Below are 123,988 nucleotides of genomic sequence, written 5' to 3'. Positions count from 1 at the left end.
AGCCCCGCGTCAGGCTTGCTGCTGTCAGTGCAGAATTTGCTTCAGATCCTCTGTCCCCCTCTCTGCCTCGCCCCTGCTCACTCACTCACTCTCTCTCTCTCCCTCTCAAAAGCTGAATAAACATTTTTAAAAAATCGTGTGAATATATTTAATGAACATGCTTTAGCTGCTAGCACCAAAGATAAAATTGGATCAAGGGCACCGAGGGGTATTCAAACCTCCCATTTGGCCCAATATGGGGCAATTTTTTGTTGGGCTTGGAGGTGAGCTGAGGAAAGCACTTTTCAATGTGCAAGGATAATAATAATGATGAAGGTGATGATCATTAACAGCCAGACACTGTGCCTAGCACTTGAGAGACAAGACTACATTCATCTTTGGGACAATCCAGCCTGTGGACCTAGGCTCACAGAAGGGGCTCAGCCCAGGGGAGGGCAGAGCCAGGATCCAGCCCCCGTCCACTGGCTCCGAAACCAGGGGGCCTTACTCCTGTTGTGCTGCAGGCCTCTTCCGCCCAGGCAGGGGCATGGGCTCTGAGGAAGGCCCCGCAGCCCCCAAGTATCTCCCCATCATGAGCGTCGCCTCCAGACAGCCCAGGGACAGTACCAATCAGTTTTCTTGGAGCAGGGAAGGCATCAGACCTATGCTTCTTTACCTATTTGTGGACACAGGACCCTCTGAGAATCAGATGGATGTTATCAAGCCCCTCCCGTCCCCCAAAGACCCCACCTACAAAAATCTGCAGAGAAATTCTGGAGATTCAGAGACACTCTCCCCTCCCTGAAACCGTCCCATGGACTTTAGCTTTAGAATTTCTCCATTAAGCTATAAGCAAGTTTACCTAAAAGTTAAAATTAGGCCAAAAGAGTGGCCTAATAATAACAACCGTGGATACACTTTCCTGATCACTTATTAAGTGTCCAGCAACCTTTTCTGCTAGATAATAACTATTTTACACTTTGCAGGCCATGGGGTCTCTGGTCTCTGCCACAACTACTCAGCTCTCTGCACTAGTTGGGAGGTATCTGCTTGCCAGAAACAGGGCCCATCTGCTGGGACCCTCAAGGATCCCATATGGCACTGCCCATCTTGGCGCCATCCAGACAGTTCCGTGAGAGGTGGGGGATTGATGGGTGGGTGGGGAAGGGTCACCAAGGCCCATGAGTAAGCAGCCACAGCCAACATGTAAATAAACCTAATTTATGGACACTGACACTTGAGTTGTATATAACTTTCACATGCCACCCACTATTCTTTTAATTTTTCCCCAAATCAAAAAATGTAAAAGCCATCCCCAGCTCGTGGGCCCAACCAAACAGGGGACAAGCCCGCAGCCCAGGGTTTGCTGCCCCCTGTGCTATGCTGAGCACTTTTCATATTATTTCATGCTCCCAACACCTGTACGGATTAGGCATTCTTATTATACCTTTGTCAGATGAGGCCACTGAGGCTCAGAGAGGTTAAGTAACTCACTGAAGAAGCACAGGAGTCAGGACTGGAACCCCCTCCCAAAACTACTTGCTTTCCAAAGAAAGGGAAGGGAAAGTTGCCGTTGGAGCAGGAAGGGGGACCCTCACGCATGGCAGCACTCTGGGCACTGGGAGGGCCCAGAAGAGGCTCCTTCCTCATCTTTGCTTGAACGCTCTGCACTGCAGGAGGGGGTGGCTCGTTTCCTGACCCCCTCCTCCAAGGATGGGGGCCTCAGACCCAGGGCAGCTGGTGGTCCCCACATTGTTTTGCACCTCCCAGGTTCTCTTAATTATAACCAATTTACCACCCTCAGCAATTCCTTGTTCTCCTTTGCTAACACCCGCAAGTTGGAACCATCAGCCGGACTCCCAGCCAAACGCTTGGCTAAAATCACTTCCCTTTCCCATGTAGGGAGCCCCCGTCCCTTACAGGATTGCCTTTCTTCTCAGGCCTGTGAAGCGGGCAACACCGGCCCTTTTGCATGCCGCCTTGCTTGGCTGGGATTTGCCATCCAAATCTCTTAGCAAAGGGGGAGACAGAATCTGTTTAACTTTGTCCGACTCCCTGCCTTCCGGGCTGTCTGGCTCAGAGACTGCAAAGGGCAACCTTCCTTCCCTGGTGCTCTTCGCCATTTCTCCATTCCAGCCTTAGCAACTTGGGCCCAAGGCTTTGGAACTCTCTGCTCCAGAAACACACTCCGGGGTGGGGGGGCGGGGCGGGGGGGGGGGTGACAGGCACCCGAGGCTGGGGCTGAGGAAGGTAGAAAAAGGACATGGGTTTGACGTCACAGCTTGTGTAGGTAACCTTGGCCGAGCAACCTGGCTTCACTTTGGAAGAGCCTTGATTCCTTATCGGAGGGACATTAGGACTATGAGCTCCAGACTCATGGGGACCTGGGTTCAGTTTGGGCTCTGTGGTCACAAGTTCCCACATCTCAGGCAAGTTGCTTTACCTTTCTAACCTCAGTTTACTCACCTATAAAGTAGGTATGGCAGTAGTTTTTCATAGGGTTGTTGTGGAGCTTTAATCAAATAATAAAGGTAAAATGTTAGCTCCGCTCCCAGCATTCTAATGGTTTTTATCGGTAAACTCAGGGTGGTTTTCCTCCTAACCACAAAGGTCTGGAGAGGAGTCAACATGTCAGGGGCCTGGCCTGTAGTCCCGACCCTGCAGGGGGGAGCTAAATCATAGGGTTCTCACTAGATCCCACGGAGACCACCAGGAGCACAGGGGACTTCAGATGCACCCTGTCTTTGGGATTGAGAACTCCATTTATCAAACTCCAAGCACACAATGCACTAAGGGCAGTTCTCTCTGTAGAAAATAATTCCTAATTTGGTTCCTTTAAGGAGCTCGTTTTCCCCAGTGCATTCTATATGTGGCCCTGTTTTACAAAAGTATCTGACCTTCACCTTCTCAGGGACATATCTATCTATGGGGGTGAAAGTAACCTTCTCCGCTGGCTTCATGCCCGCAGTGGATTTCCTTATCAGGAACAAATACAGAATTTGGATGTAGTCCTATTTCCCTCCTGGCGCCAGGTGAGCAGTCAGGCTAAGTAAGCCCCCGGGCTCAGCTCGCAGAGGGAAGGTGCAGAAGGGCTGCGTGCCAGTCGGGCTGCCCCTCGGCACAGCCCCCAGACCCGGTCTTCCGCGCCCGTGCTTTCCCTGCAGGAGCTTTCCCAGCGCAGCCTTGCACGCCAGCGCCGCCCAGTGGTAAGATCAGAGACCTGCCGAAGAAGGTCGGCCCTGAACCGCCGCTTCCGCGCGACCCTCCCGGTCATTAACTCCGGCTTCTCACTCTCACCACGACACTTAGAAGCTCTGTGATTTGCTAACCGTGCCAGAAGGTGAGTCCTCTGGGCCTTGACCCCATAGAAGATCTTTATTTAAGAGCATCCTTTTTGTTCTGCTTATAAAAGGAAGCAATTACATCAGGTGGGAGTGAAGCTGCCGAATCCGACCCCGAATCTCTCCCTGTCTGCTGGAGACACCTGCTGGTGCAGGGGGCCTCTCAAAGCCTTCTCCCCAGGGTCAGCAGGACACTCGGCCCCCATGCCGAAAGGTCCTTCTCTTTGTGAAGTCAAAATAAACATCCCCAGCCCCCTGGGCTACTTGAAGTACAAATGTTTCTGCCTTTGGAAAGAGAAAAAAGAAAGACGCAAGTTCTCCCTGAGCAGATGGGCGCCAAAGCAGTAATTAACCCTCAGCAATCGGGGTGTCTGATCTTCTGCCAACGGGTCTGCAGCAGGTGGGGGGGGGGGGGGAGGCTGATGTGGGCTTCTGCTATAAGTTTGTGTTTGATGGGCCTTTGAGGCCTTGGAATGCTCTCTGGAAAGGACGCTGACTACGTCTTTAAAACTCTGAATTAGGCCCTAGGGACCCATCCACAGAAAGTTCCTGATGCCACAGCACCCGTTCTAGGTGGAGGGCTGTGAACAGCCACAGCATTCAAACCACTCAGGACGAGGTTCCTGGTGGTGGGTGTACATACAGAACCCAGAGGAGCCGGGCCCACCACGGGGCTAACACTGGCTAAAGTCACATTAGTAGCCAACATTTATTAAATGCCTAAGGACCAGGCTCCCTGCTAAACTCTACACCCAGCGTATTATTTCATTTGGTCTTTCCAGCAACCCCGTGGGCTGGGTATGGTCATACTCACATTTTACAGATGAGAAAATTGAGTCTCGGAGAAATAAAGTCTGTTGCTGATGTCATTTCATCCCAGCTGAATAGACTCTCTTCTTCATATAACATGTGTCCTTTGCCCAAGGTCATCAAGCTTGTGAGTGGCAGCAGAGCTGGGACCGAAACCCCAGGCTTTATGACTTCAAAGTCCCATCCGCCCAGCCCTGCCCATTTGTGTTCACAAACACAAATGACAGTTACCACTTTTCAGACCCAGAAGCACTGCCCAGCTCAAAGGAGCTAACCTATGGCCACTCACTACAAGGATTATGGTCAGGGCTCCCCTTGGGTGCAGCCAGAGAGAATGGGAGAGGCAGTTGTCAGACTCCCATCATGAGAGGCCAGGGCAACTGAGAGGACCAACCCCTTCCATCTTTCCAATGAGGAAACTGAGGCCCAGAGGGCAGAACTCATGCCCAAGATGCCACTGTGACTTTGTCTCCACAATCAGCGTCCTTTCCATGGCTGCATGGAGCTTCCTGGAGAAAAATGGAGCCAGTGGCAAGAACCAGACTGGGAATATAGGGAGAAAGCTGATCTTCCTGGTGTGTTCCCTAGGCCCTCTAGTATGAAAGGAGGGCACCATGCAGTTTCTAAGGGTGTTTCTTGCTTATGCAAAGTCATCCATGGATGGCTTTCACCTTTAGCTCTGCCATCTTATAGATTTAAGGCACACTTGTATCACAAACAGGCAGGTGAGGGCATGGAGCGTGCATAGAGGGTCTCCACGAGATTTTAGGGATAAGGGCTAGGAGTATACTTCTTCACTGTAGTTCACTTCCTCCCACATCTCATTGGCCATAACCAGTCACATGGGCTCACCTGGATGCAAGGGCCTCTGGGAAATGTAGTCTTCCTTTGGGCAAGGAAGTATGGGAAATGAAGTTGGTAAATCCATGGCATTGTCTCTGACACACTATTCAAAAGTGCACAGTCATGGGGTGCCTGGCCGGCTTAGTTGGTAAAGAATGCAACTCTTGAACTCAGGGTCATGAGTTCAAGCCTCACACAGGGCATAGAGCCTACTTAAAAAAAAAAAAGTTTATTGTCATGTCAGGGCCTGAAACATCTCAAGATCAGAGGGAAGTCCAGTGTGTGTGTTGCTCAGCACATGTGAGGTTGGTGACGTGGGCTGGCACAGCGTGAGAAATGCCAGTGAAAAGGTGAAAGGGAAAGAAGGTACTGATTTGCATTCAAGCCCCATGTGGCTCAAGTCCCTGACATCAATCCAGCCATAGCAGAAGGTCAAGATGGTGCCTGAGCAAGATGCAGAATCTTCCAGATGAATGTCAAGGGAAACCCAATAACCCTGAAAACATGAAACGAGGAGGCCTTGCTGGCTCTCCAGAAAAGAAGAGGATGCAAACTTGGAAATACAAATAAAGAACAGAAGAGAGAAGCAAACAAGGGGCACTAGGGCATTCTAAGACACAGGGACCGGTTCCAACAGGGCCTGCTTCACAGGTGTGCTACTTCTCAGTCACAGAAGGCACCATGTTCAGAAGGGGCCCATGCTTGGCTCTGCTGTCGCCATCTTGAAATTCTTTTTTTTTTTTTTTTCTTTTCAGGACAATCTTAAGTTTATTTTTTCCCCCATTTATTTATTTAAATTTTAATTCCAATATAGTTAACATACTGTGTTCTATTAGTTTCAGGTATACAATATAGTTATTCAACAATTCTATACATTACTCAGTCAGGGTGAGTGTACTCTTAATCCCCTTTACCTATTTCACCCATCCCCCACTCCCACCTCCACTCTGGTCACCATCAGTTTCTTCTCTATAGTTAAAAGAGTTTGGTTTTTTTGGTTTGTCTCTTTTTTTTATTTCATTTGTTTGTGTTGTTTCTTAAATTCTACATATGAGTGAAATATGGTATTTCTCTCTCTCTGGCTGACTTATCTCACTTAGCATTATGCCCTCTAGATCTGTCCATGTTATTGCAAATGGCAAGATTTTGTTCTTTTTTATGGCTGAATAATATTCCATTGTATATGTATGCCACATCTTCTTTAGCCATTTATCTATTGATAGACACTTGGGCTACTCCCATAATTTGGCTGTTGTAAATAATGCTGCAATAAACATAGGTGTGCATATATCTTTTCAAATTAGTGTTTTCATATTCTTTGGGTAAATAGCCAGTAGTGGAAATCCTGGATCATGTGGTAGTTCTATTTTTAATTTTTTGAGGAACCTCCATACTGTTTTTCACAGTGGCTGCACCAGTTGGCATTCCCACCAACAGTGCACAAGGGTTCCCTTCTCTCCACATCCTCACCAACACTTGCTGTTTCTTGTGGTTTGGTTTTAGCCATCCTGACAGGTGTGAGGTGATATCTCATTGTGGTGCCGTCTTGAAATTCTTAATAATTTTCAAAGAAGGAGCCCCACGTTTTCATTTTATATGGGGCACCACAAGTTATATAGCCAGCCCTATGTCCAGAGATAGCAGCACTGGTTCTAGATGACTCTGTCTCCAGGACATGGGGTGCTGCTGACACAGGCTGCTTTCCAGCCTGGTGGGACAGTGAGGCAACAAGGAGCTGGACCTGAGGTAAGATGAGTAGGGGTGGTCAATCCCAGAGTATCTTGCTCCTTAATGTGCCCAGGTATAAACATGTAGAAGGGACTGGCTTCAGATTCCACTTGCTCAGGGAATCAGATTGGGAGGAAACAGGTGCTTACTGGTAAGAGATTTTTCAAAAACAGAGAATGATGAGCTCTGAAAGAGGTGTGACGTTGAGGATGACAGATGAGTAGATGAAGTCCAGGAGCCCAGGCGGGAAAACGAGGGCATCAAATCGAAGTGAGGGTGCCCCTAAAATCAGTAGTCTCTGCTTTCATATACAGACATCCAAAGAGGCCTGTGCATTTTTAAAAAATAGTCCTGATGCTAGAGACATTACAAAAGCAGGAAATAGATTAATTGGCCTAAAATGGAAATAGCTATGGATGGTGGTAGTGGGGATCCTCTTCAAGTCAAGGAGGGATTCAGGCACAGCTGGCAAGCTGATGGGATCAGCCCCCCATTGCATTAGCTAGAAGAGGCCACGGCCTAAGGGAAGTAGGAAGCTGGCACAGTGAGCTCAACCTAGTTACATACAAGAGGAGTGAGTAGTAATAAGACCTTGCTATCATTTGTTCAGCACATACTGTGCCAGGCACTGTGCTATATACATATTAGTTATCCCCTGCTGCATAACAAATCATCCCAGAATTTAACAGCTTAAAACAATGACGGTATATGACCTACAGTTTTTCTGGGTCGAGATTCAGGAACAGCTTATCTGTTCACAGGGTCTCCCATGAGGTCATAATCCGGATGTCAACCAGGGAGGCACTCATCTGAAGGCTTGACTGGGCCTGAATGATCCGTGTCCAACATGGCTCACTCATGTATCTGGCAGGTGGGTGCTGACTGCTGACAGGAGGCCTCAGTTCCTCACCACTTGAACCTCTCTATGGGGCCGCTTAAGCATCCTCAACACATGGTAGCTGGCTCCCCCTGGGGCAGTAGAAGAGAGAGGAAGATGGAAGTTTCCATGTCTTTTGTGATATAGCCTCAGAAATTACACTCCACAATATCCTATTGGTACAGAGGTCAGCTCTATTCAGTGTGGGAGGCAACTACACGAGGGCATAGATACCAGGAGGTGAGGGTCGTGCTGGGTACCATGGCGTGTTACTTGCATTATCTCATTTAATCATCACAATAGGGTTGGTCATAATATTTTCCCCTACTCAAAGAAAGAAAGTTTATTTAATATCAAACAACAATACATAGCAGAGTCGGGATTTGAATCCAGCTGTCCCTTGGATATGACTGAACTCTGTGGTGAGCAGCAGTGATGTAAGCAAGACCTGACAAAAATGTTCAAAAAACCCCATTGGGCAGTGGACTCCAAGCGGCGGGATGTGTTTCTCTCCTCTGCGGAGTCCTGAGGGAAAGAGGCATCTTCTCTTGAACTGTCTCACAGGACATGAGGAGGTTTGGTCTGGGAGGACAAAAAGTAGCTGCCTCTCTCCAGTCCCTCCTCATTTCTCTCCAAGAGGAGGGGCTGCTACTCCAAATGAATCTGATTCCAGGATAGTGACTGAGTTGAGTTTATTGGTGGTCAGTCATTTTTAGAAGATACTTCTCGCACGCACCTCTCTCTGTCTCTCCACATAGATACATACCACATGCATGCATACAACCGCACATGCATAAGCCTGTGCACACACTGTCATACGCACGTGCATACCACACAGTGCATGTGTGTGTCGCACGAACATGTCACATACATGAACACACACCACACACTCTCCTTTTAGGCTTTCTGCCCCTGAGCGAACACATGATTCATTTTTTTCTTTTTTTTTAATATTTATTTATTTTTGAGAGAGGGAGGAGCGGCAGAGAGAGAAAGAGACAGAGGATTGAATCAGGCTCTGTGTTGACAGCAGAGAGCCTGATGTGGGGCTTGAACTCATGAACCGTGAGATCATGACCTGAGCTGAAATTGGACACTTAACCGACTGGGCCACCCAGCCACCCCCACTTTTTTTCCATAAATATTTATTGAGCACGTATTTTATGCCTGGCATGGTGCTGGGTTCAAGGGATAAGGGATATGGCATTAAAAACAGACATGGTTTCTCCTAATGCAATGGGACAAGAAAGAAAGTAAAAGGTATACAGAGTGGGAGGGAAGAAATAAGACTCTCTTTGTTTACTGATGACATGATCATCTATGTAAAAAATTTTTTAAACTTGACCAAAAAAACAAAAACCTCCCAGAAATAATAAGTGATTATAGCAAGGTTGCAGGATATAAGATTAATATACAAAAGTTAATCACTTTTCTATATACCAGAAATGAACAAGTGGAATTTGAAATTTTTAAAAAAATACCATTTGGGGCACTTGGGTGGCTCAGTCAGTTGGGCGTCCGACTTCAGCCCAGGTCATGATCTCACAATTCATGAGTTCAAGCCTCGCATCGGGCTGTCAGCACAGCTCAGAGCCTAGAGCCTGCTTCAGATTCTGGGTCTCCCTCTCTCTCTGCCCCTTCCTTACGCATGCTCTGTCTCTCTCTCTCTCCCCCAAATTAATAAACATTTAAAAAAATTCTGTGAATTGGACAAACTGACTCTTAAGTTTATAGAGTGGCAAAAGACCCAGAATCACCAATACAATATTGAAGAAAGAAGAATGGAGAACTAACACTATCCAATTTCAAGGTTTACTATAAAACTACAGTAATCAATACAGTGTGGTATTGGTGAAAGAATAGACAAGTAGATCAATGGAACAGACTAGAGGGCCCAGAAATAGACCCCCATAAATATAGTAAACTGATTTTTGACAGAGGAGCAAATGCAATACAATGGAGCAAAGATGATCTTTTCAACAAATGGTGCTGGAACAACTGGACATCCACATTAAAAAATCTAGACACAGGTCTTACATCCTTCACAAAAATTAACTCAAAATGGATCACAGATCTAAATATAAAGTGAAAAACTATAAAGCTACTAGAAGATAACTTAGGAGAAAATCTATATAACCTTGTGTATGGTGATGATTGTTTTAGATACAACAACAACAAAGACACAATGAAAGAAATCACTGATAAGCTGGACTTCATTAAAATTAAGAACTTCTGGGGCACCTGACTGGCTCAGTTGGTGGAACAAGTAACTCTTGATCTCAGGGTTGTGAATTTGAGTCCCATGTTGGATGTAGAGATTACTTAAAATCTTCAGGGGTCCCTGGGGGGCCCCATCAGTTAAGCTTCTGACTCTTGACTTTGGCTCAGGACATGATCTCACAGTTCGTGAGTTTGAGTCCTGCATTGGGCTCTGTGCTATCAGAACAGAGCCTGCTTGGGATTCTGTCTCCCTCTCTCTCTCCCCCTCCCCCACTTGCTCTCTATCTCTCTCTCAAAATAAATAAAAATAAACTTAAAAATAAAAATAGAATCTTTTAAAAAATTAAAAACTTTTGCTCTGTGGAGCTCCTGAGTGGCTCAGTAGGTTAAGTGTCCAACTCTTGATTTTGGCTCAGGTCATGATCTCACAGTTGGTGAGATTAAGCCCTGCATTGGGTTCTGTGCTGCCAGCACAGAGCCTACTTGGGATTCTCTTTCTCTCTCTGCCCCTCCCCCATTCTCTCTCTCTCTCTCTTTCTCTCTTTCTCTCTCTCTCTTTCTCTTTCTCTCTTTCTCTCTCTCTCAAAATAAATAAGTAAACATTAAAAGAATTTCTGCTCTGCAAAGGTAATGTCAAGAGGATGAGAAGACAAGCTACAGACTAGGAAAAGTATTTGCAAAAGACATATTTGATAAAGGACTGTTATCTAAAATATGAAAACAAACAATCTGATTTTTTAATGGCCCAAAGATCTTAGCATACACCTCACCAAAGATATGCAAATTGCAAATAAGCATTTGAACAGATGCTCCATATCATATGTCCTCAGAGAAATGCAAATTAAAACAACCATGAGAGGGGCGCCTGGGTGGCTCAGTCGGCTAAGCATCCGACTTCAGCTCAGGTCATGATCTCGTGGTCTGTGAGTTCGAGCCCCGCGTCGGGCTCTGGGCTGATGGCTCAGAGCCTGAGGCCTGCTTCCAATTCTGTGTCTCCCTCTCTCTCTGCCCCTCCCCTGTTCATGCTCTGTCTCTGTCTCAAAAATAAATAAACGTTAAAAAAAAAATTATAAAAAAAAAAAAAAAACCAACCATGAGATACCACTACATACCTATTAGAATGACCCAAACCTGGAACACTGACAACACCAAATTCTGGTGAGGATATGGAGCAATAGGAACTCTCTTTCATTGCAGTGGGAATACAAAATAGTACAACCACTTTGAAAGACAGTTCGGTGGTTTCTTACAAAATTAAACATACTCTTACTGTACGATATAGCAATCATTCTTGTTGGTATTTACCAAAAGGAGTTGGTATATATCCACACAAACCTCTGAACACAGATAATTACAGAAGCTTTATTCATAATTGTCAAAATTTGGACACAACCAAGATCCTTCAGTAGATGAATAGATAAATAAACTGTGATACATCCAGACAATGGAATATTATTCAGCACTAAAAACTAATTAGTTATCAAGTCATGAAAAGATGTGGAGGTAACTAAAATGCACATTAATAAGTGAAAGAAACCAATCTGAAAAGGCTACATACTGTACGATTCCAACATTCTGGAAAAGGCAAAACTATGGAGACAGGAAAAAGTTCAGTGGTTGCCAGGGGCCTCGGGGGAGAGAGGAATGAATAGGCAGAGCAGACAGAACAATAAAATACTCTGTATGATACTATGATGATGGATATATGTCATTCTACATTTGCCCAAACCCACAGAATGTACAACACCAAGAGTGAGCCCTAATGTAAACTATGGACTTTGGGTAATAATGATGTGTCAATATAGGTTCATCAGCTGTAACAAATGTCCCACTCTGGTGCAGGATTGTTGATGGGGAAGGCTATGCATGTGTGGGGCAGGGGGTATATGGGAAATCTCTGCATCTTCCTCTTAGTTTGCCATGAACCTAAAACCACACTTTACTGTCATGAAGCCTGTGGTCATGCACCCCAAGTGGAACTGGCCTTCTGGGTGTCCCTGCTCCTCCTATCACATCTGCTGCACTCACTCACCCCTTCCATTCAGCATTGGGTGCAGGCATGGGAAAGGCCGCCCTAGACCTGGAGCCTGAGCCTTGGACTCTGCCCGGTTTTCCAGAGGTCCACAGTATGGAATTGATCATTAGCTTAATTAATGATAACGTGTATTGTAGAACCTGCCAAAGTTATAGATGCACAGCCTCTCTTGACTTTTTGAGTCACAGTAAGATGGAACTTTCCAGAAATCAAGAGACCAAGATCAAAGGGTTTTTACTGTTCTTTCCTCTTCTGCCCCAACTGTGCTAAGCAGCTTGTAGATATGACTCGTTTCTGCTTTCTGCCTTTTGCCAGTGGTAGGATTTCTTTGCCCAGGCAATGCAGGACTCTGCAGTGATGAAACTCAGCATGCCCTAGTTCTGTGGGCACAACTGGTGGTAACTTCAAAGGACAGAGAGGACATCTTCATTACCCCTCCTCAGATAGAAACGGTGGGCTCAGCACAACTGTCTGACTTGCTTGAGGCAGGTCACAACTTTCTTAGCTCATATGGGACCCCTGGAGGTGACTCCCCCTTTCCTCTCTCATCAAAACAGCACACAGCAAGCTGCAAATTCTGGGGCGGAAGGAAGGAGTTCCCACAGGAATTCAGCCCTGGTTGCAATATGTTTTATCATCTGGAAGGCCACATAGAGCCTTGTGTGGCTTCCTCAGGATCAGTGGTCACAGTTGTTTAACTCCAAAGAAGAGCTTGTCACCCAGTGATGTCAAAGTGCAGTGCAGGCTTTTCTGAGAGTGTCCCAGAACCAAGTTGCATATTGATTTCCTTTTTGTCAATGTCTTTGTGCATTTAACAAGCGGGGGACCTCCCTGGAAACAGGATTAGAGCATTCCTGGAGCTCCCAGTCAGACACCAGCTCTGAGAACTACAACCACAGGTCTTTGGGCAGTATGAGCTCCCAGCAGAAGACAAGGATGGTGGGCGATGCCAGGTGGAGAGTGCATTTGGTGGGTGAGCCCATAAGTGCATGTGAGAGAGCCTTGGGATCCTCAGCACATTGGGACCACCCCATCTATAGACCAGGCCTACCTAAGTTACCTCTGGTTCCAGATGTAAATGCCAAGGCCAAGTGACTTAAAGTCACAATCCGGAAAGTCTGCCCATCAGAGCTGGAGATCAACTGCAGACACCTCTGAAGCATCTGGGCAAATGGCCCTCTACCCCCGCTTGTACCCTCCTAGGGGGAGAAGCTCATACCTCTCCAGGCAGCTGGTCCTGCATTCAACAGATAGGACACTTGTCTGTCCAGACCTTGGACTCCTGTTGGCTCAGGAATATGGGCTTTGTCCTAACCAGTCTCTCAATCCCATCTATTACCCTTTATCCCTCTGCCACCACTGAGGTCGTGCCATAATCAACCCTTGCTGAGTGACCATAACAGCATCCTCAATGGTCTTTCTCCTCCCACCCATTCTCCACCGTCCCACAGGGGTTCCTTCCTGAACATAGGGCTTACCAGCTCTTTCCTACCTAAAACCTTCCCTGGTTCTGCAGTGCTCCCAGGATAACAGGGCTTCCACGGCTTTCATGAACTGGCCTCAACTGACCACTTCAACCTCAATGATGATGATGATGATGATGATAATAATAATAATATGATGATGATGATGATGATAATGATTGTCAACACTTACATGGCACCTATCAAACTCCAGTTTAATAGGAGTTTAAATGTCCTGAATACACCGACTCACTTCATCTTCTCAACAGCTACAAGGATAGGGTCTCCAGCATCCCTAACTTATGCCCAGCATCAGTCCTTGTACAGTCCATACTCTTTCTCCTCTGGCCCTCAGACACACTTTTCCCTTAGCCCTGAACAAACCTCCATGTCCTCTTTGCCACACTAAGGCCATCCCTCCCTCAGTCCCCAGTAAGGCCACCCCTGGGCATGTATCTATCCCAGTTGGAGCCCCAGGAACAGCTACATAATCTGCAGGGCTAAGTATGAAATGAAAATAAGGGGCCCTTATTCAAAAACCATGGAGAGTTTCAAAACAGTGACAGCAGAGCATTAAACCAGAGCATTAAGCAGGGCCCTTCTGAGCTTGGGGTCCTGTGTGACTATGCAGGTCACACACCTATGACATCTGCCCTGTGGGTCCCTGCAACACTTTGGTAAGAGCCTTGCATTAAATCCTGTGCAGTTAGCCCTTTTGAGTCTGGCTTTGACTGATACCAGCATCCAATCTATGCTACCAAGGTCCCCAGGCTAAGCCCCTGGATGGAGATGTTGCTGGCTTAGCTCTCCAGGAGAGCAAGGTCCCTTGATCCCCAGGCCTGTGCCAATGCTGGGTACACATTAGAGGCACTATGGTACTGGCTGGGGACATGGATGAGTCCACACAGAGACTTCAGGGGTCATGAGCAGACCCACTTTGGGTCCTTGCACGGAGTGTGGTGCGCAATGCCAGTGGCAGGGGCCAGCCCTCCTGAGATACCGCACTACCCCACACCCTGGACTCCTTAAGCCAGCAAGAGAGACTCAAGGCAGGGCTTCAGGGTGGACTGGATGAACTAGGGGATGAGAAGGAGTGGTCTGGCAAGTGTGGAGAGGAACAGGCCAGAAGAGGAGGCCCCTCCCAGAGAGTAGGTAGTGAGGGATGAAGGAGAAAGAGTGGGCATAGGGGTCTGCAGAAATCTCAGAGGTCCAGGCAGCAGAAGCTTTAGAAACAGACATGCATGTGACAGATACATCCAATTTGAGGAGAAATGCCTCCAGTTATCCAAGGAGAACCCTCTGGGGACACCCAGGACCCCAGAGAATATTTTGCTAAGTCCAAAAGGGAGGACATGAGACTGGCTGCAAGAATCCACCCAACCCTGTGGGTGTGTCTCTACATGTGGCCTCCTCAGGGTTGTGTCCCATGGCTGCATCCCCTTGGCTGTATCTCTGTGACCCTGTGACAGACACCCTTCTGGAAATGGAGAAACCAGGACACAAATATACAGTGCCTGTACTCCACCTAAGCAGGCACAGAATCCAGTGTGACTGTCTGTGTGGCCAGAGGTTCTGTAGCAGCCTGGTCACCATGTCAAGACCTGGGACCCTCAGGAGGGTGGGAAATTGAAAGTGGAGTACCAGCCCAGCCCAGGAGAGAGAACCTATGAGGGGGGCACTCAGGGAGCAGCCATGGGGGCCACAATATAGACAGGGCCAGGGCCAAGATGACATTGAACCTGTACCTCCCTCCTGGACCTCTCCTTGCCATAGCCACATGTTTGCCCAAGGCCCTGGACAGACCATCCCTGCCCAGACTTAGCCTTCTCCATGGCTGGGAAATACTCCTGCAACTTCTGTAACAATCCCTGACCTTCCCTTCATTGCCTGAAGTGACTCAGGGTTTCTCCACATTCAACCTAATTGGCATTTACATAACTCCCTACCTAACAAAAGCAGAATGCATATATCTCTAAGTGTGCATGGAACATTTACTAAGATAGACATATTCTGGGCCATAAAACAAGCCTCAGTGAATTTAAAAGAACTGAAGTGAGCTTCCACCTTAAGAAACTAGGGGGAAAAGGAGGAGAAGGAGGAGAAGGAGGAGGAGGAGGGGGAGGAGGAGGGGGGAACGAAGAGGAAGAGCAAGAAGAAGGAGATGGAGAAGGAAGAGAAAGAGAAGAAGGAGGAGGAGGACAAGGAGGAGGAGGAGATGATTAGTGAGACCCAAAGTAAGTAGAAAAAAATGCATAAAAATCAACGTGGAAATCAAATAAATGGAAAACAGAAAAACAATAGAGAAAAATCACTGAACCAGATCTGGTTCTTGAAGAATAACAATAAAATTGGTTAACCTCTAGCCAGATTGACCAGTAAAAAAAAAGAAAGAAGACACACTACAGAAGTGACATCTCTATGGATTCTATAGATATTTAAAAGACAAAAGGGGAATATTTTGAACAACTTCATGCCAATTAAATTGGCAATTTAGATGAAATGGACAAATTCCTTGGAAGACATGATTTACCAAAGCTCATTCAAGTACCAAGAATAACCAGAATACCTTTCTATATTTTAAAGAGTTGGAATTTATAGTTAAACATCTTCCCACAAACAAAACTTTAGGTCTAGATAGCTTCTGGGCCTGGAACTCTACCAAATGTTTAAGGAAGAAATAATACCAATTCCATACAAACTCTCAGAAAATTGAAAAGGAAGCCATATTTCCCAATTCATTCTATGAGGCCATTATATCCCTGACACCAAACTGGACAAGAGTATTATAAGAATAGAGAAACTATAGTCCAATATCACTCATGAATATAGAAACAAAAACTCTTAACACAATTTTGGCAAACTGAATCCACTAATATATAGCAAATTCTCTCAGTTCTTGTTTTTCTGGGAATGTCTTTATTCTTCCTTCAGTTTTGAAAGATAGTTTTTGTTGAAGATATGATTCTTGGTTGACTTATTTTTTCCCTTCATCACTTTGCCTTCTAGCATTGTTTCTGATGAGAAGTCAGCTGCTAATCTTATTGAGGTTCTCTTGTAGGTGATGACTCGTTTCTCTTTCTGCTTTCAAGAATTTCTCTGTCTTTGAACACTTTTACTCTGATGTATTTGGGTGTGGATCTGTTCATATTTTTCCTACTTGGAGTCCATTAAGCTTTTTGGATATGTACATTTTAGGTTTTCATCAAATTTAGGGAAGTTTTGGGGCGCCTGGGTGGCTCAGTCAGTTGAGCACCTGACTTCGGCTCAGGTCATGATCTCGCAGTCTGTGAGTTCAAGCCCCACGTCGGGCTCTATGCTGACAGCTCAGAGCCTGGAGCCTCCTTCAGATTCTGTGTCTCCTTCTCTCTCTGCCCCCACCCCTCCTCTCTCTCTCTCTCTCTCTCTCTCTCTCAAAAATAAATAAACATTAAAAAAAAAAAAGAAAACATAACATAACATTAAAAAAATTGGGGGAAGTTTTCAGCCATTATCTCTTCAAAAAGTTTTTCTTCTCCTTTCCCGCTCTCCTCTCCTCTGGGGCTTCCATTATGCGTGTGTTGGTATGCTTAATGGTGTTTCACATTTCTCTAATCTCTGTTTATTTTTCTGCATTCTTTGCTCTCTGTGTCCTTAAAATTGCATAACCTCTACCAGTCTATCCAAAAGTTTGCTGATTCTTTATGAACTGTTGTGGATAGGGGAGGGAGGGAATAGGCCATGGCTCAAATGCTACAGACTCTTGTGTTCTGAGATTTAGTAGATTTTCTTGAATAAATGTTTCTTTGCTGTATGCCCTTAGGGACATTTTCAGAGGCTTTAAATTGTTGGTTTTTTTTTTTTTTTCAAATAAATTTTACCAGTTATAGTTGTTTCTCTGGGGAGAGGGACCACAGAGCTCCTCACACCACTATTCCAGAAGCCATCTCTGAATATAATATCTATAAAAAGAGTAATACATCACAACCAAGTGGAATTTTCCTGAAGAATGCAAAGTCACTTTAACATTGGAAAATCAATCAGTGTAATTTACCATACTAACAGACTTAAAAATAAAAACTATAGATCATTTTAATAAATGCAGAAAAACACCCATTCCTGATTTAAAAAGAATTTTAAGCAAACCAGGAATAGAAGGGAACTTTCTTACCTAATAAAAGACAACTACCAAAACCAAAACAAAAACCAACAAAAAATACAGAGCTAACATCATCTTTGATGGGGAAAAACTGAATGTTTCCCCCTAAGATCATGAACAAGACAGGCCTATCTACTCCTACCTTCTATTCAGCATTGTGCTGGAGGTTCTAGCCGATATAATCAGGCAAGAAAAAGAAATAAAAGGCATCCGTATTTGAGAGAAAGAAGAAAAACTTCCTGTATTTGCAAATAACATGTACATCTCTGTTGGAAATCTGATGGAATTTACAAAAAAGCTACTGGAACTAGTGAGTATTATAAAGATGCAAGATACAAAGTCAACATACAAAAATTAATACTACTACTAGCAACAAAAAATTGGAAATTAAAAAAATTTTAAACACTATTTACAATAGCATAAAAATATGAAATATTTAGGGATAAACACAATACAAAGTATTAAACATTGCACAGAATATTGTTGAGAGAAAATTTAAAAGTCTAAATAAGTGGAGAGGTATACAATGTCCATGGATTGAAAGACTCAATATTGTCAACTTTCCCTAAAACAATCTATAGATTTCAACATAAACCGTAGTCAAAATCCCAGCAGTCTGGTTTTGTTGTTGTTTTTGTTTTAGAAATGGACAAACTGATTCTAAAATTTATATGGAAATGCAAAGGACTTAGAATGGTCAAAACAACTTAAAAAAAAAAGTTGGAGGACTTAAATACCTGCTTTCGAGACTTGTTTTAGGGGCTCCTGGGTGGCTCAGCTGGTTAAGCGTCCAACTTCAGCTCAGGTCATGATCTCACAGATTGTGAGTTCGAACTCCGAGTCAGGCTCTGTGCTAACAGCTCAGAGCCTAGAGCCTCTTCAGATTCTGTGTCTTTCTCTCTCTGCCCCTCCCCTGCTCACACTCTGTCTCTCTCTCTCAAAAATAAATAAACATTAAAAAAAAAGACTTGTTTTAAATTTACAGCAATTAAAACGATGTGGCATTAGTATAAAAATAGACAAGTAGCTTAATGGAAGAGAACAAAAGTCCAGAAAAAGACCCATATATGCATATGGTCAATTGACTTTTTAAAAGTTGCAAAGGTGTTTTTGTAGAGAAAGAGTAATATTTTCAACAATTATAGTGTGCTGAATGGTATCCCCTCTCCAAAAATATGTCCACATCTTAATTCCTGGAACCTATGAATGTTACCTTATTTGGGAAAAAAAATGGTCTTTGCAGATGTAATTAAGTGAAGGAGAAGTGAAGGAGAAGTGAAAGGAGATTATCCTGGATTGTCTGGGTGACAAGTATTTTTTTTAATTTTTTTTTTAATGTTTATTTTTTTGAGATAGAGAGAGACACAGAATGTGAGTGGGGGAGGGGCAAAGAGAGAGGGAGACACAAAATCCGAAGCAGGCTCCAGGCTCCGAGCTGTCAGCACAGAGCCTGACATGAGGCTCGAACCCACAAACCATGAGATCATGACCTGAGCCAAAGTCAGCCGCCTAACCGACTGAGCCACCCAGGCACCCCGACAAGTATTTTTTATAAGAGACACACAGAGGAAAGGCACATAAGGGGAAGGTGGTGTGAACTCAGAGGCACAGTTGTGATGTGACCACAAGCCAAAGAATGCTGAGCGGCCACCAGTAGCTAGAATACATGAGGAATGGATTTTCCTATAGACTTTCCAGAAGGAACATAGCTCTGCCAACACCTTGATTTCAGACTTCTAACCTCTAGAACTGTTACACAATAAATTTCTATTGTTTTTATTTTTTTTTAAGATTTTTTCAAGGTTTATTTATTTTAGAGACACAGAGAGAGAGAGAGAGAGTGGGGGAGGGGCAGAAAGGGTGGGGACACAGGATCTGAAGCAGGCTCTGTGCTGACAGCAGAGAGCCCGATGCAGGGCTTGAACTCACAAACCTCGAGATCACGACCTGAGCTGAAGTTGGATGCTTAACTGACTGAGCCACCCAGGTGCCCCAAGCATCCAACTCTTGATTTTGGCTCAGGTCATGATCCCAGGGTGGTAGTATTGAGTCCTGCCTTGGTCTCCAAGCTGAGCATGGAACCTGCTTAAGATTCTCTCTCTCTACCTCTGCCCCCTTCCCCTCTCATGCACGTGCTCTTGTCTGTCTAAAAAAAAAATTTTTTTTAATGATCTCCATATCATCGGTTATTAGAAAAATGCAAATTAAAACTACAGTGAGGTTCCTTGCACATATTTTAGAATGGCTAAATTTTTTTTTAAGTAACCTCTACACCCAACATGGGGTTCGAACCCACAACTACGACATCAAGAGTCACGTGCTGTACTGACTGAGCCATCCAGGCGCCCCTACAATGGCTAAAATTAATGACTGACAATACTAGCTGTTGGTGACACTGAGCAGCAAACGTAGCTCTCGTGCACTGTTTTATAACCACTCTGGAAAACAGTTCGGCAGCTTCTTTAAATTTTTTTTTTTTAACATTTATTTATTTTTGAGACAGAGAGAGACACAGCACGAACAGGGGAGGGCGAGAGAGAGAGGGAGACACAGAATGGGAAGCAGGCTCCAGGCTCTGAGCCATCAGCCCAGAGGCCGACGCGGGGCTCGAACTCACGAACCGCGAGATCGTGACCTGAGCTGAAGTCGGACGCTTAACCAACTGAGCCACCCAGGCGCCCCTCGGCAGCTTCTTTAAAAGTCATCTTCCTTGCCCATGACCCAGCAATTCTACTCCTGGGTCTCTCTGCCCAAGAGAAATGAAAATATATGTCCACACAAAGTTGTATGCAAACGTTCACGGCAGCTTTATTCATGAGAGCCCAAAAGTGGAAGCCACCATCTATGTCATCAACAGGCTGAGGATAAACAAGCTGTGAACCACTTTAGCAATAAGAGGGAATGAACTATCGGTACACGTCACAATGGAGAACACCGTAATAACTATGTAGAGTGAAAGATGCCAGACCAAAAAAAAAAAAAAACAAACATACAAAGACTATGATTCCATGTATAGAAAATCCTAGAAAATACAAAATAATCTATAGTGACAGAAAGCTGATCAGTGGTTGCCTGGGGATTGGGGAAGGGGCTGGAGGAAGGGAATACAGCACACAAGGAAAAGCACAAGGAAGCTTTGGGGGCCATGGGTGGATAGGTTCGTTATCTTGATTGCGAAGAGGGTTTTCCAGATATAGACATATGTCAAACCTGATCAAATTGTACCCTCTAAGTGTGTACGTTGATTGTAGTCAATTTTACCCTCATTAAAACTGCTTAAAATAATGTCTTATGGGGGCACCTGGGTGGCTCAGTTGGTTAGACATCCGACTTTGGCTCAGGTCATGATCTCACGGTTTGTGGGTTCGGGCCCTGCCTTGGGCTCGTGCTGGTAGCTCAGAGCCTGGAGCCTGCTTCGGGTTCTGTGACTCCCTCTCTCTGTGTCCCTCCCCCACTCACGGTCTCTCTCTTGAAGATAAACATTTTTGAAAAATTAAAAAACAATAATGTCATATGATATATGACATAATATAATGTAATTTTTTAAATAAAGGGGCTTTTGTGCTGAGGGTTGAGGCCTTCTCTTCCTTTTTTTTTTTCCTTAAGAATGTTTATTTATTTTGAGAGAGAGAGAGAGAGAGAGCACAAGCGGGGAAGGGCAGAAACAGGGAGAGAGAGAATCCCAAGCAGGCTCTGCACTGTCAGCACAAAGCAGGGCTCGAACCCACAAACCATGAGATCGTGACCTGAGCCAAAACCAAGAGTCAGACACTTAACTGAGCCACCCAGGTGCCTGGCCCTCTCTTCCATCTTAAAAGGGGCATCGGGAAGTAGTCAGGTCATCTGACCCAGAGTCTGTGCCCTCAACTGTCTCCTGCCTCTCGTTATTCACCAAAAATGATCCTTTCTGAGGCCAAAATGGAGATCAGATTCCCCTGAATAGCACAACACCCAGAGCACATGAGCCTATGTGAAGCATTTATGATACTTCACTTTCATCTATGACGATGATGGTGAGGATCATGATTTTGCTTTTCTTGTCCCAGGTGCCTCAGACCTCTTGAAAATAGCTCCTAGCTCCCATAACAGCATATTCCTACCTCAGGGCCTTTGCACAGGGTGTCTCCTCACCCAGTGGCGCCAGTCTCTTTACTCTCCACCAGTTAATTCCCCTCATCCTTCAGCTGTCGACTTACAAAGATTTTCTTTGACCTGCACCCCCACTCCCAAGCCCTGCCATCTAAATTGGGTCCTTGTTACTCTCTTGCACGTGCCTTGCCTCATTCCCTGCCATCATTTCCTATCACGATATGCAATCACAGTTATCTGACTATCGGTTTCTCTACGGCCTGTCCTCTCGGCTGGTCGTGCCTGCTCCTGCATGGCCAACACCAAACCTGAGCTTGGGCTCTGAGTGGCGCTCAGCAAACGTGTGTGGGGCTAGTGAGGACATTCCCCGCACAGTGCCCGGTATGCTCGAGCCACAGAGCCGGCATTGAATCTCCCAGGGATCCAGTCCGCCACGTTCCACCCAGCAGGCGAATTTCAGAGCTGACATTAATTCAGACCCCACATACATGATTCTTACTGAGTAAGACATCAGGACAATCTCGCCCTTTGTCGGAACTGTGGGGGTTTCACTTACGCGTAGAGAGAAGCCAGTCTAAAATCAGTCGCTTTTTGAAAACCATCAGCTCAAGAAATTAAGGATTCTGTCAGCGTGCCCTGAATTTCTGGGCCCAGCAATTAATTCCTCCTAGATTAAAGGATTGTTGTGTTGCTGATACATTATTATGCAGAGTGGGCTTGCTGTGAATTTTAAAACTTTAACCAGAATCCTCATTAACTGGGACCTTTTATCTGTGTGCAACTTCTAGAAGAGGCCAGTGGCCAGAAAGTGAACTGACACATCCAAAAAAAAAAAGAAAGAAAGAAAGAAAGAAAAACATTCCAGGGGGTGTCCCAGTGCACATTCAGTCTGGACAGCTGTCCTCCCTCCTAATGGTCACAGGGCCTTTTACTCACAGTGCGCTGGGCACAGCCTGTACATCACCCCACTGAATCCTCTCCCGCCCTATCAGGTGGCAACACTTATTATCTCCAGTCTATCAGTGAGGAGACTGTGGCTGGTGAAGGGGAGTGAGATGCCCTGCTCAGGCCCGCAAGGGCCTCAAGTCTATTTGACTTCCAGACCCCAGGCTTGGCCCCATCGTCCATCACATCCCTTCTCCCTGGACGCTAAAGATCACTATGCAGAAGGATGACCCCAAGGCCTTTTGAGTACATCAACCATCCAAGGACCATTCCATCTCAGAGTGGTGCCCAGGGCCACTTGTGTGCTGGGAGGAAGGCTCTGCTGAGCAATGGGAGCCGGGGGGCCGGAAGGAGCAGTGGAAGCAGCTAGTCATGTGTGAGGCTGAGGGTGACCCAGGGGCCAGGGGCTCCATCCTGTCGGGGAATTTCGAGGTCCTCTCTGGCAGGGTCCAGCCTGGCTGCACGTATGACAGAACATAAGCTCAGAGGCAGCTCTGGAGGGGAGATTTCCAGGATCCCCATCAGATGCTGGCTGAGACACCCCAAGTTAGACTGGGTCCTCTCAGTATTTGCCACTCCCCTTTTCAGTTGACGTAAATTTATACACATAACCTTGGTGCACACAGCCATTTCTTCACCCCACCCCTGGGCAGGCTAGGAACCAGCACCCCACTCCTGCTCCAGCCCAGTGTGGGTTCCCAGAGGCCTGGGACCTTCTTTTAAAGTTTTTTTTTTCTTTTTTTTTGTTAAATGTTTGTATTTATTTATTTATTTATTTATTTAAAAAAGATTCTTTTAACGTTTTATTTATTTTTGAGACAGTGAGACACAGAGCATGAACAGGGGAGGGAGACACAAAATCTGAAACAGGCTCCAGGCTCTGAGCTGTCAGCACAGAACCCGATGCGGGGCTCCAACTCACGGACCGTGAGATCATGACCTGAGTCGAAATCGGCCGCTTAACCGACTGAGCCACCCAGGCTCCCCTGTTTTTATTTATTTTTGAGACAGAGAGAGGCAGAGCATGAGCAGGGGAGGGAGGGAGGGAGAGGGAGAGAGAGAGAGAGAGAAAGAGAGAGAGAGAGAGAGATACAGAATCCAAAGCAGACTCTAGGCTCTGAGCTATTTGTTAGCACAGAGCCTGACACGGGGCTCGAACTCAGACTGCAAGATCATGACCTGAGCCGAAGTCAGACGCCCAACCGACAGAGCCACCCAGGTGCCCCCAAAAAGTTTTTTTTTTCTAGAGAGAGAGAGTATGTGAGCGGGGCAGAGGGGCAGAAGGAAAGAGAGAGAGAATCCCAAGCAGGCTCCACACTCAGCATGGGGCATGATGCAGAGCTTGACCCCACGACCCTGGGATCACGACGTGAGCCGAAATCAAGAGTTGGATACTCAACCAACTGGGCCACCCAGGCGCCCCTAGGATCTCCTTTTAGAAACTTTAGAAACTCAAAAGGAAACGGCTCAGGAGCTCCAGCATCCCTAAGAAAACACCCCCTTCTGCCTCCCCAAACAAGAGGTAGACAAGGCAGTCTTCCCTGAGAGCAGACACTGTCCCAGGGCTTGCTTCCTCCAGGACCAGGGCACCTGCTTGTCCCTCAGTCACACAAACGACTTCTCAGCGCCTTCACCCGAGGTGACCAGGAGCCTGCCACAGCACGAAGCACTAATATTATTTTTCCTCATTAAAAAAACCACACACACACACACAAAATGGGGCGCCTGGATGGCTCAGTCATTTAAACATCCAACTCGAACTCAGCTCGGGTCACGATGTCGTGGTTCATGGGTTCAAGCCCCACATCAGACTCTGCACTGATGGTGAGGAGCCTGCTTGGGATTCTGTCTCTCCTTCTCTCTGCTCCTTCCCTGCTTGTGCTTCTCTCTCTCTCAAAAGAAATGAATCAACATAAAAAAATTTGAAAAAAAAAAACACTAAAGGAAATTCTGACACATGTTACGACGTGGATGAAACTTGCGGACATTCTAAGTGAAATCAGCCACAAAAGGATTGTGTGTTTGCGGTATCCTATATGATTTCACTTATGTGAGATACCTCGAAAGGTCAAATTCATAGGCAGAAAGAAGGATGGGTGCCAGGGGCTGGGGGTGGTGGGGGGAGGGGGAGAATGGGGAGTTCGGGTTTAATGGGGACACAGTTTCAATTTTTGCAAGACGAAGAGTTCCAGACACAGATGGTGGTGGTGGCCGCACCACGGTGGGAACGTCCTTAATGCCACTGAAGCACTTACAAATGGTTAAAATGGTAAATATTCTATTATGTATATTTACCACATTTTTTTTAAAGAATAAAAAAAAAAAAATCTGAAGTTTCCCTTCGTCAAGCATCTCGCTGTTCGAATTATCCCATTGAATCCTGGTGGCAACATCTGGAGGTAAAGTCTACTATTGTCCTTATTTTATAAGCGAGAAAACCGAGGCCAGGGCGGTGCCGTCAGTGGCCTGAGGTCACCCGGGGCCTGGGTGGCAGGGCCAGGGTTCGGCCCAGGGCCTGCCTACAAGGCCTGCCGTCTCCCCACCCGGGGCCCTGGCCACAAAGGGAGCCACCCCCTTCCTGACCACGTTCCACAGTTCTGCTCAGATTCCCCTGCCAGGGGACAGCAAACAGGATCCAGATGGCAGATCCCCCGCTGACCGGGATGGGGCGAACTTGAAACCCCTTCGCCAGGGTTTCCAAATGCATCCCAGACTTCTGTCCTGGAAGTGTCTGGTGCCCTCCTGCTGGGGTGGTGGGGAGCAGAGAGGCAGACGAGCCTGACCACAGGCCTCGTCGGTGACCGTTGGGGGGCCGGGGGATGGCACTAGCCCCCTGTATTCCCACAGCCCCTGGAGGGCCCAGTTTCCCCAGACAACGAGACTCATCTTATTCCACTGGCATTAGTTCCCCGGAGCTGCCATGACAAAGTGCCACAAATTGGGTGCTTAAACAACGTAATTCTTTGTCTCGTAGCTCAGGAGGCCGGAAGACTGAATTGACGTGCTGCCCGGTTGGCTCCTTCTGAGGGCCGTGAGGGAGAATCAGTTCCACTGCTCTCTCCTGGCTTCAGGAGGCCTCAGGCGTTCCCTGGCTTGTAGATGGCCTCCCTGGGTCTCCACATCATCTTCCAGCCACGCATGCATGCCTGTCTGTGTCCAAATTTCCCCTTTGATAAGGACACAGTCATGTTGGATTAGGGCCACCCTAGTGACCTCATCTTAACTTGGTCTTCTGCAAAGACGATCTCTACATAAGGTCACATCCACAGCTTTCAACATCTTTGAGGGGGATGCAGTTCAACCCATAACTCTGTCCCAAGATGCCATTACTCCACTCAGCACCCAGGAGGCCAGAGGGGAAGGTTCTGCGGGCCAGAGAAACTGGCCAAGCAAAATGCTATCTCGCCTCCTCTCTGTGGTTTCAGGACTTCAGAACCTTCGCCATCGTGAACTGAATGCTTGTGGTGGGCCGGGCGCTACGGTCTACACGGTCCCCAGGCCTGAGCAGCTGGGTGGCTGTTGCCACCTATCTGATTTTACAGGTGAGCAACACGACTCTCAGCTGGAGAAGTGAGGCTCAAATTATTGCCTCGTTGGAGTAAAAAGCTATGCCTGGGGATTCGGGAGAGGAGCTATGTGAAAAGAGGTCGTTTCGACCTCCTAAAAATCTCTCGAAACTCCGGTGACTTTTCTCCATCCCTGCTGTGACCTCCTATACGTATTAGCGTCCAGAGGCTGCCGTAACAAATTACCTCAAACTGGGTAAGACTTAAGACATCAGAAATGTGTCCTCACAGTTCTGGAGGCCAGAAGTCTGAAGTCGAGATGTCGGTAGGGCCTCACTCCCTCCGAAGACTCTGGGCTCGGGGGAGGGGAGGGGGGGAACGGAGGTGGGGGAGGAACCCCCTTCGGGCCTCTTGCAGCTTCTGGTGGCTCCAGGCATTCATTGCCCGGTGGCTGTGTCCCCCTGTCTTCCTGAGGCCTTCTCGTCTTCTCTGCCTCTCTCTCCTCTGGGTGTTTCGCACTAGAACATTTGTTATTGGGTTTCGGGCCCACCCAGGTGACCTAGGATGAGCTGATCTCAAAATCCTTAATTTCATCATAACTGCAAAGACCTTTCGTCTCCCAAAAAGGACACATTCACAGGTTCTAGGATCTGGACAATACATTTTGGGGGTCACCATTCAACGCTCGTGTACCGCACTGGACACCATCGTCCGAGCTGGACTGCTGAGCAACAGCCCCCATCTCCCGGCCTGCAGCCCTTGCAGCCGGAGGGATCTTGCAAAATCAGGGAGCAGCCTCGCATCCTTCCCTACTTAAATCTCACAGTGGCTCGAAGGGCCTCGGCAAGCGGCCCAGACCCCGGGCTCGGCCCTGCTGGCCTCTCAGGCGTGGGCTCTCTCTGCTGCCCTCCCCCAACCCTGTTCCCACTGCACTGCCCTGCCTTTGGTTCCCACAGGGGTCTAAGCTTGCTCTGGCCTTCAGGCCTCGCTTCCACCACTTTCCCAGCACCTGGGACTCCTCCCCGGGCTCCACCCGATGACTTGCTCATCCACCACCTCTCGTCTCAGTGTAGACGCCCCTCCCTCGCCAACCCTGGCTGGGTCACGGCCTCCTCTGAGCTCCCACAGTCCCTGGGCTGTCGCTGTCATGAGCTACGACAGTGGGGTATAGCGTGGGTTCACCTGATTCGCTCCCTGGAGGGGGAGCTCGGCCAGGGAAGGCGAAGCTTGCCCACATCCATCTTACTCACCCTGGATGGTCACCACCCACCCCAGGGCAGTGTCCTAAGGTGTTTCTGGGGGCCTGAGTGTCAGGCATGGCTGGACCATTCCCTCTACCTCCCACCCCTGCCCATCTTCCTTCCTCAGAGTCTTGAGGAACACTTTTCTCTCACTGTTAAAATCTTAAGTTCTGGGGCGCCTGGATTTCTCCATCGGTTGAACACCCAACTTCGGCTCAGGTCATGATCTCATGGTTCACGAGTTCGAGCCCCACATCAGGCTCTCTGCTGGCAGTGTGGAGCCCGCTTCAGATCCTCTGTCACCCTCTCTCTCTCTGCCCCTCCTCCGTTTGCACTCTCTCCCTCTCTCTCAAAAATAAACATTAAAAGGGGCGCCTGGGTGGCGCAGTCGGTTAAGCGTCCGACTTCAGCCAGGTCATGATCTCGCGGTCTGTGAGTTCGAGCCCCGCGTCGGGCTCTGGGCTGATGGCTCGGAGCCTGGAGCTTGTTTCCGATTCTGTGTCTCCCTCTCTCTCTGCCCCTCCCCCGTTCATGCTCTGTCTCTCTCTGTCCCAAAAATAAATAAAAAACGTTGAAAAAAAAATAAAATAAAATAAAATAAAAATAAACATTAAAAACAATTTATAGGGGCGCCTGGCTGGCTCAGTTGGTTAAGCCTTCGACTTCAGCTCAGGTTATGATTTCTTGATCCATGGGCTCAAGCCCCGAGTCGGGCTCTGTGCTGACAGCTCAGAGCCAGGAGGAACCTGCTTTGCAGCTTCCATGTCTCTCTCTCTCAAAAATAAATAAACATTAAAAAATTTTCTTAATTTATAAAATCTGAAGTTGTTTGAGTGTGTGTTTTATATATAACAGCTGTATTGTGATATACTTCACGTATCATACAATTCACCTATTTAAAGTGTACAAGCCAGTGGTTTTTAGTATATTCAGAGTTGTTCAATCATCACTGCAATCAAATTTAGAACATTTTTATCGTCTCCCAAAGAAATCCTGTGCGTATTAGCAGTCACTCCCCATTTCCCTCCAATTGCTCTCCTTCCCCAGCCCTTGGCAGCCGCTAACCTGCTTTCTGTCTCTATAGATTTCCCTCCTCTGGTCCTCTGGACATTGCATAGCAATGGAATGGTACAATATATTGCCTTTTGTAACTGGCTTCTTTGACTTCGCATAATGTTTTTGAGGTATTGTAAGCCTGTGTCAGTATTCATTCCTTTTTATCGTCTGAATAATATTCCATTGTATGGACACATCACCACCGTTTATCCATTCATCAGCGATGGGCATTGGGTTGTTTCCACTTTTTGATTATGAACAAGGCTGTGTGCAAGTTTTTGTGTGGTTGTATGCTTTCATTTTTCTTGAGTATACACCTAGGAGTGGTGAATGTGGGTTTTTTCTTTTTTTGTTTTGTTTTTTTTTTCATTTGGCTCTGTGACCAACATGGGGCTCGAACTTACAAACCCTGAGATCATGAGCTGCTTGCTGTACTGACTGAGCTAGCCAGGCGCCCCTGGAAATGTTTTTTAAATTAAAAATAGCTTTTATTTAAATTTTTTTTTAATGTTTGGTTTATTTTCAAGAGTGAGAGTGCAAGCAAGGGAGGGACGGGGTGAGGGGGAGAGATCTAAAGTGGGTTCTGCACTGCCAGCAGCAAGCCTGATGTGGGGCTCAAAATCACAAACCGAGAGATCATGACCTGAGTCAATATTGGACGCTCAACCACCTGAGCCACCCAGGCACCCCAGATAACTTCTATTTTAGATTACAAATGTGGGGTGCCTGGGTGGCTCAGTCGGTTAAGCATCCAGCTTCGGCTCAGGTCATGGTCTCGCAGTCCGTGAGTTCAAACCCCGCGTCGGGCTCTGTGCTGACAGCTCGGAGCCTGGAGCCTGTTTCAGATTCTGTGTCTCCCTCTCTCTCTGACCCTCCCCCGTTCATGCTCTGCCTCTCTCTGTCTCAAAAAATAAATAAATGTTTAAAAAAATTTAAATTATAAATGCGATACATTGGAGATCACCCAAATGACAAATTAGAAGAAAATATAGACACAGTCCATAATCCCCCCAAACAAAGATATCTTGTGTCCGGCCCTGCACACAACCCTTTGCTACTGTTTACTTATATGGTGTGTGGACAGGAGGCCGTGTATGTGGAAACTGACTACTTTCCATCCATGGAAAAGACAGCCTACATCTGGCACCCCCTGACTCCTCCTGTGACTATCAATAAAGCGCCATTCAGTGCAGATTAGAAAAGAAACCAGATTTGACTTCAAAGGACAAACAGCTAAGAGAATGGAGAATTTTCAGGTGTCTAGAGACAGATTTTCAAGGGGCTAAAACTTCTCTTTGGAAAAAAAAAGGGGGGGCACTAAGAAAACAAAGGAGGTAACAGCCAAGCAAAAACCTGGGGAATCATTATATCAAGGTGGATGGCTTACAAGTGATTTATTTTCTTTTAAGAAATGTTAATGATACAATATTGTGATTATAATGTTTTACCACTAAAAAAGATTCTAAGAAGCCTTTGAGGGCTTACTGATGAAAAAGAATGATTTTATAAAACTCAGCCATTCTTAAGAAGGGTGCGGCCAAAAAGGCTTTCTTGCTCCTTTATAGTTTCTTCCAAGAACTGGCTCACTGAGACAGAGGCTGAGCAAGCAGACAGCCGCAGACCTGCGGGAAGCTGTGAAGATCTCCGCTCCAAGACAGAGCTGCTTATGAGCATGGAGGAAAAAGCAGGTAAGAAAAGGCATTAAAGCTTTCCCCCTTTAAAACTACTGTGAGGGGAAAAATTGGAGATTCTTAACCATTCACGACCAGTAAGAAAGGCTATGCCTACATATTTGTCTTTGTAAATACCTTCCTGTGTAAGTATCCATTCCCAAACTGTATGTTCTTATTATAATAATAATTTATTTTTTAATTTTTTATTTTTGAGAATATTTTGCGAGAGAACACAAGTGGGGGAGAGGGGCAGAGGGAAAGAGACAGAGAAAGAGAGAGAGAGAGAGAGAGAGAGAGAGAGAATCTTAAGCAGGCTCCACACTCCTTGCTGAGTGTGGAGCCTGACACAGGGCTCAATCCTACGACCCTGAGATCACGATATGAGCCGAAATCAAGAGTCGGATGTTCAACATGCTAAGCCACCCGGACGCTCCTATAATAATAATTTTTATAAGCATCCCTTCTTAAACAGTGATGAATGTTTCTAATATTTATGCTCAAGTGTTTTAAAAAGAGTCCCACTTATTCTAAAAAGTACCATTAAATAGAAAAACATGCTTGTCTACTCAACATCACAGTCTAGAGGTGGCAGGATGCCTGGCAGGGAACCGGCTACTTCCCCACCTTCACGCAGGACAGACATTGCTAAATGATAACAGCACTCTTTCCCACCAATCTCAGGACAGTCTCCGTAGCCCTGTCTACTCTTCTCAAAAGGCAGCTTCTAGGAGTGGATAGGTGTGGGTACAAACCCAAGACGCCACCTACTGGCAAAGCTTTCTAATTGCAGGCAGAGTACACAGGACCTGTTCTGAGCCAGCAAAGCCAGACAAAATGATGGCACATGAACTATTCAGCCTAGTCTTGCATAAATACAATAGCTCTCCTAGACAAGAGCTTTGAATTTCAATATGACTTTTCCTTGCTTTAGCCCAACAGATTGGCCAGTAGAAGCATTTCAAGCAACAATTAGTGGTAAAGAGCCTTTAGGTAACCCTAGATTCTTCCCCAACGTTCTCTTTGCCAAAGGCTGACCCTTCTGTCTGTCCCAGGCCTCAGGTCCCCAGGCTGCCCAGATGTCTTATTTCATAAACTACATGTCACATGCTTCAGATTCAACACGGGTACTTTTTCCTGGGCAGACGTGCCGGTCACTGGGCAAGGAGCTCATTTAAAGGCTCCTCATAGCAGTCTACCCTGAGACACCTGCTGCTATCCCCATTTTCCAAGCAAGAACACTGAGGCTCAGGAAGGGGAAGCAACTTGGCCAAGGTCACACAGTGAGGAAGACAGAGGCAGGATTGAAACATCCTCCTGGTCAACGGGGGCTATGGGCCCCACAACATTAGCCACGTGCTGGGCCCCTTTCTGAAAACAGGCTGCTCTTGTTGGTGGAGGAGTCCAGAGCAGGTCAGCTGTGCTCCCGGGAGCATCCCACTGGGACAGGGCACAAGCAGCCCCAGAGGGGCCAATGGGCCCCTTCCGGCAGGGAGATGTCCACGGGGCAGGGTCCCAGGGCCAATTCTGGACCTGGACAATCCTGACCACGGGCCAGTCCTGACCACTGGCTCCAGGGTTCTGCAGCCAGACGTTGGGTCCCACTCTGCCATTGCCTGCGTGCAGTGTATCGACCTCCCTGGCCTCCCTTTCTTGGGCAAAATACCTCCGCGTGGGCAGCTGTGATAACGCACGCAGTCTGCAGTCACACAGGCCTGGGGCTGACCCAGTAGGAAGCAGGTCAATGCTGGCCCCCTTCTCCCCGCCCCCACACCCCTCTCCACCACCGTGTCCTCCTTCAGACTCTCTGTTCTCTTAGTATCTATCTCTGTCTCTGCCTGTATGACTACTCTGACCTGCCTTCTCTCCACGCCAGGCTCAAGTTCTGCCCTGCTGACATTAGAGTTCAGTCTCTCTCCATCTCTCACATGGCCTCTCTTATCCTTCACCTCTCTGTCTCCCACCCTTCTCTTCTCTGTTTCCATCTTCCCTCCTCCTCTCTTACTCTTCCTCCCTCCATGGGATCAGGGGATGACACCCAATTTCAGCTTCTGGTGGCTCCAGCCTGCAGACATGGAGGCTGTCTGTCAGCTCAATTCCTGGGACAGGCCCTTCCCACTTCTCTGTCACCTCCCTGAACAGCCTCCATGCAGGTGTGTCATGAGCCCAGGAAGCCCTGGGCCAGGCCTGCTCAGGCCAGGAGCTTGGGGTCCTCCCGGGGAGAGCAGGTTCAGAGGTACGGTTCCTGATGCGGCCTTGGTACTAGCCGATCTCTGCCTGCCCAGTGGCGGAAATCTGTGTTGCTACCTCACCCCAGCACCCAGGGGCCCTCCCAAGCTGCAGGCAATGGCCACCAGAGCTGGAGGCGTAAGAACTGCCATCTTATACATGTATACACACACATAGTTAATTCTTAGAGCAAAGAGTGACTGTGCGTGTGTACTTTTGGGTATTCATTTTTTTCAAATTACGTAAAAGGATTCACAATGAAAACAAACACCCTCAGTCTAGCGGTTCACCTTCCCAAAGGCAATTACCAATTGCCTGGTTACCAATTTCTTGTGAATCCTTCTAGAGACAGTGAGTGCACGATGCACATATGGGTATATATCCCTGCAATTTCCCCCCTAAATGGCGGCAGCCTTTATACACAGAGGTACTTACTTTTTTCACTTAACATCCAATCTTGGAAATTGTTCCATAATCTGCCTCATTTCACGTTCCACAAAATTCATCTTTGAACGTGCACGATTCAGTGGCTTTTAGTGTATTCAGGGCTGTGCAACCATTATTATCTAATTTTAGAACATTTTCATCACCTTAAAAAGAAACCCCGTACCCATGAGCGGTCCCTCCCCATCCCCCATCCCCAGCTCCTGGCAAACATTAATCTGTTTTCTGTCTCTGTGGATTTGTCTGCTCTGGACATTTCATATGAATACAATATGTGGCCCTTGGTGTCTGGCTTCTTTCATTCGGTGTAATGTTTTCAAGGTTTATCCATGTAGTAGCGGGTGTCATATTAATGGCTCATATTCCACTGTAAGAGTATACCATAGTTTGTTTATCTCCTTTTTAAAAAATGTTTATTTTTGAGAGAGAGAGAGAGAGAGAGAGAGACAGAGGCAGAGAGAGAGGAAGAGAACCCCAAGCAGGCTCTGAACTGTCGGCGCAGAGCCCAACACGGGACTCAAACTCACGAACTGTGAGATCATGACCTGAGCTAAAATCAAGAGTTGGACCCTCAGTCAACTGAGCTCTAGGTGCCCCAACCCCCTCATTCTTTTTAACAGCAACGTAGCATTCCACTGATGCGTGCACCTTAATTTACCCGTCTCCTGCAATGGGCACTTAAGTTGTTTCTAGTCTCTTACTTCCACAAATGGTGCTGCAGCTGATTTCCTTGTGTTCTTTGCAAACGTATGTGTAAGAGACTTGCTCGGTGTGGAATTGCTAGGTCAAAGGAGTATACGTTTTACCTTTCATTACGTATTACAAACGGCACTTCAAAGCGGGCGTATGTGAAGTGACATTTTTCCCACACCCTTGCCAACCCATTTTATCAAAAATGGTTTAAATCCTTAGCATTCGTTTTGGAGGGTGCTATCTTATTGTAGTTTTCATTTACATTGCTTCTCTTTTGAGTGAAGGTGAATGCCTTTTCATTCCACGTTGTCTGTTCATACCTTTTGTTCATTTCTCTATTGGGCCATTGGTGTCATTGATTTGTAAGGGCTCTTTATATATGGAGGGAATCAACCTTTTTATCTGACTGATACTTTGCACATTTTCCCATAGCTAACCACGTTACTTTTTTCTATGCAGAAATTTTAAAGTACCCAAATGTATCTTTGATGATGCCTGGGGTATGTATCTTTCCTAGAATTCTTAGAAAAAATTACAGAACAGTCCCAGCATCTATGCCTATTTACGATCTACCAAGAGAACCAGACAAATCAACAGGTGGCTCCAATACAGAATGCTGTGAGTGGGGAAGCCCAGTGGACACATGACCCAGTCTTGGGGGGGTATCTTTCTAGGACATCTTCCAAGAGGCAAAGGGGGTGATAGCTGAGCTAGACTGAAGGATGAGTGAGCATTGGCAGGCAGAGGGGACAGGATAGGAAAGCTATATGGCCAGCTGCAGAGCACAGAGTGGTCAGGAGAACTGAGACACATTTGATGTCCCAGGGTCAGGGGCAGAGGGAAGATGAGCAGGCTGGACCATATTCAGTTCTCGACCTGAGGGCCACAGAGAGGCTAACGTATTCCTCACAGGGTGAATTGGCTTCATTTGCCTTTGGAAAGATCCCGAAGAACTGGAAGGGTCAGAGAGGATGTAAGGCCACCAAGGAGACTGAGGCCATATCCTGTGAAGGGGGGAGGCTAGAGGGGACAAAGCCAAGGGGTGGGCAGATGGAGATGGGATCCAGGCTCAGTGCCACAGGGCCAGACCAGAGGGCAGGGCGAGAAGAGCCTGGAGTCCAGGTGCTCAAGGAACACACATTCCCCCATATGGCTGTCCATCCACTTAAGACTCTCCAGGCCAAGCAGGAAGCTAGGGATCCAATCCTTTTAGGCTCAGAGACTCTGTTACACAATTTATACCAGCCCAGGTCAGCCAGTGCCAGGCATGGGTGGGAGACTGGCTCCCCACGCTTGAGGCATAGGGGTGCGGTTCTGAGGGAGGCCAGAGCCTGTAGGGTGCAGAGAAAGGGGCGAGGCTCAGGAGTGGTGCTGGGCTGGCACCCTGGTCCTGCCCGCTCTGCCCGGCTCCGGAAGGACCTGAGGTCCTCTGCCCAAAGGACCCTTCTCCCTGTCTCTTCTTCTGTCTCTCCATCCATTTACTTTCTCCATCTCTCTAGTTTATTTGTCTTCCTCTGTCTTGGCTTGCTGGCCCTCTTTCTCTCTCTGAGTACCTCTCTCTGGCTCTTTCCCCTTCCTCTTGTTCTTCTCTTCCCCCTCAGAATCACTTCCTCAGAGGTAGAAACGATTCATCTTAAGGGTGTCACGTGCTCATGGCCAGCAGGCACCACCTGGGACTGGCAGGGGCCCAGGGTCTCTGCTCTGAGTCACTCCTCTTGCTTGCCCTTCTTGCCTGCCAGATCCATATAACCACAGGGACTTATGGCGAGCACCCCAAATGCATCCAGCAGAGGGTGGGCTTCATTTCACTGGAGCTGGGAGATAGACACCTTAGCACACAGAAGGCCCTCTCACTTGGCAGACCTTTGTTCCTAGACCATTGGTCACCAAATATCCCCCTTATCAGCCTCGAGGTTCCACTACCAGTGATTCAGGGCTTAAATGAGGAAGAATCTCTGTTAACTGCCCTCCAACATTTAACATTCAACATATTAGTCATTGACATGCTAGTGCAAATGAGCCAACAGTTCCTCTCTCTGACCCCCAGCTAGGCGGACGCTGCCTAAGGAGACCCCATTAACCCATTTTTGCAGGAGGACAGGTGTAAAAAGAGAAGCAGAATAAAGGACCCCACAGAAGGCAGATGGGACAGAGGTGGAAGGCAGAAAGGAGGGGATTTGGGGGAAAGTAACAGAGGATGGGAGGTGGAACAAAAAGTTGTTAAGCAGAAGGCCTCTTATTTGTCTATCCCTTCATAGTTCACAAAGCACAGTCACAGGAAAGCCCCCAAGTCTTGTCATCACCCCCACTTTCCAGATGGGAAACTGAGGCCCACAGAGAAGGGACCCGCTGTAGATCACACAGAACATCCAGGACTCCTGACTCCAAATCCAAGTACCTTGTCCTGCCTGCCATGCTAGTTTGTGCCCTGTCTTATCACTCTGTTGTCTTCCTCCTACTCCCTAAGGTGCAGGCCTCTCCTCCCAAGGATTCCTGAGGAGGGCAGAAGTCCCTCTTGCAGCCCTAATTTATGATTTTCTGACAGCTTCCTTCCTACCTTTCTCTTCCAGACTCAGACCCAGCTCTGTGAGGAAGGAATGAGCTGGGTAGAAGGCAGCTCCATGGAGCATAAATAATTTGTCCAGGCAGCTGCAGGCTCTCGGGAGGCCCCCAGCACCCCCGCCCTGGCCCAGCAGGGTGTCCCCTGCTCTGGGACTGAGGGGCAACAGGGCCAGGCCTCCAGATCAAAGGCACAGAAAGCGGGCATTGTTCCCCAACCTGGAAACGCTTGGGGAAGGCCTAGTCCTCCGGCCTGCCCTTTGTCTGGGCAGAAGCTTTGAAGGCCACTGACATTTACGCAGCCCCCTCCCTTTTATAACATCCAGGCACTGCCTGGGCCATTAGGCCTGGGGCCCTGGGGGCTGCTGCCATGGTTCTGTGGGAACCCCTGGGCCCCCAGCCCACTTGAGCTGCTTCCTCACCGATAGAATCGGGGTGATATGGACAGATGAGGTGGGGCTCCTGGGCTCACACAAGCTGGTATGCAAACAAGGCCGATAATGACAGCACCCCTGAGCCAGGGAGGCTGTCCTGTGGGACATAGGCAGGGGAAAGGCCCTTAGCACAGGCTCCAGTGGGAGTTCATAAGGAAGGGAGGCTGTGACCCAGGTTTGTTTGCTATGAGAACACTATTTCCTGTTTGGACTAGGCCTGGTGGACATGTCAGTGAATCCACAGCAGAAGGGTTGTTTCCCCAGACCCCACGGCCTGCTCCAGGAGGATGTGTGTGTGTGTGTGTGTGTGTGGACATGTGTGTCTGAGTCCGTGTGCCTGTGTGGCCGACACACACGTGCGTGTGCCCGTGTGTTTTCTCTCACCTCATCGGCTCCCAGACGGGAGCCTAAATCTGAGCCAAGTTCTCTTTTTCCCTAAAGCAGCCCCACTGCGGGGCTCGGCCAAAGGGCGCCAGTGTGGCCTGGTGGGTAGGTCGGCACCCATCACTCACCAGCCGGGCCTCGGGCGAGCCCCACACCTGGGGGGATGATAAAGCGGCCTCCCTGGGGACGGAGAGGAGGGCAGGAGACAATGCAAGCAAAATGCTTAGCACAGCACCTGGCACAGGGTCAGCTCTGGGGAACGGAAGCTGCTGTCTTACTGGCCGTTGTGGTCTCGGGTCTTGGCAGTAGATAGGACCAGGCCCCGAGGGAGGAGGCCCCGCCCACAGGGACAGCCCCCACTCCCTGAGAGCTGGAGCCAGCGGCCCCTCTCCTCTCTGCCTCAGCAAACACTGAAACCTCAGATGACCAAGACCAGGTCCCCGCAGCATTTCCTGCCCTTCCTGCTTAGGGAGGAAAGAGGACCAGAAAACAGGATGACATTTACCAGGAAAGTGTGTGCTTAAAAGGGGGCTTCAGGCTGTGCGCCAGGACCACCACACGGAGACTCAGAGCTTTCACACTTCCCCAGAAGCACACTCCTGAGCCAGAGGGATCTTTAAAAGGTCCTACGGCTTGTTCTTTCGGGCAAGGAGATGAGACTCAGAGAGGGGAGGTGACTTGTCCTAGGTCACACAGCTCCCAGCGCTTGCTCCGGAATTGACACCTAGGTTTTTGGGAAACTGAGACCATGCAGTAACCAGCAGGCTGCACTACCACAAGGTGTGGCTGTAGTTATAGGAGATCCCAGGAGATCCCAGTCTCTGCAAGGACAAGGACCCCTTCTGATGTCCAAATGTCGATAACACCTATTACTGAGAGTGTCCCTGGCTGAGAGGTCCCTTTTTTGACAGGGTTCGCTGGCTGGAAAAATTCCGCAGTAGCCTGAAGCTCCCACAAGTTTGGTGGCATTGACAAAGGAATGTGTGTGCCAGTAATCACAGGAGCATCTTGGACACGTTGCACATGGACCTGGCAGTGTCTCCTCTTTTCTGTGGCCCCAGAGGGGGTCTAGGACATCTTGCAGCCCCTTCCAGGCACTCTGCAGGACAGAAGCCACTGCCTGGCACTTCTCCTTCCTCAAGAGATGCATGCCCTTCAAAGTGCCCTTTGTGGGGGTGCCTGGGTGGCTGAGTCCGTTGAGTGTCCGACTCCTGATTTCGGCTCAGGTCATGATCCCAAGATCATGGGATTGAGTCCCTCATCAGGCTCCATGCTGTTTAAGATTTTCTCTCTCTCCCCTTCTGCCCCTGCCCACAGCTCACTCTCTCTCTCTCTCTCTCTCTCTCTCTCTCTCTCTACCTGATAGATAGATAGATAGATAGATAGATAAAATGAAGTGCCCTTTGGGGCGACGGTTTTTTATCCCAGCCGTTTAACCAGGATTTGATGGGTCTGGGATCCTTTCATGAGATGGCCCCTTGGAAGTGACCAGTCATCCAGGGGATGAAGTCACTGATCTAGTTGTGTCAAAACAAGGGCTAACCACAGAGGTGCAAAGCTGCATTTTGGGAGGTCAGACAGATGGCATAAAGTAGGTGGCCCAAAATGGCACATGGAAGGGAGGGAGGCAGCTCCCCAAGGGGGCAAAGTTGGCACTATGACAATGTCTTTGGAGGAAGTGGTACATGCTTGGGGGACCATATGAAGCAAGGGACGGTGGATGCCAGGGCAGGGCCAGACATCTCATGGTCACACCCACATAGTGAACGTGCAGATGTCCTTACACAGAGAAACTGAGGCTGGAGAGGGGCAGGACTTGCCCAAGCTAACTTGGGCAAAGGCAGCAGAGGCAAGGTTTGAACCTGGCTCTCACTACTTGCCCCCTCGCAGGTATTGGCATACCCTCCCCAATCCTGACTTAGGCCCAGGACCCGGTGCTGGCCCAGCCCTGGTGAGTCCAGGAGAGACAGTCCCTGGGAATCAGAGTTAGGGGCTGGCAGATCCTTCCTGCTGGAATGTTTCTAGCAGAGATCCTGGGTTTGGGTCTGGACAAGCCACAGCAGGATCCTGAGAAGCAGGCCCCTGGTGCACTGCCAAGCTGGGCAGGGGGCTCCCCAGCCCAGGACTGCCTGCCGCAGTTCAATCCAGGCAGAAGAGGGAGTTGAGGCTGTCCTGAGGTTCTGGAGGGGTCCCCTCTGATGACAGCTGTGGTTCCTCCCCATAAACACACACACCCATCACACCTGCACACACACATATCACACACATGCATCACAAGCATCATCATACACATACACATTCATCCATCGTGCACACACACACACAAACACACACTTGCATACACCTTTGAGGGATTCACAGCTCTCTCCCCAGAAGTTTATCCACGTACTTCAGATACTCTAAGCCAATCCTCACCTTGTTACAGATGAGAAAACGGAGGTCCAGACCAATATGCTGTCTGCTCTCTTCCCTAATTGTGCTTAAGAGGTAATCCCTTCCTTGGGTGGCTCAGCCCATCAAGCATCGGACTTAGGATTTTGGCTCAGGTCATGATCTCACGGTACCTGGGATTGGGCCCTGTATCACGCTCCCTGTGCAAACAAGTGTGGAGCCTGCTTGGGATTCTCTCTCTCTCTGCCTCTCCCTGCTTGCACGTCCTCTCTCTCAAAATAAACGAATAAACATTAAAAAAAAGGGGGGGGGGGAGCTGACCCCTCTGAAGTCAGAAGATATGGGTTCAAATCCTGGCTCTTCCAACCACTGACAGACAGCCCCTCTCTGTGCCTCAGTTTCTTGATCTGTAAGATGACAGTAAAAGAAGACACTGATCTTATGACCAGCTCAGGTCTTCTCCTTGCGGGAGCGGCTACAAGGACCTGGGCCTCAGGTTTCTTCTCTGTATGATAGGAATAATCATGCCCACCTTGCCCAGAGTGGTTGGAGGAATAAACAGAGACAGGATGTGAAGTGGAGGCCAGGTGCCCTGCACACAGTGGTGCTCACTGCTCAGGAAGCCTTTGTTGCATGGATGGATGGATCCCGCGTGCCTTGGGAACTAGATCTCTCACAAATGTTGGGAAGGGATGAGGGCCCTGGCATCGCTAGTCCAGGCGTGGCGGCTCTGGTTGGGTCCGGGCTGCGTCTGAGATGGTGGCCCCGGCCACAGGTCCCGGGTCTGCAGCACGTGAGAGTGCACCTCCGAACTGGCAGCCTGGTCCCAAAAGGGCCACGCGGCGAAAGGCGCCAGGCTCAGGTGGGCACCTGGCGGGCCTCCCGGTGGGGGCGCCCGACCCCCCGGGGCTCCTTCCGGGTTGGCAACGGCTGCGCAGGGGGCGGGGGGCCGCGCCGAGGGGCCGGGCGAGGCCGGGAACGCGCGCCCCCGCCCCGCGCCCGCCTCCCGCCCGCCCTCCGGTCGCTGCGCTGGGAACCGGGAGCCGCGCGTCCGGGGAGGCTGGCGGCGCGGGCGGGCGGGGACGGCAGGCTGGGGGCGGCGACGGCGAGGGGCCGCGCGCGGAGGGCGCCGGGCGCAGCATGGGCGGCCCGCGGGCCTGGGCGCTGCTCTGCCTCGGGCTCCTGCTCCCGGGAGGCAGCGCCGCGTGGAACGTCGGGGGAGCCCAGTTCTCCGGACGCAGGTAAGGGCTGCCTCCCACCACCTCTGTGCCCTGCCAGCCCTGGGGCCAGGACTCCAGGCACCCCCCCTTCCCTCCCCCCAACCTCCGTGCAAGCCAGGGATTGGGGAGGGGACCTGGTCCCCCACCTCAGTGCCGGCCGGGATGGGAGTAAGGGACCTGGGCAGCCCAGCTATCTGGCCCAAGCTCCCGGCAGTACGGGGGTCTCCTACTGCAAGTGTCCTGAGCCGGCGTTCCCCTACAGCCTCCTCCACCCCTCCACCACCGCTTCACCTCCAGAGCCCCAAAGGAGGGGGAAGGGGAACAGCCAGGGAGAAGCCCGCCTCTCAGGACTTCCGTGGCCCTAGCTCAAGGGACCCCCTCCCTGCACACAGGAAAAGCCCAGCACATCCCCTAGCTGACCCCCCTTCGGGAACCTCCACCCTTTCCCCTCTGCTCTTGGCTTTTTTTAGTACCCTGGCTATTTATTTCCCTCCGAGGGAGAAGACAGGGGTGGAATTTCACAGTCCGTGGGTCAGTGGTCACCCCCAGGGACCTGGCATTTTGAACAGAGATGGGAGAGAGTATTCTGTGTTCCTGCTGCTTTTCTGGAGCTGGGACCATTCTCTCTGTTGGTGTTTGTGGAGCATCTCCCCAGTGGGGAGTTGAGCCCCTTTATTTGCCGTGTGGTCATTAATCCTTCAAATGAGGGATTTGAATGAGGTAGGAAGCACTATCCCCATTTAGCAGATGAGCAAACTGAGGTCCCAGAGAATTAACATAATGTTCTAGGCTCTTGGGCCATTAGTAGAAGTGCTGGGATTTGAATCTGTCTTTCTGGCTTTGATAAGTGTTTGAACCTGTCCTGGCCCCTGTCCTGGCTGCAGCCCCCACCCCTGCTGGGGTCGTCTCTCCCGAGGGCCAGCCCTTGTCTGAGGCAGACAATACAGAGTAGCCAGGCCTCTTCAGGCCTTTTCATCCCATTCAAAGGCCTTCCCCGGCCCCCACCCCCTAGGGCCTCAATTCTTTAATTCTTTTCAGAGATTCCCTTTCTCAGTGGTCAGGGGCCAGCATGCCCCTGCTGGGCTAGCAAGAGCAGGTGACATGGCTGGGGCTGGAGGGCAGAGGTGGTCAAGGCATCATAGGCCAGAATAGCAGTTATCTGAGACAGGGACAGGCAGGTGGCAGATATCACAGCCGCCACCACCTATTACATGCTGAACACAGCTGACTTGGGCTGGGCATTTTACCCGCATCTACCACCTCCAGAATCTTCCCAACTGCCATGGAAGGCATCCATTTTGATGGTTCCCATTCCATAGAGGAGGAAGCTGAGGCTCTAAGGGAGGATAACACCTACCCAGGACATGAATGTGAACCCCCAGGATCCTAGGTGCTAAGGTGACCAAGACCCTAAACTCGAATTCCCAGTGTCAGGCTCAGGATGATGGTTGAGGGGACTGAAGGTCCAGACTGCCCTCCGGCCAGTCCAGGGCAGGGCCTTCCAGCCTGGGCTTCTCACCTCCTCACAGCTTCCTGCGTGGGAGCAGGATAGTGGCTCTGGGCAGGTATCTGTTGTCACTGGGGACTGTCGCCCCATCTGTTCTCAGAAGGCTCCCAATGGCCTGAGCATCACAAAAGCCCTGTGAGGGGTGCTGTTGCTCCCATTTTACAGATAAGACTGGGCCCCAAAGAGGAAAAGTGGCACCTGGATCCAGGCCAGCCAGTTTCCCAATCCAGTGTCCTTTGCGTTGTAGCAGTGGTCAGCTGTGGGTCTGAGAAAGGTGTGCAGCTTATGGTTAGGAGGTGGGGGCTCTGGCCCTGGCTCTGGCACTCACTCAGTGTGTGACCTCAGGCAGGTCACTTCATAGCTCCGGGTCTCTGTTTCCTCAATGTTTCCCTCTTTCCTCCCCTTGTCCCCTGCCTGTTCTGAGGGTGGATGGTCCTCCATAAGAAGAATGAACAGTGGTTCCTCCTATCACTGACATTAGGTGGAGGAAGGGACCCCTAACTCGAGGAATCTGTGGTCCTCGGCTGCCAGGACCTCCCCTTGTGGCCACGTCCCAGCATTGTTGGAGACAGCATGGGGACGTCACACCCCATCAGCGCTCCCTCCACCCCCAGCCCAGCACCCCAGGCGCCCCTTGGCAGCCAAAGGATCAGAGGCAGAAAAGAGGCTTTGTGCTTGGGGAGGGGGAGGCCCGGGAAGGCATCCAAGGGGCCGCCCCAGCCCCAGGAATGTGGCAAGACTTTGAGACCCCCGGAACCAGGGTGCCCGGGGGCTGTGCAGAGCTGCCTTGGCTCACCCCTGCCCCTGTCTACCCCCCCCCAATCCCTGCTGGGGCTGCTTCCTGGCCCCCATGAGATCCCTTCCCACCTGAATCCTTATTTCCTTTAACAACCCATCTCAGCACTATGGCTCTAGAGTAGAAGCCATCACCGCGGCCTGGCCTAGGCCACTTCCCTCTGCAAGATGGGCTTCCTTGGGCAAATCCTAGAATCAAGAGGAGTGGAGAATTTTCCTCCCCAGCCCCTCCCTGGGGAGTTCAAATCCCAGCTCTCTGCCCACATGGGTGACCTGGCCAGGTGACTTCTCTCAGAACCTCAGTGTCCCCCTCTTTAAAATGAAGAGCCTGAGGCGCCTGGGTGGCTTGGTCGGTGAAGCGTCCGACTCTGGATTTTGGCTCAGCTCATGATCTCAGAGTCCTGAGATTGAGCTCAACCAGGAGCTCCATGCTCAGCGTGGAGCCTGCTTAGGATTCTCTTTCTCTCTCTCTCTCCCTCTGCCCCTCTCCCCTGCTCACATGCACATGCTCTCTCTCAAAAACAAAACAAAACAAAACAAAACAAAACAAAACAAAATAAAATAAAATAAAATAAAATAAAATAAAATAAAATAAAAAATAAAATGCAGAGCCTGGCAATTCCTATCCCAAAGTCAAAGGAAGGACCTGTGGAAGGTACTGTGCTGGTGTCTCTCAGCGAAGCCACTCTACCACAGCAGTGGGGTGTGGAGCCAGTGTCACAGTTCGAGAACAATAGCTATTAGCACCGTGCTTTACAGTTTGCGTGAGAGGAGATTCTGCTGTCCCCATTTGCAGATGGACAAAGTGAGGCGCAGAGAGGGTCAGGGTCCAAGGTCACTGAGTTAGGAAGCAGCAGGGCCAGGACTGGAACTTCGCCTCCAGAGCGGGGCTCTGGCTCTGATCACCCTGCCCCCACCGTGTACATCTCCTTTCTTTCCTCTCCTTTTCATAACGGCCCTTGGCCCCTGGCCCGCTTGGCTGCCTCCTGCAATTAGCCCTATCACTGTTCCGGATCGCAGCCCTGGGCCCTGCAGAGACAAAGTCCCCTGGGCCCACATGGCAGGGGGTGGAGGGCAAGTGGGGGGACCCTGGTAGGGGTAGCTGGTGCCACACCGAGCTGGTCTGGCCTGTTTTCTCTCCTCCAGCAGCCTCTGGGGGCCCAGGAAGTGCTGAGTGGGCAGCAGTGGCAAGCCCGGAAGAGAAGGGCTGCCCCCTCCCAGCTCCTGCCCTCGCCCCATCCCACAGGCTCAGCCTCACTGGGTTCTTGGGCAACTTATCACTGACCCGCATCTCAGAAAAGAACCCCCCTGCCCAGAGGTGCCTGGGTGGCTCAGTCGGTTAAGTGGCCGACTTCGGCTCCGGTCATGATCTCGCAGTCCGTGAGTTCGAGCCCCGCGTCGGGCTCTGTGCCTGGATCCTGTTTCAGATTCTGTGTCTCCCTCTCTCTGACCCTCCCCTGTTCATGCTCTGTCTCTCCCTGTCTCAAAAATAAATAAAATGTTAAAAAAATTAAAAAAAAAAAAAAAAAGAAAAGAAAACCCCCAGGGACAGTGGGATATAGGCAGTCTTCCAAGTACAGCGCCTATCTCTGGGAACCTGAGTCCTGGCTCCTCTGCCCAGGGCCATTGCCTGTTCTTGGTCATTCAGTCATTCAGCAAACCTCCCTGGGCACCCTCAGGCTGAGCCCCATTCTAGTGTGGCCCCTGCCAGTGCCTTCCCTCAGCATCTGCAAGGAAGGGAAAAGCTCAAGGCTGCCTTGAGTGGCTGAAGGTGACCCCTGGAGGTGCCCCACCTCTCCTGGGATCTTAGGACTGAGACCTAAAGGACAAATAGGAGTTTGCTGGAGCAGGGGAGAGTGGGTGCTTTCCAGGCAGAGGGAATTCGAATGCAAGGACAGGGCTGGCAGGGCTCACAGGGCGATGGGGAGCCTTGGTGGCTGTGGACTCACAGCAGGCAGTGGCAACATTAGGTCTGTGCTTTAGAAGGAGGTCCTGCTGCCCCTGGAAAGTAGACAGAGGGGCCAGGCCAGGACTCTTCAGAGGAACTTGGGTTTATCCTGGGAGCAGTGGGGCTGGCGTCGTCAAGGCCGGGGGCGGGGCGGGGGTGGGGGGGAAGGGTGGGCGTGGTTATTGGTGACTCCCCGCCCCATCCCAGGGGAGTGGCCAGGGGCTGACCTTGAACCCCACATGGCCTAAGTATCCCCTCCTGTTTAGTCAGCCATCAGCTCCACATCTTTTAAGCAGGGGATTCAAGCAAACTCCAGCTCGTGGGAAATAAACCAGGGACCCACATGGGGGCAATTTTAATTAAGGAAGAAGAAAATTGTTTTCTTTCGCTGCCCCCTGGTATAAAGAAAAAGGGGCAGGTCAAGCAATTGTGGGCAGTCACAGGCCCACCTCCCCCAGCCCGGTCCAGGGCCTGGGCATGGAGGGAGGCGTGTGTGCACAGGGCCATTTGCCTGACAGAATGGTCATTCTGTGGCTGTGTGTCCTGTTGGATTTGCCTAGGTCTGATTGTGTGCTTGAGTGTGTATGTGTGTGTGTGTGTGTGTGCTTATGTGGGTCTGTGTGTGTGCACATGGGTACACGTGTGTCCAGGAGTTGTAGGCACTCATAAATACGTGCGTGTGTGTCCGTGTGTGTGTGTGTGTTTGTGTGTGTGCTCACTGCATTGATGGATGTGCATGCCTTTGCGTGTGTGTATACATCCATACACTGGGACGGAGTCTTCATTCCTGGCGCAGGAGCCCCTCCAGTATCTGGAGCTTCTGACTGTCCTCTGCCCGGGTTGCTCCCTCCCTCCCTCCCTCCTTCCTTCACTCCCAGAGCCCTAGGGCCAGCCTGAGGAACATCACACAGGCTGTAGGGAACCCCCAGCACCCCTCAGGAAGTGCCTTCCAAAACTTGCACCCCAAGTTTTATGCATTTTTCTGGATAGGAACCACAACTGACATCACTTTCTCAAAGGGGCTTATGCCCCCACCCCCACACCAAACAAAACTCAAACAGCTCTAGGGACCCAGAGGATCTAAAGAGTGGGGCCTTTTTGAAGAGGTGTATTTTTTTTTTTAACTTCTAAAATCACCCACCTGCTCATTGGGAGAAAATTTCCAGCCTGAGGTTAAGAGTGCCAACTCTAGGGTCAGATGGACCTGAATCCCAACCTTTACTGTGTTGTTCATCTTGGGTGCCTGGGGCTCATCCCAGACCTGAGAGCCTCAGTCTTCCCATCTGTAAAGTGGCACTCATAGTTGGTATGTGAAAGGCTTTGGACCCAAGCTCCTGGTGTGCAGCATGCATGATTATTGAAGGCTGCTGTTAGTACAGGAGACAGAGCAGATGGAAAGCTCCTCCCTGCCCCCATGGGTGGCAATTTGATGTGAGCGTGTGATTTTTCCTAACTTTGCACACATAGCTATATATGTGCATATACATATAAATAGTCTTTGAGCTTTCTCTTTTTTAAATTTCTTTAAGTTTATCTATGTTGAAAGAGAGCATGAGCTTGAGCCCGGGAGAGTCAGAGAGAAAGGCAGAGAGAGAATCCCAAGCAGGCTCCCCCACTGTCAGCACAGAGCCCAATGTGGAGCTCTAACCCATAAACAGTGAGATCATGACCTGAGCAGAAATCAAGAGTTGGACAGTTAACCAACTGAGCCACCCAGGCACCCCTGAGCTTTTTTTTTTTTCATGTAATGTTTATTTATTTTTGAGAGAGAGAGACAGAGGGTGAGCAAGGGAGGAGCAGAGAGAGAGGGAGACACAGAACCCACAGGCTGAGATGTCAGCACAGAGCCTGACACACTGTGAGATCATTACCTGAGCCAAAGTCAGACACTTAACCACTTAACTGACGGAGCCACCCAGGGCCCCCCACCCCCACCCTGAGCTTTCTTATTTTAATAGAAATCCAATCCTTCTCTATCCGTTGGTCTGCACTTGCGTTTCTCAATTAGCCAGACGTGGTGGTCTACACGTGGAGAACTTGGGCTCTATCTCGCATCTGGTTTTCCACGTCCAGTGGTCCTGTAGCTGTTTAGGCTGTTCCCAGTGTCGCGTGGTTCCCAGCAGTGCTGCCACAAGCCCCTGTCACCTCTTCCATGTGGTGTCTGGCCAAGGGCTATGTTGAGCCTCTGCCAGGTCATTGGTCTAAACAGAGCCATCCCTTCTCCCCACTTTGCCTTTGGCTAAGGCTGTTTCTTCCTCCTGGACTTATCCCAGGGTGACAAAAGAGCGAAGGGACTTCCCCAGCGTCCCACAGTGAGATAGCCGGCAGGTCCCAGCCAAGGACATTCTCTGATGGGTGACCAGGGTCGGGGGTGGGACGGCAGCTGGGAGACTGGATGTCGGTGGTGGCAGACATCTCTGTGATGGCTGAGACATTCCAGCGGCTCAGCAGCCCTCAGCCCTGCACAGGGTCACAGGCCCTGCATTTTTTGCCGGGATTGGGAAAGGAGGGACTGTTTCAGGTGACCCTTTTCAGCCAGAGCCTGTCACCCCACCAGGCTTTCCTTTGTGGTCTTGAGCCTGGGGTCAGCAGGTTCCCAGGCTAGGGCCTTCACAGAACCATGGACCGTGGCTCAGGAGATGGGGAGGAGACAGGAGTTGAGATCTCTGGGATGAAGTCAGGGGCCAGGCTGGGCCATCCACATTCCTGGGTGCAAATCTGACTCTACCATACACCAACTCTGGTACATGAGCAGTTGTCCTCCCCTCCCCAAGCCTCAGTTTACACCTTTGTAAAATGTAGGGAGGTGCCTTCCTGACTTACTAGGAAGATAATGTAAATACCCTTAGCATACAGTGGGTGCTCAATAAATGCAATGCAATATGTTTTTTGTTTTGTTTTTTGTTTTTTTAGAGAGAGAACACATGAGCAGGGGAGAGAGGGACAGAGGGAGAGACAGAGAGAATCCTCCCTGCTGAGTGTGGAGCCCAATGTAGGGCTCGATCCCACAACCTTGGGATCATGACCTGAGCTGAAATCAAGAGTCAGCTGCTGAAATGACTGAGCTACCCAGGCGCCCCGCAAAGCAATATGATTATTAATGGGCATTTGAAGAATCCAGTCCCCCATGCTTGGGACGTCTGACTATCATACAGAGGGGACACAAGGATAAGTGAGACAGGGCCTCTCTTCTGTCATGCCAGGGGAGGGAGAGGGCAGACATGAATCCTCAGCTTAACTCAGTGAGACAGGTATACAAAGTGCTGCAGGGGATCCCTGGCAGGGAACCATCAGTTCTGTTCAGGTAGGGGTGGAGGTGGGAAAGGACTCGGGGAGAGGTGACAGCACAGTAGGGCTTTGAAGGTCGGAGGTGCCAAGTGGAGAAGTGGGGGCAGGGTGGGCCCAGCGTGTGGCAGTGGGCCCAGGCAGTGGGCCCAGCGTGAGTGTGTGTGAAGGCCTGGAGGTGAGGGTTCACAGCAGATGTGAGCACAGGAGATCTGGAGGGCTCCGAATGAGGATGAGCACGGGAAGAACATGGCCAGGTTTCCATTTTATGACACTCTCCCTAGGGAGCGACTGAGGGGCAAGACGGGGGCTGCTGCTGTTGTCCGGGTGGGAGGTAGGAGGCCCTGGTGACCCGGATGGGTAAGGGTTGGAGAGAAGTAATATCGAGAAAGGAGAGCGCAGGCAAGGATGCCTTGCTCCCGTCTTGTCCCCTGCAGCTCAGTCCCCACGACCTTCTGAGAGCCCCCAGCACAGCTGCCCCTCCAGAGCTATGGGAGTCACTCCTCAGCCACAGTAGCCCAGAGACTCCTGACTGGGGCCCAAAGGACTCAGAGCTCGGGGGTCTCTCTCCCTAGAGACTCAGGGCTCCTGGAGAGAACCCGGACCTCCTCACTCATCCTCCCCGGGGTCCTGGGCAGAAGCTGCGCATGGCGCCTGAGCTTCCTCACTGTGGGTCTGTTTCAGGAACTGGTGCTCCTATGTGGTGACCCGTACCATCTCATGCCATGTGCAAAATGGCACATACCTTCAGCGAGTGCTGCAGAATTGCCCCTGGCCCATGAGCTGCCCAGGGAACAGGTAAGTGAGACCATGGTGGAACAGGGGCTGGTGGCATTCTAAGTGGAGGCCAGCAGGAGCAAAGGCCTGGTTGTGACACTGCATCGAAAGTGCAGGGAAATGCAGGGGCCCCGAGGGTGGGAAGAGCAAAGGGAATATTGGCCCCCTCCCCATCCTCAGCACCTCCCCTTAGGCTCCTGGGGCACTTGGAGGGCCTCCTGGGGGAAGGATTCCACCATTTACCCACATGCATTCACTTGGTGAGGCTTCACTGCTTGGCAGGACAGGCCAACCCAGCTTGCAGGGACTTCCTGTCCACTTAATATCTAGATCCCCCCACCTGGGGAGTTACAAGGGATTAGAAGGGCTGAATCCCTGTATAGAGGAGGAGAGAGGCTCCAGAGGGGCTCAGAGGTAGCAGAGGACCCTGGAGCTTGTCCCCACGGACATCCAGGTCGGTGGGAAAGGTGGCAGAAAACTCTGTCTGAGTTCGGCCCCCTGGACACTCTTTCAGCTACAGAACCGTGGTGAGACCCACATACAAGGTGATGTACAAGACAGTGACCACGCGTGAGTGGAGGTGCTGCCCCGGGCACTCAGGGGTGAACTGCGAGGAAGGTAGGACTACCCCGAGGTACAGGCCAGGTGCCTTCCCTCGGGCACGTGGGTGGGAGTAGTCAACCCTTGCTAAGTCGGTAGATGCTACAGTGGCCAGCACTGGGCACACCCGGGCCCACTAGTGAGGCTTGGCTGGTATGCACACAGTCAAGGCCTGCTGTCCCATGGATGTTGACCGCCTAACTCTCAGGACCCCTGAAAGAATGTCATACATGCTGCATAGCTCATGTCTTGAGGCACACCATCCCAAGCCTTTCCTCCAAACTTGGGGAGAACCCGTGTGGACATTTCCATTGGATATGGTAACAGCACACGGAAACAAAGCACCCCTTAAGTCTGTGAATCGGCCCGGTTGGGATGGTTGTATCCATCTTGTGGGTGAAGAAACTGAGGCTCAGGAAAGTGATGGGTATACAGCTCCTGAGTGGCGGTCAGGATTTGAAGCCTGGTCTGCCTGGCCTCTCCCAGGGCCTTAGAGATGGGCCACCACATGTGGAGTGTGTCGCAGGCAGAGGGAGCCCTTTCACCCCACCCCCCTTATCTGCGTGCAACACGGGTGGCTCAGGGCCCAGCACCCACCAGTGGTACAGAGGACACAGCCCAGGCCTCCCTGCACCCTGGACACATGGTTACCTGGAGAGTCCTCTCTCAAGGGCACCTGCCTCTCTGCTAAGCAGTCTGGGTGGCTCCCACCCTCACTACCTATCTGAACTCAGCAAGAGAAGCTGTCAGAACCAGCTCAAGAAGCACGCCTGTAGGCACATCAGTGGAAAGAGGCATTCAGGGACCCCAGAGCAGCACGTTAATGTGAGCATCAGTCACAAGACATACTCTGATTCCAGAAACACAAACGTGTGAGACATGGCCTCTGAATCAAGAGAGCATGATGCTAACAGAAGTCACCATTCATAGGTGCTTCTTGAAAGATTTACATGCTTCGCCTCCCTGGGACCCCACAAGAGTCCTGCTTCATAGGATGGGCAACAGAGGCCCAGAGAGGTGGAGTCACATGCCCAGAATCACACAGGGTGGGGGGTAGAGCTCACGACAGAGTGGGGCAGGGAGGGGCCTGGCAGATTTCCCTGTGGGGTTGGGGAGTCTCCAGTTCCGGTAGGGGTGGCCAGAGGGAGTGGAGGAGCTGCCTGATGCCCAGCAGGGGTCCTGTACAGAGAGGCAGCTGCCGGTGCCGGTGTGGGAGGGCAGACATCAAGGGGAACCAGGAGTGGGACCCTCCCCTCCCTGGTGGGAGGAAGAGGGGCCCAGGGGGCAGAAGGAGAGCCAACAAGGAGGGGCTGCTGCCAAAGAGGACACAGAGTAGCTGGTCGGGGGGAAGTAAGTCCCCAGAGTGTGGGGGCCACGTGGGCCTAGCGGGCCTGAGCCAGGCAGGGCCTGCCCAGACAAAGGCCACTCTGTCAGTGGCTTCCCTCCCAAGGGCAGACCTTCCCAGGTCTGTGGGGCCATCATGGAGCCAGTGAGGGCGGAGGACAGGTGGGGGCAGCTCCCATGCCCTTGAGTCCCACAGCTGGAGGCTGTGTGTCCAGAAACCAGGATCAAGGCTAAGGTCTCTGCCAATGGCAAGGTTGGCGTGCAAGACGGGGGCTGGGCTAGGCCAACCCTGACATCTGCCATCTCCTGTTTCAGGGCCTCCAGGTCCCAGCCTGGGATGGACGTCTCCAGGGCTTCATGGGCCAGGCCAGATCTGCCACACACCAGCTGTGTGGCCTTCGGCCAGGGACTCCCCATACATTGTGCAAGTCATTGTGCAAGGGCACCGGGCAGAGGGGGCGGGGTGGGGATTGCAGTGCAGGTGGCCCGTATCTCGTGCCCATTCAGAGGGAGGAATACCTTCTCTAAAGAGCACCAAGCTGCTGTGTGCTCTTGCAGAGCCTGGGCTCTCCCACACTAAACTTCTGTGTTCTCACTTGTGAAATGGGCAGGGTACTAGAGTCTGCTTCCCAGGGATGTTTCAAGGATGAAATGAAGCCGTAAAGACCCTGCAGTGGCACGGCAGCCTGTGGTGGGCACTATGTGATAACCAGAGATAGGAAGGGCCTCTCCCACACACACACAGGCAGAGCAGACTAAAGAGATGCCCAGGCCTAGATGTTCTGGAACACTGCTCTTCTAGGGTCCTGGGAATGAGGGTAATGAGGGTGGGGAAGCATGAGGACATTGCAAGCCCAACCCAGGCCGTGCCCTTCCTCTGACAGCTTGGTTGAGGCTGAGCCCCACCCCCCCAGCAGTTTCCCCAGCTGGTTACTGCCCTCATAGTCTGCCCAGCCCTGTGACATGGCCCTGGGGCCACAGAGCAGTGTCACCAGAGCAGTGTGGGGTGACATGAAGGAGGAGAGGGAGCACCCATCATTCCAGAATTCAGATCTAGATCAGCTGTGCTCTGCTGTGTGATCTGGGGCAGGTCACCCTACCTCTCTGAATCTTGTCTCTATCTGGAAGTCACCTGGGATTGAAAAGTGCCCACCTTGTACTTTATTATGAGCATCTGAGACTCATGCCTCAAACACAGTGGATATTCATAAATTTATATCTTCCTCTCCCCCTTGGCCCCTGTGCTGGGGATTCTGCGATGGCTCTCTGGGACTGTCCTGCCTCCCACCTCTGAGATTAGTTTCTCAGTCAGCTCCTCAGCAAACAGGCCTCGAGCCTGCAGGTTCTTCGTTCACTCATAGCTCTTAGCCCTGGCTTTCTCATCTTCAGAATGGCAATGTTCACTCTGTGATGATGAGTGAGGATGTTCCCTGATGTTCATGACAACCTATGAGGAAAAGACTGGAATAGGCCCCGTTTTACAGATGGGGTAACTGAGGCTCAGAAGGGTATTCACCTGGACCTGGAGTCACTCAGCACGGGACCTGCCTGATCAAGCCTCTACTAATGCCTCTCGGCCTTGGGAGGTGGGACTAGACGGAAGAAGGGAGCCTGGCTGAGTCTCACCTGGCTGCCCACTCCCACTGGAAAACGTTGAGGAAGGGCCAAGGCCGGATGCACTGTGTCTGCTGGTCCTGAGCCCCTGATGGGCTCTGCTGAGGGCAGGGCTGCTGTGGCCTCCGTGTTATTCTGCCTCTGGGAGGAGGGAGTCCTTGCGGACAGATTGTTCACCCATCAGCCCCATTGTTCAGGCGATGTAAGTGAGGCTCAGAGAGGGTGTAGATCTCATCCAGGGTCACACAGCAAATAAGCTTTATAGCTGGGATTCTCAGAGCTAGGGCTCTGACCTGGGGTCTGCAGCTTCCCCCTGGCTCAGACCCTCCCATAATAATAATGATGAGGGGAAGGAAAGCGTCCGCTGTCTTCCATGCCGGGTACCATGACTCACACCCACCGGTGTCATGCTACCTATCATGCCATGATGCAGAAGGTCCAGGTGTGGAAATTGAGGCTGGGAGAGGGAAATGCCTTGTTCAAGGTCACATCCCGATTCAAAGTCCATCAGTATGACCTGGGGCCAGGATTTTTCCTCTCCAGCAGCATCAGCTGAGGATTTCCAGTAGGGGAGTATTCAGACAGTTGGGGCACCATGAGACTGGTGGAAGCCAATCTCAGCCCCAATTGCTCCCTGATAGAAAAATCGAGAAGCTCCCTCACCCTCCTCTCCCGTGAGATCCCCTGCAGCTAGGTGACCTCTGTTTGCCCCTCACTGTTCCACTGTCCTTAGCACACATGTCCCTTCCCCATCTGTGGACTCCCACAGCCCTTCTATGATGGGGTACCAGAGAGGGAAGAAGTTTGCCCCAGGTCACACAGCAAAAAAGCTTAAGAACAGACCAGAGGTTCTGCCCCAGGTGCCGCCTGGGCCCTGGGCTTCTCCACCATCCAGGGTCAGGCCCTTCCTGCACCTATCTTTCCAGCCCTAACTAGATGCCAGTTACAGTGCCAAGTTTGTGCTTTACTCTGAAGATTCAGGATCCTGTGGGCTCAGTGCTGCCCGAGTCTGCCACCTGTCTACTCCACTCCTGTCTGGAAGGTCCAGCAGCCCCTATCTCCTGACTCCCTGCCTGTCCGTCCTTCACCCCTAGCTGGGTGGTTCCCCTCTCCACCCTCCTGGCCACCCCAGTGATGTGCTCCAGCCTTGCCCTCACTCCATCTTACCCTTGGCCTACACTGGCCTTCTCTCCCACCCCACAGCCTGGGCAGCAGCTGTCCCCTCTGCCTGTGACCCTCCTGGAGCTGCCACCTGGCTATGGTGGCCCCCGCCTTCCCATCACTACTCGTGTCTCTCCAGTGCCTGACGTACAGTGGGTACATGGGAAATGAATGGGAACCTCCTTTTACCCTGAAGAGAGGGCCAGGCTGGACACAGACTGAGGCTTCCCAGAAGCCAGCTGGAGGGTTCTTGGAGCTCCTGGCCCCATCCCTGACCCCATCTTTGGTTCAGGCCAACAGCAGCAAATATTTACATTTGCAAAGTAAATTCCCAGGACGACACCTGGACTGAGGCTGGGGAGACTGCATCTCTGTGGCTGTGGTCACTGGACCCAGCAGACCTGTGGGTGGCTCATGAATGAGGAAGCCCCTCTGCTGGCCCCTGTCCTGAAAGAGAAAGCCAGAGATGAAGCCCAGGGACACTCGCAACTTCTCACATCCACATTCCCACTGTAGGGTGGCATTTGAATCCCCACATCCCTACCTCTCTGTGTGGGCAGGCAGCCTCTCCTTTCTGGGCCTTATGTTCTCATGAAGACCCAATGAGAATGGGCTTCTTAGCTTAGCCCTAGTGGTGGGCAGGGGGAAGGGGAGCTGCTTATGGGGACACAGGGCTTGAAACTGTACCTGATGCTGTCCTTGTGCAGATCAAGGCAGGGAGTGATGAGAGTGTCATGGGGGGAGCTTTGGTGGGTACCCTGGTCTGTCTGGGAAGGCTTCCTGGAGGAGGTGATATAGGACTGGCAGCTGTGGGGAAGAGGGTAGGGAGGCAGTGTGTGTGGTACTGGTAGAGACCTCCCAGGTGGTGGGAAGTAGCCCACAGTCAGGTTTCCCAAAGTGAAGCTGGGGTTTGTGGTCCTGGAACCCAGCCTGGAGCCCCTGAGAGGGCAAGGTTAGGGCTGAGGGGTGGAACTTTAGGACAGACCACCAGGCTGGGGTCTGGGGGACTTTCAGCCCGCTGGGGTCTGCTCCAGAGGTCCTGGCCCAACACCAGTGGGAAGGATATGATATTTTTGGATGACAGGGGACCTTGTCCCAACCCTGGGCTTTTTCCCTACTGGGATTTGCTGTGCTAAAGGGCCATTTTACAACCTGATTTGCCCCTTAAAGTAGTTCTGTCCACTTACCAGCATTTGAAGTTTTAGGGATTGTTTTTGTGAATCCTGAAACCAAACCAATATTTTCTGGGGTTTTTTTTTTTAGCAGTTTTGTTATTTCTTTAACTATCTTCCTTCTTTCCTTCCTTCCTTGCTTCCATCTTTCTTTCTTTTAAAATTTTCACTTGCCATCACTTTGAACCAGTTACATCTATGCTGATGGTCAGACCATGTTTTCGTTAGTTTTTCTAGTTCTCTCTGGCGTCCAGTGAAATGTACGAAAGCAAATTGGTTGAAAAAGAATTTCCAACCACAAGTGCATAGATTAGCAACTCAGGGAAGCCCTCGTGTGACGTTAGAACATTTATGCTCATTTTCAAGACCATTGTGTCTGCCGTCCACATTATTTTGCCTTTTGTTTTGTTTGTTTTACGTTCATTTTGGGCCGGTGATTCATGCATTTGTTAACAGAAGGTCTGTTGAGGCCACTGAGGCCCTACTATGCAACAGGCACTTTTCCAGGCCATTCATGGGACAGACTAGGTCCCTGCCCTGGTGGGGCTCATGTTCCAGCCAGTGGGGTGGGTGACTGGCCGTGAACTGGGGAACTGACACAGTACGTGTTAGAGGGTGGGAATGCCATGAAAAAAGGGGGAAACAGCAGGGTAAGTGAGGAGGCCGGGCCGGGCAGATGCTCTGCCAGACTTCATCCCAGAGAAAACCCAAACTTCCATGAGGTTGGAGAGACAGCAGCTTCCTTTGGTTGACTTCCTGAAAAGAGTAATAAAATGGCCTTTTACATCTTCACCTGGGAGCAAAGAGGACGAGGAAGGCTTGGCGAGCCCATTCTCCTCCAGAGCCAGCATTCCTACAGGCGCCAGGCCTCCCTGCCTCCACCCAGTGGGCTGACTCGAGGTCCCAGGTGGCCCAGAGGTCGAGCCCTGGAGTTAGGCTAACCTGAGTTCAAGTCCAGGCTCCAGCCGTCTTGGTTTCCCCCCAGAGAGATACTCATATTCACTCGTCCATTCATCTGAGCACAGGAGACAGAGGAGCTCTGTGCCTCAGTTTCCCATCTGTAAAGTGGAGGTGGTACTAGCTACCCATTTATAGGGTTCCGTGAGGATAATGAGTTAAAAATCTGTATGTGAAGTGCTTACTAGAACGTGCCAGGCCCAGAGTAAGTGCTAGCTGTTAAGTGTTAGCTGTTACAACCTACCATGTGAGATTGAGCTGGGATGTGTAGAACACTTAGCATTGGCCTTGGCTCACATGGCATTCCCCCCACCTTGCCCTGATCCCTTGCCCCCGGTCCTGAGCTGCCACCCCACCTTCCTCTGTCCTGGGCCGGATTTATTCCCTGCGATGGGGCAAGTCCCAGGTCCCCAGGGAGGGTGAGCGGGAGATGCAAGGCCAGTCTAAGCAGAGGCCCCATAGTGGAGCAGGGTCTGGCCGCCTCCCTGCTGGGGGCTGGCCAGAGACACCCGTCTGGTTTGAGTTCCCGGCGCCGCACTCCCTGCACCAACCCGCAGCCTGGCTCAGAGCTGCCAGGTCTGTGCCTTATTTGGGTCTTTTCTCCCCGCCCCCCCCCCCACCAGATGGCACTCTGTGGCCTTAAAAGGCAGGCCTGGGGGGCGGCCGGGGGGGGGGTGCAGAGAAGGGCAGTTGCTACTGCTGGCTCCAGAGCCCCTCCAGCTGTACCCCTGCCCCTGGCTCAGCCAGCCCATCCCTCTGGCTGTGGGGAAAACCAGGCCCCCAGAGCCAGACCAGCCAGGGTGGCCACTCTTCATAGGGGTGGTGGCAGAGTAGAGCACAGCCCCCCTTGCCCTCCCCAGGCAGCCAGCCTCCCTCTGGTTTTCATTTAAAACCAGGGCGGGTTCCACTTCAGTGTCTTCTTACCAATTGGGGCAGGGAGAAGGGGGACAGCCATGTCCCAGCTGCCTGCTGTGTGCCTATGTGTGCCCAGGGGGCCCTTTGTATACATTGCCTTCCTCAGGATCACACCAGCCTGGGGGGCGTAGTAGCCTTATGACTCCACTTTACGGATGGGAATATAGGCGGGTCCAGAGAGGACAAGTCATACAGGTCAGCAAGTAGCAGGGCTGGGACCCAACCTTGCATCTGTTACCTCTAAGCTCTTAACCCATGCAGCTTGCTGGGGTCATTGGCCCCTACCCGCTGCCAGCCCGCTCCCCAGTCCCATCAAGTTGGCAGTCTTGTTCCAGTTCAGCCCAACTCTTGCTGTGTGACCCAGGAAAACTGTCCCACCTCTCTGGGCCTCTGTCTCCCTCTTCACCAGGAGGGGTAGGGATCCTGGCCAGGGCCACAGTGGCACATGGGGAATAGTGCAGGCCAGCGGGGCTCTCATCAGTATCATCCCTCAGTTTCAGGTTCCGCTGGCTTCTTGGAGCCTGGCTGGTCAGGCAACACCATGCGACGGATGGCACTTAGGCCCACAGCCTTCGCAGGTGGGTCCTGGGGCAGCTGCTTGGGGTCCCCCTGGTTTAGGAGAGGCCGGGCGGGGGCACAGGCAATGTGGTGATGATCCTAAAGCCAGCTGAGTCCAGCAATGGAGGGTCAGGGAGAGCACCCACCCTTGCCCACCCCAGCCTGGAAAGAAAAGTGGTGGAGAGAAAGGGCCTAGAAGGAGTCTGACCTGGGCCCAGCACCCCAAGACCCATGACCCCCAAACTCTTTTGTGTGTGTGTGTGTGATCCCCAGACTCTTGCAGACGTGGGCCCAAGCCGCCAGTCCTCTTTTTATTTAAACTATGCTTTTCTCCGCATCTGCAATGAGTGAGGCACTGCGCCAGGTGCTTTCCATTGTCAACCCATTTCAATCTCACAGCCCCAGGAAGGCATCATTGTCCCCATTCTAAAGAGGAGGAAGCTGAGGGTCAGAGAGGAGACGCGCCCTTCCCAAGGCCCCATAACCAGGAAGGGGCAGCTTTGGGACTCGACCCCAGACTTTGTGCTTGTCAAGAACTCACTGCACCCTTGCTCTGAACTCAGTGTCCTCAGATGTGAACTGGGGTGACACTCGTCGTAACACATGGGATCCTGGCGTGGACTGGAGAGATGAGCCCTTAAAGCATTAGTCCCCGTGCACCGCAGCTGGCAGGTTCTGGAATGGGCCAGAGCTGCTACCGATAATTTAGGGGTATCCCTGGGGAGGCCCGAGGAGCTGGACGGTGGTTGCGGAGGCAGAATCAGAGGGTAGCGCCTCTGAGCCAGCTCAGTCCAGATTGTGATGTGTCAGTCCCCAAAGCTGGCAAGCCCAGGCTAGCCCTGCCCAAGGGGAAGCAACAGGATTTCCTGCCCTGGCTTCCAGGGAAGGAGTCATCTTGGATGTAAAGGTTGCAGGAGGTGGGTCCCTGATTCTGCTCTGGAGGATCTGGAGCCAAAGGAAACCCTCAGGACATGGCCTACCTTGAACAGGCTGTAGCCCCTTCTCCTACACTGGGCTATCTCATGGTTTGGGGTCATCAGGTGTCCCATTGCCTCCATCCTGCCCCCAGGCGTTGAGGGGCTCCATGGGGAACCTGTGGCGCCTTGCCCCAGCCCCAGCCTCGTCCCTCCCTGCAGGTTGCCTCAACTGCAGCAAAGTATCAGAGCTGACCGAGCGGCTGAAGGTGCTGGAAGCCAAGGTGGGTGAGCAGCTGCCCCTCCCCTGGCCTCCCCACCCCCTCCCTGCACCCCTACGCCCCATCCACTCATGATTCCCATTGCATCTCTGAGCTGAGCTTCAACACCCAAGAGCATGTGACCTCCCTACCAGACACCCACCATCCTCCAGAACAAGCTGGCTTCCCCTCTGTGCCCTTCCCCAGGAAGCCTGCTCACAGTCAGATCGCCTGGCCTGCTCTTCCTCCGGGAGGCCTATGAAGCTCCCTGTGTACCCCCATCTCCATGCCAGCCAGATATTTGTAGACACCACGCCCCCAGAGCCCGTGGCTGAGTCTCTTATTTGCCCTGTCGCCTTTGCCTTTTATTCCCCTCCACCACCATAATACTATCTTCCCAGTTTCCAAAGCAAAACATCTGCACATCCCAAATTATCTCAAGATACAAAGGTTTCAGCAATTAAAAAGCAAGATATTCTAAGTTTAGAAACATGAATAGCTCAGAACTGTGAAAAACCTACCAGAAAACCATCTGCAGCAGTCACCTATACCCCGAGAGAGAACAACGGTCAATATTTAAGCATCTTTTCTTCCAGATTTTCTTTTCTTTTTTTTAAGTTTACTTATTTATTTTGAGAGAGAAAGAGAGAGAGCGCGCACAAGCATGAGGGGGCAGAGAGAGAGAATCCTAAGCAGGCTCTGCACTGTCAGCAGGGCTCAGTCCCACGGACCATGAGATCATGACCTGAGCAGAAATCGAGAGTCAGACGCTTAACCAACTGAGCCATCCAGGAGCCCCCCCCCCCCCCAGATTTTCTAAGCACACGTAAAGACATACATGTTTTGTCTGCATATCCTTTCCTCCATCATTCTCTCCTTTGGGAATTTATCTTAAGGAGAGTAGATAGTTGCAAAGGTGGTTACCAAAATGTTAATGATTAATAGGGAAGGGGCGCCTGGGTGGCTCAGTTGGTTAAGCATCCAACTTCGGCTCTGGTCATGATCTCATAGTTTGTGAATTCGAGCCCCCGCAGTGGGCTTTGTGCGGACAGCTCAGAACCTGGAGCCTGCTTCAGATTCTGTGTCTCCCTTTCTCTCTGCCCCTCCCCGACTTGCACTCTGTCTCTCAAAAAAATAAATAAAAATTTTAAAAATAATAATTAATAGGGAAAATTGAAAACCAGATGGCAGAGGGAGTGGTTGCATAATTAGCATAATACCAGACAGCCGTTCACAACACCTCCGTTTTGTAACATGAAAAGATGCCCCTGAGGTATCAAGGGGGAAAAGGAAGTTTCTGAACAGCATGTGCTAGAACCCCCGCTAGGAAGTATGGGAGCTCCAGGAACCCCACACTGCTCCCCAGGCTTCCTCCCAGGAGGAGCCGGCATGAGGGGCTCAGTCTCAGGTCTGGGGTGTGGTTCTTAGTTCTGTGTCTGTCCGGGAGTTTCAGCTTTTCTCTGGACAGGACCACACGACCCCTGCCCCCTGGTCAGTGGGCATTCTGGCCCCTCTTTAATCCCAGGTCAGCGGCTCAGCGGACACCACTGACTTTCAGAGGCTCCCCACACTGGGTCCCAAAGTGGTTTTGTATATACCTCAGGGCCTCTATTTCATGTCAGACCTTCCCAAACTTCCCTCAAAATTTAGTAAAAACCCTCCCAGCCTGTAGTACTTGAATAGACCAAGAGGAGTTTCATGTTATTTATGCAGCTCAGCACAGGAAAGACCCTGTGGCCCAGCAAACATGGCGACACAGAACTCCACTTGGGTGGCAGTGACGGTGTATGATGGCTTTTTTACGGTGACGAATTGTGTAGTTTGAAAACCACAGTCACTTCTGATGAAGTTCTGAGCCTCTGGGAGGTGGGTCTCTACTCCAAGCTGGGCTATGCTGGCTGCATGGGCCTCCTGCCCCCAACACGGGGGCCCCTCGGCTGACCTGCCCCTGTTGAGACCCTGGTACCTACCTTTTTCTTCCTCCGCAGGTGGCGGTGCTAACTGTCACTGAGCGGGCAGTGTTCCCGACCCCAGCGGCACCCGGGGACCCTGTCCCACTCTGGGGCTCCCCAGCTGCCCGGGGTAGCCCGGGAGATGGAAGCCTCCAAGGTGAGTGGGTTAGTAGGGGCAGTGTGTTGGGAATGAATCAGGGGAGTGAGACTCCAGTCCCCGCCCTGCTGCTGACTCCCAGCTTGACCCCTTTCTGGGCCTGAGGGGATGGGGCGCAGCACCCCAGTAGCCCCTGTCGTACACACTGGAGCTGGAGGCAGGGACCCTGGATGACACTGACCCCTGTCTACCCCCTGCCCCAGGGTTACCAGGAGCCAGAGAGAACGTGAGGGCCCCGCTGCTCCCTCGAGAGGGTAGGTGCTGACTGGGGGACGAGGGCCAGTGTCAGGGCAAGAGCAAAGTTGGAGCTGCCAAGCTGATGAACTTTCTCCCCCAGATCGAGTTGGTGGCCAGGGGCTTCCTGGGCCCACTGGCCCCAAGGGAGACACTGGCAGCCGGGGCCCAACGGGGATGAGAGGCCCACCAGGTGAGTGCCCACAGCACTGCCCCTACCCCCAGCTTCCCAGGTCAGCCCTGTCAGGTGAACCCTTACTTGGCCAGAGGTAGCCTGGGTCCCTTCCACCCACGTGTCTCTCAGCTCATCACCCCTCCACTCACACCTGGGCTCCCCAAAACCCTCTTTTGCATTCTCTGGACCCATACTTCCTGGGCACCTACCACAGCAGGCTCTGAGCTGGGTACTTGGTGGGGTCAGACCTGTCCATACCCTTCTGATGCTTCCAGACCAGCTGGGAGGAGGAGAGGCAGGCAGAGGAGAAATAGCAGTGTCCCCCACCATGTGACCAAGGTTGTTCTGGGGGAAGTTGTAGGTATGGAAACCCCAAGGAAGGAAGCCTAGACCCAGCCTGGATGGGGTGGGGCATGGGAAGGGCTTCCTGGGGAGTGACATCATAGCTGAGGCCTAAAGGATGACTTGGAGGGGACACCAGGCAGAGCAAAGGGAGGACTGATGGAGGGAACAACTCATTCAAAAGTCTGGAAGGGAGAGAAGAGAACATTCTGGAAATCAACATTTCCTAAGAACCTGCTGTATACCAAGTGTCCATTGTCCTAAAGCCCCTGAAGAGGGCTGTGTTCATCCCCTTAATAGATGGCCAGGGAGGTCAGGGCCAGGACCAGCCTGGGCCTGTGGCCTCCGCAGCCATTGTGTAACCACTCCCTCAGGCTGCCTTGTTCCGCCTCCTTGCAGCCACCCTGGACCTCCCTGCCTCTTATACACCGAACAACTCCCTGGTTCCATTGTAGGTCCTCAGGGCCCCCCAGGAAGCCCTGGCCAGGCTGGAGCTGTGGGCACTCCTGGAGAGAGGGGACCTCCAGGTCCACCAGGGCCTCCTGGCCCCCCTGGGCCCCCTGGCCCCCCAGCCCCTGTTGGACCACCCCATGCCTGGAACCCCCAATATGGTAAGTCCCTTGGGGTCATGACAGATAATGGTGGGAGTGGGGGCAGGGCTGGCATAATGATCATCCCATTGTCACTGCCATCTACCAGGTACCTTCTGTATACTAGGCTTGCCCTTGGTCAGCTATGTGTCACCCAGTCCTCCAATAGTGCCATTGTCCTCTTCTGTTCTCTGATGAGGAAGACTGAGGGCCAGAGAGGAGCAATTACATAGCCAGAACATGAGAGACCAGCTTCAAACCCAGGCGTCCTCCGGAGCCTGTGCTTAGAATTACCAGCATCCGGCTCTCCTGCCAAGCCTTGGAGCTGGCGGTGATCCAGCCCTCAGAGCGCTGGAGAGGCCCAGGCCTGATGGCAGGAAATGAGTTCTGTGCTCCCTGACCCTGTGCTCAGAGAGCCTCCTCCACCCATCTGGACCCAGACGTGTATCCTTGACCTCCTCCCCAGGCTGACCTACGTGTGTGCCGCCAGTGATCGGGAGCTAGGAGTGCCAGGTTCAATCATACCTGTGCCGTATATTTGGTGTATGACTGGGCGCCATTCATTCCATCTCACCACTCCTCCCTCTCCAAGCCTCAGTTTTCTCATCTGTACAATGGGGAGAGTGACTGCACAGTTCTCCCAGAGCTCCATGACCCCCATGCACAGAAGCCCGGCACAAAGTGGATGGTCAATAAATGGTAGCTGTTATTACTATTCCCATTTGACGTGTGGCAGTATAGGCTCAGCAAGGTGGAGGGTCTTGCTGAATGTCACTAGCCAGAGTGCGGTAAGGTTAGAACCCAGGCCTCCCTGCTTCCTGGTCCCATATGACCAGCACTCTCCACACTCCCCACCCTTGGAGCAGGTGTCCAATGGCCCCGCCCACACTATAGGTTGTCCCACAGGGTAGTCAAAGCTGGCTTGGCAGAGGTATGGCAGGTAAAGACTGACTGCCCTATCCCAGCCCAGTCCTGCTCACTCACCATCTTTCCTCCCCCAGGGGACCCATTACTGTCCAACACCTTCACTGAGACCAGCAGCCACTGGCCCCAGGGACCAGTCGGACTCCCAGGCCCCCCAGGGCCGGTGGGTAAGTTGAGTCCAGGCCCAATGTAAGGGGTGGGGTCAGATGATGGCAGAGTGGCTAGGGCTGTGGCCATCAGGAGGGAGTGGATAGTAGACTTACTGGTATTGTACTCTGTTTGAGTCCTGAGGATGTCGTGTCTTACTCCAGGTCCCCCTGGACTTCCTGGTCCCATGGGCATTCCTGGGAGTCCTGGACACATGGTGAGTAATTCTCCAAGTGGTCCCACTCATCTGTCCATCCATCCACCCACCCACTATCAGTCCACATATTCATCCATTCACCCGTCTACCATTCATTTGTTCATTCATTCGAGCATTTATTGAGCACTTAATATGCAAACTACTTTCAGTAAATCTTTTTATTCAGTCATTCAGTCCATGTAAGGAAGAGCAGCACATACAGCCAAGAATGATAGAGGTTCTTTTTTTTTTTTTTTTTTTTTTTTCAAAGGGCTGCCACCAGCACATGGCAACTTGCAGATCAGGGGTAGGGACTCTCTGACTCCAGGGCCATAACTATAAACTGCCAGCTGTATGCCAGGCACTGGGAGTGTGGTAAAGAACTCAGAGGTCCAGGCCAAACTGGGACTCCCTCCTCGACCCCTGTGCCCCCCAAGTCCTTGCCCACCCCACCCTGCCTCAGTACAAAGCTGAGGCCCTGTCTTGTTGCTCAGGGACCCCCAGGCCCCACTGGACCCAAAGGAATCTCCGGCCACCCAGGAGAGAAGGGAGAGAGAGTGAGTACTGAGGCAGCCCCTGGTGGAGGATTCTGGGGAATCCTGGGATCCCTGGGTCACACCCACTCCAATAGCTGACTCTATACCTCTCCTCCCTCCCACACAGGGACTGCGTGGAGAACCTGGCCCCCAAGGCTCCACGGGGCAGCGGGTGAGTGATGCTGCCCACCCTGCAGCACCCCCTCCAGGATCCCACAGGCTCAGACCCCTGCTCTGGCTCCACACACTGAGACCAGAGCTCCTGACCCCCTTCCTCTCCGGGGCATGATCCATCCCTCTCTTTCCTTGTCTCTGGGTCCTGTCAGCCTCTTAGTATCAGGCCATATACCTCTCCTTCACTCAGGCTCTGTGTCCCTGTATCTGTTTCTCTATCTCTTTCTTTCCTCTGTGTCTCTGACACTCTATATTTCTTTCACTCTCCATCTTTCCAACTATGATTGTTGATTTGTCTGTTTCTCCCTTTAGTTTGGTCAACTTTTGCTTTGTGTGCTTTGAAGTTTTGTTATTAGGGGCATACATGTTCAGGATTTTAATGTCTATGAAATGAATATTTTTCTCTCTTGGGATACTCCTTGTTCTACATTCTACTTTTTTTAATTAAAAAAATTTCTTTCGACTGTTTATTTATTTTTGAAGAAGAGAGAGAGACAGAGTGTGAACAGGGGAGGAGCAGAGAGAAAGGGGAACACAGAATCCAGATTCTGAGCTGTCAGTACAGAGCCCGATGCGGGGCTCAAACTCACAAACCATGAGATCATGACCTGAGCCAAAGTCAGACATTTAACTGACAGCCACACAGTCACCCCAATTCTACCTTTTTTTAAATAAAGTTTTTTTATTGACTTTTTTGTAGAGAGAGAGCGCATGTACACATTGGGGGGAGAGGTAGAGGGAGGGAGAGAGAGAAAGAGAGAAAAAAAAAGTCTTAAGCAGGCTCCTGGCTTAGTGCAGAGCCCAACAGAGGGCTTAATCTCATAACCCTGAGATCATGACCTGAGCCAAAATCAAGTTGGATGCTTAACTGACTGAGCCACCTAGGTGCCCCAATAAAGTTTCTTATTTATTTAAGTAATCTCTGCACTCAAAGTAGGGCTCAGACTCACAACCCCAAGATCAGGAGCCTCATGCTCTTCAGACTGAGCCAACAAGGGTATCCTCTGCATTCTACTTTGATACTAAAACACACCAGCTTTCTTACACTTAGTGTTTGAATGGTATATCTTTTTCAATACTTTTGCTTTCAACTTTTTCTATTTAAAGTATACCTCCAGTAAACAGCATATAGTTAGGTCTCTCTTTTTTCTTAACTGCCTTGACTATGGAGTTCATTTACATTTATTAATACGGTACCATTTACGTCAACAAGCTTGCTATTTGTGTTCTATTTACTCCATCTCTTCTTTATTTTTTCCCCGTTTATTCTGCTTTCTTTTGGATTGAGTACGGTTTACTCCATTTTATCTCTACCAAAGACTTTGTGTTATTTTTTCACAGTTGTTTTAAGGATAAAAAATACATCCTTGACTTACCGCAATTAACTTGAATGAATATTATACCACTCCACGTCTGAATAGGAATGTTACAACTGTATAACTTGCCTCCTTCTGACCTTGTGCTATGACTGCCATATATTTCACTTCTGCATTTGTTATAAACCCCACAATACATTGTTGTTATTGCTTTAAACAGTTGACTTTGAAAGAAGTTAAGAAAACAAAGAAAAATTGTCTTTTACATCTATTGATATATTTATCATTTCTAATGATTTCCTGTAGCTCCAGATTCCATCTGGTATCGTTTGTCTTCAGCCTAAAGAAAGAATACCCTTTACCTCTGCTTGTATGAGTCTGCTGGCAACAAATCCTCACCGCTTCTGTCCAAAACTGTCTTTATTTTACCTTGATTTTTGAAAGATATTTTAAATTGGATATAAAATGATAGCTTGGCAGTTTTCCTTCCTTTTAGCACTTTAAAGATGTTGTTCCATGGTCTTCTGGCTGAGAAAATGAGCATTTCTCATGAGAAATTGGCTGTGGTTCTTGTTGTTTTCCTTGTACGTATCTTTTTGCTCTGGCTTTTAAGATTTTCTCTTTAGGGGTGCCTGGGTGGCTCAGTCGGTTGAGCGTCCGACTTCAGCTCAGGTCATGATCTCACGGTTCGTGAGTTCAAGCCCAGCGTCGGGCTCTGTGCTAACAGCTCGGAGCCTGGAGCCTGCTTTGGAGTCTGTGTCTCCCTGTCTGTCTCTGCCCCTCCCCCACTCATGGTTTGTCCCTCTCTGTCTCTCAAAAATGAATAAACGTTAAAAAAAATTTTAATAAAAATTTTTTAAAAATTAAAATAAGATTTTCTCTTTACCCTTGGTTTTCAACAGGTTGATAATGATGTGGTTGGGATGATTTTATGTTTATCCTGCTTTGGGTTTGCTAAGATTCCTAGATCTGTAAGGATTTTTATTTTTGTTAGTTTTTTTGTTGTTGTTTAATTAATGAAATTATTTCTTAGAGCATTTGGGGGGGGGTTCACAGCAAAATTGAGCAGAAAGTACAGAGAATTCTTATATACTCCCTGTCCTCACATATACACAGCCTCCCCCCACTATCAACATTTCGAATACAGTGGGACATTTGGTACAATCGAACCCACACTGACACATTATTATCATCCTGAGTCCACAGTTTACATTAAGGCTCCCTCATGGTGTTGTACATTCTACAGTATCGATGGATGTATACTGTTATGTATCTACCATTGTAGTATCATATAGAATAGTTCACTGACCTAAAAATCCTTGGTGCTCTGCCCATTCGTCCCTTTTTCCTCACTAATATGCACTTAAGTTTCCTCCCTATATCGCTTCTCGGCCTTTTGGCTAAGATCAAGTGTAGTTTCCTCCATATCTTTTCATGGTTTGATAACTCATTTCTTTTTAGCTGTAAATAATTTTCCATTGTATATACCACAGTTTATTTATCCATTCACCTACTGAAAGACACCTTTCCGAGTTTGGGCAATTATGAATAAACATCCACATGCGGGTTTTTGTGTGGACGTAAGTTTCCAGTTCATTTGGGTAAATGACATTGAGTGCAATCACTGGATCATATAGTATGTTTGGTTTTGTAAGAAACTTTTTTGTAAGGGGCATCTGGGTGGCTCAATCGGTTAAACGTCCAACATCGGTCAGGTCATGATCTCATGGATCGTGAGTTCAAGCCCTGTGTCAGGCCCTTTGCTGCCAGTGCGGAGCCCACTTCGGATCCTCTGTCCCCCTCTCTCTCTGCCCCTCCCCTACTGATTCTCTTTCTCTTTCTCTCTCTCTCTCAAAATAAATAAACTTTTAAAAAAAGCTTTTTAAATAAGAAACACACCTTTTGTGTGTGTGTATGTGTGGCGAGAACACTGAAGATCTCTCTTAACAAATTGCAGTTATACAATGTAGTATTATTAACTCTAGTCACCATACTAAATATTAGATCCAAAGAATTCGGCCATGCTATAACTGAAAACTGATATTCTTTTATCAACCTTCCCCATTTCCCATCCCCTGCCCCAGGCCCTGGGATCCACCATTCTACTCTGTTTCTCTGAGTTCAACTTTTTTTTTCTTAAAATCCACATATCCTTCTTATCATTAAGATTCCATCTTTTTTAAGGATGAATAATGTTCCATTATATATACACACACACATATACATACATACCACATTGTGCTTATCCATTCATCCATATCTTGGCTTTTGTGAATGATGCTGCAGTGAATATGAGAATGCAGATATTTCTTCAAGATAGTGATTTTTGTTTTCTTTGGATAAATACCCGGAAGTGGGACTGCTGGATTGTATGGCAATTCTATTCTTAATTTCTTGAGGAACCTCCATTCTGTTTTCCATAATGGCTGTATTAATTTACATTCCCACCAACAATGCACAAGGGTTCCCTTTTTTTTTTTCACATCCACACCATTTTTTTATCTTTTTCTCTCTCTCTCTCTCTTTGATAATAGACATCCTAACAGGTGTGAGGTAATATCTAAAATTGTGGTTATGATTTGCATGTCCCTAATAATTAGTAATCTTGAACATCTTCTTACATACCTATTTGCCATTTGTATATCTTCTTTGGGAAGATGTCTGTTCATGTCCTTGCCTGTTTTTAATTGAGTTATTTGTTGGGTTGGGTTTTTTCCACTTGAGTTGTATAAATTCCTTATATATTTTGGATATCAACTCTTGTTGGATAGGTGGTTTGCAAATATTTTCCCCCGTTCCATAGATTGCCTTTTTTTTTCTTCCCTTTTCTTTCTTTTTTTTTTTTTTTTTTGAAAGAAAGTGAGCAAGCAAGTGGGAGAGAGAGGGAGAGGGCGCCCAATGATGCATGGCTCCATCCCATGACCCTGCATCATGACCTGAGCCAAAATCAAGAGTCCAATGCTCAATTCACTGAGCCAGCCAGGCACCTCTGTGCAAAAACTTGTTAAATTAGTTTTCTTATTGTTGAGCTTTAAGAGTTCTTTGTGTATTTTGGATAATAGTCCTTTATCAGGTGTGTCTTTTGCAAATATTTTCTCCCAGTGTGTAACTTCTCTTATTCTCTTGACATTATCTTTTGCAGAGCAGAAGTTTTTAATTTCAATGAATTCCAGCTTATCAGTGATTTCTTTCATGGATTGTGCTTTTGGTATTGTTTCAAAAAGTCATCATGAAACCCAAAGTCATCTAAGTTTTCTCCTACATTATCTTCTAGAAATTCTATGGTTTTGCTTTTTGCACTTAGATCTGTGATCCATTTTGAGTTAATTTCTGTGAAGGGTATGAGGCCTGTGTCTAGATTAATTTTTTTTAATTTTTTAAAAATTTTTAAATTTTTTTAAAATTTTGGAAACCAATTTGACAATAAATTTCATATATTGAAAAATAAAAAAAATAAAAATAAAAAAAATTTTAAAAATTTTATTATGAGAGAGAGAGAGCATGCATGCATGGGAGGGGCAGAGAGAGAGGGAGGGAGAGAGAATCCCAAGCTGACACACTGACAGTGTGGAGCCTGATGCGGGACTTGAACTCACAAACCATGAGAGTTCAACCATGACCTGAGCTGAAATCACGAGTCAAGCACTTAACAGACTGAGCCACCCAGGCATCCCTAGATTATTACTTTTTTTTTTTTACATGTTAAGTGTCCAGTTGTTCCAGCATCATTTTTGAAAAAGATTATCTTTGCTCCACTGCATTGTCTTCATTTCTTTGTTGAAGATCAGTTAACTATATTTATATATCTGGGCTCTCTGTTCTATTCCATTTATCTGTTTGTCTATTCTTTAGCAAATTGTACAGTGTCTTGATTACTGTAGCTTTATAGTAAGTCTTGAAGTTGGGTAGTGTTAGTCCTCGGACTTTGTTCTTCTCCTTCAATATTGAGTTGGCTATTCTGACTCTTTTTCTTCTCCATATAAACTTTAGAGTCAGCTGATCAATATCCACAAAATAACTTGCTAGAATTTTTATTGGAATTCCATTAAATCTATAGATAGAGTTGGGATGAATGACATCTCGAAGATATTGAGTCTACCCATCCATACATATTTATTTAGTTCTTTGCTATCTTTCATCAGAGTTTGGTGATTCTCTTCATATAGATCTTGTATATATTTTGTTAGATTTATACCTAAGTATTTCATTCTGGGGAGCGCTAATGTAAATGATAATGTGTTTTTAATTTCAGGGGCACCTGAGTGGCTCAGTCGGTTAAGCGTCTGACTTTGGCTCAGGTCATGATCTCACAGTTCGTGGGTTCAAGCCCCACGTCCGGCTCTGTGCTGATGGCTCAGAGCCTAGAGCCACTTAGATTCTCTGTCTCCCTCTCTCTCTGCCCCTCCCCTGCTTGCCCTCTGTCTCCCTCTCTCTCTCTCTCAAAAATAAATAAACATTAAAAAAATGTGTAATTAAAAAAAAAAAACAGGGGCGCCTGGGTGGCGCAGTCGGTTAAGCGTCCGACTTCAGCCAGGTCACGATCTCGCGGTCCGTGAGTTCGAGCCCCGCATCAGGCTCTGGGCTGATGGCTCGGAGCCTGGAGCCTGTTTCCGATTCTGTGTCTCCCTCTCTCTCTGCCCCTCCCCCGTTCATGCTCTGTCTCTCTCTGTCCCAAAAATAAATAAAAAAACGTTGAAAAAAAAAAAAAAACAAAAAAACAAACAGATCTAGGCCTACTCAGATAGTGTGTTTCTTCTTCTTTTGGCAGATTGTGCTTTTCAAGGAATTGGTCTAGTTCGTCTAAATTATCAAATTTGTTGGCATAAAGTTGTTGATAATATTTCATTTTATCCGTTTAATGTCCAGGGGATCTGTAGTGATGTACCCCATTTCATTTCTGGTGTTAGTCATTTGTGTCTTTCTTTTTTCTCTTTTAACTATCCTGGCTAGGGGATTGTCAGTTTTATTGATATTTTCAAAGAACCAGCATCTGGCTTTGTTGATTTTCTCTATTGATTTTCTGTTTTCAATTTCATTGATTTCTGCTCTAATTTTTATTATTTCTTTTATGTTGCTTACTTTGGATTTAATTTACTCTCCTTTTTTCTACTTTTCTAAAGTCAAAGTTTAGTTTATTGATTTTAGATTTTTTTTTAAGCTTGTTTTTTTTTTTTTGAGAGAGAGAGAGAGGGAGGGAGGTCATGAGCAGGGGAGGGGCAGAGAGAGAGGGAGAGAGAGAATCCCAAGCAGTTTCCATGATGTTAGCATGGAGCCCAATGCAGGGCTTGATACCACAAAATGCAAGATCGTGACCTGAGCTGAAATCAAGAGTCAAAGGCTTAACCAACTGAGCCACCCTGGTGTCCCAGATCTTTCTTCTTTTCTAATATATGCATTCAGTGCAATACATTTCCACCTAAGCATTGTTTTCAATACATCCCATAAATTTTGGTAAGTTGCAATTTTATTTTTATGTAGTTCAAAATATTTTTAAATATCTCTTGAGATTTCTTATTTGACCCATGTGTTATTTAGAAATCTGTTGGTTAATTTCCAAGTATTTGGGGAGTTTTCAGTTATCTTTCTATTATTAATTTCTAGTTTAATTCCATTGTGACTTAAGAACATGCATGGTATGATTTCTATTCTTTGAAATTTGTTGAGATATATTTTATGGCTCCAAATGTTCCACGTGAGCTTGAGAAGAATGTGTAATATGTTGTTGGATGAAATGGTCTATAGATGTCAATTATATCCAGTTGATTGATGGTATTGTTGATTTCAACTATGTTCTTTCTTTTTTTTTTTAATTTTTTTAATGTTTATTCATTTTTTTGAGAGATAGATAGAGATAGAGCATGAGTGGGGGAGGGACAGAGGGAGAGAGAGGCACAGAATCCAAAGCAGGCTTCAGGCTCTGAGCTGTGAGCACAGAGCCCAACGCTCTGTGGGTTCGAACCCATGAACTGTGAGATCATGACATCATGACCTGACCTGAAACAGGACTCTGAAACTGACTGAGCCACCCAGGCGCCCGTCAACTATGCTCTTTCTGATTTTCTGCCTGACTACATTTGTCTGTTCCTAGCCAAGGATGTTAGAGTTTCCAACTCTAATAGTGGATTCATCTATTTCTCCTTGCAATTCTATCAGTTTTGGCCTCGTGTATTTTTAAATTTTTTAAATAATTTTTTAAGTGTTTATTTATTTATTTTGAAGAGAGAACACAAGTTGGGAGGGGCAGAGAGAGAGGGAGAGAGAATCCCAAGCAGGCTCCATGCTGTCAGCACAGAGGTCAATTCGGGGCTCGATCTCACAAACCATGAGATCATAACCTAGGCTGAAATCAAGAGTTGGACACTTAACTAACTGAGCTACCCAGGCACCCCTTCACCTCGTATATTTTGATGCTCTGTTGTTAGGCACCTACACGTTAAGGATTGTTGTGCCTTCATTGATCACTTTATCATCATTATGTATTGCCCCTCTTTATCCATGAAAGTTTTCCTTGCTCTGAAGTCTGTTCTGTCTCAAATTAATATAGTTAACTCTCATTTTCATTTGGTTAGTGCTAGAATGGTCTATCTTTTTCTATCCCTTGGCTTTTTGTGTGTCTTTATATTTAAAGTGGGCTTCTTCTGGACAACTTACAGTTGGGTCTTGTTTTTTTTATCCACTCTGACAATCCTGTCTTTTAACTGGGATATTTAAACCATTGGCATTTAAAGTGGTTTTTAGGTTAATTTTCACCGTATTTTTTACTGTCTTCTATTTGTTGCCCTTATTCTTTGTTCCTATTTTTGTCTTCTACAGTTTTTCTGCATTTTATGGTTTTAAGTCATCATTTCACATGATTCCATTTTCTCTCCTTTCTTAGTACATTGATTGCACTTCCCTTTTTTTTTTTTTTTTTTACTTCTTGTAGTGGTTTCCCCAGAGTCTGTAATATACATTTACAACTAATCCAACTCTACTTGCAAATAACACATTACTGCTTCATGGTTAGTGCAAATACCTTATAATAAAATATTCCAATTCTTCCCTCCTGTTCCTTGTATCATTGCTGTCATTCATTTCACTCATATATAATCATATGTAAATCTATCTATCTATACATACATACAGATATACATAGACTCACATGCATAAGCATATATGATCAAATATATTGTTGGTATTATTATGTTGAACAAAGTGTTTTCTGTTAGGTCAGTTAAGAATAAGAGAGATAAAAGTTTCATTGGGTTTTTACCTTCATTTATTCCTTCTCTGATGCCCTTCCTTTCCTTATATAGATCCTGAGTTTCTGACTTGTCACTTCTTTCTCTTTGAAGAATCTCTTTTAACATTTCTTACAAGGCAGATCTACTGGCAACAAATTCCCTCAGTTTTTGTTTTTCTGAGAAAGTCTTTCTCCTTCACTTTTGAAGGATAATTTCACAGGGTACAGAATTCTAGGTTAGTGGTTTTATTCTTTTAACACTTAAAATATTTCACTATGCTCTCTTCTTGCTTGAATGGTTTCTGAGAAGTTGGATGGAATTCTTATCTTTGCTCCTCTAGATAAGGTGACATTTTTCCTCTGGCTTCTTTCAAAATACTTTTTTTGGCAGGAGGTGGGGGGCACCTGGGTGGCTTAGTCAGTTAAACATGTGACTCTTGATAATCAGCTTAGGTCATGATCTCATGGTTGTGAGATCGCGCCCCACATCAGGCTCTGCACTGAGCATGGGACCTGCCTGGGATTCCCTATCTTTCCCTTGCTCTCTCTGCTCCTCCCCTGCTCTTACTCTCTATCTCTCTCAAAATAAATAAATAAACATTTATTAGGTAGAAAAATACACTTTCTTAAACTTTTTAAAAAAAGAATCTCTACAATCAGTGTGGTGTTCAAACTCACAACCCCCAAGATCAAGAGTCGCATGCTGTACCGACTGAGCCAACCAAAGTGCCCCTTTCAAGATACTTTTTTATCTTTGATTTTCTGAAGTTTAAAGATGATATGCCCAGGGTGTAGTATTTTGGGGTGGGGGGGGGCGGACATTTATCCTGCTTCATGTTCTCTGAATTTCCTGATCTGTGCCTTTGAGAAAATTCTCAATCATTATTGCTTTAAATACTGCTTCTGTTCCTTTCTTTTTCTTTCCCTTCCCATCTTCTCATTACATGTATGTTATACTTTTTTTGTGATCATCCTATCATTCTTGGATATTCTATTCTTTTTTTCAGTCTCTTTTCTTACTGCTTTTCAGTTTGGGAATTTTCTAATTGTCATAATTTCAAGTTTAGAGATTCTTTCCTCCACCATGTCCAGTCCACTACTGAGCCCATCAAAGGCATTCTTCATTTCTGTTACAAGTTTCCAATCTCTAGTATTTTCTTAAACATATATGCACGTTTTTAACCTGAAAAATCTAAATATTTATATTAAGTCATATATTCATGTGCCCAACACCAAGCTCAAGAAATAGAACCTTATTGGGGCGCCTGGGTGGCTCAGTCAGTTGAGCATCCAGCTTCAGCTCGGGTCATGATCTCACAGTCTGTGAGTTCGAGCCCCACATCGGGCTCTGTGCTGACAGCTCAGAGCCTGGGGCCTGTTTCAGATTCTGTGTCTCCCTCTCTCTCTGCCCCTCCCCCGTTCATGCTCTGTCTCTCTCTGTCTCAAAAATAAATAAACGTTAAAAAAATTAAAAAAAAAAAAAAAAGAAATAGAACCTTATCAGTACCTTTGAAGCCCCCCGTGTGCCCCTTTTGAGTCTTTCTCCTTGAAAGGTATCTTTGTTTTTATATTTTTAATTATTATTTAAAAACTTTTTTAAAATTTTTGACATTTATTTTTGAGAGAGAGAGAGACACAGAACATGAGCAAAGGAAGGGCAGAGAGAGAGAGGGAGGCACATAATTCAAAGCAGACTCCAGGATCTGAGCTGTCAGCACAGAGCCCAACACAGGGAAACCCATGAACCACGAGATCATGACCTGAGCCAAAGTCAGATGCTCAACCGACTGAGTGCCCCAGGCACCCAGGAAAGGTATCTTTAAAGGGAATGTGAAGGGCGCCTGGGTGGCTCAGTCAGTTAAGCATCCAAGTCTTGGTTTCAGTTCAAATCATGATCTCACAGTTCATGAGTTTGAGCCCTGTATCAGGCTCCGTGTTGACAGTGCAGAACCTGCTTGGGATTCTCTCTCTCTCTTTCTCTCTCTCTCTCTCTCTCTCTCTGTCTCTCCCCTCCCCTCCCACGTGCCCTCTCTCCCTCTCTCAAAATAAATAAATAAACTTAAAAAATAAATAAATAAAGGAAATGTGAAATCTTGGCCAGGAAACTGAAGGACTTATCACTACAGGTAGTGTTTTGTTATTTTTCTTGCTGTAGGTAGAACTTTAGGGAGGGGACAGTCTGGGATGAAATTCTGTTGAATTTGTATTTCTGGAGCATGGCTCCTGATACTAGAAAGAAAGGCCTTTGTTAGGCCTGAAGTATTTCTTTTTTTCTTTTCTTTTTTTTTTTTTTTCTTTTTCTTTTAGAGAGAGAGTGTGCATGAGCAGGGAAGAGGGGCAGAAGAAGAGAGGAAGACAATCTTTTTTTTTTTCTTGGAGAGAGACAAAGCATGTGCATGTGTGTGTGTGCAAGCCAGGGAGGGGCAAAGGGAAAGAGAAAGAGAGAGAGAGAGAGAGAGAGAGAGAGAGAGAGAGAGAGAGAGAGGGGATCTTAAGCAGTTTCCAAATTCAGTGCCGAGCCTGACGCAGGGCTCGATCCCACAACTCTGGGATCATGACCTGAGCCGAAATCAAGAGTCAAACACTCAAATGACTGAGCCACATAGGTGCCCTGTGGATTTAAGTATTTCTTAAGAGGCCTGGGAAAAATGTGATTACCCTTAGCTAACAGACTTTATGAAGAGGACCTTCGACTGAAATCTAGCATTTCTTTTTGATTTTTAGAATTTTCATCTCTCTGCTCACATTATCCGTGTTGTCAATTTTCTACATTAAAATTAATGGAAATTTAATTTAGAATATTAATCATAGTGTTTTATTTGCTAATTCCTGGTCTGATAATTCCAACATCCATGCTATATCTGACTCTAGTTCTAATATTTACTCACTCTTTTAAAACTGTGTTTTTTGCCTTTTAGTATGCCTTGTAATTTTTGGTTAGAAGGTAAACATGAGGTAGTGGGTGAAAGGCCTCTTTACTCCAATAAAGAGTAATGTAGTGGTAAGGTGTGCAGTGTGAGGAAGCATTCTGTAGTCTCATGGTTAGGTCTCAGTCTTTGGGTAAGCCTATCTCCCTACATTGTTAACTTCACCAGTGCCTCTTAATTTTGTTTTGTTTGTTTTGTTTCCCCTCAGGTGGGACAAGGTGGCTAGAGGTGGGATGTTTCTCTTCCCCCCATGTGGAAGGCTAAAGCTAGCTATAGTTGGGTATTTCCCTCCCCCTCCAGATCAGGTAGGCTCTGATAAGACCCCAGCAGGTTAAACTCTGATAAAATAGTTTCTCCTGAGGGCAGGCCTTGCTGAGAGCAGAATGCTCTAGTGTGTTTCAAGATGGTACCTTTCCCCCTTCCTGCTGCTGAAAACAAGAGGAGATTTTTCTACAGCTTTCACTATAAGGACCTGACAGAGCTCTTGAGTAAAACTAGCAAAGATGTGAATATTCTCCAAAATCTGGGTCCCCCTGGAATGGTTAACTCTCAGAGTTGTCCACACTGAGCCTTTGGCAATTTGTCAATACATTTGGGTTTTCCTACCCTGGCGCTGGTTCCCAAGGAGGCTTATGTTCAGTAAATTATAATCCACCTCCCTTTCTCTCTCTCTCTCTCTCTCTCTCTGTCTCTCTCTCTCTCTCTCTCTCTCTCCACAATTTGGGGGGCAGTGCTTTGTCCTGTGACCTCACATCTTTGATGGTTCTAAGAAGAGTTGTTGATTTTTTATTTTGTTCAGTGTTTTATTTGTTATTAGGAAAAAATGGTGACTTCTGAATTCCTCATGTGCCATACCAGACACAAAAAATCTGTTTTGTTTCATTGTTTTTTTTTAAGTCAAATTTAGGGAAAAATTGGTTAATATTTCTCCACATTTTTTCTGTTCTGTACTCTCTTCTCTCCTTTTGTGATCCTAATTATACTTAATACTCTCTCATGAGTCATTGAGTCTCTGTTAACTTTTCTAAAAATCTTTTTTCTCTTTGTGCTTCAGTTTGAGTTATTGTCTTGACCTGTCTTCAGGTTAACTAATTCTTTCTTCTGTTATGGCCAATCTTCCGTTAATCTCAGCTACTGAATTTTTTCTTTCAGGTATTGTCCTTTTCATCTCCAGGATTTCCATCTGATGCTTTTTCACAGTATTCACAGATCTCCTGAAATTCCCTGTCTCACCACCATTATATCAATTCCACTACATTCTTTAACATGTTTATCGCAGATACTTTGTTTGTATTTAAATTCCAGTTAATTAGCATCCAGTGTAGTATTAGTTTCAGGTGTGATTCAACACTTAAAAAACAACACCTGGTGCTCATCCAGACAAGTGCCCTCCTTAATCCCCATCACCTATTTCACCCATCCCTCCACTCCCCTCTGGCAACCATCAGTCTGTTCCCTATAATTGAGTCTGTTTCTTACTTTGCCCCCTCCGCCTCTCTTTCGCTCTCTTTTTTTTTCCCTTTTGCTCATTTGTTTTGTTTCCTAAATTCTACATATGAGTGAAATCATAAGACATTTGTCTTTCTCTGACTTAGCATTATAGCCTCTAGCTCCATTCATGTCATTGCAAATGGCAAGATTTCATTCTTTTTATGGCTGAATAATATTCCATTGTATGCATATACCACACCTTCTTTATCCACTCATCAATCAGTGGACACTCGGGCTATTTCCATAATTTGACTATTGTAGATAATGCTGCTGTAAATATCAGAGTATATATCCCTTTGAATTAGCATTTTTGTATTCTTTGGGTAAATACTCAGTAGTGCAATTGCTGGATCATAGGGTAGTTCTATTTTTAAGTTTCTGAGGAAGCTCCATACTGTTTTCCACAGTGGCTGCCCCAGTTTGCATTCCCACCAATAGTGTGAGGAGGTTCCCCTTTCTCTGCATCCTCACCAACACCTGTTGTTTCTTGTGTTGCTGATTTTAGCCATTCTGATAGGCATGAGGTGGATATCATTGTAGTTTTTATTTGGATTTCCCTGATGATAAATATCAGAGATATTTTATTTTTTATTTATTTTTTTGAGAAGATGCCTGTTTTTTTTTTTAATGTTTATTTATTTTTGAGAGAGTAAGAGCACAAGCAGGGGTGGGTCAGGAAGAGAGACCCAGAATGTGACACAGGCTTCAGGCTCTGAACTGTCAGCACAGAGCCCAACAGGGGGGCTCAAACCCACAAACCACAAGATTATGACCAGAGCTGAAGTCAGATGCTCAAGCGACTAAGCCACCCAGGTGCCCCCATTTTTAAAATTTTTTTAATGTTCATTTATTTATTTTGAGAGAGAGAGTGCAAGTGGTGGGAGGGGCAGAGAGAGAGGAGAGAGAGAAAGAGAGAGAGAGGGAGAGAGAGAGAAAGAGAAAATCCCAAGCAAGTTTCATGCTTGTCAGCACAGAGCCTGATGTGGGGCTCCATCCCATGAACCATGAGATCATGACCTGAGCCAAGATCAAGAGTCAGATGCTTACCCGACTGAGCCACCCAGGTGTCCCTGGATTTCCCTGATGACAAATATCACAGATATTTAAAAAAATTTTAATGCTTTTATTTATTTTTGAGAGAGAGAGAGAGACTGAGCACAAGCAGGGGAGGAGCAGAGAAAGAGGCAGACACAGAATCTGAAGCAGGCTCCGGGCTCTGAGCTGTCAGCACAGAGCCCGACGTGGGGCTCAAACTCGTGAACCACGAGATCATGACCTGAGCTGAAGTTGGTTGCTTAACCGACTGAGCCACCCAGGTGCCCCAATATCACAGATATTTGAAACTTTGTGTCTACTAAACCCAAAATCTGGGTTGGCTATGGATCTGTTTCTACTGACTTATTTTTCTCTTGATATTGGGTCACATTTTCCTGTTTCTTCACATATCTAGTAATTATTATTGCATACTGGACAATATAGATAACAGAGTAAAGAGAATCTGGGATCTATTATCTTCCTCTGAAGAGTGTTGATATTTGGTCCAGCGTGTGGGTTGGACTCAGCTTGTGGCTTTAGGATGGGTAGTTCATGGACCATCTGAGCATTAGAGGGGGGTATTTATGTAGATTTCACTCCCCTACTGTAGCTCCCTGCTTTCCAGTATTTCCTTTCAATTTCCCTCTCCTGTGGCCATCTCAACTCCAGCCTGTGATTCTTCAGCCCAGTAAGATGATAAAGCTTTCTGCTTGAGCTATTTGCCAGGCTGAGGGGGCTGCAGTGTGCCCTCAGAGGAAACGCCATAAGTATTTATTTTTTACCCAGCGTAGTTCCCTTCTTTCAAAAGTCAAATAGCCTCCAGTTTCTGGCTGCTCTTTACCACGTTCCATTGTCTTCAAGTCATTGTTTTTTGGGTTTTTTTTTTTTTTTGCATTTAATCTAGTGTTAGTCCCATACAAGCCACTCTCTGTCTCTCTCAGCCTTCTAGCTTCTTCCAGTCTCTCCTTCCCTCTTTCCCCCTCTCCTCCCCTCCTTCCTTTTCCCACTCTCCCTCCCTCCTTCCCTCTCTCATTGCTTCTACCTCTATCTCTCCTTGCAGGGAGAACCTGGCCCCAAAGGAGACCCTGGTGAGAAGAGCCACTGGGTAAGCTCCAGCCGAGCACTGACCTCCCACTGCCCTTCCTGCCCTGGGCTCTCAGGAGATCATTAGCAGTGGGGACACCTCATCCAAATCCCCACTGTAACCTGGTCTCCTAGGAAGGAGGCTTGACAGATCTCAGCTCTAGCCCCCTCCCAATCCTGTCCTTCCCAACCGGACAGGGCCAGCCTTATCAGCAGACCCCATGCTCTCTGTCTCTGTCTTTGTCCCTGTCTCCGCCTTCCCTCTGTGGCCTTTCTAAGCCAGGGTGACCCTGCCTGTTCCGCCTGGGTGGTTTGGGCTGACCCAGTCCAGACTGCATCCTCTGCCTCATAGTCCCTTCCCAGCAAGGGCTTTGGCTTCTGCTCCTTTGTCTGCAGAAGAAAGGGAGGTGTGAAGACAATATCCACACAAAAGAATGGGATGGGGGCCTTGAGAAATCTGTGAAGCATAGGAAGGGAGGCATAGGAATGGTGAAGGCCCTATGGTAAAAGGGACAGGGGACCTAGATACCACCGTATACATAGGAAATCCATGGAGCACAGGAAGGGAGGCCTAGAAGCCATTATGTATACATGGTACATGGTAAATGAGGTCAGGGGACCTAGACTTCACTATTCTCAAAAGACCTGTAATTAACACGAGGTCCTAGACACCATCACATACATAGGAGACTCAGGGGGAGTGCAAGGACGGGGGAGTGCAATGACAGGACTATCATGCATGGGAGAAACATGGAAAATGAGATGGGGTGATCTAAAAATCACTCTGCACAAAGGAAGCCCAGGAAGATTGAGAAGGAAGGCCTAGAAACTGTCACATACACAGGAGACATAGCATGTATGAGAAAGGAGACTTGGAAACCACAGGTGGGGTCCTAGAGACCTTTACAATCATTGGTGATGGTTGCAGTGAATGAATTCCCAGGCCTAGAAATTGACCCACCCAAGATACATGGGGAGAGGACCAAAAGCCCACAATGCAAGAACCTGGAAACCATTGTGACATAGACATTTGGAAAATGGACAGGGTGGAGGCAGACACCCCTACAGGAGAGAAAACTGGGAAGCTCTTTAGGAGACTGGTATCGTGCCTCCCTTTCCCCCAACCCCGTCTGGATGCAGTCTGGCTGGGGTGCCCTACTTTCCAGCAGGCACTAGTTAACGAAGACATGGGATGCACCCAGCGCCTGCCTTGCCCTCTCTGCTCCTGATTGTGGGGTCAGTGATGGATACAGCCGTGGGAGCCCCTCACCCCGCACGAGCCCTTCCCCATGTCTTCCCATGACTTCTGGGGCCCTGCTACCTCTCCGGCAAACCTCCCCCAGCCCCTTGCTTGTCACTCCACTCCCCATACCCCCCTTCATCCCCCAGTGGCTCTAGAGTCTCTTAAGCATACTACCAATATGTGCATGAGCCAGGCCGGGGGTCAGGTAGACCCATATAAGCCCAGCCCTCTGCCTCCCCTGGGCCCGTCACTGGCCACCTCCACTCTAGGAACATGTTTTCTACTTAGCCCAGGAGAGGTAGGAGAGGTGAAGTGAAGCTGAATTAGGTTATGCAGCTTTATCCATACATGGAGATTCTGGGAGGAGAATGGATGCCTGAACTATCCCAAACCAGGCCTTGAACTCAGGACCACCTGTAGGAGGGGCTGCCCAAAAGGTAGCAGGGCCCCTGCCCATCCTCCTTCCTCCCTGACTCCCACCTGTACTTCTGCCCCTGCTTGCTGCCTGCCTGAGGGGGACCTGCTGGGCTGGGGTCAGCATGAGGCTTTGGGGACTTGGGGACCAGCTCTGTGGGGGGTAGGTGGGGATGAGGCCCAGTGTGGGGAAGGGCCCTGAGGGGCCACTCTCCACCTACCACCCCCAGGTAGACCTGAGCCAACAGTCCGATCGCGGCTCGGCAGTGACACCCAGTGGTCATGAGCATAAAGTGCAGGCACTGCCCCAGAGTAGGCTGAGCCATCCCATCTAGCCAAAGCTCATACCCCTTATTCAGACAAGAAAAACTGAGGCCTAACTCCACAGAGCAAATTGTTGGCAGAGCTGGAAATGAAACCCAGGATTTTCATCTTCCAGGACCTGGAAACCAGCCCTTCCTTGGTGGGTGCCAGGCCCCAGGCTGGGTTCTGTGGACATAGATGTGATTTGGGAAGGGGGGGAGGGGGATACAGACCAGTAACCAGCAGCAACAGGATAGAGGGAGCTCAACTGTGATGGGGGAGGATTTAGCCTCCTGAAGGAGGAGATGGGAGCTGAGGCCCGAAAGGTGCATTAATCAAGCAAAGGGTATTCAGGTAGAGGAGTGGGAACATCATGACCTAAGGCCTTGGGGCTGGAGTGAGCCTGGGGTAGCCAAGGAGCTGCAAATACTTTGCATGGTACAGTGTGACAGTCAAGGGGTGAGACGGAGGTTAAATAGCCTTGCAGGATTTAGGCCATGTTGAAGAATTTGAACTTCGTTCTGTGGACAGTGGGGAGTCACTGAAGTATTGAACAGCAGGAAAGAGACACAGTCAGATTTCTGTTTGCAAACCGTTCCTCTGACTGCCCTGCGGAGAATGGATGGGAGAAGCAGAAAGAGAGACGGCAGGCAGGAGTCTGTTGTGGCCATCCTGGCAAGAGACCCTGGGAGCTGGAACTGGAAGGAGGACAGTGAGGATGGATGGATGGATGTCAATGGACTAACAGAGACTTGGTGCTGGTTTGGCTGTGATGGGGAGCAAAAAGTTAAGGCAGCTTTCACAGAAAAGAACAAGAAGAAGAAGCCCCCCGCCCGGGGTTCTGCCCATGCCAAATGGGAGGTATCTGTCGTAAAGCTGAGTACGGGGTGTCCGGCAGACCCTGGACGCTCAGTCTGGGTTTGGAGGCGACTGGGGTGTTATCAGTACAAACAACAGGCCTCTCATCTTGGAAGGGATCCAAATAGCAGGAATGTTGCTTTAGTGTTTTCCTCCAATTTTCATTTAGAAGATTTTCAAATGTTCAGGAAAATCCAGAATGAATATCCTCCTGCCTTCCACTAGCCAGACCAACTATTAGTATTTTGCCACGTTTGCTCTTTCTCTCTTTACTTATATTTACAGACTTTAAAAAATCTATTTGAAAGTAAATTGCAAACCTCATCTGTATTTTCCCTAACACATCAGTGTGTATCTCAAAAGAGTGTGGACATTCTCCCAAAAAGCTCCAATACCACCATCACACCTAGGAAAGCTGAAATTGATTCAGTAGAATGATGCTCTAAAGTGATGTATCATTTAACCTACATACAAATTTTACCAGTTGTCCCCAAAATGCCTTTTTTTTTTTGCTTTTTTTTTTTAATCTAAGCTCATCAAGATTCATGCATTGCATTTGGTTGTTACAACTCTAGTGTCTTTTCATCTAGAACAGTCCCTGTCCTTTTCTTCTTTCTCTTGACTTTGTCTTTTTGTGAGTGTCCCACCATCTATCTAGATTTGCCTGATTGTTTCCTTGCGATGAGATGCAGTTAAATGCTCTTGGCAGGAGCATTGGTGGGGGCTGCAGTACCCTTTATTACATCTTATCAGGAGGTTCATGAGGTCAGCTTGTCCCACTGTCCATGCTGGGAGTGGCTTAACATAATTTTTGAAGGTCATCCATTTTTAGATCCTGCTCTTGTAATACTTGAAAGGGATTACTTTGGTGTGCGGCCCACAGTGACTCTGACCGTTAGGCTGCAATGTCCAGTCAGTGGCCTGAGAGTTTCCAAATCCTTGTGATGTGGACAGGACAGCTGGGTTATAACAGACAGCCCCAGCAAGGCCACAGCAGGCTCACAGACACGTTGGGAGGTCTCTCGGTTGTTAGATGTTGGATTTCAATCGTGGCAATATGCATATACTACCCCATCCCTTCACTTAATCTGAACCAAGTAAAGGACACTGAGAGAGACTCCCAGATATGTGAGGGCTGGAATAGTTCTATTTGCTGTCCTGGGGTGCTCCTTTGGAATTAAGATATCGACGTTCCGGAAATAGCTTTAGTCTGGATTAGGAAAGAGGAAGGAGTGAGGGAGTGTGGAGTTTCAGCCAGATCGTGGACCTCATGCTGGGGAAGGAAAGGACAGACAGACAAACTGGAAGTGAACGTGAGGGCTGGCTTGAGCCTGCCCTAGCAGCCGACAATATCTTGGGGTAGGGAGCCCTGGGGCAGGGGCTTTGGGGGCCTGCTGCCACATCCCTGGGCCTGGGGGCTACAGACCTAGGGATGCTACTTCGAAGGGAGGGTGGGGCTGGGGGCCTGATTCCAGGACATGCAGAATGCGGACTTAGAACAGTCAGAGCCTGGGGAGGGATTGAGCCCAAAGTGAGAAGGGCTGAGGAGTGGACACCTGGGCCTGAGCCTTAGCTTCTCCAACACGTTAAGCACAAGTTCCCAAAAGTGATGCCACTCAAACATTTTCTAATTTTACTTGCCTATATTCATTTTGATGTTAATGGAAAGAAGATCAGTGGGAGCCTGAGTGGAATTGATGGAATTCATTAGAGTGAGGTTAATGTGGTATGTTAATGTAGGCAAAAAGTGAGTCAGTTTAAAGAATATTAAGTAAACAAGAGTGCAGGTGGCCCAGGGATGTGGCAGGAATCATGCAGGTGTCAGGCAACAGAGATTTGGGGGTGCCCCATGACAACCTCCAGGGCAGGCCCCGAGGCAGGTTCTGGGACAGCAGTGAGGCCCCTGTGGCCTGGCACTGCCCTGCCCCCAGTGCAGCAGATGTGCAGGGGTGTGGGCAGAGAGCAGCCAGCTGGGACCCATCAGGACTTACTGAGGGGGCCGCTTCCACCTGTCTTGCCCCTCCCTGCCCCATCCTCTCCCGGCCTTATCCTGGCTGTCCGCGGACCCTGGGTTGTGGCAGGTGGTGCGGGGCCACAGATGCATGTCCAGGGTGGGGCATGGGCCACCAACGAGCTTTGCAGGACCTCCTCCCTTGCCCCCTTCACGGCTGCATCTGTCTCTTTCCTCCGCAGGGGGAGGGGTTGCACCAACTACGCGAGGCTTTGAAGATTTTAGCTGAGAGGGTTTTAATCTTGGAAACAATGATTGGGCTCTATGGTGAGTAGAGACAGACAGACGGACAGACAGCCCAGCCCCCACCCACCAGCCTTCCCCAGGCCCTCCAGGGGTGGAGCTGCCTGGACCCAGTCATGAGGCTGGAGAAGGTGCCTGCCCCAGGCAGGTGAGGACGTGAGAGAACAAGGCCACCCATCCCTCAATGGCTGGTTCCTCCTCCACAGGTGAAAGGGAGCCCTAGAAACCTGGGCCCCCACCTCTGTGGTCAGACTGGGCCTCCGGGCATTGTGAGTAATGCGGTTTCCAGGCCTGCAGGGGAAGCAGAGATGACAGATTTTGAGTTTCAAAGAAATTAGGGGCAGTGGAGCCAAACTCCAGACCAGAAAGGGATTGTGGGTAACAGAGCCAGATGGCAGAAGAGCAGGGGATCATGGGTAATAAAGTCAGAGCCCAGGCCCACAGGAGGGTTATGGGTAAGAAATCCAGACTCCAACCAGGCTTCATTCAGCTCTAGAGAAGTCATGGGTAAGAGAGCCAGTCCCCAAGCCCACAGGACAATAGGTCATGGAACTAGACTCCAGAAGTGCAGGGGACTGTGGGTGACGAAGCCAGGCTCAGTCCCCAGGGTACTCCAGGTAATATACCACCCACCAGTTCTGATCTCCCCTCCCCCAGGAGCCCCCAGAGGCTCTCATAGGGCAGGCCTCCTGGCCCCAAGTATCTCCCTTACAGTTCCTCCTCTGGTCCTCCTAACGTGCCCTGCAGGTCCCTTTGGGGGCTGGAGGGAGCCAGATCGTCACCCCAGGCTCTCACCCACCAATTTCTCCACCCATCTGGTCACTTGAGGAGCCAGGCAAGCCCCGTCCCCAGTTAGAAGGGGAGACCGAGGTCTCGATAGAGACTTACACCCAGGCTCCTGCTTCGAAGCTGGCAGGGGCCTGGCCCCTACCCCCCACCCTCAGCTCCCCGGCCCAGCCCTTGGAGGCCCGACTTGCACCGTCTGCTTTTCTTGATCTCCCATCAGGCTCCTAGCTTACAGAGCTTCCTGCAGCAGCAGGCTCAGCTGGAGCTCCTGGCCAGACGAGTCACCCTGCTGGAAGCCATCATCTGGCCAGGTAACGGCAGGGCGGGCAGGTAGGGGCAGTCCCTTCCAGGAAGGGCCTAGGGACATAGAAGTTACCTCCCACTGCTGGATCCAGGCCAGCAGACACTCCTCCTTTAGTCCTTCCGGCCAGCCAGCAGATGGTGCCCGACACCCTGCTGGCACAGGCTCCCAGATAAGACAGACATAGTCCTGCTCTCATGGAGTACAGGGTGCAAGGACACGGGGGTTGCCCTGGTACGGGCTGCTAGACCCAGGGCAAGGAATACCACGGTGGAGTGAGTACTGTGACAGCACAGAAGTGCCCCTGACCCAGGCTGGGGAGTGGGGAAGGGCATCTCAGGGAGGGCTTCCTGGAGGAAGTGTCATCTAAGTGGAGACCTGAAGGGCAAGGATTGGGGCAAGTAAATGGGCACAGGAACAGCATGAGCAAAAGCCAAGAGGCCGGTTCTGTGAGGTTGCTAAAGAGCAATAGGTGAAGCTAGAGAATCTGGCAGCGCCCAGTTTGAGAAGGCTCTTGAAGGGAGGTAGAAGGCAAGGAAGGAGGTTAGACACCAAGTGGGCAGCACCCCTCCCTGCGCCTGGCTTGTCATGGTGGGGCTAAGGAGGGCCCTCCCGTGAAACGGAGCTTGTGGGTGGCCCTCAAGAGAGGCAGGGATTGGCCACCCTCGGGGCTGAGCTCTGGTCTTCACCTAACCACTAAGAGGCCCCCATAAGCCATCCTTCTCCCACCTCCAGCCACCCCATATCACAGCCTGGTCCTAGTACATCAGTGCACATGGGCCTCAGACATCATGTCCAAGTTCGCATCTGTTTTATAGATGAGGAAACAGAGGCTCCAAGCAGGAAGGAGGGCTAAGGATACAGTCAAGCCTCCCTCATTCAGCAAAACTGTAGGGCACATCTACTGAGTGCCAGGTCTGGGCGGACGCTCTGCGCCCATCAAGTGATGGGGGATCCTCAGTGTCTACAGAGATGAGGGCCAAGGGGTACAGGGGCACCAAAGGATGTGAGTGAGTGGCAGTCACTTCTGGCTATGGGTTGGAGAAGCCTTCCTGGAATGGGGACACTTGCACTGAGTAATGGAAAATCCCTACGAGAAGGTAGAAAGGGCAGCCTTGACAGAGTCCTGCATGGACACAGACCTGGAGGCTGCAAGGGGCGTGTGGTCTGCTTCCCAAGCTCCTCTCACCTTGCCACATGGCTTCTCTAACTTTTAGAAACATCAGTGACCGTCTCCCAGACCTCCTCCCCTCTCACAGATTTGGGACCAAGGACCAAATCCCAGGCTCTCAGCACCTTTTTCAGGTGTCTCTGCACCTCCTCTCTCAGGAGGATAGGGACAGGAACCAGAAGGGACATACTAGCCTTGGAGCCATACCTGCACTTTAGTCCACTGTATCCAGCAGCCCAGGGAGGGAGTTCTGGTCACCTTAGAAAGCCCACGCCCACTCTCTGTGGCCACAAGCCTGGGGGAGTGACCCCATAAGCAAGCTTGGGTGATGGGCCTGAAGAGGGGGTGAGGGAGGAGGGGAGCATTGAAGAAGGAACTTTCCCCTCATCCATCGTACACAGCAGGTGCTAACTAAAGACCCAGATAGGACTCATGTTTAGGCTATAATCAATAATAATGAGATAGTAACAGCTGTCACACATCCAGCCCCCCAGGCTGGGGGATTTATATCCAGTCCCTAATACAAGCTTGCCAAGTGGGCAATGCCACGCCCATTTCACAGATGAAGAAACAGAGGTTCAGAGAGCTCACATGATTTCCGCAGGGTCATAGCGATAGTAGTGGTAAGGCCAGGGGTCCACCGTAGGTCTGTCCTTTAAAGCTCTGGCTCTTTTTGCTCCATCAACAAAAGTTCACTGACACCTCTGTTCTGCCAGGCACTGAGTGGGGCCAGGGGAAACCAAGGACCCTGAACTTGATTGTGTCAAAATAGCATCTCATGAGCAACTCAAACAGTAACCAGGCCTGCAGGAGACCTGGGTCAAAAACACATTTAGTGACGATAATAATCCAACATTTATTATGAAAACCACTCCTGGGTACCTTAAACACTTACCACAAGGGTGGGACACAGTATTATCCCCATGTTCCAGATGAGGCTCAGAGGTTCTATACTTGGTTTAGGACTTGGCCCTAGCTGATATTAGAGGCTGGGCTCTGTGCTACTCTCCTCCTATGCTCCCTGATTTAGGGCATCAAATCTCCCTTGACTGTGAGCACACACAAATCGGTCTGTCCCAGAGGCCCCAAATTTCGGCCCAGAGGTGCATGGGAGGCTGGGGCACACAGAGTCAGGGTGCTAGACAGTTATTATTATGAAGGTATAGCCCATTCCCCTGGCAGTGGCCCAATGGGACGCTGGTGCTCACCAGAGTCCGAGTGTCCATCCCTTTGACCAGGACTTTGGAGGCTCAGCCAAGTCCCCCAGCCTAGGGCTCTGCTCCTTGGATGTTCCTCTTCCCCTGGGAAAATAGCCCAACCTGACCTACCTGACCTGTTTGTTTAACTTAGAGAGGGACTAAAGTTAGTGGCAGAAGGCTTCCTGGAGAAGATAGGCCTTCCTCTGGGTTTTGAAGGATGAGTTTTCCAGGTGGCAAAAATGCCAATTATTGTTTCACTCTTGGGGGATACCTTATTTCCAGTTGGGGCATATTTCACCATAGTCAAATTAGAACTGATTTCAATATTATTGAAGCTGGTCAGGACCTCAGTGTATCTGGAACTATCCTCCCGGGTTTTAGAGATGAGACAACTGAGCCTCTGACAGAGGTTAGACTTGCCCAAAGCTGCACAGTAGGTCAGTGGCAGAGCCTGGCCTTCCTAAACTCTTCCCCATCACAGGTGGCCTGAGTCTGTTCCCTGACCTTAGTTTACCCAACTACAAAATGAGGATGATTCACCTATATTCCAAAGTGTGGAAAGAACTATACGTGTATGGATCATTCATTCACTACGTGCTAAACGTTTCAGAAACATGGCAGGTTCATTTATCCCCCCTTGACAGAGAAAATCAGAGACCCTTGAGTGCTCTCATTGGGCTGGGAGCTACTAATTCCAGGGGGTAAGGGGAGACACTAATCAGCTTGCAAACTACCCTTTCTCACAGCTCTGCCTCCCAGATGCCAGGGCAGAGTGCCCAGCACCCCAGCCCCCAGAGGGCCGAAGGGAGATGGGCACCTCATACAGACCTCACTAACCCTGACTCTCTCCTTCCCTCCGGCAGAACCAGAGGGGTCGGGGGCAGGCCCTGCCGGCACAGGCACCCCCAGCCTCCTGCGGGGCAAGAGGGGAGGACACACGGCCAACTACCGGATCGTGGCCCCCAGGAGCCGCAACGAGAGAGGCTGAGAGCAGGGGCGGCCCTAGGGGCAGACCTGGCCTGGCTTCCCTTCCTAGCCTGGACTTGGCCAACTGCCTCCAGGGACCGCCCATGCATATTTATTAATGTCCTCAGGGTCCCTTCTGCCACCTAGGCCTTTGGGATAGGCAAGTCTTGGTCCTGACACCCCGTGCAAGTCTGCCTACTATGAAGCTGAGAAGGGACTGTGGCCTGAGAGGGAGGGGCAGCCCAGGCAAGAGGTGAGATCTTGCTCAGGGCCTTGGGCTTCCATTTCCCTCTGTGAAATAGGATGGTGCAACCCTGCAGGGAAGGGGTGGCAGGTTCAAGCCTTCGGTTTTCTCACTGGCTGCCCGGGCATCCAGGCCTGTGGGCACTGATGGGTGGCTGGAGCTAGGGTTCTTCTGGGCCCTTAGCACACACGGGCTGGTGGGGAAAGGCAGGCTTGCCTCTTCCTCCTCCCCAGCCAAACCTCGGGGAGCCCACCGCAGCCCTCCGCTCCTTGATTTCTGGTGCTGGGTCCCCACCCTGAGCTCAACAGGCAGGACATTGCATAGGTCCTGCCTCCTGAGCCCCCAGCCCCTCCCATGTCCCAGTGGGGGCGGAGGCATGGAGAGGGAGGGGCACCCTGGAGGAAGAGGTCTCCAGCCAATAAAGGCACCCAACCTGATGTCCCACTGGCCTGGTCTCAGTGTGTGCTTAGATGGGGTGCAGCTGGGCAGGGCCAGGAGCCTCTTCTCTCTTCTTGGTGGCCTTCCCTGCCCACATGCAAAGCAGGACTGTGAGGGCCGTCAAGGTGCTGCTGGGCAGGGGGGCACACAGGGGTAGGTGAGCAGAGCAGAGGCTCACACCATCCCCATCCCCTGGCCAGGTGTTCGGCAATGGCTGCAGCTCCTGAGAAGCCCAAGGAGCAAGAAACTGCCAGACCTTGGGGCAGCTTCCAGATTGGGTGACCCGCAGCATCCCCCCCAAAGACTGTTTCCTCACCCATAAAAGGACGGCATGACCTTCAGGCTGTCCAGTCTGTTTCTGGCCCCTTGCCTGTGGCCAACGGCAGGGCCGGTCTCTACAGCCCCTTTACTCTGGCCCCAGCGTGGGGTACAGCCCCCTCAGGCGACTAGTCTGTAGGCTGCTCCAGGACACACAGTTCCCTGCACCACCCCTCAAAGTCCAGCTTCCCAGGCGCCCCTGGCCTTACCTCTCCCCATAGCCCATCAGCCTCACACCCAGGCCCCACCCTCCACCCTCTGGCTCAGTCTGCCCCTCCCCTTCCTGGGAAGGGGTCAAGGACTGAGGAGGGCCAAAAGGGAGGACCTGCCTCTTCCAAGCTGAGGAAGCTTCTCCCTCATGGCACCCCCACATTGCTTCCTGTGCAGGGAGCCCAGCAGGGCACAGCCACCAGCTCCAGAGCCTCAGGAGACTGACTGAACTGGCCCCTGTCCAGCAGGGACACTGTCAGGGTGCAGGCAGCGAAGGGATGATATTCCTGGGGAATCGGGGGAGGTTTCCTGAAGGAAGGTCTCTGTGTAGGCTGAGACCCAAGGCTGGGTAGAAATCAGCTGGGAAACAAGATGGCTCCTCAGCAGAGGGTCTTCTATGCCCCGAGGTGGAGGGTGTAGCTTCCCCAGGAAGAGGCTGCAGTTCAGCCTTGGTCTCTGCACATCAAGGAGCTGTTCGCCTGAAATCGGTCAGTCCCTCCCCGCTCATTCATTCATTCATCCCCCTTGCTGCCAACATAGAAGAGTCAGACACAACTGCTGCCCCCGAGGAGGTCTAGGTTAAAAAGTGCACTGTTTTTATTCTGAACGGTACCAGGGTGGGGTGCCAGAGGTGCCTCTCCTGCACCACACTGTGACTCTCAGCAGACAGGGCTGGGGCTCCGACTCCCCAACCACAGGCCAAGCCCCTCGTCACCCAAGGGCCTGCATGTGCTAGGGGGGACCAGGACCCTCAGGGTGGGCGGGTCCGCCCCTCCCCTGAATCACTAAGGCCTCAGTGCCCACCTCCCCCTCAACCAGCAGGGACACGGCACCCTCCACTCGGCCCGTGGCTGCCAGTGCCACCACTGCCTGCTCTGTGGGGAAGCCCATGCGCTCCAGCTGCTGCAACCTGTGGGATGGGGGGACAGGGAGGGAATGTCAGGGCCACCTCCAGCCCCTGCACCAGGGGACCCCACCCCCACCCAACCGCCTTACCGCAGAGAGGAGACAGAGGATTTAGGCAGCCGTAGTGGGCTCTCAGGACACTGGGCTGGCCCCTCAAGGAGTGAGGCCTGGATCCCCTCCTGCAGCATCTGCTCATCCAGGGCTGCCCACAGCGGGGTCCCTGGGGGGAAGACGGGCCCGGTCCAGGCCAGGCCCACCTCAGAGGAGCCCTCCCAGGTCAGCTGCACAGGCCCTAGGCCTGGCGGGAGGTGGGCTGAGCCTTCGCTGCGGGACCAGAGGCTAGGGGAGGCTGTGTAAAGAGGTCCGGGGGCGGGAGGCCTGGAGAAGCAGAAGCAGAAGAGGGCCTGACTGCCAGCACTGCCGCGGATTACACCGGCGGGGCCGCCGTCTTTGGCATCACTCTCACCTGACTCCGGCAGGATGGGTGACCGGCAGCTCGGCCAGGCTGCCTGGGGTAGGAAGGAGTCTGACCGGCCAGCACTCTGCCAGGGCCCTGCACAAGATGCCCTCCTGCAGTGCTTGCAGCCGCCGCTCAGAGAGCTCCAGCCACCGGAAGGCCCCGGCTGCATCTGTCTGCCCAGGGCAGGGCGGCCGGTCAAGGAAAACCAAAACCAGCAGGGGTGAGCCCACACTGCACGCCAGGCCCTGGGCCAAGTGGTGACAAGCATTCCCTCACATCCATCTCCTCACTATGGCCCAGCAAGGGGTGTGTTGTCATCCTAGTCAGCAGCTCTAGGAAAAGGAACCTGCCCGAAGCTACTCAGCCAGTAAGAGGGGGAGGCAGGTGTATCTCCCCACAAAAGCTCTATCCCCTCGTCTCCAGCATCCCCTGCCTGCTCTGTTCCCAGAGCTCTCCGGTCTGACTCAAGGCCCACCCTTGTGCCCAGTGACACCCCCCTCATTGCCCTCAGCCAGGGCAACGTACTCCCCACTGCAGGATACAGCCAGGCCTGGGCAACTGGTGTCCCCAGTCCTAAAAAGCCACAGCGGGTAAGCCTGTGCCCACTGTTCTCTCCAAAGGCACGGCTTCCCCAATAGGCACGGAGCATCTTTGGAGCAAAAGCCTGTGTTCAATGCACCTGCACCGCCAGCCACACGTGTTCCACCTTTCAGCGCTGAGCCCCGGGGCTCACTCTCACCCTGGCCTTGCACTTCCTGCACCCTCTGCCTGGCCTGCTCTTTTTCACTTGCCCTGAACCCTTCATCCTGCACATCTCAGCTCAGATGCCACCTCCGTAGGGGAGGGCTCCCCTTTATATTATAGTTGGTGCCTCTACCTGGCCATTAGCCCTCAGCCCCACCCCCGCCCAGTCTGGCCAGAGGAAGACTCACAGATGCTCCCGGAATGTGTTTGCACAGCTGACCTGCAAGGACCTGACCTCCTTGTGCCGCTTCCCTCCCCCTCTGGGGGCCCAGCCACAGAACCCACATGTCCACGTGGGCCCTGGACCCAGGCAAAGGATACAGGCGAGGCCAGCAAGGAGGCCGCACAATAGCTGCAGGAAGGGTGGCTCAGAGCTGAGCACTGGTGTCACAGCAAGCAGCAGCCACGGCAGCAGCCACGGTGGCAGTACCCCCTGGGGCTGTCTAGGGTGGTAACCCTGCCCCGCCAGCATGGCCAGGTGGACAGGCATGTAGCCACAGCCACCAGCTGCGCTGGGCACCCCGAGGCCTGCCAGCAGCACACCCATTAGCCCAGCAGCCAGGGCGAGCAGGGCAGAGGCATGCAGGAACCGCAGCGTGCCCAGGTGGCACTCCTGCCACCAGCCCAGTGTGGGCAGGAGCAGCAGGCTCAGGAGGAGGCCAGGTAGGGCCGTGTGGCCCAGGACGTGGGTCAGCAGACGGTGTGCTGGGAGAGAAAAGGATCTTATGTGCCAGGTTAGTGGCCCTAACCCCCAAGGCTGTCCCAGGGTGGTAGTTACCCTCTACAGAATACCCACTAAGCCAGCCTCCTCTCCCCAGGAGCCAAAGTCTGCCCACTGCCAGCACTGTAATTACTCATGAAAGGGACCAAGGGCTTCTAAATGCTGCGGCTGCTCCCCTACTGTGTTAACCGAACATGCTGGAGACACCACTCAGTCTTCTCAAGAGCAACCCAACTATGGATGAGTCACTTAACGTCTGCTGGGAAACACTCAGCTGGGGTCACTCCTCAAACTCCCAGGACCTCCTGAACATTCCTGTACTAAGCTGAAAGCCTTAGTTCTTATTTTAAGAGAAAACCACCAAAAAAGGAAGCCATCTGAAAAGAATACCTACTCACAGGCTACCACAGCTCTGCTGGCCCCTCTGCCTAGGTGCTCTGCCCTCCCTTCTTGGCTGTGGATGAGCTGGGCATGCTCCTGTCCAAGGCCAACCTCCCCCTGGGCACTGGGTCCTCTCTCTGCTTGACCAGTGTATGATGCATGCCGCTCCTATGAACTGGTCTTAGGCCCTACCTAAGTCTCCTGCCTCTTCCAAGGTCCATGGGGCTGGCTCTCACCCTGCCAAGGGTCCAGCAGCAGCTCTGGGGCCAGGGCAAGGCTGGGGCCAGCCCCCACCAGCCACAGGCAGCTCAGCAGCAGCATCAGGACAGAGGAGGCAAGAGGCAGCGCCGGGGACAGTGGGCCAGGGGGACCTCTGGCATGCATAGCACGGCTGAAGGCGTCAAGAGTGGTCTTGGGGCTGTGTGCTAGGAGTAAAGGAAAACAATAACAATAGTTATTACTGCAATTTTTACCCAACTTCCTTTCAACTACCCTCCCAATGGCTCCATTTTACAGAAGTAGAAACTGAAGCTGGAGAGGCAGGTCCAGCAACTCAACCATAGAGGAGCTCGGACCCTAACCATGTGCTTAGCCATCCTGCCATCCCCTCTGCCTGTGTGAGGATGGTGAGGAGCCAGACCAAAAGGGCTGAGTTGATCTGGGGCTCTGGACTCCCAAAAAAAGGGGTGCAGCACCCCAGGACAAACTAAGGGTCATCTCCAGCTTTCCTCTGCCTCCCTCTTCCCTCGGGTTGCAGACCAGCCACCTTTCTCCCTTCTCCCCTCCACTGTGCCCAGCCTTAGAGCTCTAGAGGGGCTCAGCTGCCCTTGACACGGGGTGAGGCCAACCAATCGGCAGGCAGATTCGGAAGGGGCTAAGGCAGAAGGGCTGGAGGAGGGGCAAGAGTCCCACACCCTAAGTGCAGAGAGACAGAGACATTCCCTTTCTTCAGCTATGAGTACAGCCCTTCTGGCCTTAGCCCCCCTTCCTGCAGGAAGGTTCCAGTGTCCCCTCCACTCCTTCCTGCTGTGCATCCCTGGACAAGTTTTCCATCCTCTGAGCCTCTCCTTCCTCATCTGTAAAATGGGGATTAAGAAAAATCCTTTCCTCATACAGTAAGAAAAGGAAATGGACTAAGGCAGGGCCCAGCCCACAGCTCCTGCTCAATAAACTGTAGCCATCCCAGCTAATTGTGGGAGGAGGCAGAGATAACTAGCCACCAGTGAGGTGGGGGGCAGGAGGGGGGGGGTGGCTCCTCAACATGGAAGCAGCTGCTCCAGCCTGGCTGGTTCAGTCTGGCCCTCACAAAAGCCAACTCCCAGCCCACAAGGCACAGGCCTTGCTGAAACCTTCTCACCCCCAGCCAGGCCTGTGTCACTCCCAGTGAGCTGATCTCATGAGGCAGAAAGCAAAAGCCCAGAGACAAGAAGACTGCTTCATCTGCTCCTTTCCCAAGGGCAACCTCAGCATCAAAACCCACCCGCCAGTTTCCTGCAGGAAGAATGTAGAAAGTTCCTCTGCCTGCAATGTCCCTCCCTTCAGCTCTCCAATAGGCAAACTCCTATACACCCCTTGAAGCCCAGTTCAAATGTCCCTGTCTCTTGCCCTGGCCCGCCATGTCATGGGTCATAGATCTTATCCTATCTAGTGAGTACAGCTTGGCCTGTCTTTTTTCCTGAGCAGATGGTCTGGACAGGGAGCAGGTGGGAGTGCCCTCCTCTTACTCATCCCCAAGTTTCCCATATGTGTTCACTGAAAGAGAGACACTGGCTTGGTTCCAGGTCCGGCTGAAAGATTTGGGTGAGCCCTGCGCTTCCTTGGGCCTGAGCACTTTTGAGGAGACTAGACTGAGTCCAGAAAGGCAGACAGGTGCCAGCCTTGCCCAGAGCCAAGACAACCACTGCAAGCCTCCCTCCTTCTGCACCTTCACAACCATTGTACCCATGGGCACCTTACAAGGGTGAAAGACTTGCACACGGACAAACAGAACTGGGACTGGAACCCTCTGGGCCTCAGTCTCTTCATCGATAAAATGGGGCTGTGCACCATCAGACCCTGCCTACCTTACTAGTTAGACTGGAGGACACAATGAGAAGACAAGAACCGGGAAGATTCTTCCGAGCGATAAAGTAGGAGTCCCAGAGCGTGGGTCGGACTCAGCTTTGTGACTTAGGAAAAGCACACAAATTCCTTGGGCCTCAGTTTCCCCTTCTGTAAAAACAAGGGTATTGGATGGGGGGGGGTACTAAAAGGGCACTCTCAACGTTGACCGTTACGGGGGGGGGGGGGGGGGGGGGGCTCTTAGGATCTGGCGCGCTACGTTCGGGGGGCGTCCCATCTAGCCCACCCGCCTCGGCCCCCTCCCCCCTCCGGCCCAGGCCACGTGTCCGGGGTACTCACTGCAGAGCGCGTTCCCCCCCTCCCCCGCCCCCGGAATGCCAGGTGGGGCCCCGGCTGGGAGTCGGGACTCTAGCTTCCCGGAGAGGTCTGAGAGCCCCGAGCCCATTCTGCTTGCGCTCGGGCGCGTGACCCCGGCCGGGCTGGCTCGCCACCTCTTCCCCCGCCCTCCCGTCCCCCGCCGTCCGCCGATTAGTCAGCAGTTGTTCTAGGCCCGGGTCCCTTCCCCCAGCCCTCCCGCCGGCCTCCGTGTCCCTCCAAGGCAGACTCTTCAGAGACGGTCCCTAGAGCCAGCGGACGTAACCATTCCGAACAGCTTAGCTTTGCACGGAGAATCACTCCGGGTTGATACCAAGACCCGCTCACCCTCCGCTTCGGACCCTTCGGCGCTAGTTTGGCCCGCATGTCACGCCCAGCGCCTTTGAGAGAACATTAGGACAAGAGCTGCAGGCGAGAAGGACGAGAAGGCTGTGGTTCATCCCTCCTTCCCTCACCCCTGCGGCCTGGCCCGATGGTAGCGCCCGAGGTTGCGGGTTTCGCGCCTGCGCAGTGCGGCGCCTAGAGGGAAAGCGAGAGGGAGACGGACGTTGAGAGAACGAGAAGGAAGGAGAGAAAATGGCGTCCACGGGTGAGTGTGGTGAAACCACGGTCGCGCCGGCGACGGTCGGGACACCCAAATGTGAGGCCGCTTGTCTCAGGGAGTGGCCGAGACGACTAAATAGAGTTGCGGAGAAGGGTGTGAGGTACCTTCCGGGGCCCGACGAGCTCGAGGGCCCGAGTTCTCCTCCCCTCCCCCCACAGGGAAGGCCGGTTCTGGAATCTTCCGGCGCCCCCGGCGCGCGGGGTGCATGCGGCGGCGGGGGCGCGCGGGGCCTGCCGTGGGCTCCATTGTATGGCGGCCGTCGGGTCCCGCGCTCCGGGCTGCTCGCCACGTGGGCGGGGCCTTAGGCCTCCGGGCCCCCGCGTGTGGATGGGGGTAGGGCTCGGCAAGGCCTCGAGTCCGGCGCCCTTAAACCGGAGCGCGGGCGGGGGGGAGGTCTCGACGGCTGCTCAAGAAGTCGCAGCACTGCCGCTTCTGTGATTCTTCACCCCACCCCCATTTTTAGGGAGGCGGCCCAAGCTTGAGGGCGACTCTGCTTCCCCGAGGAGCCCGGGGGGAAAAGCAAATAAACAAACAAAAAAGGCATCGCGGGTTTGTGAGCCGAGGGGTGCCGACCTATGAGCGGGCGCCCCGTCATGGCCTGGTCGGCAGGGGCGTCCGGTGTGGCCGAGCTGCCCTCTCGGCGGGTTCTAGCCCCAAACCGAACTTCTGCCCGACTGGGCTTTGGGCGGAATGTGCTTCCCCCTCCAGAACACCCCCCCCCCCCCGCTTCGTTCTTACTGTTATTAATCCCACTATCTTTTCTCGTCAAAAAGCAATTCAGTGGCTTGGGGCCATTTTTCAGCAAATGCCGAGGGGAGATCCGTTGTATAATAAAACCAGCCTGGATCGCGAGGCCAGAAATCCCTACCGAAAGGAAATTCTGGCCTCTTTGACCTAGGAGAAACAAAAGGCCCAAGTCGGCATTTGAATTATTCTTAAGCAGTTGCCTCGCACGTTTATTCGACTAGGTTAAGCTGGCGGGCTTGTTTATCTCTTGGACTGATACGAGAGAGGGAAGGGAGACGCAGGCTGGACTTTGAAAGAAAGCCCGGGGTGGGGGTGGGGAGCTCGAATGTGAAAATCTAGGGTGGTCTTTGATGCGTGAGTTGTTTAACCTTGTAGCCTAAACATCACCGGCAGTTTGCAGCCTGTTTGTGCACTAACCTGCGGTTTTTGGTAGGGCGGGGCATTTTTGCCTCTGGGGGGTATTCTTAAGCCATCTAACACCAGGCCTTAGAAGCAGTGGTGGAAGTCGAGGGAAGACCGGAAAAGCTCTGGTTCCTTCCGAGATTTAATTTGAAAGGGGTCCAGAATCCAGCAGCTTAAGGACAATTTTAAGTTTTCCCCTGCTGTGTGATCAGTAAACAGGCAGGTAAATGCTGGCTATGGGTTCAGAGTGCCCATAGATGAGAGGACTCTGAAATACCACAGCCCAAGGCACATCCTGGTGGAAAGTGGTTTCTGCAGAGCCCTTTCCACCTTCCTCTTCCTTGTCGGTGTTTGAATTTTGTGAGGGGAGAGTGCTATTCTCCCTTCCCTCTTTAAGCATGGGCAGTCAAAATGTGTATGGTCAAATTTTTGCGAGGCTGGACATGCCAGTTTCTTGGTCTACTTTGCTGAAAATGTTTTTTGGGAACCTCCATGTACTGTATTAGAATTACAATTGCGTTTTATGTTAGACACACAGTATTAGGCTAGCTGGAGGATCTTAAATCGTGGACTTTGGTTTCCTTACGTTCAAAATGAAGGAGTGAGGCTAGATCTTTTCAGTGCTTTTTGAGCCCTGAATTTCTTGACCTTATAGAAGAATATTTGGTTCCCACAAATTACTCCATATTGACTTTAACTCATTATGTAGTCTGAAGCTCTAAATCTCTACTGTTTGCATAGTGAGTACCCTAAAGTATCTGAAAGTCACTACTTCGGGTAAAGTAAGATGTGGGTTTTTTCCCTCATGTATGTTATAGGTAGAAAAGTGAAGTCGATGTCCACTTTAACAAAGAATTACAGTGCAAACTCCCAGGTAACCACCATTCAGACCAAGAAATAGAACATTGCCAGCACTCTGGAGGCCCCCTTCTCCTCAACTTGTCCTGTATTTTTAGTGGAGTCTTCAGCTGCGCATGTGAGGGTTAAAAACAAAGTATAACTGACTGCTAAAAAAAAATCTGACCATTGTGTAACTAACATTTTTGAGTCCATAAAATGTTTGTGTGCTGTAGGTAAATAAAATAAGTTCTCAGGAAACAAATTTGCTACCTCCCTTAGCCCACCCGTGTGGGACTAAATGGGCTGGTTTCACGCTGATCTGGGATCATTCGTTGTTGCATATCAGCTTTGACAGTTTTCTGTTTTTTACATAACTGTTCTTGTGTAAAAGTCCTCTTGCAAAGTTGAACTTATATGTCAGCAATTTAGAATAATTTCTCATACAAGACACCTCAACAAAACGTAGACTGAAATATTTTAATTTTGATGCTTCGTTTGTTTTGTGAATACCACATGGAAGAAGTGATTTGCATTTATTTTTTATGCACTACATAGGAAGCATGACTTGTGCTTTTGAAAATGCCTTAAGATTGTCTTGAACAAATCAATTTGTTCATTATACAAAGCCTTTGGGCATTTGATTTGATCATGTTGATTATTTGGGATTCTGTGTTAAGGCTGTACAGAGGAAGGAAAGTGGTTACAGGTAGAGAGGTAGAAAGGTGACTCTACTTAAAGAGAGATTCAGCAAAATGCTTTGGGGTCAGGTGGACTGTAAGGCAGGCTTTGGATGGAGTGGGGGTAGATAGAAACTCATCCGTGAAGAGCTGAGATAGATGTCCACTGTTGCTTTCAAATGAGGGGCTACTTTCTGATTGGAAAATAAAGGACCCTTTTGTTTAGCACTAATGGCAGTACTGTCTTCTGGCATAGAAGAAGATAAGTATTTCTTGTGGAAAGTAAAGCATTGGGCAGAATTTTCAAAAATAATTAACTTTAAAAATATATGTCAAGTTCAGTAGTGCTGTGAAAACTTCTTAATCATTTTATTTTCTATTTTCACTACTTGTAGACACCTCAGTGAACCAGAGTTCCTTTCTGTGCATGTTGTAAATTTCATATGAAAAGGAAAATTATGGGAAGGATTATGTAGAAAGAGAAAGGAAGAAAAGTTGTGGGTTCGTTTGTTTTCTTTAGAATTGAAATCATTTTGAGTTTTTAAAAGATATTACCTAAAACCAAATTACTCCTGTGCTTTCTTCTCTGCCACATTTCAGATTCTGAAACTTTTAACTGCTGGGATTTATGTCGTGTCTAGCTTCTGACTTAACTGTACACATGTAACCCTGATATACTTAGGAAGGCCTTTAAAACACTGGATTGAGATGGCTCTCCTTTTCGCCATTCCATGTCACAGTCCTGCTAGGGAATTTTGGTTGGTCTAACTTGCTAAAGTGAGGGAGTGATAGAAAAACTAGTTTTTGAGGAGATTAGTGACTGATGTAACCAGTCTGATGTTAAACATTGTGATATTGTGGCATGCTTCATTTTTATATGAAGGTAAAACTTCTGATCCTGTTGGTTCATCTTGGTTTTTTTTTTGTTAGTCTTAGGATGATGATCCATGTATTTGAAATGACAGCCTGCAGTTAAGGGGGGTTTGTGGTCATGGGAACCTTCAAAGTAGCTCTGCCAAATCAGCTGATCTTGACCTCATTAGCTGGCACTGTATTCAGACTTTGAATTTAACTGGCTTAGACTTATTTTTTGGTTTGATGTTGAGAGGAAAGAGGTACTTATTGGAACCTGTATTGGCCTGTACTTCCTCTCAACAATTTAAAGAATTTATCTCTGCCACCTGAATTCCTTCACCCCTTTTTTTCTTTTTCCTTGCCTCTGCTGACTTGACACTATTTTCTCTCCTTGTTTCCTCTAGATTACAGTACCTACAGCCAAGCTGCAGCCCAGCAGGGGTAAGTCAGTCTTTTATAACAGGACTTTGGGTGTGATTGATTATAATGTTTTTAGAGTACCAAGTCTCCTAGAGTTATAGAGAATTTTGTGATGGAATCTGAATGTTCTGTATTCAGTTCTTGAATTTAATTTTTCTTACAGCTACAGTGCTTACACCGCCCAGCCCACTCAAGGATATGCACAGACCACCCAGGTAATTTTTAAGATAATTGTATGTGATTGCATCCCCAAGCAAAATGTTTCTGTCAGCCATTAAAACAATAACAGATACAGATATTTTTTAAAAATTCAGTAATAGGAAAGTATAATGTGCTTGTAATCATAAAAATACCCAGGTGTTTTAAACTTTCACAGTGGGAGTGAAATGACACCATTCTCAAACTGGGAATTGCTAGCTCCCCATACCTTTCTGGTATCATTTCTCAAGTTAAGTGCCTTGTTTTGTGCTAGGTCTATCTACATACTATATTCTGTTTAAATTTATTTAACTTTATTATACAACAATTCTGCCAATAAAAAAAATTGCAGCGCATAGATATGTCATTTGCCAGTGTTCACACAGTAAACGGCAGGATCAGCTCTGCTAAGTATGGCTGCTTAGCTACAGAGCCTCTGAGCCCTTTCCAGTACAGGAGCTTGTGTTTAAAAGCCTAGGCCAAGGTACCTGGATGGCTCAGTTGGTCATTTAAGTGCCTGACTTTGCCTCAGGTCATGATCTCATGGTTTGTGAGTTTGAGCCCCAACTCAAGCTCTGCACTGACAGCTTGGAGCCCGCTTTAGATTCTGTGTCTCCCTTTCTCTCTACCCCCCCCTTCCCCCCCACCACTTGTATTCTCTTTCTCTCAAAAATAAATAAAAATTAAAAAAAAAAAACCCAAGTGGGGGCACCTGGGGGGCTCACTCGGTTAAGCGTCCGACTTCAGCTCAGGTCATGATCTCACGGTTTGTTGGTTTGAGCCCCACATTGGGCTCTGTGCTGACAGCTTAAAGCCTGGAGTCTGCTTCAGATTCTGTGTTTCCCCTCTCTCTGCCCCTCCCCCACTTGAGCACGGTCTCTCTCTCTCTCTCTCAAAAATAAATATTTAAAAAAAATTTTTTAATGATAAATAAAAACTCAAGTGAGTCTAAAGTTAAAAAAAAAGAAAAAGCCTAGGCCAACAGGTGTTAGAAAACTATCATCCTAGAATTCTTAAGATCACTTCAGATTCTGAAATGATCCATACATTAAATGGATGCTAATAATTCTTCCATGGAAACATCCTAGGAAAGACAGATTGTGAAGTGTCTGGCAGATCTTACATAATTGGTCATTCAAATCTCAAATGTAATCTTGCTAATAACCTGGAAGAATACCTCATTCCTTGCCAGGTTTTAAGTATTAACTAAAGTCCAGGTTCAAAAGACTGCCCTTGATATGTTAACCTTAAGGAGACACTTGGTGTTCTGGTTTGGTTTTTGTTTTTTTGTTTTTGAAGTGATGTAATAGTTTTTAAATCTGTATGTCAGGCTGAAAATCTGGTTATCAAATCAACAGATTTTAATCCCATTTTCCTTTTCTTTCCTTTGGCTCATTTTGCCTTCCTAACATTTGTTTCCAGCTGCTAAAACTGCTACACTAAGTGTTGGCAATTATGCACCTGTTCCCTTATTGCCCATCCCTTGAGAGTCTCTTGTTAATCTCTTGTATGTTAACTGAGATTTCGCCTAATTATCTCAGGAACTTTTTTGTAGTTAAGTTTACGAAAATATGAGTGAATTAGATAAGGGAAAACAAGCATTTGTGATAATGTAATCACTTGTCTGTTTTTTCCAGTCTTTTTACTAGAAAGCAATATTTTTGGCTTTGGTCTCCCAATTTGGAAACTCAGAAATAAGTCGATCTATTTTATTGCTACAATACAAGGTTTACGTATGAACTTCCTGCATGCGTTTTCTTTGAGCAGGCATATGGGCAGCAAAGTTATGGAACCTATGGACAGCCCACTGATGTCAGCTATACCCAGGCTCAGACCACTGCGACCTATGGGCAGACTGCCTATGCAACTTCTTATGGACAGCCTCCTGCTGGTAAGGCCTGCCTTGGAGAGACTTTTGGGTCACAGCCACTGGGAGTTTGCTAAGAATCTTGTTATTTATGCTGTATATTCTGGTCCATGCTTTGGCATCTGGGGATCCTTTATTTTTAGGAGGAGCACTTTTTTTGGTCTCTTTTTTCTTTCCTTAGTTCTCCTAAAGGATCTGTAATAGAATGTGGGTGGGATAATTTTCTATTAACTATTTCATACAGTGTATTGAATAATTTCATAACAAAATGGAGAATATATAAAAGATTGTGCTAATGGTAATACTGGGTAAGAATGAGCCTTCTTAAAATGAGCTGCTTAAAATCAAACTGATTTTCACATCTGTTTGCTTCATCTGATAGTGTACCCTCTACTTTTTGTTTTGTGCTTTCCACAGTAGAAGGGACCAGTACAGGTTTGACTATCCTGCTCATTCTTGCATGGGAAATGCTTTCCATCTTGTCTAACCCTGTAATGTTGACCCTTTAGGTGTTTCCATCTGTTTAACCCTCAAACTTTCTAACATCACACACAACAAGGTGCTAATGGGAAATTGCTTCAGGTGCCATTCACAGATCCATGTCCTTTTCTTTTTGTGATTTTGGGAAAGGTTATGCTTTATTTTACATTATTTTCTGTCAGGCCCTAATAATAGTTCACTTTCCCAAAGGTATTTCAGATAACTATTCCCCAGCTGACTTCCTCCTATTCCCTGAAGAATAGATTGCATGAGTAGATTTATTTAGAGGAACAGACTGCCACCCTGCATGTAATGTTTGTCTCTTGGTTGGTTTCCAGTCCAGACACATTTTATTTTCTGTTTTAAATGTTAATTATTTTAATTCATAGTATGTCGTACCAGCATTCCAAGGAGCTAAAAAAATAAACTACTCTGAGAATTAGAACAAAGTATACCCTAATACTAGGATTGAGTGGAATATGTGAAAAATTTATAAGAATTTTATGTTCAGTGCTTCTGCATAACATTTTAGAATCCCTACCTTCTCCTCACCCACCCACTCCCGTCTTTATTATTATAAGAGAATATTGAATATACAGTAGTCTTAAAGATGTAAAAACTCTAGTTTTCCAACTATTTTTAGTTCCCTGTTCTATTAATCAAGAGTCTTTAGTAGGGGGAAACCTATATATGTAATTTATGTCATTGAGTGACAATGTCCTGGATTTGATGGGAAGAATTCCCTAATCTGTGTAATTAATGCATATCTCATATAGCATGAGAAATGTTTGCACTTCCTGTTGGTGTTAGTACTGGAAGAAAAGCTGGAATTAGAACCATGCAATTTGAATTGTGAGATTCAATTTTGAAATCGTGAGGTGAACTTTACATATCAAGCTACTAGAGTTTTTTATTGATCATAATGAGCATACAATATTAGTTTCAGGTATACAACATAATGATTCCATATTTGTATATGTCGTGAAATGATTGCCACAGTAATTCTAGTTAACATCTGTTGGTACACATGGTTAACAAATTTTTTTTTTTGCGTTGAGAACATTTAAGATACAGTGTCTTACCAACTTTAAAATATACAAGACAGTTTATTAACTATAGTCAGGGTGCTGTACATTACATCCTTGGGATTTATTTATTTTGTAAACAGAAGCTTTTGACTACCTTCACTTGATTTTAAAAGCAAGTATCATTTGAAAATAAATAATACAGCTTAGGTCTAGCCTTTGGAGTCTAGATCATTTTATAGGGGCATGATAAAGTCATTTATAGGAAATGCAGGAGTCTTCTAGGTTCTTTAGAGTCATGTGTTCTCATTGTCATTAAATGGACAAGTTCTATCATGAGTACAAAAACATAGGACATTCTGATACAGAAACCAGTGTCTTTAATGAGCAAGAGATTGCACTTAATAAGGACTGTTTATATGGATTTTATAGTTTATGGAGAACCATTTATACCTCCCTTAGTGCTCCCATTGATCTTTGAAGTGTAGACATCAAAATTAAACCTGATGGGCAAAACTGAGGCCAAACCAAACTAAGTTAGGACCCTTCACAGGCAGTGAATGGGTTCAGACACACTTTTGTCCTTACATCGTGCTGTGTTTACACATAAAAGTCATCAGATAGTTACTGGAAGGAATGTCTGAAAAGACCCTTTTCTCTTAATAGAGTTTTTCTGTATTAAACTTTAAGAGAAAGTGGCCATATAAATCTCGTCTCATTACTTAGAATAAAAATCCGAAACTTCAATTTTTACCATTCAAATCGAATAAAAATTTTGGTTGATTTGTGTAATGTTTCCTTTTTCCTTAAAGTCATCAGCACAGAGGAGATGTGTTGTCTTTTTGCTGTCAGTTGTTTTTATTGTCATTAAATCATTTTGCTCTGTTAATTTTTGCTCATTTGCTTGGCTGTTTGTGTGGGTACTACAGATTATTTTAAAGATTATTAATTAACCCAGTGTCTATTACCTTAATCTTTAGCACTACAAGGCTCTTACAGTTACTGCGTAGTTTTATGACATCAGTTGTTGGCCTGATCAGTCATAGTTTGTTGTTTTTACTTGCCCTTGTGAATCTTCTAGATGGCCCTGTCATCTGTAGGGGGAAAAAATCTGTGTAGGAGTAATAGGGTAGGTGGAATTAGATTCCAGTTAAATTTAAATAAATGAGTGCTTTATATGTTTGACATTAGGACTCTGCAGAGAACTTTTAAATTAAATAAGCAGACGAACGACATGCCAGCTCAAAAAACTTCCATTGCTTGGGGCTTTCTGTTTTGTGCATTATGCTTTCATATACATTTCAGCCCAGCAGTTTTGAGAAGGAAATAACTGTCTTTGTGTATAATTAACTTTAGAATTTACCTAAAATGTTTGGGATGGAGAAGAAAGTATTACAGTCTGTCCAACAAGAGGTGATAACTTTAGATTGTACAGAGGGAAGTTGGTATTGGCTAATAAGTTGTGTGTATAGTGAGGACACTTTACTAAAGGTTAAGGCCCTAAACCCTAACTAAAATGAGCAGTCTTAATTCAAGATTTGTTTTTAAGTGCTGAAACTTTTTTTTTACTTTAGTTGAGATATAGACTATTTTTTGGTGGATATAAATGCTGAGAACTAGACCCAACTTTTTGTTGCGTGGCTTACTTGTGCTCATTGACCATGAGGAGTCAGAGAAGAGCCCAGCACCAGGGAAGTTTATAAGACGTCTCACAGGAGGAGGATTCAAGTTAGAAGCTGCAGATTTGGGGGCCTTTTGTCACACTGCAAGCCCAAGTTGCAGATGAAAGGGTTTGCATCCTGCCTGGTCTGGTAGAGACACAAACTAGGGAGAGAGCCTACCTTGGTCTGCCTTCTCCCAGTGAGAGCAGGTCTTTGTGATGCTAACTCTAGGGTCTACTTCCAATATTGCCAAATGGGAAAAAGACCTTTTTGCTTGTGGTGGGTGAAGAAAGGAAGGGATGTATGGGTAGTTTGATGACAAGCCTAGAATCTCAGATGGTTTTATTATGTGAAAAATATGTATCTTTTAAAGGTTTATTTGGGGAGTATTAAGTTTAGTTAAAATCATTTATCAGAAAGGTCAAATAGGATAACCTTCGTTGGTTATACTTAAGTAATATAATTTGTAGTGTCTTATTACTTGAGTGCCATTTCAAAACTTGGTGCTGGTAACAAACATCTTATTAGTTGTTACCTGAAACAAGTAGCAATTGTTGGAGTGTTCATTTGTTCTTAATATCTCCCACTGAAGATTAAACACGTGTTCTCTGTGATTCAGTTTCCTTAAACCCTAACTGTCCGTTTTGGAGTAATTGGGATTGAAAGTAAAGTAATTCCAAATTACAGGTTTTACTTGCTGAAACTAGTACCTGGATCATTACTTTTAGCTATTTTAGCAATGTGTCTATTGGCTTTTCCCTTTCTGGGATGTTTTATTCTTGCTTGAGAGTTTTTTGGGGTACTTAACTAGTTAGTCAATAAAATTGTTAAGAAGGCCTGCTAGCAAAACCAGAGTAGATGTAGCAAAAGCCGACTTTTCTCCTATTCATTCGGGGTGGGGGGGGGGTGCTGCAGCAGGAACCTTGTTTTCTGTAACATACCCTATTTCCTCCTTTCTGTTAGGTGTGGTTGTAGAGCAAAGGAGAGTGCTTTGCTGAAAAGTGGGCGACTTTCAGAGAACTTAGGCTTTAAATACTGGTTTGTCGCTGAACGGGAAATATTTAAGGGGCTAACTGTTGCGGTTGAAAGTAGGTGGTTTGTTTACAAAATGTTCTGTTAATGAGTGTATAGGCAGATCTCTGAAGAGCCAGGAATCTGATATAGCTGTCCTTTGTTCTAGGTTATACTACTCCAACTGCCCCCCAGGCGTACAGCCAGCCTGTCCAGGGGTACGGCTCTGGTGCTTATGATACCACCACTGCTACGGTCACTACCACCCAGGCCTCCTATGCAGCCCAGTCTGCATATGGCACTCAGCCTGCTTACCCAGCCTATGGGCAGCAGCCAGCAGCCACCGCACCTGCAAGGTAAGGCCATGCTCACCTAGTTCTGATTCTGCAGGGCATCAACCTATTTTCGGGAAAGAGAGCAACTATGCACACTTTAGAGTGTCCAGGATTTCATTCCTTTTTGATGGTTACTCTTAACATACTTTTAAGTGTTGACTGTGTGCTTACAGTCATCACGCTAATGTGCTAGGACACACCACAAATACATTGTTCTCCATTTAGTAGAGAAGTGGTGCCATCCAGGGGCCAAGATGAGGAATGTCACTGGCCAGATGGTCTAGTTTCAGAAGAGTGATCTTTTAGGATAGGAGGCTATTACCAAACCCAGAAAAAAATCGGGTGTGTGTTTTCCCTCACAACAAAGCTGATAGAGTTGTACTATTGGTGCTTTTATCTTTGGTTTTATTGGCCTTGTAAATGGGTAACACCTTTCTCTTTGGGAAAAACATGGCAGTTCACAGTAAAGGGGAGGTGGGAAGTCTTACAGTGGTGTCTTAGCTGACGGAATTGACATGATTTTTTCTGTATTATGTAGTTTGGTTATCTAAATACCACAGGCAAGTATACATTCTTAACTGGATATCCTGTTATGGGGTGAATATTTGGGCAAACACATTTCATACTCCATGACTAATTAGCAGGTAAACAATATTATTACTTAACAGAAGATTTCAGGTCTTTGCTTTAGGCAATGCACATAGGTGGCATCTGCATACAGTCTTGAAGGAACATTGAATTCTGATTTGAAAGAAGACTTTAGGGAATAAACAAGATCAACTTGTAACCTAGACTTTTTGCCTACTGTAGAGGTAAGAAATTAGCTCTGGCAAACACTCATGAAATTACTTCTAATGTGCACAGTGAGTAATCAGAGCTACTTGGTAGTCTCCATCTGCTAGACGGCCTGTGCAGTAGTTAGGTGAAACTCACTGATTCCTATAGGGCTCCATTTCAGTTGACCTAGGCATTGCAGAGTGTTATCAAATGTTAAAAGGCCCGTTAGATGATCCGTTGCGACAGTATATCCAAGCCGTGGGGTGGGGGTGGGGGGCAGATCTATTAATTGGTTTTTATAAATTACTCTTTTTGGTTCCTTTTTTTCCCTCGAGTTTCAATCCTTACCACTTTAAAACTGTCTCGTGACCAGTGACAGCTACTCCTCTTTTCAACTGGAAAGAGGGGGCTTGTGACCTATTTCAGCTCTGGAGAAAGCAGTACTTCCACATCCTGTCTGGTCTGCCTACCGATTCTTGGGGGTTTGCTTAAAATAGCTCAAGCTCACTTTGCTACTGTCTTGTTGCACAGTTAGGACTGAGAGGTAATAGAAAACCCTGGATTTTTTTGTTTGTTTTCCTTCGGGATTGGGATTGGTTTTTATCACTTAAGAATATTTCCCAGTTCATCCGAGCATTGGTGAGAGGCATGTCCCTCCCCTACTCTGGTATTTCCATTATGGAGATTTTCAAGCAAAGTTAGAGTTATTAGTGGCAGTCAGAGTTAGGAAAATGTGTTTTCAGGTTTGGTCCTAACAAATGAGAAACATAAAGTAACCCACAGTTACTAAACAGTACTAAAACTTCTGCGTTACTGTTAAAAGTTTCTTGTCTGTCTGCAACATCCTTTTAGAGAGAAAGCCATTTTCTTACCTAACAAACCACCTCCCCTCCCAGATCACTTAAATTGGCAGCAGAAAATCTTGTAACTGCCTTTCATAGCTGTTAATGTGGAACAAGTGGAACATGTTGGTATCTCTTCGGTGGGTGTGATGAATTCTCCCTCTTTTTTCATGTCCTCTTCCAGCAAATACAGTTGGACCAACACTGGGTTTTGATGTAGGTCACTTCACAATTGTATTTACTTCCGAGCTCAGTCCTACCATTGCACATTGCTCCGAGGTTGTAGAGTTCTTATTCCCGGGAGTTTTATGGTTGAGGGAAAAAGTCTTACTTTTTTATTTCTCCTTTTAGACCGCAGGATGGTAACAAACCCGCTGAGACTAGTCAACCTCAATCTAGCACAGGGGGTTACAACCAGCCCAGCCTAGGATATGGACAGAGTAACTACAGTTATCCCCAGGTACCTGGGAGCTACCCCATGCAGCCAGTCACGGCACCACCATCTTATCCTCCTACCAGGTCAGTATCCTCCTGGCCAGTGAGCTAGTAGAATAACAAAATGGTTTTTGTCAGGCTGTTGACGTGCTTCTTCCTTAGGTGAAATGGGTTATCTGACTCTCTCAGTGTTTAAGCCTGGCCATGCAGTATTACATTAATCAGTCTTAGGTCCCTGTAGTAGTACCTGGCAGCCAGTAACTCTTCTCTTGAATACAAATGAAAACATTGTTACCACTCCACGTTCTTCCTTTTAATTTTGCTCTTTTAGCTAATTCAGATGCATGAAAGACAGGTATATGAAAACAGGTAAACCCAACCATGGGAGCCACCTTCTCCAATGCAGTTTGGATGGATAAAGTGTAGGACATAAAAAAGAAAAGAAACTTCACTGTAATCATTTCATATTTGACTTAATTCAGAGGTCCGTTCATGCACAAGTCTTTTAATGATCGGGCCAGGGCCTTTACTTTTGTCTTCAGGCTTATTCAACATTTTTTGTCTTCGGTTAACCACACCAGCAGCTATAATGTCTAGTTTGGGTTTCTTTTAATAGTAGAGGAAAGAACTGCAAGTTTTCTCGCTCACGGTTTAATTAGAAGCAAATTTTCAAATGAATTGTCTGAATTGTGTCCTGAAGTGTTGACTTAGTTCTGCTAGAGGTGGCAGTTCCCTGTTTTGTACTCAATTTCATTGGTTTACACAGTAGAGCACAGCAGATGTGAACAGGTTTAGAAGCAGATACAGCTGACCCGGTAAGTGCACAACTTGGAGCAGCAATGGGCAGGCTTACAGCAGAGTTCTTCACAGAGCCCAGTGCGCCTATTCTGCTGCGAGTAGTTAATGTGGCCCATTGAATAGGTGCACCTAGTGAAGAGAGGCTGTTGGGTCTGTATAGCCATGCTGTTGGGTGTGGTGGTAGAGGCTTAGTTTAACTGTACTTCTAATATGATGGGGTTGTTTTGTTTTCTTCATTATCATAGTTCATCTGAAGTTTAATAGTTCTTTTCAAGGTTTATTTCTATGCAAGAAGGTATCTTGGTTTAGTTTCCCTGACATGTGGTTGCCATGTCAGCAGATGAAGAACTTCTGATGCTTCTTGTATAGTGTCTTAATTCTGAAGTTTCCTTCTCCATCTTTCCTCCATTAATGCCCAGATTTCATAGATGATCGATCAGACATGTCTAAAAGTTTAAAACTATATACCGTACATAGAAAAATAGTTTGAAACTTGGGACAAATTGTCAAGAGAAAATTGCCATATTTGTGTGACCACACACACACACCGAGCAGTCTTGTACCTTCTGAAAAATCAGTCATGACTGAAGGGAATTGTTGGAGCCAGGCTTAGAGCTGCCATACTTAACTACCTCCTTTTCCTTGGTGGCTTTTTCACTGGGTCAGCGTGCCCTATGTATTCTTCCCTTAATCCAGGAAGCACCTAAACTCACAAATTGGCCTTGAATTTAATTAAAAATAACTCTGGTTTTAATGGGATGCAGAGTAGAAGAGGAGACTCTTACGGTCGTATGTTGTATACTAGATAGGTTTTCGGTATTTTCCCCTTACGCATTTAAAGCTTTATTGTTCCGGATACAAAAATATTTGCTTATTTTGAATTCAAACTGTTGATATGTAGAAAGTGAGTGCATTTTTGAGTGTTTCTATGTCACATGTTTTGAATGTCTCTTGATTAAAGGGGGCTTGAAGAAATAACAAGCCTCTCTAAAAAGCTTTTTTTTTTCTTTCAGCTATTCCTCTACACAGCCGACTAGTTATGATCAGAGCAGTTACTCTCAGCAGAACACCTATGGGCAGCCGAGCAGCTATGGACAGCAGAGTAGCTATGGTCAACAAAGCAGCTATGGGCAGCAGCCGCCCACTAGTTATCCCCCCCAAACTGGATCCTACAGCCAGGCTCCAAGTCAATATAGCCAACAGAGCAGCAGCTACGGGCAGCAGAGTGAGTTGCTAAGAGAGAAAACCAAATAAGAATGATTATGTTTGGAGTTGCTGAACGTGGGGAAATGCTCTTTACAGTTGTTTACTTTCAGACTCCAGGATGCATCTTTAGGACGTAGCATCCTGGCTAACCACTTGGATGTCCCACTAAAGACATGAGTGCTTTTCTCCAGTTTAGTTGTTGTTAGTATGCCTTGCAAAAGAGAGAGAAAAGAGAGTTTGTAACTGACCAGAGCACACATGTTAAGACTGCCAGCTTTGCTCTCTTTGAGGAGGTTACACATAGTGAAGCTGGCATTCCTGTGGCCTGCCCACCACAGCTCATTAGAAGGACATGAGCAGGTAGCTGTTGAAGACTACTGCAATTTTGATAGTCTAAAAAATGCTAGGTTTTGTTTTTGGTTTTTGTTTACATCTGTAAAGAAAAAAAAAGTCCTTCTCACAGAACACTTAGTTTGACGTGGAGAAGTAACCAAAAATTCAAAACTGCTGTTTCACAATTTAATTTTTACCCGGATTGTTGGGGGATTTTTGTTTGGAGGTTTTGGGGTGTTTTGTTGTTGTTGCTTTTTTTTTTTTTTTTTTTTTTTTTTTTTTTTTTTTTTAAGTGTTTTTTTAACTAAACTCTATCCATGGGCATGTTTCATTATGGCTATGAAATGAGTAGTGCTGCTTGATGGGGATTATTCTAAAGCCCTAAGAAACCTAGCTCTGTTTTTGTTTTTGAGAGTAGTTTAAAGCAGCAGCTTTTGGAGATATCTTAGGATACAAAACCTTACAAACTGTTGGCCAGGGGGCTTTTGTTTGTTTGGGTGGTTTATTCTAGGGTAACTATGTAAGGTTATTTCACTTGATGAATTAGCAGTTTTGGTTAAACTTATAAGAGCCTACTGATAGAGGTGCCTTGTCAGGTGTGAAGAAGATAGTGCCTTGGTTAGTGCCTTGCAATTGAGAATTCTGTGATTCCAGGAGAAAGTACAACAGGCAGTGGTTCAAATGCTGGTCCATGGCTTACAGATGTGACTCTTTCCTCAGGTTCATTCCGACAGGACCACCCCAGTAGCATGGGTGTTTATGGGCAGGAGTCTGGAGGATTTTCCGGACCAGGAGAGAACCGGAGCATGAGTGGCCCTGATAACCGGGGCAGGGGAAGAGGGGGATTTGATCGTGGAGGCATGAGCAGAGGTGGGCGGGGAGGAGGACGCGGTGGAATGGGGTAAGAGCAAACCTTTTATCCTTTTACTTAATTTTGTTTCATCCATAGGATTTTCAATGGAAAGAAGGGACTGAAAGACATAAGAAATTTATTTCTACATTTCCATGGACAATCTGTTGAGCCCAGGCCATCTTCTAAAACATGGAAATGTCATCTTTGTGGCATAGATTAAGTGGCAGTTTGCTTTTTTCCCTGCCAATCTACTTAGTTGGGTTGGGGAGAATAAAGAATGGTTTTGAAACTAGAGCTTTCAGTTCCCTTCATGGTTTCCAGAGGTCAAAAGCCTCTGTGGGTAATAGACTCGGGATGGAACACACACAACCTTCTAACACCCCTAGGTTTTTAACTAATGGCCTCTGAATGGTTGTCTTGAAACACCTGGTATATATATATATATATACTGCAGAAAAGGAGAGCAGCTGTTTTCCAGTGTTTGTCCCCAACTTCTGTTTGTACTCGCAACTGTTGAACATAATGATGAAGATATTGGTCCTGTAACCCTGAGGTGCACCTGGTACACAGAAAAGTCCAATAGCTTTTTGCAGAGTAATGTATATAATTACAGGATCACTCCCCATTGGAGATCTCAAGAAGTCTAAATCGGTTTGACCATTTTGATTAATGGCACAATCTGGTTTAGAAAACTTTGTTTAGATCAATAATATAACCCTGCTACCTGTGCCTGCCCCTCCCCTCCCTTCTCCCGTCCCTTCTCCCCTTCCTGGTGTCTGTACTTTGATGAAGGTGAGGTATAATGTTGGTGGTTAACATAATCCAGAAGGTTTAGTTCTGTGTGTGTTCTGTCCCTATATAAATTAGTAAAAAAAAGTTATGCAGAATGTTACATATTATGTATATTGGAATCGGTGCCACTGTTGGTTCAAGGAAAAATTGGATAGGATTTTTATATATATATATAGAAGTGGACTTCAAAATTAGAATAAAAGTTGATCTCTAATTTTTATATTAGCAAATCTGTTTACTGTTGAAAGATACTGATTGAAAATACCACTTTGCATATTCTGCATAACTTAAAGTCTTTGGTGAAATCTTTATTGGAAGAAACCGTTACTTGACAAAATACAAAAATTTATAACAATTTGGTAAAAAGTAAAATCAGTCTGATTTGGAGAAAATCATTCCATTATAAAGGTTTCACTTCTTTATATGGATGTTTTAAAATAGATGTAGACACTTGAAATTACTATCATCACGTCTCCAATCACCTAGAATTCTTAGAATTTTTCAATTGCAAAACCAATTTCAAGTTCGCTCATTTTAATACTCCAGAAGTAATAATTCTACTAATTTTGCTAGACTTTGCTAATAGAGGGATCCCCTCTTTCTGGATGAGAAGTCTCTCCTGGAGCCATAGAAAAAATCGTGGCTTTCCCACAGGTTTTTCAACTGACTGTGAAGCAGTCAGTTGGATTCCTTGGGGACAGGACAGGGGCATTCTCCCCTCCCCTCTTTTTTACTGTGGTGTGGTGATGGTTTTCAGTGTCTTCAGCAGGTAAGGCACTCAATGTTGTTAACATGCCCTTTTTCATTGCCTCAGTATTTTGATATTTTCATTGGCTGTTAAACGTGGAAACTTTTTAACATGCTTTGTCGCATTTATATGCTACAGGTTACAAAGTGAGAGCCTTGTATACACTTCAATACTTAAAAAGTACCCGTACTCAGTACTCAGCCGGCAGCATAATGAAAAGTGGGACTAGACACGGTGTCCATATGGAGAGGAAAAATATACATAGAATATTTTTAACAAAATGTATTCATTGTATAAATGGAATCCTTCTGTAACTTTGGTAACTGCATACTTGTTATTTGGTAATGAACCAGAGGAGGTATAATACTCTAGAATTGTGTAACATTAAAGTGTAAACTTTTGTGTTTAAAGAGAGAGAACATTTTATGGTGTGTACTTTTAAAAAGGAAAGAAAGCTGCATGCAACAGCTTGAAATTGTATATTCAGGTATTAAAGGTGCAATACTGGTTAGGAAAAGCTCAAGGCCTCCCACTGGGGAGCTGCCTTTATTTAATTTTAAAGAAAAAACAAAAGGCCCAGCATATTCCCTCCCCCTGTTTACAGTATGTGAGGCAGTAATATTATACTGCTGTCATCTCTGTTCTCAACTGATATGTCTATAAAGTTGCACCCCCAGTCTGTTGAGCCTTGGTATTTGTTGTAAATTCTCCTTTCACAGCAATTGTTAAACCCATTAGTGCCCTGAAATGTATGGCTTTATGCTGAAGATTGGCTGGATGCGTCCTCTGATGTGTGTTGTAGGCGTTTAATGTGGTTGTCTCCTGCTTGATTATACTGTGACTTGTTAGGAAGCCTCCCTGGGCTCTCCCCTAGGAGAGGTTGAGGGTGCACCTTTATGAACATGGAAAGCAGTTGCCCCAGCTTTGCTGCTCCACTCTCCGACCAAGCTCTCCCTGTTTTTCAGCCGATGGGGTGGGTGTTGGGATCTGTTTTCTTCCCCTAATTTGCCAAGTATTGCACTATTAATACCAGCCCCCGAAATGAAAGGAACCAACCACACTGGTGTGTACAATCAGACAAGCAAGGTTGTATATAAAGAAAATTTGAGCAAGCTGCCCTGAAGAAAGGCATAGTGACGAGATGAGAGAGATGCATTGTTTGGAGATGTGTTTAGCCAGTGCCCTTCTTCCCCACGAGCCCCCCCAAGGCTCAGAGCGGTACTGGCTTTTAAAGGGAAAGGCCTTCATTTCTTCGTTTATCCCCCCAGCAGCGCTGGAGAGCGAGGTGGCTTCAATAAGCCTGGTGGTAAGTTTTTGAGTATTACCATGGATAGTGTTTAAAAAAAAAAATACAGTCAGTTTTTAGAAAACTATAATTTTTTATTAGTTTCATAAGCGGTTTAAAAATGATCTATACAAAGAGACTAATGGGTACTGCCGGCATTGTCTTAGGGGTAATAAGGTTAACCTATGGTTACAAAACAAAGGGTAACTTGAAGTATTGAGCAACTGCTTCTGTAATATGGGGGAGAATCCATTTTTTAAATTTGGTTTGTTTGGAGGAAAATTTTTGACTTAAATTTAACACTAATTTGGCACATAAGCATTGAGAGTGTATTTGGTTAATGGTTTAAAAGCAAACCAGCAAAGAAAAAGCAAAACCCTAGCAAATCTTTCACAAATGTTTAAAGGGGCACTGCTCCATTTTAGCAGTGCGGGTCTTTTTGAATTTAATGAAGCCCCATCAAATGGTGGTATAGTAGATAGCTATGTGTGTTTGTAAGGTTTGTAGCTTGCAAGACGTGCACTAATAGTATCTTATGTGATCTTTCCTGGTTGGCAGGACCCATGGACGAAGGACCAGATCTTGATCTAGGTAATTTTGAACTCTTGAATTTTGTATCTTGCTTTATAAACAAACAGCACAGAAGTTAAGTGTGTGCTGGAGCTCAGCAGCCTGACAGATCGGTGTGGTATTTTTGCTGTCGGGAGCAGTTTGGGCTCCCTTTCTCATGAGCGTCTACTCATAATAGCCTTAGACAAAGGAAACCACAAGTTCCAAGGCATTCTTGTTAGTGTGGCTGGTAGTTCTCTTAGCTTTGTGATAATTACCAGTGAGTAGTAGTAACTAGTGGCTTAATTAGTCCATGTAGATACAGGACAATAACTCCCTTCTGTCTTTTTTCTGGAAGGCCCACCTGTAGATCCAGATGAAGACTCTGACAACAGTGCAATTTATGTGCAAGGCTTAAATGACAATGTGACTCTGGATGATCTGGCAGACTTCTTTAAGCAGTGTGGAGTTGTTAAGGTGAGTGGAAGCATAACCATGTGAGCTGACAGATCTTCCAGTCACTAGGCATTTACTTCATAGAGACATAGTTGATGTTGAATGTTTCTGAAGATCTGACTGCTTCTGAAGTTGCCTGGCTTTTCTTAGTGTGTTGTAGTTTGCTCCTTAAAATACAAACAAAAAAAACTTTATGTGGAAAAGAAATGCTAAACATGGTTTGGGTATTCTTAACAACTCAGTCCTTTCTTTAATTTGTTTTTAATATTTACTTATTTTTGAGAGAGAGAGAGCGTGAGCAGAGGAGGGGCAGAGAGAGGGAGGGAGGGAGACACAGAATCCGAAGCAGGCTCAAACCCTTGAACTGAGAGATTGTGACCTGAGCCGAAGTCGGACGCTTAACTGACTGAACCACCCAGACGCCGCAACAACTCAGTCCTTTGTTTATTATTGTCAGTTACTTGTAAGAATACTTACATGGACACTACTTTTTGTGAAATACAGAATATAACATAACAGTTTTAAAATAGCGAACATTTATATTTCTTCTTCCCGGTATAAGTAGTAGAGCTTTAAGTGTATGTGGCATGTTTCTTTTCCACTTTTATCCCTTGTCAGCACTCCCATCCCAAATCTTACCTCTCCCTTTTTTTTCGTAGACGTATGCTTAGTATTGGAGAATGTTTATTAGATGGTACTGTAAGGCAGCGGTATTCTGGGAATACAGCAGGAATGGGCAGATAGAAACCCTTGGAGTTCATGTATAGTGGGGAACATAGTAAAAAGAAATACAGTATGTTAGATGATGTTATGGAGGAAAAGTAAATACAGCAAGGAGGGCTGGGGTAAAACGAATAGAGCTGTATAGTTCAGAGTTGGGAAGGCTTTTCAGAAAAATGGAGGGAGTAGCAAGGCAGAAGGTCCGAGGAGCTCAACAAAACTGGTGTGACTAGAAAGTTTTGATCTGAGCTATTGCAGTGGTGGTTGGGTTATTCCTTACATGGGGAAAACTAAGAGACACTAGGGTTTTGAGAAGGGACTGGGGGTCCCCAGGTCAGAAATCCCAAAGTTTGGGAAGGGGCATGTGGTTTGCTCAGTCAGTTAAGCATCAGATGCTTGATTTCAGCTCACGTCACAATCTCCGAGTTCATGGGATCAAGCCCCACATCAGGCTCTGCTGGGGGTGGAGCCTGCTTGTGATTCATATTCTCTCTCTCTCTCTCTCTCCCTCCCTCCCTCCCTCTCCCTCCCTCTCCCTCCCTCCCCCTCCCTCCCTCTCTCTCCCTCCCTCTCTCTCCCTCTCCCTCTCTCTCCCTCTCTCTCCCTCCCTCTCCCTCCCTCTCCCTCCCTCCCTCTCCCTCCCTCTCCCTCCCTCTCCCTCCCTCCCTCTCCCTCCCTCTCCCTCCCTCTCCCTCTCTCTCCCTCTCTCTCTCCCTCTCTCTCCCTCCCTCTCTCCCTCCCTCTCCCTCCCTCTCCCTCCCTCTCCCTCCCTCTCCCTCCCTCCCTCTCCCTCCCCCTCCCTCCCTCTCCCTCCCTCTCTCTCCCTCCCTCTCTCCCCCTCTCTCCCTCTCTCCCTCTCTCCCTCTCTCTCCCTCTCTCTCCCTCTCTCTCTCCCTCCCTCCTTCCCTCTCCCTCCCCCTCCCCCTCCCTTTCTCTCTCTCTCTCTCTCTCGCTCTCTCTCTCTCAAAATAAATAAACTTTAAAAAAAATACTAATCTAAGATTTAAAAAATTTTGGGGGGAGTCTTGTTCGTTTGTAAATACTTCACAAGTTATTCATATATTCTCTAATAGACAGTTGGGTTATTTCTAAGTTTTTAGTCTACAGCCCATGATGCAGTGAACATTCTTGTACACTACTGGGGCACAGTGCACTTACTTGCAGTAGTTAAGTTCTGTAAAGTCACTACAAAATGCTGAATTAATGAATGCTGAACCACTGCTCCTAGGGAAAGTATGTACACAGCTGTATACACACATCTCACATAGATTATAATCATAAATTCTAAAAACAATTCACCCTGAGATTCTGTTTACTCTTACAAAGAGAAAGTGAGGTTCTGAAGTGTTAAAATGACTTGCCTGAGTTGACATTCAAATTCATCTAACCGGCCCCAGGGCCAGAACTTCTTGCACTACACTGCCCTGTCCCCTACAGTCTCCATCCCCTGGTCTTATCTAGAGAGAGCTGGAATGAGGAGGCAGTGTGTCTCTGGAGCTCAGCTGGAACACGTGCATCAGGCAGCATAAATTTTTGTCCCTCTGTGCATGTGTACAGGTAACCACAAAAGTGCTACAAGTATTGGGTTTGGAGTTCTAAATTTTAGCAAGTAGGCAAATCTGCAAATATTGAATCCATGAATAATGAGGATCGACTGTACCCAGGCATAGAATTGCTGGTTCTTAAGGTGTGCATGTTTAACTTCACAAGATAATAGTACAGCTGAGCAACTTCGATTCCGCCAGCATATTCCTGATACCACATTCACCACATCCTCACTGCTACTGGGAATCTCCCGAATCTTTAGTTTAAGCCAATCTACTTTAAGAAAATGGAAACGTGGTTTTAATTTGACTTGCCCTGGTTGCTAATCATGTTCTAATTGCATGCTATCTTTTGTGAAATGCCTGTTAGTCTTATGCTCATTTTTCATTGGATTGTTATTTGTTGTTCTGCATATGGTTCTTTATATTCTCTGAAGGCTGATCCTTGTCTAATACTGCAGATGTATTCTCCCAGCCTTTAACTCCTTTTCTTGGGATGAATGGAAGCTCTTTGTGTAGTTGAACTTACCAGTCTTGTCCTTACTGGTTTGTGTCTTTCTTTTCGTAAGACCTTGTGTTCTGGCAACATTTATTGAAAGATCTGTCCTTTCCTGGGTGGTATAGACTGTATCAGTCACATAACATATCTTGTATACTTTGGGTTCATTTGTATGCGCCTGTGCTAATGATAGCAGAGCTCATTATTTTTATGCCAAGTCTTGAGATCTGCAAATATCGAGCAAATTCTTCAGTTTTGTTCTTTTTCCTCAGGAATGCTTTGCTATTTACTGCTTGCTCTTCTGTGTACATTTCCATTTAGGAAGTTCTTTGAAAACCCCAGTTGGGTATTTATTGAACCTGTAAGAAGACAGTTTGAGGAGAATTGACAATACTGAGTAGTTTTTTCCATGAATATCCTATGCCCATTTATTTAGGTCTTTAATAAAGACTGTCTCCTTAATAAGGTTTTTGCAAGTCTTTGTTAGTTTTATTTTTAGATTTTTTTTTAGTTAATGGTCATTTTCAAATGATATTTTGTGGTGGTTGTAACTGCATAGAAATAGGGTTGATTCTGGTAGATCTTAACACATAATGAAGATTTCTCTCTACTTGTGATGCATTTGGCATGTTGTTTATTTGGGTACATGGGGTTTTTTCCTAGTTTAGAAAGTAGTGTATACTGTGGATTTTGTAAAATAAAGGAGATTTTAAAAATACATAGCCCAAGGGGCGTCTGGGTGGCTCAGTCACTTGAGCATCTGACTCTTGATGTCAGCTCAGGTGATCTTGCCTTCATGAGATTGAGCCTCACGTCGGCTGGCTCCATGCTGAGTGTGAGCTTGCTTGGGATTCTCTCTCCCTCTCTCTTTGCCCCTCCCCCACTTGTACACCCGTGCTGTCTCTCTCAAAATAAATAACCCTTTAAAAAAAACCACACATAGCCCATCATTCATACCGCTATTTCCATGTTTCTTTTCAATCTGTATATGTTATTTATAAAAATATAGGTATCCGTACATAATCTTAAAAAAGTTATCTTTCTTTTAAAAAAAAGAAAGCCTTCTATGTCAATACTCTTAGGTATCACTAGGTGTATAAACAAACATGTATAGATTAGACTTTGATCATACGCACATTTAATGTGGAAAACACATGAAGCCATATTCTTGTACAGTGTGGCTCCCGAATACAATCTCATTGCATCTGGTGTTCACCTGAAAAGCTAGTGATGTGTTCTAGCTCTGGAGGAAAAATTGGCTGTGTTAGACGTAATCAAGAATGCTTCTAGCACACTCAGTCCTGTACTGATTTAAGGATGATTTTTCCTTAAGTGAGACATGGCTTATGTGATGGCATCAAAGCCTGACTGTCACATTATAAGAGGTGGCTGCTCTGACCAGGTGCCTGTTAGTATGGACACACAAAATGTCGGGCAGGTGCAAGGACACCAGCAGAATGACAACTAGGGAAGGAACGGAACCTATATTATTCACTGACACACTTCAGAACTTAAGGCATGTTTTGGTTTTCATGATCCCTACACCTAAGGGGAAAAAAATCACCTAAGTGTATATGTTATGGCAATTTAGATCAGTCACCCATAATTGCACTACTCAGGAGATAAACTAACATCCTACTAAATGTGCATGTGTGTGGAAAAATTACTGCTTTGGGCGATCCAAGGGCTTATCTAAATTTTGCATGGGCTTTATTTCCCCCAAAAGAAGCCTAACTGTGCTATTTTGTGCCTAGATGAACAAGAGAACCGGACAACCCATGATCCATATCTACTTGGACAAGGAAACAGGAAAGCCCAAAGGCGATGCTACAGTGTCCTATGAAGACCCACCAACTGCCAAGGCGGCCGTCGAGTGGTTTGATGGTAGGAGCCCTAGAGTCAACAGGGGGTGCTCACTGGCTTTCTTAACTCCACCTGCCCTGGGGCACACTGAAGGTCTTAGAGTAGATGTGTGTATCAGCCTGCAGGTGAAGCAAGGGTCTTACTGATGTATGTTAGAGTATTGTTCTCTGAAGTAATTTTAGGGACAAGGATCCGTTCTCCCTCTGCGTGACTAGAAGGCATGGCGGGAAGGAGGAACTAGAGAGCCGTAGGAGCCAGAAGACCCTCTGCCTGTGCTAGAGGAGCACTGGATGGCTGTTGGGAAGCTACATGCCTGGCTCCCTTCTGCCATGGGAGGGCCCAGTTGCTGGCCCTGGATTAGGAGATTCTTTATTTTGAGTCGTCATTACTACAAATCCACCTTGCTTAAAGTTGTAGATGCTTCTCTAAGCACGGGTATCAGGAGGTACAGACAACCACACAGAAATCCAGTATACATTTCAATATATACATTTGGCCTTTGGCATTGGTTCTGGAGTTTTCACTGCAGACAAAAACAACTTGAAAGTGCCAGAGGACAGCTCCTGGGTCTTCTCTCTTCGCCACTTTCATGCACTTGTCCCTACTTCTCACCCTTTTCTGGGCACAGGTGCCAGTGCACTTCGTTTTCCCCTGGCTTAGGGTACAGAGGTTTATGAGGTCGCTTTTGAAGGTGTTTATGGCCTTGCCAGTGACGATCTTAGGGCAGAGTGTGGGTGGAGCACGTGTGCTGTGCTGGGGTTGAGGGGATGAGTGTGGTGGTGGTGGATTGTGAGCAAGGAGTGCTTTAGCCTTGCCTAATCCCCCAAGGAGGGAAGAGTTGGGAATAACTGGTATTCTGTTCTCTTATTCCAGGGAAAGATTTTCAAGGGAGCAAACTTAAGGTTTCTCTTGCTCGGAAGAAGCCTCCAATGAACAGCATGCGGGGTGGTATGCCTCCCCGTGAGGGCCGAGGGATGCCGCCACCGCTCCGTGGAGGTATTTACCGGACACCTTCCCTGAGCTGCTTCTGTGTTGCTTTGGGCATTTTATGGCACACTTGTCTTTGAGAAACTTGATTTCTAGAATGTAAACAAGCCCGTTAGAAATAGTAAGAAGGTGTGTAGGATTAATACTGAACCACTAAATGCCAACAGCAAAAGTTTGCAGGAATGAAAGGAAGAGAAGAACGGGTTTCTTGGCCGGATGGGTGGGGGGGTGCTGGCGTGCCTGGGAACCACTGCCTGGCTATCAGCCCAGGGCTGCCATTTATTTATATTTATTTTGCTTGGGTCTCTTCATCTGCATGAAATGCCTGTTCTTGTACAGTTTGTGGGAGCTAACTGAAATAATGTGCGTGGAAGGCCCAGGGCTGGGCCCTCATATCTGGGGCCGATGATGGGACAGTTGACAGCTGTGCTCTCTGCGAATGCCTTTAATGCTAGGGTGTTCCCTGCAGCAAATCTAGTGCTGTGGAGAGGTGACTGGCTCTTTTCTTATTGCAGGTCCAGGGGGCCCAGGAGGTCCTGGGGGCCCCATGGGTCGCATGGGAGGCCGTGGAGGAGACAGAGGTGGCTTTCCCCCAAGAGGGCCCCGGGGTTCCCGGGGGAACCCATCCGGAGGAGGAAACGTCCAGCACCGAGCTGGAGACTGGCAGTGCCCCAATCCGTATGTACTTCTCTTGACAAACTAACAGTCTGCACTAGTGAAGTCACATCTTACCCATTCCCACTGTGGAGAGGAGGGCCACTGGACGGTTTTTGTCTAGGTGGTTTTGTAATGAGGACCCAGATTGCTCTGTGGTGGGGTGGATGGGGGGCCTTCTGAAGGAAGTCATGGTTCCAGTGGACTCCTGGGGTCCACGTGTGTGTGGTTTTGCAGACATTTTCTGGATCATACCTCAGTCCTTTGGGTGCCTTGCTGCCTGAGGTGGTGGCTCTAAAGCCAGTTTCTGCCGACAGACCCTCTTAATGGTGTTTGACCCAGACCCCAGTATATTTATGCTGGTGGAAATACAGTGAGTGCCTTTGCTTAACTTCCTTAGTTCAGTTGGTGATTTCTGTTGTGATATAATTTTATGCAGGGGGTGTGGAAACCAGAACTTCGCCTGGAGAACAGAATGCAACCAGTGTAAGGCCCCGAAGCCTGAAGGCTTCCTTCCACCACCCTTTCCACCCCCGGGTAGGTATAGGTTTTGGGAGCATCCCCTCAGCTTCTTCGTACTATAAACCTCTCTTGTTAACTTGGTGGACTTGGTAAAGTCCTGCTGCTGACAGCCAAGCTGATGGTTGCAGTAAGTGCAGTCTTGGCAGTGGGGTCCTCGAGTCCTAAATAAAGTATGGCCCAGATATTCAGATCAAGTAAAGTATCTGCTTTGTTTCTGTTCTGGGAGGAGGTCGCAGATCCTGAGCAGCCTCTGAGGCATGTCCATAGCAGCCTCCGTCCTGTCTTGCTGCTGATCTGTCCTTTTCCTTATTTTAGGTGGTGACCGTGGCAGAGGTGGCCCTGGTGGCATGCGAGGAGGAAGAGGTGGCCTCATGGACCGCGGTGGTCCTGGTGGAATGTTCAGAGGTGGCCGTGGTGGAGACAGAGGTGGCTTCCGTGGTGGCCGGGGCATGGACCGAGGTGGCTTTGGTGGAGGAAGACGAGGTGGCCCCGGTGGGCCCCCTGGGCCTTTGATGGAACAGATGGGAGGCAGAAGAGGCGGGCGTGGAGGCCCCGGGAAAATGGATAAGTATGTGATGGTGAAAACCAGCTGCGGCTACCGGGCGCGTCGGGGCCACAGCCCCTTCCTGTCCGACTAGAGTGGGTCCGGCTCCAGTGGGAGGGGGTGGGAAGCTCCCTCTCATTCCCCCTCCTTTAACTCATCACCCCTTTCCACCTTGCAGAGGCGAGCACCGTCAGGAACGCAGAGACCGGCCCTACTAGACGCAGAGACCCCGCAGAGCTGCATTGACTACCAGATTTATTTTTTAAACCAGAAAATGTTTTAAATTTATAATTCCATATTTATAATGTTGGCCACAACATTATGATTATTCCTTGTCTGTACTTTAGTATTTTTCACCATTTGTGAAGAAACATTAAAACAAGTTAAATGGTAGTGTGCCGAGTTTTTTTTCCTTCTTTTAAAGATGGTTGTTTAACTAAGACTAAACAATGGGAACCCCTTGTGAGCATGCTCAGTATCATTGTGGAGAACCAAGAGGGCCTCTAACTGTAACAATGTTCATGGTTGTGATGTTTTTGTTTTTTGTTTTTTTTTTTTTTTTTTTAAATAAAATTCCAAATGTTTATAAACAGTCATCCTTCTCGGCCTCTGTTCCACAGTCGCTGCTTTGTCTCCTTGGAGTGCGCCCCGACCCGCCAGATAACCGCTCCTTCAAGTGTCCTGTGAGGGAAAACCTGGTCGGGACGTGAAAACAAAGAACGGTGCCGTGTCAGTCATGGTGCCGCCAGCACGGAGCCAAGGTGTCACTCTGACCCTGAGCTGTATCTGCAGATGGGGACATCTAGCCCGGGTCCGTCTGATTTGTAGGGAGGAGCGCTGTGTCAGGGCCCGGTGCTATGGCTAGGCGTGTCCCCTTTGGTCACATGGACACGGGTGACTGCCGCTTCCAGGCTGTGTCCTGGCTTAGTGGCATTCTGAGTCAGGCTCCACATGCTTCAGAATGAAGGTCTGTTTCAGTGACTGCTAACAGGGGAACCATTTTATTTTTACTTCCTCCTCCATGATGGGACACTTCCTTGATGTTACAGGGTCGGGGTTCGAGAACTTGGTAAATCGAGGCCACTGTTCAGCTCTCCCCGGTTGGTTGTGCAACATCAGAGGCCAGGCCTTTTTCCCGTGGACGTGCTTCTGAAATTGTTAGGGAGAAGAGCCCCAGACCCTTCGCCTCCATGTCTTTTTGGTCAGCCTTGTCTCTTCTTGGACTTACATGAAGAGAAAGGTCCAGGCCAGATATAAGTCTGGATTCCTTCCTGCGTGTGGCTGATTTCAGGCATTCGGAGATTGAGGCTCTGATGTGCCTACCTGGGATGAGGTTTTCCAAGTAAGCAACTGTGTGTAATCCAGTCTACGAATAAGTTAATCACCAGATGCACTGGAAAGAAATGCAGGCCTTAACATACCAAGTCAAAAAAGACCAACTAGGGGCGCCTGGATGGCTCAGTCGGCTGAGTGTCCAACTTCGGCTCAGGTCCTGATCTCAAAATT

General features: G+C 48.3%; 3 protein-coding genes and 1 pseudogene across 14 annotated transcripts; 3 read left to right on the top strand and 1 right to left on the bottom strand.

Moving 5' to 3' along the window:
• Nucleotides 1-40,178: 40,178 nt before the first annotated feature.
• EMID1 (EMI domain containing 1) lies at nt 40,179-89,196 on the top strand. Of its 7 annotated transcripts, none has more exons than XR_006195354.1 (16): nt 40,179-40,313; nt 48,512-48,625; nt 49,119-49,222; nt 56,862-56,945; nt 58,062-58,123; nt 60,088-60,208; nt 60,412-60,462; nt 60,546-60,635; nt 61,415-61,570; nt 62,551-62,640; nt 62,785-62,837; nt 63,311-63,373; nt 63,480-63,524; nt 78,578-78,622; nt 87,993-88,348; nt 88,978-89,196. XR_006195354.1 is itself a non-coding variant. In XM_042910946.1 (16 exons), exons 1-16 carry the CDS (start codon nt 40,213-40,215, stop codon nt 88,115-88,117), a joined length of 1,395 nt encoding a protein of 464 aa, XP_042766880.1. In that variant the 5' UTR covers nt 40,179-40,212; the 3' UTR covers nt 88,118-88,214. The 7 variants fall into 7 exon arrangements, 6 of the variants coding, with proteins under 6 accessions (XP_042766880.1, XP_042766881.1, XP_042766884.1 ...); XM_042910946.1 differs by lacking the exon at nt 88,978-89,196 and adding an exon at nt 84,679-84,769 and having other exon boundaries at nt 87,993-88,214; XM_042910947.1 differs by lacking the exon at nt 88,978-89,196 and adding an exon at nt 83,612-83,696 and having other exon boundaries at nt 87,993-88,214.
• LOC122204324 lies at nt 66,223-66,390 on the top strand (annotated as a pseudogene).
• A 682-nt stretch (nt 89,197-89,878) lies between the features above and the next one.
• Nucleotides 89,879-96,113, bottom strand: RHBDD3 (rhomboid domain containing 3). 4 transcript variants are annotated; one of them, XM_042909636.1, is made up of 8 exons: nt 95,662-96,113; nt 95,409-95,472; nt 94,581-94,728; nt 92,754-92,942; nt 91,737-92,120; nt 90,678-90,840; nt 90,302-90,589; nt 89,879-90,215 (listed from the first exon to the last, which is right to left on the bottom strand). In XM_042909636.1, exons 4-8 carry the CDS (start codon nt 92,899-92,901, stop codon nt 90,038-90,040), a joined length of 1,161 nt encoding a protein of 386 aa, XP_042765570.1. In that variant the 5' UTR covers nt 92,902-92,942; nt 94,581-94,728; nt 95,409-95,472; nt 95,662-96,113; the 3' UTR covers nt 89,879-90,037. The 4 variants fall into 4 exon arrangements, with proteins under 4 accessions (XP_042765570.1, XP_042765572.1, XP_042765569.1 ...); XM_042909638.1 differs by lacking the exon at nt 95,409-95,472; XM_042909635.1 differs by lacking the exons at nt 95,409-95,472; nt 95,662-96,113 and adding an exon at nt 95,281-95,369.
• EWSR1 (EWS RNA binding protein 1) lies at nt 95,440-122,875 on the top strand. Of its 3 annotated transcripts, none has more exons than XM_042909633.1 (17): nt 95,440-95,542; nt 99,483-99,519; nt 99,662-99,713; nt 101,464-101,587; nt 105,910-106,096; nt 108,046-108,213; nt 109,941-110,152; nt 111,187-111,367; nt 114,131-114,165; nt 114,703-114,735; nt 115,052-115,170; nt 119,667-119,796; nt 120,649-120,771; nt 121,278-121,440; nt 121,856-121,953; nt 122,254-122,506; nt 122,661-122,875. In XM_042909633.1, exons 1-17 carry the CDS (start codon nt 95,530-95,532, stop codon nt 122,698-122,700), a joined length of 1,968 nt encoding a protein of 655 aa, XP_042765567.1. In that variant the 5' UTR covers nt 95,440-95,529; the 3' UTR covers nt 122,701-122,875. The 3 variants fall into 3 exon arrangements, with proteins under 3 accessions (XP_042765567.1, XP_042765566.1, XP_042765568.1); XM_042909632.1 differs by having other exon boundaries at nt 114,128-114,165; XM_042909634.1 differs by lacking the exons at nt 114,131-114,165; nt 114,703-114,735; nt 115,052-115,170; ... (4 more) ...; nt 122,254-122,506; nt 122,661-122,875 and adding an exon at nt 112,998-114,121.
• Nucleotides 122,876-123,988: the final 1,113 nt, after the last annotated feature.

Source organism: Panthera leo, chromosome D3 (assembly GCF_018350215.1).
Source record: "Panthera leo isolate Ple1 chromosome D3, P.leo_Ple1_pat1.1, whole genome shotgun sequence".
Classification (NCBI taxonomy): domain Eukaryota; kingdom Metazoa; phylum Chordata; class Mammalia; order Carnivora; family Felidae; genus Panthera; species Panthera leo.
Note: the sequence above shows the minus strand (reverse complement) of the source record. Positions and strands in the feature narration are given on the sequence as shown.

Excerpts from the sequence above, each read along its gene's own strand:
- RHBDD3 (XM_042909636.1), bottom strand. The coding sequence starts at position 92,901 with ATGCATGCCAGAGGTCCCCCTGGCCCACTGTCCCCGGCGCTGCCTCTT. Across the intron at positions 92,121-92,753 it reads GCTGCTGGACCCTTGGCAGG|CACACCGTCTGCTGACCCAC; the intron begins GTGAGAGCCAGC and ends TTTCTCTCCCAG. Across the intron at positions 90,216-90,301 it reads TCCTCTGTCTCCTCTCTGCG|GTTGCAGCAGCTGGAGCGCA; the intron begins GTAAGGCGGTTG and ends CCCATCCCACAG.
- EWSR1 (XM_042909632.1), top strand. Across the intron at positions 99,714-101,463 it reads GATATGCACAGACCACCCAG|GCATATGGGCAGCAAAGTTA; the intron begins GTAATTTTTAAG and ends TTCTTTGAGCAG. Across the intron at positions 120,772-121,277 it reads GCCGCCACCGCTCCGTGGAG|GTCCAGGGGGCCCAGGAGGT; the intron begins GTATTTACCGGA and ends TTCTTATTGCAG.
- EMID1 (XM_042910945.1), top strand. The coding sequence starts at position 40,213 with ATGGGCGGCCCGCGGGCCTGGGCGCTGCTCTGCCTCGGGCTCCTGCTC. Across the intron at positions 60,463-60,545 it reads CCCGCTGCTCCCTCGAGAGG|ATCGAGTTGGTGGCCAGGGG; the intron begins GTAGGTGCTGAC and ends TTTCTCCCCCAG. Across the intron at positions 62,838-63,310 it reads CTGGGAGTCCTGGACACATG|GGACCCCCAGGCCCCACTGG; the intron begins GTGAGTAATTCT and ends CTTGTTGCTCAG.